This window comes from Dermochelys coriacea, chromosome 2, assembly GCF_009764565.3.
Source record: "Dermochelys coriacea isolate rDerCor1 chromosome 2, rDerCor1.pri.v4, whole genome shotgun sequence".
NCBI lineage: Eukaryota > Metazoa > Chordata > Testudines > Dermochelyidae > Dermochelys > Dermochelys coriacea.
In genome coordinates this window covers 253,724,378-253,868,556 of record NC_050069.1, presented here as the reverse complement: position 1 = coordinate 253,868,556, position 144,179 = coordinate 253,724,378, and the positions used below count along the sequence as shown (strand labels likewise).

Here is a 144,179-nt window from a genome sequence, read left to right as displayed (position 1 = left end):
TGCAGAGATAACTATGCACATCAACCTAATGAAATTATCCCACAGACTCACTACTAGCTAGTGAAATTGCCTACTTAGTATACATTAACTAAGCTGCATCCCAAATTCCAATACAATTGCATTAGCACAAACACATAAATGTTCTATCACTAGTGAAAGAGCAGGGATCCTCATAATTCTCACCACTCCACTAGAGGGAGACAGGTTAATATTATATCATAACTACTGCAGACATGAGCCCAAGGTACAAAGCAGAGAGATTAGAATTTGAATTTAACCAAGGTTCAGGAATATTCGTATAAAAGGATCTGGTCCATCTCTCAATTATACCCACAGCATCTGACTGCAGAGATTGGAGACCATAGGCCATAGTGCATTGTGTGTCCTGCTGGTAAACTCAGATGAACAAGCTCGTAACTATGTAGCCCTAGTGTGAAAAGCATTTCTATACCAATGACATTGTGTGGTTCCACATTTATGGTTTTTCAGTGACTCCATGTCAGATTTTCTCAGGTTATAAAAGTAAAAGATAGTGTCTTTACTTTGTGCTGGCCCTGCATATTTCACCTGGAATACAGAATTCAAGCCAAGTTCTTTCTGGCTCATGGATCACCAGCAGTAATATTCTGCAGCTGGAACTTCATTCATTAACAATTGTTTTGATTACACTATAAACCAGAATAGAATACAGCTCATAGTCCTGCAGAGATAATATAGCTCTGGGAGTAATAGAAGTGAATTTAAAAAAACAACAACAAAAACCTACCTTATTTTTACCTCTAAAGTATGACTGAATACAGACAGGAAAGTGACATGATGAGTGAGGAGGTGAGATTTCTACACCCTCATTATTCTGACTACAGTCAGAGAGCCCTATTTATTTTGATGAAAACTGGAAAAACCTGATTTCTACTGGTATAAAACATATTAATCACCTGTGACTAATACACCCAGAAGGCATTTTCTGGGGAGCTAAGCATCGCTAGTATTTGTTATGAAGAGGAAGATATGAAGTCTTCCAGTTTATGGGTGAGCTAACGTTTTGAGCACAGGAGATCAGGTGGATTAGGATAAGGATAGTTAATCATGTCGGGAATCGCAAGAGTTAGACATGGAAACTGTCTAATGAATGATCCAGATTTTCTTCCTGGCAATGCAGGATTGTCCCAGTTTTAAATGATCAATTATTTTGCCAAGGCTAATTGTAAGTGTCCCAAATGAGGCAGCTTCCACCATTTCCCTTTGCAGATTATTCCACAGCCCAATAGATCATACAGTCACTCCTTTACCTCAGTTTACCCATTTGTAACACAGACATAATTGGCCAAGTGAAGCCAGGCCCTATATTCAACTCTATGGCATTTCTCTCTGTTGCTCTGTAACACTATAACTCTTGAACGGTGTATCCAATCAACTCAAAAATCTCAGGGAACATTCTCGGCATCAATGGGAAGAACCCTATTGATTTTGATGACAACTGGAAAAGCCTGATTTCTTCTGGTGTAAGACAGATTAGTCACCTGTGCTTTGATGATGATATTGACCTGATTGGATTGTCACAAGAAGAGCTGCAAAAATTGCAAGAGTAGCCGTGGAAGTAGAAAAGTTAGGTTGAAAGATATCACACAAAGAGATAAAGAAGGTGGTGACATTTAAGTCTGTTGTAAAGGTGAAGCTACTGCTACCCAAATCTGAGGATGCACTGGACTGTGATGAGCACTTCAGATACCTGGGTAGTATGACTACTAGTGATGCTAAACATCACCTAGAGAGCCGACATAGAATAGTATTCGCAACTGCTGCTCAAGTGACACTCGACCGCCTTTAGAGAAACAAAGGTATTACCATGAAGTGTAAAATGCAATTGCTGCTGTCTCTTGTCTTCAGCATCTTGCTATATGCATGCGAGATATGGACGCTAAGGAAACAGGGCATTAAGTGGCTTTCTGCCTTTGAATTGAAATGATACAGATGATCGATACACATTAGCTATATCTTGCACACAACTAAAGAGGAGATTTACAGCATAATTGGAATGATACTAGATATCACCAAGAGGACCAGACAAAGAAAACTTGAGTTCGCGGGATGTGTGGGTTGGATGGAAATGGAGGAAGATTTCCAAATACCAGGGATTGGTACTAGCTGTCAGAGGCACACCTGGCAACTATGGCTTGACGATGTGACTGTCTGGACAGGATGTGGTATGGCGCATTTCTCAAGGCTGTGTGTAGACTGTGAAATGTGGAAGGACATTGCTGGCCAATGACTCCCATGTGTTATATTTGCTGTTTATTGTGATGTGACTTCACAGTGCTTTGCACTGGGAGAGAAGGTCATGTCTAGTGAGAGGAAAATCTGTCCCACAGAGTGCCCATTTTGGAGCCATCAGGCGGAAGAATCTCTCTGGCGCCTTCTGCAGCTGCCTACACATATCACAGGCAGCAGCTTAATATGCTGCTCTCACCACTTAGTATACAGCTTGGCCTACAGAAGCAATGAAGCATGAGACGCCCTAGCGATACCAACTTTCAAGTGTGTAGAGATCTCTGGATGAAAAGTGCTGCCCAGCAACTAAGTATTGCAGATATGACTGACAACCAGCTTCATCAGTGACCTCCTGTCCAGTGAAAGCTGGAATTTGGGTTCTGTAGTGCTGTTGAAATTCAGCTGGAGTTTGGTGTCTAATCGTTTCAAATCTGAAAATCCCACGCTGCAGCCCTAAGTATATTCAACAGTTAACAACCATTTATATTTTTTCACAATTTAAATATACTCAAACACCGATGTGTTTCCTGTGAAAGGATGGGTTTCAGATTACATGTTGAGCAACATGAAGTTTCACATAGTCCTCAGATTTGTAACTGGCATTTATCAGGACTTTTTTTTTCAAATCCTGCCACTCACCTATACAGCCAAGCAATCTATCGTCCAGAAATCCTGACTGAAAAGGTTGGCTTCACGGATAAATCCATAGCCCCATAAGCTGGAATTAGATCTCAGGTCTGGTCAGCATTTGGAGGGGAAAATGCAGGTATTATGGAAGTGCTGACCCCCCTGATTCAATATATTAGCATAGCTCTAGTACAGCGGTTCTCAAACTTCATTGCATCGCGACCCCCCACTCCTTCTGACAAAAGTTTTTATACGACCCCAGGAGGAGGGACTGAAGCCTGAGCCCACCTGAGCCCTGCCACCCCAGGCGGGGGCCGGGGGGCAAAGCTGAAGCCCAAGAGCTTCAGCCCCAGGAGGGAGGCCTCTAGCCTGAGCCCCGCCACCCAGGGCTGAAGCCGAAGCCTGAGCCCTGCCAACCAGGGCTGAAGCCCTTGGGCTTCAGCCTCGAGCAGTGGGGCTTGGGCTTCAGCTTTGGCCCCAGGCCCCAGCAAGTCTAATACCAGCCCTGGAGACCCCTTTAAACAGGGTCATGACCCACTTTGGGGTCCAGACCCACAGTTGGAGAACCGCTGCTCTAGGAAGCACCATGCTGCTGGAGGAGCCATCTTTTAAACGAGACACAAAGGTTAGACCCTTACTATCAGAGGTCATTAAAGAACCCCTGCACTGTTCAGAAAGTCAGGAATATTAGTCCCATTTTCGGAGGCAAATTCGAACCAGGGCAACTACTGTACGTGTTGCCTACAGACGTTCCTCATCTCGCTTCAAAGTTATTCTTTGCCTCTCTCTCCCAGAGATACAGAACAGACACTGTGAGCCATCCCAGAAGGGACCACTTTTCACTCGTGGGTGAAGCAACTTTCTACATACAGCTTTTTGGGCTGAAGGTTGCCACATCAGATTAAAAGGCCTATGAGTCAATCTCCTCTGCTCATTTGATTAGTTCAGTCTTTGATGAGCCAAAGAACTGGCCTCCATTTCCCACATATCCATCTTGCTTCAATCTCAACCCTTCAAGATCAATTAAAGTTTTCAAAATGTATTTGAAAAAAGTTCTATCTCCTGAGCAAACATTTCCATCTCCTGGACACGGCCTCATGTTAATAGTGTAGAATGTCTTTCAGACTGTCTTTATGACTGATTCCCTGTTGGATCCTATTATCACTACTCCCTGGGGACACCAGGTATGTTTGAAAGGAGCCAAGCCTTCCAGCTTGTCAGTTCTGAGATATGTCGCCTCAGGCGGCTCAAGATCTTGTTATTCCTTATTCAGTATGTGGTCTATGGCTAGCTGCAGCTCTCACCCCCTTCCCTGCACAAATGTCTTCATGTTTCAGCTGCTGCCATTTACAAAGGAATGATTTGTCTGCCTCTTTGGACACTGAAGGCCTTTACATTACACACACAGCTTTATTCAAGGCTGAGGAGCTGTGAAGTACAGTCTGAGGGCAGGAGGCATTGTTGTCTCATGAGAACCAATAATAAAACCATATATAAATGGCATTCAAATGCAGGCAGCAATTGCAGGTCTGCACCCTGATGTGCTGGTTTTAATTTCCTGAATTTATTTAATTTCCTGGATTTATTTTTAGTTCTTCATCAACTCTATCAACACAGTAGTTTTCTCTCTCTCTACCCCCCCTCCCACCCATGCTGTGGTCTCTAGGTGCAGCTGCCCCCCCGGTCCCCATCCTGACTGTCCCCCCTAGCACCCCTGCCACCATTCAACCCCCCTGTTCCCCAGCCTCTGACCACTTCAACCCATATCCACACCCCTGCTCCCTGACCACCACCCAGAACTCCCCTGCCTTCTATCCAACCCCACCTGCTCCCTGCCCCCTTACCAAGCTACCTAGAGCACTGGTGGCTGGCAATGCTACAGTCGCACTGCCTGGAGCACCAGGACAAGCAGCCGTGCTGCCCGGCTGGAGCCAGCCATGCCACCGGGCAGCACAGAGCACTATGTCAGGCCACGGCTCTGCAGCTGCGCTGCCCGGCAGGAGCTCGCCAGCCCGCCGCCAGAGCATTGCACCATTGGTACAGTGAGCTGAGGCTGCTGGGGAGAGGGAATAGCGGGGAGGAGCCGAGGGCTAGCCTCCCGGGTGAGGAGCTCAGGGGCCGGGCAAGAGGGTCCCATGGGCTGGATGTGGCCTGTGGGCCCTAGTTTGCCCACCTCTGACCTAGAAGCATGATGCCCCAGATTTGCCAATTATGCAGATACAAATGTACAGAAATTTGCATATGCAGTTTACAGCAGCAGTACCTGAAATGCACACACAGATCTAGTATTTGCATGGGAACGTGGCATAAAGCAAACTCCTGCTACTATTGGTTAGGAAAAAACCTTTCCATGTGACCAGGTTATCCCGTCACTGCCTACTTCAGGGTTCTTTTGCACCTGGTTCTGAAGCAGCTGATTTATCTGGGGGTCTGATCCAGTCCGGCAATTCCTATGTGCCAACCTGGCCATTGGCATGCATTGTGCACATGCATATCGGGCATGTATGTGTATCAATTAGGCATATGCAAATTTATGCATGTGGTTGCAGGCACCTTAACTTTAAAAATCTGGCCCCCAACAAATAAAGGTGGGACTGGAACATACTGACCCACATGTGTTTGTTAGCAGCACACCTGGCATCAATATTATAAATGAATCTAAACTGTGAAATACCAATAGGGAATGTTTAAGGAAGAGCCAGGTAAGCCTATATGGTAACAAAGGGAATGCCAACAGGATGGCTTTGGGAACCTGGGGAGGGTCTTGGAGATCATTCCAGTGAATGGAAAAGAAAAGAAGAATGATTCTGCCAGCCAATGGTAAGGAGGGGAGGGATTTGGAGTCACCCAATCTGCCAGAGGGATGGATGGCTGTTTATATTCAACACTCTTCATTCAAACAGACTGGGTACTGGCCCCACATGTTCAAAATGATCAGGGCTTATGAGATCAAACTTTAAACTAGGTTTCAAAGGATAGGTGGGCAGCTCTTGATGATTGCCATGTACTTCCAGGGTAAATAGTGAGAGGGAGGACAGATCTGCAGGCTGGGCTGCTCCAAAGCATTGGCTGCAGGGTCACTCCTGACAGAGGTGGTGCCACTGCTAACCAAGCCCATCGTCCAGCTCTGCCGGCTGAAAAGGGGCAGAGTCGGGGGCGGGGGGTGACCTGAATGCTGCTGTGGGATAGTCTTCAAGGGAAGTGGTGGGTCGTTTAGGACTGGACTGAACCCAACTCCAGGAAAACCTACAAATAGGGAACAGTGCTTCATTGGCTGGGGAGAGGGGAGGCCTAGTGGGTCATCTGGTTTATTGTCAGTTTCTAGAACTCTCCCATGAGCACTCTCCAAGTGGGATTTTGACACCGGAGATAAATCAGACAGATGTGGCCTGCTGTGGCAGGTAAACCTGGTCCAATAATAGTCACAAAGAATTTGACTGCATTTTTTAAAATCTATGGTTTCGGTTCCGTTATTTGCAAATAAACGTTTCCCACTCCCTGCCCAGCCCTAGAGAAGCTCAGACACCTATTAGCAAGTTATTCATTATCCTTGTCCAGCCCTGACCCACTAGCCAGTAATTCACTCATTAATACTTCCGCCCCCGCTTTCTGCCTGCTCTGCTGGGGGGGATTGTGAGATCAGCAAGATCTTTGTTTTCCCTTTCTCTCCTTCCTCCACTACCCACAGGTCATCACTAGTGCCAATGCAATGCAATGCCGGAGCTCCTTACTGGCCCAGATACGCAGCAGAGATGCAATGTAACATTATTAAATTATAGAATTATTTAAGGGATATGACTAGACTCCTCATTACAGAGATTGAGGAGTCATTCAGTTTCAGAGCGATGTCACCGGAAAGCTGCATTTCACTACAATGAACATACAGCTCGCCAGTTACATCTTATCTGTAAAAGATACCCTATTAAGGAAGTGATCAATTAAACAGGAATATTTTCAACCTAAGGCTATTTATAAAATAGTCAGGCAGACCCAGAGCTTTAAAAACTCTTCAGAGATGACAAGTTTCAGAGTAGCAGCCGTGTTAGTCTGTATTCACAAAAAGAAAAGAAGGACTTGTGGCACCTTGGAGACTAACAAATTTATTTGAGCATAAGCTTTCGTGAGCTACAGCTCACTTGGAGACTAACAAATTTATTTGAGCATAAGCTTTCGTGAGCTACAGCTCACTTCATGAAGTGAGCTGTAGCTCACGAAAGCTTATGCTCAAATAAATTTGTTAGTCTCCAAGGTGCCACAAGTCTTCCTTTTCTTTCAGAGATGACAGGAGCTCAGGTAATGCACCCTCAAGTGGAAATCTGCCATTAAATTGTCATAAGACGTTTGAAATCCTATTTGCTAAGTCCAAACAATGACCCATATAGAAGGCTAAAGAGACAGCCTAGAAATCCATCAGGCTTTGCATTGTGGTTTCCCTGTCATCAGAGCCCCTGGATGGGCATGTTCTAAGCTCATAATTTCCAAAGTAGCACCCCATCCCGTCATTCAATAGGTATAACAGACATGCTAGTCAGAGCTAGAAAAACCCCCAAACAAATCATAATGCTTATCAGCTGCATAGAGTCCACAGGCATTCACCCTCACCAGCCTTTACTGTCTAATTTTTACTGCAGTAGCATTTAGAGGCTCCATTCAAGCTTGAGGTCCCATTGTGTTACCAGCCATATGAACAGATGCAGGCACAGTCCCTCTGCCCAAGAGCTTACAGTTGAAGCTGGCAAATATACCCAGTGATACAGTCAAAATATGGACCACTTTTTAATATACATATCTATTCTTAAATGATAAATCAATACAGATCAGCTATATCCAATTGCCCCTCAGACTCTTTTGAGTGGTCAGATTTCTAGGGGTATAGCAGAAAGCGTGGGTGTTGAGGGTGGGGATTTGGAGGAGGAAAGTGGCATGAGCTGGTGGATTGGTCTGAGGAAGGCAATTCATGAATGGAAGGAAGCATGGCCTCATTTACAGAAGTCGTGGACAACTGTGTCATCACATTGGGTATCACTGCTGGAGAGAAGGAGACGAAGGAGTGATGGAATGAAATACAAGAGTGGATAAGCAGGGAGGGGCTGAGCTGGGAAGGGCCCCGAAGACAAAGGGAAAAAAAGCTTAAATGTGATGCAGTAGAAAGGGGAGAGCCTATAGAGGAATTCAAAGAAGGTAGGGGAATGGTGATATGGTCAGAGAATTAGGCAAGGAAGACTATCCTGGTAGCTATGTTTGGAATGGACTGTAGGGGACAACTGTAGGGGGCAGTGTGGGTGGGAGGGGGCCAGAGAGGAGGAGCCTGCAGTAGTCAAGATGGAAGATGAGGAGGGCCTGGCTGAGATGTATTTTAGTGGTGTGGACAGAGAGAAACAGCTGGTTCTGATCCTCCTAAGCATCTTCCAGCTGGTTTTATAGATGAGGAAACAGGCAGAGAAAGATTAAGGGACAACATGACCAAGGCCACTGAAGGAGTCCATGTCAGTGCCAGGATCAGGATTCCTGGCTCCCAATCCCGTGCTTAGTCAACTAGATCAGATGCGGTCACACCATAGCTGGGATGGAATTCAGAGGGCAGCTATCACATAGACATGATATACCGGTGGGAAATATGAGTGACATTCAGTCCTGGCAGAGAACAGGTAGAAAATCCCTGACTCAAGCAGAGATGCACCTATCTGCACCCAGGCTGAATTTGGTCTCAGAGATGTTTGAAAAAGATTGTGGGCAAAACCTCAAGACTACTTGCCCAGTGTTTATCAACCCACACAATTACAATTTCTGGAAGTGAACTGTCTGAGTCCAGGATGAATAATTCAGCCTGTCATCTGTACTTACAGTATATGGCACCTTCCACACAAGTTACTCAGATTGATTTATTAGCACTAATGAACAAAGTCTCATGCCACCTCTCTGTGGAATGATGGGCCCCGTGTTATGAATGAGGAAACTGAGGCACGGCCAGGTGAGTTGTGACTAGCCCAAGGTCACACAGGGAGTTTGTGATAGACTTAGGGATCAAATCAGGTCTCCTAGCTCCAATCCTGTGCCTTAAAAACAAGACCACTCCACTTCAACCAATGGATACAGTAGACCGGCAACTCTCAGAAAGTTCTGTTTGGATACATCTGTGAAAATGTGGCTGCTTAGCTAAACTAGACTGGTCTAGCAATAGGACTGAAAATTTCACTAGGAACCTGCTGTTATCAAAATCAATGGGACTTCTTGTGTGCTTAAAATTCAGCATGTGCTTTATTGCTTCGCTGGATGGAAGACTCAGTGCTGATTGTGTTGTATCTTCCATTTTATAAGAATTCAGTGAGGTGAACCATCTCATCTGTTAGGACTGTCTTTACTTTGCCAACTGATGTGTTACAGATTCAGTATGATGGGTACATCTCTTGTGGCTGGCAGATATCTGCTAAAACAAGAGTAGTAGTGGTGGTGGCAGTGTGTTGTATTTAATAGTTATTAGATTATTATATTTAAACACAAGGACTCCGCATTATGTCCTAGGAAAGTGTGACTGCTATGGTGTAATTTTTAGTCTTAGCCCTGATCCCATGAAAGGAGCAACTGAAAGGAAAGACAGGCCCTGAAGAAAAAAAAAGCCTGTTCAAATAGTCCCTGTTTGTTCAAACACATCCAACCCAGGATGGCATAAAACAAACCGCAAGTGCACTGCGTCCAGTGGGTATTGCCACTCTTGGTTTGATGCTTTAGGCAAGAGCTTTAAATTTTGGCCAAAGAAACTAAAAACAAACACCAGATGGCAGCAAAGGACATGTTGTGGGGAAAGCATGGCCTTGAATACATTCCCATTTTGTCTTGTGGTTACAAGCATCTCCCACCCTAAATATTATCCTCTGTTTAAGCTTTTCATGTTGATTAGGAGCTCAAATCCCAATGGAGAAAGCTAATGGCATTTGTGCTCCTAAATCTCTTAGGTGCTTTGGAAAATCCCACCCAGAGTCCATCAGTGTTTCTCTTTCTCTAAAAACCTCTGGCATTTTAAGGACAGAAGGATTAACGACTTATACTAAATGTCAAATAAAGTAAAAGGAAAAAAAATATGTTGAATTATGAGAACTGAGGCTGAACTGCATTTATGTAGACTCACTATACATGGGCCTGCTTTGAAACACCCGTGAACTTAGTAGAGGGGTGGAAGAAGCAAACCTGGAGCTGAGCCTATCTAAGTGAGGCAAACCAAACAACAGCTGCGGGAAAGTTCACATCCAGATGTTGCTAAGGCCCATCTCTAATAAATACCCCACTTTCTTAAAGACTTTCAGAAAGCCAGTGGCAGTTATCATTCAGGATGGGCAGAAGTGTGATGTAGCTACCCCTTGAGAGGTGGAATTTAGGGGTTTAATGGTATGCTACCCTGTAGAAGCTCCCAGGAGAAAATGAATTCACTTAGGTTACCTCCAGGGCCCATTCTTTTAAAGGAGGGAGAGACGTGAGTCTCAAGATTTTCATAGGAGACTAGTCATTTTGTGTGGCACAGTTTTGGGGTGCTCAGCTTGAGACACCTTAAAAGGGCCAGATATAAGGAAGGTGCTGAGCACCCTCCTTCTGCAAATCAGACCCCTTTAAGCTGACCATCCCAACACTGAACAAAATCACTAGCCACTTTTGAAATTCTTCCGTCAGATTTTCCGCTGGCAAAGGAGAGGTTTTTTTATTTATTGCTGAGAAGGCTGATTTTCCTACTATAGGATGGCCCATCTATAATATTTAGATGTAAACATAATCCTAAACATCTGTTCTCTGTACATTTCTAGCTACTTTCCTGTTTTCTACTCTCTCATCTTCCTACTAGCATTCTTACATTGCTGACAGGAACTAATTTATTCAATTTTAAAAAGACTTGGCAGAAGTGCTAGTGTTTACTCTGTTAGAAGACTCTCTTTCCTTACTACCCTCAACATCCTAACAGCTCTAGAGGTTGTTTCTTATGGCAAAGCTTTGCAAAAACATAAAAACAGGAAGAACATGTTAACGTAGCCTCCAGAAGACAGGGCAGCATCTTTGTCAAATAATGCCAATGTGTTCAGTGCTGCAGCTGTAAATTTGTATGGGCAAAATTAAATTAACTACTAATTTTTAAAAATGTTCTAATCATGACAGCAATGCACATATAAACTGTAGAGTACAAAATGTACAACAAGACATAATTAGGTGCACTATTTATTTCAATTAAGGTGTATTATTAGACATAATATTCAGTATCCCTAGGGATGATGCGTCATTAGGTCTCCAAAGGAATCTATGCAAACATCCTCTTGTGCAATGAGTCCACTCCACATACCGTATATTCCGCACAAATGGGACAGCTGCCACCTCCTCAGTGATGTGTGGGAAATATTGCTAGGTGATCGTGAAAAATATAATTTTGTGAAAAATATTACAGGGAAGGGTTGGATAGGAGACATGCAAACCTTTCAAGGTTACAGATTCTAACCTAGTCTCCTAGATCAATGGGGACTGAAAGTTGCCAGCTGGCAGCTGTCCAGCAGCTGTCTCAGGCAAGGCCCTAAGGACAGAAGTCCAGACTGTGGTTGGCATTAGCTGCCAGCAAGAGTACTGTTCTCATACAGAGATGCCAAGTATTGAATGAGCATTTAGACAGAACTATGGTCTTGCCCCTACAGGTGGCCCTTCCAGGCCATGGTTGGAATGTGATGATGGAGCAAAGTGGGGAAGGTTGTGCTCTTGCCAGCTAATGAATAGAGGGTTTGATCCTGCACGGGGCTGAGTGCTCTGGCCCCAATCCAGCACATGGCTTATCCCACTTGAGGCAAGCACATGTTTACGTGCTTTGCTTGATTAGGGTCAGGTGTTCAGCGTCTTGCAGGACTGAGCCCAAAGAAAGAACTTCAGAGCTGGCTACCTGATTACCATCCAAAACACTGAAGACGTTTGAGGCCAGACTCTGACCCCTTTGAAGCCTATGGTAAGAGTCCCTTTGACACCAGTAGGACTGGGTGTTGCCTCTTTATATCAACATTTCAAAAACTGATCCCAACACTGCTGACATTTTTCTTGATAGCTGGGGGGCTGGTTCTCTTAGTGTTTCACTTCTGGGATATGAGAATACAAGATATGGCTCAGTTGTACAAGTGCCTCTTGCACTGAGGTCAATCCAAATATTTTCCAATACGGATTGCAGGACTGGACCCCCCAACCTCCAGGAGTAGGGGAATTGGCAATGCTATATTCAACATTATGGGATGTCTGTAGCCGAATGGGAAAGCAGGCAAATGAGCGAGTTCAGGCTATGGCAGAGTGCCATGCTCTCTCAGAAATCTGTATCTAACTTTACATCTGCAAAGCTATACCAAGAGCCACACGCTGTCCTCAGCCCCTCTGTGTGCCCAATTCCAGGTGTGATCCAGAGCAGGGGTGGCCAAACAGTGGCTCACAAGCCACATGCGGCTCTTTTACAGTCAAAGGGCAGCTCACAGAGCCCACCACACCCCTACCAGTGGTGGGGGGGAAGTCGGGGCTTCTGCCCTGCGGTGGAGGAGTGAGGCAGGGGCTTTTGCCCCACGGGAGGGGGGTCTTGGGGCTTCAGCAGGAGCAGGGCTGAAGTCCCGAGCCCCAGCAGGTGCCTCCCGCATGGCTGAAGCCCCCAAATCCTGGCAGGCATGCCCCATCTCTTGAACTTCTGAAGATTGTCATATGTGACTTGGAGGGTCAGTGCGTTTGGCCACACTTGGTCAGGAGAGTTTGCAACTCCAGCCCTGTCAATATCTCTGTGCTCAATTGCCTCCTGCTGCCCATGCTTTTTTGGGCCATTGTGCATGAAGGAAAGCACGCAATGGATTTGAAACAGCTGCAGCTTTGTAACAAATAATCTGACCCAATACATTTTCAGATGCAAAAATAATAAAAACCCCACCACCACATCAGAGAATTGTTGGTCCATATGAAGATGTGATACCTAAACAAATAAATAAAAAATAAAACAAGCTGTTCTAGGAAAGGGTTAGTCATTTAAATTGTTGAATTTTCTTCCATCCCACAATTCTGACCATTAGGCCCCCTTTTACAGATCATAAACCCACATGGGGAGCTCTGAGTTGGGGATCTGAAGTTACCTGATGTCTATTTAAACAAACAGGAGCAGATGTCTATAGCCAGACAACACCCCACTATGTGGTTGAACTGTTCTTTTTCCAACTTGGAGCCTGATCCCAGAAACCTTTTCCATGCATATACCCTTACTCAGTTATATGACCATTCCTATTGATGTCAACAGTATTGCTCAAGTGAGGAGTGAAGTCCTGGGCTTCTTGCAAAATATTTTGGAGCAACTATTTATTTTAACCCTCCTTTGGGAACTGACAAGACTTATTTCAGAGTAGCAGCCGTGTTAGTCTGTATTCGCAAAAAGAAAAGGAGTACTTGTGGCACCTTAGAGACTAACAAATTTATTAGAGCATAAGCTTTTGTGAGCTACAGCTCACTTCATCGGATGCATATTTCATCCATATTTTGCATACTGCTCAAACAAACGCATGTTGCAAGGAGGTAACAATGCTTGTGGTGTTTACACCTTTAAGGGAAGACACACCCACAGATTGCACCTAAATACTGGAGCAGTAAGCCCTTCATGAATGCCTAAATGGACAAATTCCCAGCTAGCAAGATGTACCATGGAAAGGACAGGTTATACCAGTGTTTAGGGGTGCATTTGCAGCTTTCCCAGGCTCTGTCTCAGTGCATAAAACAATAACCAGGTTTGCTTAATAAATTTGTTAGTCTCTAAGGTGCCACAAGTACTCCTTTTCTTTTGACAAGACTTAATCACTCTACAGTTGTATGGATGGAAAAAAATGAATAGAAATGTACATAAAGGAATCATTCCAACAGGATTAACAATAGGATTTTCCCTTGTTGAATGAAAAAGCAGCAAACTCATGGCTCTTAGCGAATCATGTCAAGAGGATTAAGGCCTGTGAAATTTTAAATTAAATTTCATCCATATTTTGCATACTGCTCAAACAAACGCATGTTGCAAGAAGGTAACAATGCTTGTGGTGTTTACACCTTTAAGGGAAGACACACCCACAGATTGCACCTAAATACTGGAGCAGTAAGCCCTTCATGAATGCCTAAATGGACAAATTCCCAGCTAGCAAGATGTACCATGGAAAGGACAGGTTATACCAGTGTTCAGGGGTGCATTTGCAGCTTTCCCAGGCTCTGTCTCAGTGCATAAAATAATAACCAGGATTTGAACTCATGGACACAGTTCCCTGGTTTGTATTAAAAATGCTGCAGCGTTTTTGATCCTGTGTGTGCAGGAGCCTGTGTATGCAGTTAGGCCCTGATCTGGCACCATTAAAGTCAATAGGAGCTTTGCCACTGACTCATGAGCATAGAATCATGCCCTTAATTGGAATAAAGGGGGTCCGGAGGGGAAGAATTAGACGATAATTGTCTTCCTCCCTCCATTCTCCTGTCTCTACAGAGTTGTTGTGTTTTCTTGAAAACATGGAAGTCAACAGGTTAGGTTGAACCAACATTTTTTTTTAAAAGAGTCTCTTTACGTTAGACACTGTTAGAATCAACAGGAGTTTTAGTTGTCCTAAGGATTAAACTTACTTAAGATCACATTTTAATAGAACCAGAGGGGTAGCTTGCTTGCTACTGAGCTACAGCATTTGACGTAGTTATGGGGTACATTGATTTCTGTTTCCAAAGGGGGAAGAAAGAAGTCCACCAATGGAATTTCTAGCACACCTCTTCTTGCAGAGCAAGTGCCTGGAAATCGGCTGCCTGACTGAGTGTGCTTGAGCATTCAAAGAAGCAGAATAATTTAAAATCTTTCCCAAGCAGGAGGATGGTTTTGAGACTAAGGCACCTGACTGGGACTCAGGAGATCTGAGTTCAAATTCCCAGCCTTGCCAGGGATTTCCTGTGTGACCCTGGCATGTCACCTTAATTGGCTCCCAGCCTGCACAATGGAGAAGATACTTCCTTTCTCCCACCCTTTGTCTGTCTTGTCTATTTAGACTGTAGGCTCTTTGGGTATGTCTGCACTGCAGATGGGTGCATGCCTCCCAGCCTGCATAGCCAGACTTGCACTAGCTTGGCTCAAGCAAGTGCACTAATAATAGGAGTGTGAATGCTGTGGCACTAGTGATGACTTGGGCTAGTCACCCAAGCTTGGATCCACCTGACACCCTAAGTCTGAGCTTGGGTGGCTAGCCTGAGCCACTGCTTGTGCTGCAACATCCAGGCTGCTACTTTTAGTGCTCTAGCTCAAGCTGAGCTAGCTCAAGTCTCTCTACCTGGGCTGGGAAGCATGCTCCCAGGGGCACTGTAGACATACCCTTTGGACAGGGATTGTCTCCGATTAGGTGTGCAGCGCTTACCTAGCATAGTGGGGTCTCAGTCTTGGTTGGGACCTCTAATACAAAGAGAAAACAACACCATTATGAATGGGGTAACACAGTGTAGGTAAAAGCAGCATTTTTCCCACTGCAACAGTTTGAAAGTGAAAATAAGGCCAGGGAAACTGTAATTTGGAAAGTGACAGTTATTGCCTAGAGTATGTTTACATGAGGCAAAGAAATTTTAATTAACACTTACAGTGCATTCCTGCCCATTCAGTCTTTATTAACCTGGAAATCCTGGATGCCCCATCATCTCAGGCATTGGCACCCTAACAGCAGGATTGTCTGGCTATGTAGACTCTTTCCTCAGGCCCTACGCTACCAGCACTCCCAGCTATCTTCGAGACACCACTTACTTCCTGAGGAAACTATAATCCTTTGATGATCTTCAAGAAAACACCATCCTGGCCACTATGGATGTAGAAGCCCTCTACACCAACATTCCACGCAAAGATGGACTACAGGCCGTCAGGAACAGTATCCCCAATAATGTCACGGCAAACCTGGTGGCTGAACTTTGTGACTTTTTCCTCACCCACAACTATTTCAGATTTGGGGACAATTTATACCTTCTAGTCAGTGGGACTGCTATGGGTACCCGCATGGCCCCACTGTATGCTAACATTTTTATGGCTGGCTTAAAACAATGCTTCCTCAGCTCTCGTCCCCTAACACTCCTACTCTACTTGCGCTACATTGATGACATCTTCATCATCTAGACCCATGGGAAGGAGGCCGTTGAGGAATTCCACCAGGATTTCAACAATTTCCATCCCACCATCAACCTCAGCCTGGACCAGTCCACAAAGATCCACTTCTTGGACACTACAGTTCTAATAAGCGATGGTCACATAAATACCACCTTATACCGGAAACTTACTGACCGCTATACTTACCTGCATACCTCCAGCTTTCATCCAGACCACATCACATGATCCATTGTCTACAGCCAAGCTCTAAGATACAATTGCATTTGCTCCAATCCCTGAGACTGAGACAAACACCTACAGGATCTCTATCAAGTGTTCTTAAAACTACAGTACCTATCTGGTGAAGTGAAGAAACAGATTGACAGAGCCAGAAGGGTATCCAGAAGTCACCTACTACAAGACAGGCCCAACAAAGAAAGTAACAGAACGCCACTAACCATCGCCCACAGCTCCCAACTAAAACCTCTCCAGCGCATCATCAAGGATCTACAACCTATCCTGAAGGACGATCCTTCACTCTCACAGACCTTGGGAGACAGGCCAGTCCTTGCTTACAGACAGCCCCCCAACCTGAAGCAAATACTCACCAGCAACTACACACCACACAACAAAAACACTAACCCAGGAACCAAACCCTGCAACAAACCTTGGTGCCAACTCTGTCCACATATCTATTCAAGGGACACCATAATAGGACCTAATCACATCAGCCACATCATCAGGGGCTCGTTCACCTGCACATCTACCAATGTGATATATGCCATCATGTGGCAGCAATGCCCCTCTGCCATGTACATTGGCCAAACCGGACAGTCTCTATGCAAAAGAATAAATTGACACAAATCTGACATCAAGAATTATAACATTCAAAAACCAGTAGGAGAACACTTCAACCTCCCTGGTCACTCAATAACAGACTTAAAAGTGGCAATTCTTCTACAACAAAAAACTTCAAAAACAGACTCCAGTGAGAAACTGCAGAATTGGAATTAATTTGCAAACTGGACACCATCAAATTAGGCTTGAATAAAGACTGGGCATGGATGGGTAACTACAAAAACTAATTTCCCCATACTTATTTCCCCCTACAGTTACTCACACCTTCTTGTCAACTGTTTGAAATGGGCCACCCTCATTACCACTACAAAAGTGATTTTTCCTCCCTTGGTATTCTACTGTTGAGAATAGCTTATTTCCACGTTAATTGAATTGTCTCATTAGCACTGACCCCCACTTGGTAAGACAACTCACATCTTTTCACATACAGTGTATATATACCTGCTACTGATTTTTCACTCCATGCATCTGATGGGTTTTAACCCATGAAAGCTTATGCCCTAATAAATTTGTTAGTCTCTAAGGTGCCACTAGGACTCCTTGTTGTTTTTATTAAAACCAGAACACTCTTAAAAGTTCCGGAACAGTTTTGAAGATAATGCTTTCAGTAATACAAACAGTTCATAATCTGTTAAAGAAATAAATCAATGCACATTTTCATCATTTAGGGAAGAAGTAGGCCTGAGCGGCAAAATTTGGGTGCACATCTAGATCTGAAACTCTCCAATGGTCTTTTTTTCTTCTTTTTTCAGAGTGGAGTTGGAGCGGAGAAGGGAATTTGTTGAGTCCAGTTTGATGGGCCCATGTAGTTTAATGGAAAAACATTTCTCTTTCAACGTATTTATTCATTACCATTGCACTCAGACTACACAGCTATCATTGCATTATGATTGCCCATGCAAGTTCTAAAAGAAACACAAAGGTTCTTGGTTTCTCTTCATCTCCCTAATAGAGGGATTTTTAAACAAAATAATTATTGTGGGAAAGCAAATTAATATGGTCCCTTATTAATGTACTGCTTATTAAACAGAAAGGAAAGCCTTTTCATGGAAACCTCCTCAGACACACACAGCCACAATTATTTTTTAAAATTCTAAATCAAAGCAAATTAGCAGTCTAGTGCTGAGCAGTGAACATGAATTGATTAGGCATTTCATAGGCAGGATGTGACAGAAGTTTTTGAAGAACTCAATTGCGATTTGTGAATCATGCTTTTTCTGTATTATAAAGAGCTTACAACACAATGATGACAGCTAATGCACACAGGGCCACAGTTTCAAAGGGACCTCAACCGAGCATCGAGATTTAGCTTGGCACAGTTGGTCGAGCTGAAATGTTTAAACTCCATGTTACCAGCTCTCGTAGTTTTATCCCAAGTCTCGTTATATTTGGTGTTTTAATTAAAGCCCCAGCTCCTGGAGGCCTTTGAATGCATCAAAATCTAAGCCTTCGGATTTTTCAAAAATAAGGGTTCAACCTCAGGTTTCAAGAAAAAAGGCTTGAAAATGTGATACCTGAAGTCTCAAAAGCCATTGAGCAAACCCAAATTGCTATTTTAAGTCTTCAATTTTTAAGCAAATCTCATTATTCTGGCCGGACCAACTCCTGATTTTCAGTGCTTGGCGTTCAGTGCTTTCAGGGGTTGGCAATATTGTAAACTACTTGACTGGGAGAGCAGTCTATCATCTGTGTCATCAATTGATTGTGGGCATAATTATATCTATAATATGGTAGGGTCAGTTTGAGGCAGGCTGTGAAAATTCTGACCTAGAAAATCAACAGTTCAGTAATAGTTACCTGACTTGGGTGGCATTTATGTCACTTGGCCACAAAGCTTTAAGTCACACGAAGCTTCAAGTTTAAGCTTTCAGCCACGAAGCTTTAAGTTCAGCTGGAGCAAAGATGTCCTTCTGCACCATGCTTGCAAGAGTGTAATGGAGGATCAGAGAGCACTTTACACCAGCTCTACTCTTCATTAAAGTTGGGCAATCAATGGGCTCACTGGGTGGCTCCGAAGCTGCTTGTGTTCATTCACAGCATGCTAAGGCCAAAGTTTTCCAGTGGGGCTCAGTTTTACAGACGCCCATGTTAGCTCACAAGAGCATGTACCTGTCATCCATTGCAGGTGCATGTTTAGTAGTTGGAGTAGTTTTCAAAGGTAAAAGTGGCAATTTGGCACCTCGCTTCTCTTGGTTTTCAATGGAAGTTAAGCACCCAACTGCTATTTGTACTTTTGAAAATGTCCCTCTTGAGGCTAAGTAGCTCTCCATCTGCCAGTCCAAACAGTGTGAGGTCTAACTACTATTTGAGCCTGCAATCAAATGTGGGTACAAAATTGAGCTTGGAGAGAAGAAAAGAGGGTTCTTTTCTGGTCTTAAATGTGCTAATCCAAGATGATGATTTTAAATGCCCAGAGCATGCTAGGTGTTTTCCAGACAAACAGAAGACATGATCCCTCCCCTGATAACCGTGTGGGCTAAACAGATGTGACAAGAGACTGCAAAGCCAAAGGGAGTTGGATAGGACCAGGATGAAATGAAAAGGACATGACTTTATGTAAGCTGGTCTATCAGCATCTTGGTGGTGTGTTGTCATTAGAATATAAGCATCTTGGGAAGGGATCTCCATGTAGAGCTGCCAAACAAGCTTGCACACCTAACAGAGCTATAGTTTATAAATAATAAATCTGAGCTAACAATAAACGGCTGGAGAAATCTGGTTTCTTGTCAGCTCTTGATTTTCTCCAAGACTGAAGCAGGAACCGAACATCAGGAACATACCGTTCTGACAGATTGTAAAGTACAAGAAAATCAAAGAACAAAATAAACCAGCATTAACAAGCTTGTTAAAGAGGAACTGAAACAGGGAGCTGTTGCCTTACCTAGCTTCTCAGAACATCCCCCTTTCCTTCTGCATCAAAGTAAAACTGTCAGTGCTCACCAATTCCTTTGCACTGAGACGTCAGGTCAGTGTAGTTGTAAGGAATTGTGTGCCAGAGAGCAACAGCATCAGCCAAAGGTGACACAGGAGATAGCTAATGGATTGCAGATAGGGACATGCACAAGTGGCAGACACACTACTAGTCATATATTACACCACACACAGAGTACACAAGTGTTACTTGTTAGCCACAACAATCTACTGTGGTCACATTTAGAATTCAGATTTCCCCACCCTCAAAACCAACTTTGTAAGAAATAGCAGCACAGAGGACATCTTCAAGAAGATTCACAGTAGCTAAGAGACTGCAAAAGTCCCATGTGATGTGCCTGATGCTGCTATGCAGAGGCCAGTCAAATGGAAGGTGTATGTAGGTTTTCTACAAATTGTCCACAGATTAGCAGGCATGATGTTACAGGGCCATGAAACCAAAATCACTTTTCCTTTTCAATTTACTTGTGTGTCTATGTGCAGCTAATTCTCCCTGGGGCTCCCTTGCACTTTATTGTTGTCGGCTCTGCTCTCTTTGAATAGGCCCGGTAACTATTTGCGTAGGAGGAATGGAGCCTTGAGGAGTTGCCAGTAATGATTACAATGGAAGCAATGCCACATCATCATGCCCCTGCTGGCAATTTGTTCAAAGTGGCAGTCATGGGTCTACAACAGGGGCGGACAAACTTTTTGACCTGAGGGCCACATCGGGTTTCCAAAATTGTATGGAGGGCCAGTTAGGGGAGGCTGCGTCTCCCCAAACAGCCAGGCGTGACCTGGCCCCCCTGCCTCCTATCTGACCCCCCCACACTTCTCGCCCCCTGACAGCTCCCCCAGGACTCCTGCCCCATTCAACCCCCCTGCTCCCTGTCCCCTGACCATTCCCAAACCCCCCACTCCTCACTGCCCCCTGCTGCCCCATCCAACCCCCCCTCTCATTTCTGACTGCCCCCCTGGGATCCCTGCCCCATCCAACCCCCCTGTTCCCTGTCCTCTGACTGCCCTGACCCCTATCCACACCCCTGCCCCCTGACTGCTCCCCCAACTCCCCTGCCCTCTCTCCAACCCCCCCCCCGATCCCTGCCCCCACCCCCTGACTGTGCTGCCTGGAGCACCAGTGGCTGGTGGCACTACAGCCGCAACTGCAATTGCACTGCCCGGCCATCCAGAGCGTTGCACCAGCAGCGCGGTGCGCTACACTGAGGCTGGGGGGGAGGGGACTAGCCTCCTGGGCTAGGAGCTCAGGGGCCGGGCAGGAGGGTCCCGTGGGCCGCAGTTTGCCCACCTCTGGTCTATAAGGTTCTATACTCTGAAAGTTTTCAGTAAAGAATATGGGTTATTCCCCTGCCAATAAGCTGCTGATGTCAAGGAACTTTAGTGTTAGAAAAGTTGTCTGCAATAAGATACATACAGTATATCCGTCAGTCATGGAGGCGTATACCCCATGAAGTCAAGATGAGCCACACCTACTAAAGATCCATCTGAGCCAATGCATTCTGCATGCAAAGTATGTTAGCCATATAGGAAACAGCAGTGATACAGAGGAACACCAAAGATTGTTCCAAAATCCATTATATTAATATTTTGATGTAACTGCCATAACACACCTGCCAGTTAAAAGTACTTCCCAATCTACAGATGGAAAAATGGAGACAGAGATTAAGGGTCTGATAATTTTTTTTAAATGCATATACAATTGCTTGGCTAATTTGCAAGCAGAATTTCTGTGATTACAAGCACAGACTAGATGATTGTTCATGCAAGTCAGAGGCAAAAATAGTTGTTTCCCTTTACGCATATTTGCAGCAATTTTTGTACATGTTGTTGCATGCGCTTTCCACGGTGCGGTGGTAGGGACAGGTTGGTGATTTGACAAGGCCATGGGGGAAGGGAGTGTTAAAGCTGGGAGGTGGACTTGTGCGTTTCTAGCTCCCGGTCTCACAACCATTAGGTGATGCCTCTGTCTACTGTGGGCTAAGTCTGCTATTCAATTGGTATTCAGTTAGGCCCTGATTCAGCACTGCATTTAAATAGGTACTTTAAGCATGGAGGTAGTCCCAACAGAAGCTAATGCAACTCATGTGCTTAAGCTATTGGGGCCCAGTACAGTGGCACTTAGGTTAATAGGAGTCTCTCCATTGATTTCAGTAGGGGTTAGGTCAAGCCCTGGTTGAATACGGATAGGACTGTTCACATGATTTAACTGCTTTGCTTTGCTTAAATTCAATTCTTATGAATCAAAGATGGGGGTGATGGGTATTCCATGGAGCCCTCATTCATCTACTGGCTGTAACCATCAAGGGAGCTGCCAAGGATGTCAGACCTAATTCTCAGCTCTCATTGCTTCTCCGTTTGATAAGCAGCCAACCAGAAAAGGAGGCATGGCTACATATTGGTAAGTTGCTATTTTTCCTAACCAATCTAACATTATGCTAGTTTTAGTGCCTAGTTTGACAGGAGAGGGAAAGTCACTGAGGAACCTGAACTGTTTATCCAGCTGGATAATTTATGCCTTCTGTTTTTTTCTGCATCCTGTGTTAAGCCTTTAGTGCTGCCAAGACAGATGGCCATTCTATTGTCAGTTTAGTGGAGACTGCTGCAGAACATCCTCCCACCCTACACACAGTGGACTCAAAGATGGCGTCTTCACCTTCATTCATTCTCGTTCTCAAGCTAACAGCCAGGTCAATCTGGCTGGAAGTAGTGTTTGTGATTTGTGCGGGCGGGGGGGGGAGGAGCAAGGAAATAACTTCTGAAGAGTTAGGAGAATGAAGACTTGATGACTAAAAAGATTATGTCAGTATTTGGTAGACGACCAAAGAAAAGCCAAGATGATGCATGAAGTTGTGCTAGGATTCAAGGTGCAGTGGGTGAGGTTTAGGTTGGATATTAGGAAAAACTTTGTCACTAGGAGGGTGGTGAAACACTGGAATGCGTTACCTAGGGAGGTGGTGGAATCTCCTTCCTTTGAAGTTTTTAAGGTCAGGCTTGACAAAGCCCTGGCTGGGATGATGTAGTTGGGGATTGGTCCCGCTTTGAGCAGGGGGTTGGACTAGGTGACCTCCTGAGGTCCCTTCCATCCCTGATATTCTATGATTCTATGATTCAGGAATTAGCTATTAAGTCAGTGCTAAGCCAATGCCCCGCACAGTGCTGGAAACACAATGATGATTGAGCTTCTGTTTCTTGTGTTTGAGATCCTGCCCACTTGCTGTCACTAAGCTCCTACCATGTGGACTTATCACCAAGATAAGTGTGTTAGACATTGCATCCTGGCAAAAGCCCATTGTGGCTACACTCCACCTGGAACTTTCATCTGGATCCTGATAAATTGGAGAACTGGTCTGAAATCAATAAGATGAGATTCAGTAAAGACAAGTGCAAAGTACTGGGGTTGCTTGTGATTGTGACTTTTGTGGAGGAGGGGAGGGAAGATTGAATCAGAACAAAAAGCCAAATTTTCAAAATTTCCCATGAAATGAAAATGTCATTCCAACTGTGTCAAAATGTTTTCTTTCTAGTTTATCATTTTGACCATGTATATATTTTAATATAATATAAAAAGTCTAAATGAAACATTTGGACTTTTTCCTTGCAGAAAAATGCAATTTCATTGAAATCCGCATATTCCTGCAAAATGTTTACATTTTGACAGAACTGCAATTTGTGATGAAAAATGGTCAAAAAAATTCCAGCTGCCTATATCCTTGGGAAACAGTTTTGGGACTCAAGATGAAAAGGCACAATTCCAATATAATATCATAATTTAGCAAATACTATTTACAGAAGATTTGAAAAATGGAAGAAAATATTTGCCCTTGGCCTTCTTGATGAAAGAGACCAAAAACACCCTACAAGGGAAAGAAGTGGAATGCTATTAAAAACAAGATTTTAGCTGGGAAAAAATCCACAGCTTTGTTAATTAAAATTTTGGAAGAATGTCTGTTTACAATATTAGACACATATGCTTGAAAATGAGTGCAATTCCCCTCTTGCAAATAATACAGGATTATCTGCAGTGTGGATTGAAGAGAAGGGTTTTGCTCAGAGGATTCATGGTGCATTAAGTCAGAGGTTTCAATGGACTGAAAATGCTTATTCTGACTAAGGGAGGAGAGAGATCCCTCTTTGAAGCCACAACGCTTATGGTTCTGGGCCCTGATTCAGATTAAAATTAAACATGTGCTTGTACAGGCACTGACTTCTGTTTTTGTTGGTGTGTGCTTCTCCCCACCCTGTGAGCAGTGGGCGGGGCCCCAGGGGGAAGAGGCCAATCAGGGACGGGGCCTCAGGGCAGAGCACGGGCAGAATGGGAGGCTGGGCCACAGTCTGAGCACCAGGGCCCACAAAAGATTAATACGGCCCCTGCAGTTGCTGAGCAACCCCTATTTTTTTGGTGGGTGCTTTAGCCCCAGAGCACCTACAGAGCCAGCACCAATATGTGCTTGAGTGTCATACTGAACTGAGGCCCTGGTGACTGTTTGACTGGCTCAATGCCATAAACTTGAAGAAAACAAAATCACTAATATGTTTTCAAAGGGAGGAAAGGATTCTCTCTCTCTCTCTCTCTCTCTCATATGTGCAGTGTGCCCAGCCATTTAACTGCATCGTCATCAGCCAGGTGAAGAGCCGGTAGCCCGCGGTTGAAGTCAGTCAGCAGACACTCATCAAGGATATGCAACATAGTCTGAAGTTGACTGCGTCTACATTGCGGGTCATTAGATAAACCCCATTTGAAGAGACTGACCGCACAATTACCCTGTCCTGTTCAAAACTGTTTCAGGGATGACCACAGGTGCCGTGGTCGGTCAAAACCTGGTGGGCAGATGGTTGGGTCGGTGACAAGAGAGTGATTAACAACTGTCATTGCTGACCACTCGTTACACCAGGAAAGGATTAAAAATGCCACACAAATACCAATGAAGTCTCTTTTATTCACAACAGGATTTGGTTACAATTCTCTGCCACTTGAGAGAAGCTCTCCTCAGTCTTCATCTAGGTTCCTGTACTGGAGCCAACAGCACAGCCTCTGAATGCCATACACTGGTGCCCTTTTTGGGCGGCCCAGTCATGCACCTGTACTTGTGGCTGAAATCAATGGAACTCTTCACGTGAGCAAGGGAGGACTACTCACACCAGTAAAGTTTGGATTGGACAATTTAACTTTCAATCCTATCACATGTTTATTAAACGGGGACAACCTCCCTCTCCCCAGTCAAAACTGAATAATTATCCCATTCTTCAACCTCCCAAAGACAGCACTTTTTTCTTTTTAAATCCTGTTTTAGAAACTAGAGTTGTAGTGATCAACTGGATAGGGCACCGCTATGACCTGTTGTATGACCTTGCTCAAGATACTATACCTCACTGTCCTTCTGTTTCTTTCCCACCTGATGCCTAGCTTGTCTCTTTAGACTGTAAACACTTCAGGGAAAGGGCTGTCATACTATTCATTTGTACAACACCTAGCGCAGTCATGATTCGGTCACAGCGGAGACCTCCAAGTATACAAATAATAAACAGCAACGGATAATGCCATTTGCACTTGGAGAGCTAAAGGAGAGATATGGCTGGACAGGAGGCTATTTTGCTGCTGAGTTGAGGATTGTCATTTAAATAATTTTTACAGGTAATTTTAAAACAACACATAAAAGGTTGCAACGAAAGCAGTTTTTCCATCTCTAGCTGAGGATATTATTTGGACTTGGCCAGACCAAGCCAACATTGCACCCTAAACAATCCCTGTAAATAACAACTGGATATTTGGGGAATAAAATGGACTTCACTTCTGACCAGTTTTCCTTTAATGTGTTTTCTACTGTAAGGCAAAAAATTAGCACTTTCCACAGTCAACTGTTTTTTCCCTCTAAGGTTACAAATTGCTCTCTCAGAGAAAGACATTTAATCACTAAACTTAATGAGCCAGAATATTCAAAGGAAGAAAACATAAATCATACTCACGTACTTTAAAAATTAAAAAAAGCATGGTATGGCATGGTAAGACAGGAAATGAAGTCGGATCAGTCACTGCTAACTTTCAGATAGGGCATTAGACATTAGGAAGAAGTATGCTTTAAAATGTGAAGAAACTGGGAAATTTATCCTAATACATCACCCCAAAGCATCTTTTCTTGTCAGGCAGCACATCATGAAATGAAATTGTGGAAAAGCTGCTAGTAAACAAGCTGCTTTATTTCCTTTCTGGAGAAAAAGCATTAGGCGGATGACCCCATGTACAGGAGAGGACCAGACTAGATCACAGGGAGGAGATAGGATCGCTAGTATGCGAGCCGGAAATGAGAGCTGCAGGCAGCAATGCAAACCTGAATGATCCTGAAGGGAAAAAAAACAACCAAACCATCAGCTGTTTTTGAGTTTAGATGGAGACAGCAGGCAACCAAACACTCCATCATTGAGGTCAATTGACATTATTAACTTTTCACATACATAACTGTAGTGGGGCGGCTGCCACTCGTATGCCAGGTTGGGCTATAGCAGGCCAGAGCAGCTGCGCAATGCGGCAGCCAATCAGGGAGGGGCTATATAAAGGCTGCCCAGGTGACAGGCAGTCTTTCCCAGGCCTTCAAAGGGGAAGGTCTGTCTCCTAAGCGAGGAGACCAGCATCTGGGACAATGCAGCCTTGGGGAAGCAGAAGGGAACTCCAGCCTGGTACCTGGCAGGCTGCAGGCCCTGATAGAAGGTGCAAAGGGGCCAAAGGGGAAGTGGTCCAGGGAGGAGAGGCAGACATGGGGAGTGAAGGAGGGCAGGGAGGCTGCTGCCAGAGGATCCCTGGGTTGGGGCCTAGAGTAGAGGGTGGGCCTGGATCCCCCCCTTGTATTACTCCCAGCTGTTAGAGTAACACTCCTACAAGCACCAGGAGCAAACTCAAGCCTAACCACTGGAGGAGGGAACGCCAGTCCAACTTTGCCCATCCCAGTGAAGCTGACCAAAATGGAGCCCATGGATGTCCTTGAAGCATTCCTGGTCACTTTCAAGCCGGTGGCTGTCACAGCCCAATGACCCAGAGAAAGCCATCCTACTGGGTTCTTACTTGACCAGACTGGCCCAGACCACATATTGAGGTCTCAACAAGATGACTGTCCTGGACTACACAGCTAAGCATACTCCTTCAGCATATTGCCTTCAACAAACCTTCCAACAATGGTTCCACCTTGAGAAATTCCCGGCAGTGCATGGCCATGAGCAGTTGCTAAAGTCTGAAGGAACACCACTGTCAGTGGCTCAGGCCAGAGGGGTATAGTGGGGTCCAGAGAAGATCGTCCTGGAGCAATTCACCCAAATCCTACCAACGGGAGGATGTGTGTGGGGTGAGACATTAGCTGGGGCAGTATCATTGGCATGGAACTACCTGATGTCAGTTGAACCAGAGGCTGAAACACTGAAAGTCCATCTGGCTCACCCTGGATCCTGTTGGAGCACCAATACCTGAATACTGACAGGGTAACCGGGAGCTTGGGTGCACAACCCTACCGGGGGGGGCACAAGTCCACCCCACACTGACCAGAAGCGCCCCACTTGGCCCTTTGAATGATCTCACCCAAGGGAATTTCATTTCTTGGGAGAATCAGCCAAGAAACCAAATATTCCCAGTGGGAGTGCTTTGCATATGGTCATCAAGGACACTTCAGAAAGGACTGCCCATTCATGGACTGTAATTACAGGCATGACTGGCAGCCAATAGCCAGGCATGAAAGAGGAGCCCGGGGAAGATGTGGGTCCCAGTACAAGTGAATGGGGTAGCCATAGAAAGGCTGATGGACTCAGACTATAGCCAGACCTTAGTCCAGGAGAGGCTGGTGGGGACCGGAGGTAAAGATGGAGATTATAATCTTCCTCCAGTGTATCCATGGGCACATACGACCCTACCCAATGTGTGAAGTACAACTGACTGTGCAAGACGACATGGAAGCAGTTCAGGCTGGAATGGCAACAGACCTGGCCTGCTCGGTCATACTTGGGGGCAACTGGAAGTTCTTCAAGGAAGTGGTCAAGGGTGGTGGGACATCTCTATGGTGAAAGCAGAACCAAGGCCGGGAGACCCAGGAAGGCAGGATATGGCCACAGTAGCTGAGGAGGAGCCACGGTAAAAAGATGGCTCAGGAAGACAAAGACCTAGGAGAAGGACCATCCACACGGGGAAAGGGCCCATCATCTTGACCCAACTAGGGCCATAGGAGTTCCCTACTGCTTGTCAACCTCAACCTGACATCCAGCGATGCAGACTTTGTGGAACAATAAAGAAATGACCCCACTCTGAGCTGAGTTTATGAGCAGTTGGCCCATGCAGATGGTAAGGCACTGGATCCCCAGAGTTGAAAGAGTAGCCCATTTTGAACTGATAAGGGAGAGGGCATACCACGTGATGAAGGATCCTAAGACAGGGAGGTAAAGATGCTGCTCCTAATAGCAAGGAAGTACCAGAGGCGGTACTACAATTGGTCCATACAGCCCCATATGGGGGTCACTTGGGGAGGGAAAAGATGTTTGATAGGATGACCCTGAGATTATACTGGTCAGGGGTCCACCTGGAGGTGCAAGACTATTTTGCTGCATGCCTGGAATGCCAGAGGACCAGAAGGAGGTCCCAAAGGCCACTACCATTGTGTGAATTGGAGTCAACATGGTGAGCCCATTAGAGAAATCCATTGTGGGCACAAATATATACCAGTAATCTTGGACTAAGCCACCAGATATCCCAAGACTGTCCCATCTGGTCTGCAATAGTGGCTGCCATTCCTAGTGAACTCAAAACTATTTGCCAGGGTGGGTATCCCAAAAAGAAATATTGATGGACCAAGGGACAAATTTCACCTCATAATTGATGAAGTAGCTATGTGACCTAGTGAAGGTAAAATCCTTAAGGACATTAGTGTACCACCCCAACTTGACAGGCTGGCCGACCAATTTAACAAAACTTGTTTAATAAACAAAGAAATTCAAAGAAAATTCTGAAAAAGTTTGTGACCACTGAACCCTGACACTAGGACTGCCTGATCCCTCCTATTTTGTTGGCAGTCTGTGAGGTGCCCCACTGGGTTCTCCCCATTTGAATTATTATATGGGAGACACCCAAGGCAGATCCTGGATCTCCTCTGGGAAACATAGGAAGAGCAAAGCACCAGGACAAGCAATGTAGTGAGGTATGAGACAGCTGCAGGAGAAATTGAAGACCACCTACAGAACGCACAACACACCCATGAACAAACCTATAACAAAGGGGCCCAACTGCACGAGATGGTTTGACGCAGTTCTGTACCAACTTCTGGAAGATAAATGCCATTTCAGGAAGGTGTTTGCAACACCTAACTTTTAGGCACTTAGAAAAATCACTGGAACAACAACGGGATCAACAGAGACTGAGTTGGCACCTACACTATACATGGAGCAGATGTGTACCCACATGTGGAATACACATCAGGATCAGCACTCCAAGTTTTTCTTTATTTGAGATGTACAGTAAGTTTCCCTTTTAGCATGTCTGTTTTCTTCTTCATTCATCCATATGTGCTTCTTATGAATTGTATCTAATTATTACTCTGTGTTATTCTTTTAGCCCGATTGGGTTGGGATTTCTTTACTCTTCCTATGCATATACCTTGTATTTGAAGCTTATGTGAGGAAGGATTTTTCCAGTGGTTAGAGTTCTAGCCTAGGACATGGGAGACCTATGTTCAACTCCCTGTTTCACCAGACTTGTGACCTTGGGTGTTGAGGATAAAACCATTAAAGATTGTGAGGCACGCTGATACTACAGTGATGGGGGACATATCAATTCTCTAAAAGAGAGAGAGCAAACTGGATTCTCAACATATATGAGGCATAAATGGATTCTCAGAACCAAAATGTTAGTATTAATACAGTTAGAATGAAGACTTTCTACAAAGAATACCCAGGAATGTTATGAGCTAAAAATGTCTGCTTCATGTTGCTGTTTACATTATTCTGGAAGGGAACAAGCTGCTCATTTTGTCCTCAGAAGGAGAAGAGCCCTTAGGATCAAGTCAGACACTAAGGGTATACGTACACTGCAATGCAAGCCCAGGGTTAGTAGAACTTGAGTTAGCAGATCCTAGTCTGTTAAGCCGGGCTTGAGTGTCTACACTCATTTGTGACCCTAGATTAGGATTTGTTGAACCCTGGGCCTCAATCTGGAGATCCAGTGTCTACACTGCTTTATGCAGGCCTGAGTCCAACCACCTATATCCTAGACTTCCTAGTGCCATCCCAAAATGTGGTTCTTCTAGCCCTTTGTTTTTTGGTGTAGTGTGGGAAAACTGGACTGCCTACCAAACTTGACTGTCCTGAAGACAAAAAGTCAGTCCATAGGATTGTGGAATACTATTTCAGATTCCCAGAGCATGAGTCCAGTGGGGCTGTGTCTACACTGCAAAGCAATAGGGCTTGAACCCTAGGACCCAGCTTGACTCCAGCTCAGAGTTTCCACCCCTTGGGGGCCTAGGTCCCTGGTTCCAAGCCCTGGACTAGCATGATTTGTGTGTAGATGGAAGGGGGGTTAGGTTTGAGCCTGATTTCAAAAGCTGGGCTTACATTGCAGTATCGATATCGCCCAAGTAACTATAACTCCATAAAATGCACCATTCTTTGAAAATACTCTCTCAAAATCTAATATTGGAATCCTGCGTCAAATCCTCCCTTGACCACCAATCATACACCCAACATCTGTGCAAACCAGTTGGCTCTGGACAGCTCCTGTGGTTCTTGAAGGACTATTTCTTGGCAGATTTTTTTTTTTACTCTAATTGAAAGGTTAATCAAAATCCTTCATATTGTATGTTGGCTACATAAACACTGTCTCCACTGATGATGAAACAGATGCTTTACAGCTCACAGTTCTCAGGGGGTTCATTTGTTCCATCATTGCATTCATTTTCTTCAAGCTACTCTATGCAATAACTGACAGTATTTTGGATAGTTTTCATGAAATGAAATTGTGTTACCTTTAAGAGGCTACAACATTCACCTCTTTTCACTGTTCTATATTTCTGTTAAATAGTAATATATCAACATCATAGCTGCTGAAGAGAGAAGAAATTAATCTTAAAGGTCAGAACAGTTATAAAAAGAAACAAGTAGGGCCAAATCCAGCAGTTCTATTTCAATCCCTAGGCAAAATTTCTATCACATTCAATGCTACATTTGCCTGAGTAAAGATGACAGGATTTGCACTGCAGTAGGTAGCTCTAACAATTTTAGTGGTAAGATCCCAGTCCTGCAAAGGCATATGCATGTGCTTAATTTTATGCACAGTGAGTAGTCCCACTGATTTTTGCCATGAGTAGTTACGCACACATGAACAGAGGCAGCTAACAGGAGAGTTTCAGGGGGAGTAGCTCCAGCAGCAAATTCCGTGCTTGGAGGTAGTGGAACTTGGTGAATGGTCTGTCTGTGGGCTGTTCTGTATACAGGCTGTGTAGCTGGGTCATGGGCCTGAGTAAGCCCTTGGACCTTTGATCAGTGCCCTGCTAAGGCTGCAGGGCGCTAGCAGTGTCATATTCCCTTTCCTGCCTGAAACCAGAAGGAATTTCCTGTGCCTGAAGCACAAACTGGTGGCTGTGCTGGAGGAAAAGATTCTTGTGTTGGAGGACAAGTTGAGATACTGTTGAACTCCTGGACAACCAAGTTCAGGAAACACCAGGAAGGAAGAATCAAGTTGGTTGTAAAGAAAAATCTGTGAGGGGGGAGTCAGGCAGGAAGCCTGACAGTTCATAACCACCAGAAGTGAGTATTTGGCACTAGTGCGATCGCTGCTGCAATACTGTGTCCACTTCTGGTGCCCACAATTCAAGAAGGATGTTGATAAACTGAAGAGGGTTCAGAGAAGAGCCATGAGAATGATTAAAGGACTAGAAGATGTGCCTTATAGTGATAGACTCTAGAAGCTCAAATCTATTTAGCTTAACAAAGATGTTAAGGGATCTTCTTGTTGTGTCCTCATACTACTTCTTGCTACATCTGTGCACATATGATTGCCCAATCAATGCACTCCACCAGGCCATTGGAAGAACATTCATGCTCAAGCAGATGGCACTGCAAGAGATGCTTCATATTTTTAAGCTCTCTGCCACAGTCACAGGCATTGGGGCCAGTGGCGTAGTCCCACTTGATCATTGCATCTCTAGTCTGGCTAGCTCCAGTGTGGAGTTGATTAAGGTAACACCATATAGTCCTTGATCTGTAACAAGTGGGAGCTAGAGCACACAGGCTATAGGGTCATTCTCTACCCTTTGCCATAACTGTCACCCAGACAAGGGTTCAATGTTAGGTGTTTAATGGTGGCAAGAAAACTTTTTTGTGACTTTAGTTGACTAAGCATCCTGTTTATATAGTGGATGTCTTGGACCTGCATATCACCGTGTACGCTTGACTCTTAGCAACTTCGTGGCATATATAAGGAGCAATATCTGCAAGGATGTAGAGGCTGTTGAAGTGAGAAGGCTTGAGGCACCCTGCAATATCATGGCAGGCTGTGTGAGGGGATCTGGCCCTCACTGCACAGACTTATTCAGCAGAGAAATAGAAAAGGGCCAGTGCTGTTGACTGGAGAATGGACAGGTCAGTATCCCACTTTGATGTAACCAGCTTGCCCATAATGTTTCAGATACCTACCATGGCTTTAGTTTTCTCAGTGTGGACTCTACAGGAGAATACGCAGTTGAGAGTAACTCTGAGTTATACAAGATTTATGGAGTTTGTGCTCAGTTTTTGAGCCAGAATGCACTGACTTGTGACTTTATTGGGTTTGCATGCAGTTTGTTGGCTGCATAGTATTTGTCTAGGGTGCTAAGTGCATTCACCAGAGTACTCTCTAATATGCCAAACTTCTTAGTCTGTGTCACACAGATCATCTGCGCAGATAAAGCATCTTGTGCAGGTTAGGTTGGCTGGTCACAAATGACCAGATGTGCATTTGTGCAGATGTTGAAAAACCTAAATGCTAAGACACTACCTTTCGGGGGGACCCATTTTTCTGTTGTTCCCATTGGCTCTGTTTGTTTGCCAAAAGTTCATGAAGAATCTTCTGTTCTCGAGTATGGTCTGTATTAGCTTTGTGAAGTGGTGGCTCTTTATTACCATTCATACCTTGGCAAGGAGCCCGTAATTGACTGTATCGTAGGTGGCTGAGAAACCAACAAACACTGCTTCCATAATCAGTCCCTTTTTCATATCCATCTTTGATATATGGTCAAATTTGGAAGCTGTCCAGCATATAACTGACCTGGGTGAAAGCCAGCCTGTCGTATATAACAGTTACATCAGTAGGTTAAGGGGTGACTTGATTAGTCTAGCAGTACCAACATGGGTGTGATGGGGCTGTGGCCTTGCCTTGCCTTTACTAAAAGTACAGACAGCACTGAGACCTTGTTTGTAAACACCACTGTGTAGTTTATTTAGTGTTCTAATCCCTCCTCTCATATATAGTGGTGTCTCCACACCATTATACACTGTATCTCAACTTTCTAACCCTTTCCCCAAAAGGGGTGTGTGGTAAGGTGTCACTGGTTCTCCTAGCCTTCTATTTCTCTTCTTCTCTTCTTTCCCCCCCCCCCCCGCACTCCTTCCTGTGCCCTTTTATACGACTTCCCTATTAATGGGCTAATTGATTACCAGGCCAGATTGGGGCTAATGAGTCAATCTGTCCAATTAGGTCTTCTCCAGGGGAACCTAATTAATACTAATAGTGACTAGCTGTGCTGGCTTAAACACTAGCCTTCAGCACTCTGCCACAATTGGGAACAAATATTTAGTAATAGGTTCTTCAGTCTAGCAGAGAAAGATATAACACAATCCAACGGCTGGAAGTTGAAGCAAGACAAATTTAAACTGGAAATGAGGTGTAAATTCTAATTAACCATAGGAACAATTTACCGAAGGTCATGGTGGATTCTCCATCACCAACAACTTTTAAATAAAGAATGGATTATTTTTTTTCCCTAAAAGATCTGCTCTAGCAATTTTTTGGGGGAAGTTCTATGACCTGTGTTATACAGGAACTCAGACTAGATGATGATCATAATGGTCCCTTCTTGCTTATGAAACTATTAATTGCAGGATCAGGGCCTAAATTTGTTAGAGGATTAATATTTGTAGTGTACTGTGAAGACATGAAATTCTAGAACTCGGACTGGCACAGATTATGCATTGAAAATATTTCTACTTCAGAACAATTGCTTTAAATGCAAGGCCAGGAGCAACAAACGCAGGGGTTTTTGGTTTTTTTTGTATAACAAAGCCTCTTAACCCCCACAAACTGATGCATAGCACAGAGAAAATGATTTTTAAACAGCATACAACAGCTAACCCATCAGTTTTAATTATGAATTTCAAAGGTTGTGATATAAAAAAAAACATACCAAAATGGAATATTACCCCATTCAATTTAAAAGGGTTTTTGTAAACAACCACAGAATAACAGAAGTGTAGGACTGGAAGGGACCTCAATAGATCATGTAGACTAGTCCCCTGCACTCAAGGAAGGACTATGTAAAAACAAACCACTCAAATGGTCTTATCTAATCTTAAACCTCCCGTGACAGAGATGCCACTCCCGTGACAGAGATGCCACAACATTTCTGGGCAATTTGTTCCAATGTTTAACTACCCTGACAGTTAGAAAGCTTTCAGCCCATTGCTGCTTGTCCTACCCTCAGAAGTTAAGGAGAACAATTTTTCTCCCTCCTTCTTGTAACAATTTTTTATGTACATGTAAACAGTAACCATGTTCCCCCTCAATCTTCTCTTCTCCAGACTAAATAAACCCAGTTTTTTTTCCAATCTTTCCTCAGAGTTCACCTTTTTTAGATCTTTAATCATTTGTTGCTTTCCTCTGGAATTTCTCCAATTTGTCCATATCTTTCCTGAAATGTGGCGCCCAGAACTGGACACAATACTTCAGTTAAGGCCTTATCAGAGCAGAGTGGAGCGGAAGAATTACTTCTTGTGTCTTGCTTACAACACTCCTGCTATTACATCCCAGAATTATGTGGTATATTTGGTGTGGGGTTTGTGTGTTTTTTTGTTTTTTGCAATAGTGTTACACTATTGACTCATACTTAGCACGTGTCCACTATTAATCCCAGATCCTTTTCCACAGTACTCCTTCCTAGGCAGTCACTTCCCATTTTGTATGTTTGCAATTGATTGCTCCTTCCTAAGTGGAGTACTTTGCATTTGTCCTTACTGAATTTCATTCTGTTTACTTCAGACCATTTCTCTAATTTGTCCAGATCATTTTGAATTATAATTCTAGCCTCCAAAGCATGTGCAACCCCTCCCGGCTTGGTATTGTCCACAAAATTTACAAGTGTACTCTCTATGCCATTATCTAAATCATTGATGAAGATAGTGAACAGAACTGTAACCAGGACAGATTCCTGCAGGACTCCATTTGATATGCCCTTCCAGGTTGACTGTGAATCACTGATAACTAGTCTCTGGAAACAGTTTTCCAACCAGTTATGCACCCACCTTAGAGTAGCTCCATCTAGGCTTTATTTCCTAGTTTGTTGATGAGAAGATTATGCAAGACTTTATCAGAAGTCTTTGGCTGTCTACACTACAGCCTGTTGCCAAAATGTATGTTGCTCGGGTGTGAATATTCCATCCCCTTCAGAGACATGTTACACTGACATAAGCGTTCATGTGGACAGCACTATGTCGGTGAGAGAGCTTATCCCACTGACATAATTTACACTGCTCATGGAGGTGGGGTTTTTTATGCTCACAGGAGAGCTCCCTCCCATTGGTACAGCTGTGCCACTGAAGCACTGGATGTATAGACATATCCTTACTAAAGTCATGACGTATCACTTCCCCCATCAACAAGGCTTGTTACCCTGTGAAAAAAGCTATTAAGTTGGTTTGACATGATTTATTTTTGACTGTTACTTATCGCTTTATTATGTTCTATGTGTTTGCAAACTGATTGCTTGATTATTTCCTCCATAATCTTTCTGGGTACTGAAGTTTAAACCGATTAGTCTGTAATTCCACAGGTTGTCCTTATTCCCTTTTTTATAGATTGACACTATTTGCCCTCTTCCGGTCCTCTGAAATCTCTCCCATTTTCCATGAGTTTTTGAAGATAATCACTTATGGCTCAGATATCTCCTCAGTCAGCTCCTTGAATATTCTAGGATGTATTTCATCAGGCCCTGGTGCCTTGAAGACATTTAGCTTGTCTAAGTAATTTTTATCTTGTTCTTTCACTAATTTAGACTCAGATCATACTTCATTTTCACTGCCTTTCACTATGTTAGACATCAGATTGCTGCTAACCTTTTTGGTAAAAACTGAAAACAAAAGTTTAGTAATTCTGCCATTTTCTGTTATTGCCTTCCCCACCCCCTGTCATTGAGTAATGGGCCTATTCTATCCCTGTTCTTCCTCTTTCTTCTAATTTGTAGAATGTTTTCTTGTTGCCCTTTATGTCTCTAGCTAATTTAGTCTCATTATGTGCCTTTGCCTTTCTAATTTTGTCCCTACATGCTGCTTGTTTGTTTATATTCATCCTTTGTAATTTGTCCGAGTTTCTCCTTTATGTAGGTGTTTTTTTTTGTTTTGTTTTTTTTGAGTTTCAGATCATTGACAAGCTCCTGGTTAAGCCAGTGTGGTTCTTGCCATACTTCCTATCTTTCCTACATAGTTGGATAGTTTGCTCTTGTGCCCTTATTATTTCTCTTTAAAAAACTGCCAATACACAGCAGAAATTTCTTTTGAATGAAAACAATAACCCATCAAGAAATACACAGCCAGTTGACTCCTGCTGCATTTTCGCACCTCTTTTATGCGACTCCCAGAAGTATTAAAATTAAAAACAAAAAATACTGTGACGGTTGATGATTTAAACATCAACAATGAGAATTATTTCACTGCTGATTAAACCCTGCAAGAAAGAGATCATATTACGAAGAGTTGCACAACTTGCTGAGTGCCATCCCATTTTGGTGTCACAAGGTGGAAGTTTGGAAAGTCTTGTTTGTTTTTTTTTCCCCCCTGTTCTGATCCTGGCTAACTTCTGCTCCCTTTCAGCCTCTCCACCTACCCTGAAGCAAGAGACAACTTTTCTCATAGCTTTGTCACTTGTTGATAGGACAGCCATACCAAAACTCATTCCGCTAAAACCTTTGTCACCATCATGTATTTTTGTGCCCCCTTCCCTCACAAATCACTACTCAGAGTAAAAAGATATGAAGTGAAAACTACAATGCTAAAGAAAACTTAAGTGATAGTTTAGGGACCCATTTTCCATGGTGGTAAGAAAACCTAGGACAACAAGGCTGTTTTCTTAAATATCCTCACACTTAATTCTCAGATTCTAGAAGAGTGCACAGTGTACCAACATTCACTGCTTTCTAAATAGTTTCAGAGCTCTTACCGACAATGTGCACATGCCCAAGAGTGAGACTCTGCAGAGGCAATTCTCAATGAAGAATCAATATTTATTTAGAATGATACATGTTTCAACAACAACAAAAAATTCCAATAGATATCACTAGAACTGGCGAAGTCATGAAAATTTTTTAGCAAAATTTTTAACTCAATTTTATCCAGCTCTAAGATCAGCAGTAAACAGACTATATAGTTTGAAGATGTCATGTATTATAGTAACCCCAGAGAGGAGCAAAAAATGGTTAAGAAATCACATCAGAGAGTGCAGGACTCCAATTAAGTAAGGTACTTAACCATATGCCTAACTTTAAACATTCCCAGAAGGGAAGCAACAGAGAGGTCAAATACCACAGAGAGATTTTATGTATTCTCTAAAAAAGCTCACAAAAGCTTATGCTCAAATAAATTTGGTTAGTCTCTAAGGTGCCACAAGTACTCCTTTTCTTTTTGCGGATACAGACTAACACAGCTGCTACTCTGAAACCTATGTATTCTCTAAAACACAAAGTACATAGTTTTAAATACTTATATAAATTAAATAGTATTTGCTTCACCAGCAAACAGAAAAACTCTTCAGGGGAGAGGTAAACATAACTGCTTGTTGATTAAGCAAAATGTAGGTGCTCTCAGATTGGATTTTTTATCTATTTGTTGATCAGGATTAGGAATCTAAAGCAATAAAGTAGATGTAATGGCATGTGTATTGCAAGAACAGTTCACTTTTGATAAAACACAAGTTAAAAATTGAGAGATTTTAAAAAATATTTATTTATAAAATTGATTATACAGAAGAAAGTTATCACAAAAGAGTTAGTGTGTGGGCTGTAGTCACTCCCTCCTCCAAGTTTATAAATGTGTTCCTTCCAACACATTTATACACTTACAAGAATTTCCCTTTAATTTACCTGGCTTTTATATATTAACATACCCCAAAAAATAAACTTAATCTTACACCACTTGGAAAAATGATTCACTCTCTTTTACCAGAGTGCCATAACTGCACAATATTTAAAAAAACACCACTAAAATTTAGAGTAAAACACTTATTGTACATTTATTTAAAACTTGGGCAAAATACCAATATAAAAGAAAATAGAGTAAGAAATAAAGTACAAAACATTTTCAATCTTCAAATCCATAACTTAAGAGACAGCAAGCCCTTTTTATTTTTATTTTCACATCCAAATTTTCCTTTAGGTTGAAGTACCATAGTTAAAATGTTTAAAAACTAGCAAACTAATTATGATATCTAAAATGGGATCTTTTAAAACGGTAGTATAATACAAAACATAGTAAATTATGTTTCCTCATAATAAAATTACACATCCTAAAAAAGATGCAGTTTATTTTTGCTTTCCTGCTTTGAACTGCTCATCATCCCAAGGAACAAGCTGGAAAACAGCACTCATAGGAAGTATTAGTTACTTTACACGGTGGCTGGAACAGCTAGATTTAATGCTCCAAGGACTCCGAAGCAATAAGGCATTTTACTATCCATCAAGTAAATTTATATGTAAGTTTGTTAAGGGAACACAACTTTGAAACATCAGTGCAGAAAACATTTACATAAAACATTAACTAGAAGTATAATACTTGCTTTTCTTAGGTGAATATTACTGAAATCTACAGGGTTTACAACATTCTGGACTAACAAGCTATTTGCTACTTTTAGAAACCACTGACAGATAGAATTTATATTTTTGCTTAATGTTGTTGTTCAATCTACTTTTTTTTTTTTTTGTTCAGAGTAATCTTTTCTAGAATATACTTCAAACAAGCCACAAATTTTTAGGATACCCCCCCATCAATTACATCATATTTATGTAGTACCTTCTTTATCCATCTTTGATACACTATTGCAATCCAAAAATGTTTAGTTCCAGTAATCAAGATAATATCTGACATTTTAAAATTAATTATTCAGATCACTCCCCAACTCACCTACCCCAAAGGGTTCTCTGCTTCAGGGGAATCTGAAGTAATCTGTCAAGTACTGGGAAAACAGCAAGTATGTTTTCCCACAAATGCACACAAGTCTTAAATTCAAGACAAAGCAGTCAGCGTCTAGATAGGTCTAACTGTGCAAAAAGGGAGGAGGGTGAATATGACAGAGAGAAGATTACACATATGAGTGATTGTAATGCCTTCTGTGACTGGAAAAAAGTCACCAAATTCATTCCACTTTAAATTGAACCTACATCTCCAGAAACCACAGACTAACGTCGTAACTTACCTTGTCTCCTAGTATATAAATACATTTAGTAAAACCATAGAACCTTTCCCAACAATCACTGAAGCATTCTTGGTTTTCATATAAAAAGGATATGATTCATAATCCAGTGTTTGAGTCAGTACTCCAGTCAGAACAAACTCAGCATTATGCACATCTAGAAATATTAAAAAAAATATATAAGATTAATATACTACAGAGAGAGCCTTCTTCATTCTACATCACAAGGAGCATGGGGGAATCAGCTGAGATATGTCCACTGACAGACCTAGAATTGAACACGAAAGAACTGGAAGACTGGCATTCTCTGTGGATTGTTTTACAGTGACCGTATTTCCTCTACCAATGCAACACAGCTCAAGTCTACTGACTTGGCCTATCTGCTTGACCACTTGCCTGAAATGGACCCTGATCCTGTGCAAAGTTCTGTTTGAGAAAAACCCTGAAGCACCACTGGAGTGCAGTTCTGTCAGTGAAGCACTACCGGAGCACACGGGGAGAGGGGTCTGTCCACATGGAGTTCAGTGCAGGATCAAAGCTTTGGTTAGGAAGATGATGTAGTTTTTTTTTTTTTGTCTGAAGCGTGATTACTGTTGGTTATTGCACTGGGTCGGTATTTGTGGCTACTGTATGTAGATGTTCAAGTACTGTCTGTGTGGATCCCGCTATTGGTGTTTGGGCATCTAATGCATGCAGGTTCAGAAAGTTTGGCCAGCAGTGTCAACTGGGTCCACCCATGCATCCTGAATGTCCCAGTTTCCCAAACCCCAGGGCATAAAAGGGAGTGCAGCCCCAACTGCCATTCAATTCCCTCTGACTGCCTATGGCAGCAAGTTGGAACTGCCTACAGTCCTCCCTGCTACACGCAGCAGAGTCAGAACTTCTCTGTTTGTCCCCTCTCCAGCACAGGATTAGTTTGTGTTTAAAGTGTTCTTCTGTCCTATTGACAAATTTATTTTCTTCAGATCCTTCAGGATTGGTATCAAAGCAATTCCCCCACCTCACACCAAACACCAAGTGGTTAAGCCCTGCCCTTCAATGATGGCCTCATATCAGTCATAGGTGGGTCTATGAAATGGTTTCTCACCCTGTGGTTCTTTGGAGCACCGATTGAGATGTGTCCCTCTCTCTCTGTGTACTTGTGCCCCCGTGCCTTTGATCGGAGATTTCACATAGCAGCGTCCATTCGGCCTGCACATGCACTACGTTGGGGTGGCCAACCTGTGGCTCCGGAGCCGCATGCGGCTCTTCAGAAGTTAATATGCGGCTCCTTGGATAGGGGGCTGCAGATTTATTACTGTGGCTCTTTGGCAATGTACATTGGTAAATTCTGGCTCCTTCTCAGGCTCAGGTTGGCCATCCCTGTGATCCCTGACGCAAAGAGCCAGTTACTGCACTGAGTAACCATTTCTTCTTCTCGTTTGAGTAGTGTCTCTGTCTGTGTCTGTGCTCCATTCTAGGTGACGACTGAGCAGCTCCCCTCAAGGAGGAGGGGGCTTCAGAGTTAAGTCCATATTGAATGAAGTATAACAAAGCTAAACACAGCAGAGATGACGTAACTGTGGATAGTCGGGGGCATAACTGAAAGGTTTTTTTTGGGGGGAGAGCAGGTGACCTCCCCACGTGTTGCCTCTGCTTCCACTCCCTGACTCACCTCAGCAGGTGGTCTACAAAGCTGACAGTGGGAACTGCTTGGACTCCAGCAGCAGGGATGGAGAAACAGCCCCAATACCGAGGGGGAAGGAGCTCAGCCTGCAGCCAGTCACCCTGCTTCTTCCTCCCTCCCCACGCTGCATGGACAGACGGCAAGTGCAGCCACCAGGGGAGCTGCTGCTGCTTTGCTGCTGGGCGCCCTGACAAATCGGGGGGGGGAGGGGGAGACACTTGACCCCCCACCCCTCCACGCATCACCTCTGAAACACAGCACCAGAAGCAGAGTCGTGAGGTTTTGCATAGTGCTCAGCAAAGGTACGTACAGGGGTCAAAGTTGCAATGCTACATTTTCAGTAATGGGAACATTCTTCAGAAAGGCTGTAGATAGACCACGCAGAATGAGTACCGTATGTCCAAGGGTGCTTGGAAATTGCAAGATTGATAGCAACAACCAAAACAGCCAGATATCCATTTGGAAAGCCTTGAGGCTGCAGACCTTTCTGATCTGTCTGCAATTGAGACAAACAATTTGGGACACTTTCTGAAAGATCTAGTCCCATCAAGACAGAAGGCCAGGGCTCTTCTCACTGGTAGAAATTCGGGGGAGAAATTGTCACGTGACTATCTTTGAAAAATAAAGTGAAGGAAGGGGTATGCCATAAGGGCCTCAATTTCCCCAACTCGTCGAGCTGACATGATGGCTACCAAGAATGCCATTTTCATCGATAAATGGAGGAGTGTACATGTAGCCACTGGTTTGAACAGAGCTCTCAAAACATTTAAGAGCCAAGCTAAGGTCCCAAATTGGAGTAGGGTTATTGACTTGCGGAAAGAGATTTTGGAATCCCCTGAGGAATCTCATTGTAATTGAGTAAGCAAGCATGGAATAATCCTTTATTGGGTAGTGGAAGGCTGTGATGACCATAGGTGGACCCTAGTGGAGCTCAGCAACAAACCCAAGTTTGTTTTTTTTACTTTCAGGAGATATTCAAGTGCATCTGACAGCAACAAGGTTGCTAGTCACACAAAGCAGTGATATTTTGTCCATTTCTGCAAGTAAGTGTAGCACCCCGACTGCTTCCTGCTGCGTAACTGTACTCTTTGTACTCCCTTCAAACAGGCTGTCTCTAAACCTGTGAACAATCAACTAGCCATGTTTTGAGGCAAAGGACTTAAGAGATTGGGACAAAGGATCTTCTCATGTTCTTGGGAGATAAGATAAAGAATGGTCCGGAGAATGATTGGTGAGCAAGCAGCCAGCTGTATGAGGTAAGGAAACCATGTCTGTCTAGAACTCTTAGAATAACTCTGCCTTTGTCCTTTTCATCTTGAGCAGAACTTTGGATATTACAGGAGTCAGAGGGAAGGCATACAACAGACCTGATGACCACTGAAGGTGAAAGGATTGGTGATCCTGCCTGCCTCTGGAGAGAAACTGAGCACATTTCTTGTTTCTGGCCATGGCAAAACAGGTCTATCTAAAGGATGCCCCATTGCCAAAATATGTGGTGAAATGCAATGGAATCTATTTCTCACTCATGGTCCTGAGAGAAGTACTTGCCGAGTGTATCCACAGTCACAATCTGAGCACCTGGAAGGTAAGCTGCTGTGATGGTTAAAATAGAACATGCTTGATAAGTTGTCCATCATGACCTTTATGTGTTTGCCCCAATCAATGATAGAAATTGGATAGACGCATATGACATCCCTGAGCTCTAGGAGGTTGATGTGAAGAGAGGCCTCCTGAGGGGTCCACCTGCCCTGGGCCATGTGGATGTCCAGATGTGCTCCCCAACCTGATAGGGATGCATCGGTTGTTTCGCAATCATTGAGGAATGGCAGGCAAAAAGGACTCCTGTGCAGACGTGAGATTCCTTCAACAAAGGTGGGTATGGAAAATAATGTGGTTAGTCTGTGTCTGCCTGGTGAATAAACAGTCCTGAGCCACCCTTAAAGGCAATGCATTCGCAGTCTTACATGGTCTGTAAATGAAAGTGCCAGCTGCTATATGTCTCAACAGCTGTAGACAGTTCTTGACTGGAGTCTGTGGGCTGATCTGGATTGTGCTATGTTGGATAGGGCCATGAATCTGTGCATTGGGAGGTAGGCTCTTGCTGCTATTGAATCAAAATAAGCTCCTATGAATTCTAACCCTTGTACAGATCAAGGACTTTCGAATGTTCAATTGTAGGCCCAGCTCAAGGAAGAGGTCCATGGCCTTGCAAATAGCCAGTGAAGTTTTGTCATGAGAACAACCTTTCAGAAGCCAATCGTTTAGGTAAGGGAACATCAGAATTCCTTTTCTGCAGAGGTGTGCTGCTACTACTGATGTAACCTTTGGGGCAGATGAGAGACCAAAAGGGAACCCTGTTCTGAAAGTGGTCCTGACCAACAGTAAAACATAGGAATCTTTTGTGAGACTGGTGGATCACTATATGGAAATATGTGCCCTGAAGGTTGAGGACTCAGACTCAATCCCCTTGGTCCAGCGATGGAATTACTGCTGCAAGTGTCACCATTTTTAAATTCTATGCCTTCGCAAATGTGTTGAGTTGCCTTACATCTAGGATGGGTTTCCAACTGCTATTCTTATTTTTGGAACAAGGAAGAACCTGGAATAAAAACCCTTCCCTCTGTGCTGCATGAAAACAGGCTCTATAGCATCCAAGAGTAGGAGAGCGTCTTTCTTATCTTAGAAGGGGCTCACGAGAGGATTCCCTGAAGAGGGATGTAGAAGGGGGATTGACAGGAGGAAGAGAAGTGACCTCGACACTTGGTGGAGATGATTTCCAAAACCTACCTGTCTGTAGCGATAGACTCCCAAGCCTGCCAAAAGTGGTAAAGGCAGTCTCTGAAGGGAGGAACGCAGGTGAATCACTGCAGTTGGTATGAACGGGGATGGGAGCTCAGTACCTTGACCACCCTGTCAAAACTGGTGTTTCAAGGTGGAAGGGTGAGAGGTCAAAGGTTGGGAAATGGGTAGTTTTCTCTCCTCTGGAACCTCTGTCTCTGGTGTTGAGGTTCATATGATCTCTGGGAGATTGAAAATTGGACAGGGCAGGATCTCTGCACTGTGTGTGACTTACTAAACTTTCTCTTGTGGGTAGGTATATAAATCCCCAAAAAACACAAAGTAATCCTAGAGTCATTTAACATATGCAGAGATTTGTCTGTGCTGTCAGCCGTTTAGTGCCTTCAAGCTGGAGGTCTTTGCCCATATTCTGGACCTCCTTTGGAAATCCAGAGAGCTGCAGCCAGGAGGCCCTCTTCATAACTACCGCTGTAGAAACTGAACGAGTGGCAGTATCAGCAGCGTCGACAGAGGCCTGCAGAAATGTTCTGGCAAGAAGCTGGCCTTCTGCAATAGTTGCTTGGAACTGCTCTTTGTTCTGTTGGTAGATGCTCAGTAAAGGAATTCAGCTTGGTATAATTCGTATGGTTGTACTTTGCCATCAATTGCTGGCAGTTGGCTATTCTGAACTGTAAAGTAGCTGACAAACAAGATTTTCTACTGAACAAGTTGAGACCCTTATGATTTCTATCACAGAGCAGACATTTAGTGTGGTGCTGCCTTCTATGTATATTAACCACCTTGACCACCAGGAGTTAGGAGGGGGATATGAAAATAATACTGAATACTTACAGGGGACATATTTCTTATCCACACTCTTGCACATGGATGGAATTTTGCACAGAGTGTGCCAGATAACCTTTGCGGGGTCTAGGAGGGTCTTTACAGGATCTAGGAGGCCTCATTAACAGGCAGGGCGATGTGGGCCAATTAAGCTGAATGAAGGATGTCAAGCAGCTTATGATATGGCTCTTTAACCTCCTCATGAGGGATCGTCAAAGAATCCACGAGTCTCTTGATAAGGTTCTGGAACTGCCTGAAATTGTCTGCCAGGGATGGTGGAGGTGGCTTAACAGCTTCATTCGGGGATTAAGAAGAGACGTTGGCTGGTAGAAAGACCTCTTCATTAGCCCTAGCTTCCTGTTCCTCAAAGGTTTCTTCCTGAGGTTCTGGTCTCCCAGAGAGAGAGAGGGTGATGAAGGCTATTTATCTCTCTGACAGGTGGTACTTGAGGCCCTAGAGAATTGCTGATGGTAAGCCACTTAGGGGCCCAGTATGGCCAATGGGGTGGTGCATATGGCATGGGTGGAGGCATCCATGGGTGCTTCTACCAGTGAGATGGTGGCTGTGGACATCTCTCATGAATGTGATTAAATTCCTTAGAAGCCTCTGGAAAAGTGCCTTTATAAGGGTGGAGAGGGCAGCCTTGGACAGATATTTGAGACCGAGGCAAGATCTTCATCAGAATCCTCCTCTTCCAGATCACTCTGGAGTGGTGGAGCACTGGAAGAAATAGAAGGTAAAACTGTCTGTACTGGACGGGTGTCAGGAGAGCTGCAGGTCGTTGGTACTGAGAGAAGATCAGAGTCAAGCAATGGTGAGTCAGGCATCTTTGAAACAGCGAGGTCTTGGGGAAAACAAAACTCTTGCAGTACTGAGAGTGTTGTCAGTACCAAGTCCATGGCCTGAGCCGAAGTAATGGTGGCTGAGGGAGTTGAGGGTACTATGTGTCTCAAATGCTCTGAGGGGAGTCCAGATGGAGCCTGAGCAAATACCAAGTGAGAAGAGGTAGAGCTCTTCTTGCTGCCTTGCTCTCCTGATTGTACCGATGGCCTACTGGAGCCAACTATCTGGAGTCTTTAGGCTTAACAGTGTCCTTGGTACTTGAGAAACCAGCAGCCTAGTGGATGCCGGGTTGGAGACCAATGGGTGCTAAATTGGCTGGTGTCCTTGGCCACTGAGGCTTCTCTGAGATAGATTCCATTCCTGGAGAACTTAAGGCACTATCTTTTGGAAGAGACTTTATGAGAGGAATCATGGGTTCCCCTCTTAGATGGGAGACAGTAGAGGCAGCCCACTTATTCAGATACCAGCATATAGCGAGGTGCAGCGAGGTTCAGAGGCTGGGTGCAGCAAGTTTCCATCATGAGAAGCTGAAATTTGATCCTGTTTTTTCTGGTTCTAGATTTTAATACCAGGCAGAAGTTACACTTTTGGGATATATGAGATTCCCTAAGGCAACGGATGCACTAGGAGAGTGTCTCACTCACTGGCACTGTCTCCTGGCATGATAGACAGCGTTTGAAATCAGGATAACCAGGCATGCCCATATTTTTTATATACATGTATTCTAGTTGTTGTTAGTGTGTAGTTATATATGAATAACAACAGCTATTATAAGAGCTATGGGGTCCCAGTTGAGGTAAAAATCAACACGGATGGCTGCTAAGGCTCTGTCTCAGACCGAGGCAGTTAAGAAGAAACTGAGGGTGGTTCGCCCACAGAGTGCAATATAACCACGGTGTGGAGCATGAGACTGGGTAACACACACGCGCAGGCCAAATGGACACTTATGTGAAATATCTAATTAAATATGCAGAAGGAGCAAGCGCACCTAAAATGAAGCACCCAGACGGACACTACTTGAAGAAAAATTGATTACTCTGCCTTGGAGACACTGACAACTTCAAAATCACATTTCCATCTGAAAATGCTGTACCTACTATTTAAATTTTAAGGATTTCATGAGATATACTGAGATCAGAATATAAACCTAAAACAGAGAAAGATATGCAGCTTGTTCATTTGTTGCTAGTCAACTGCATTTTCTGTCTTATGAATTGGTATGATGACATCACTCAAGCACTACTAAGTTGGGAAGGACTAACATGCAGTCTTTTTGGTCCTGCAAGAGTATTCTGCAGTAGCAGAGTTGAAACTAAAAGGCAGCAGAAAATCTGCACATAAAGATGGCAGGAAGGAGAAGGTAGGGGTCTGACCGATTGGGTGACAGTAATGGGCCTCTCAAACATCAGCAGGTGAACAGAAAAACCCTATATATTTTATTTTAAAACCAAGGACATAATATTAAAAAGGTGCTTCATCATATTTGATTTTTTTTGAAACAGACAGTATTCCTTTAACTGTATTTTAATCTATGACTGTTCCCAATAATAGGTGCATGTACTTAAACAATGAAAAATAAATACAGTAAACAAATTTATGATTTGGAATTCTATTAGCAGTTCACACGTACCTATGCCTCTGGCAAAATATTCTCGACATAAGTGAAGATCATTTTCACAGGATATCAAGATTATCGCTGACAAACTCTACATTAAAAAAAATACTAAATATGAGTTCAAATAAGAGAATAATATATTTTATACACAATATTTAGAAAGCCAAGTGATACTGTACTCACTTTGTTCTGTTTGTGTTCCATAAGTTTTCGAAAAGAAGGTTGTTTGGATAATACTTTTCCTCCTGCACATTCCACAATTGCCTTCATGGTGGAAAGACTAGGACAAATTCCAGGTGTAATGTAAAAATATTTTCCCTAAAAACAAACAATTTTTTAAAAAAACATATACATACACATCAATTAGATGTAAAAAAGGGGAAAGTAAAGAGTACAACTTTTGATCCTTTAGCATCTGAGGTGTATAGTGCTGACATCCACTATAATGCAAGGGTCATTTTATAAATTATGAAGCAGATCTTCAGCTGGTGTCAACTGTCACAGCTCCATTCAGAGCTATGACAATTTACATGAGATAAAGATCTGCCCCTATTTACTTAAAATCTTTCTGTGACACTTACAAAAATGACCATAAAACCTTCAAATGGTAAATTTTCTGAATGAATATTAAACAGCAATTAGGTAAGGATGAAAAAGAAACACCCCTATTTCAACTGTGTGGTTGCCCAATAGCTTGCAAAAGGACTTCTACAAAGGAAAGGTAAGTCTTATTGTCCAATTTATAACCACTAAATTTCTATTTCTATTTAATTTCTGTATCTAGTTATCTAATTTCACAGACAATTTCTTATTGTCCAATTTATAACCACTAATTTCTATTGTCTGCCAACAAAACTACAACTAGCTTTCTGCCTGCTTGAGACTCTTAACGGAAGTGATCATATACAGTGTACTTTATCTGTTCCTACTTGCTAGAGGGAAGATGTGTTCTTGCCATCTGAACTGGTGAAGAGATGCTATTTTAACTTCCTTTGATCCTCCAACCAATTTTACTTCCAGAAAAAAACTGAAGTTTTACATTATTTTTGGCTTCTGAATTTCTGACTGAAGTATACCAGGTGCAAAAGGTTTTATTCTAGATCCCTCATGAGTTATTTTGACATGCCTAAAGTGATAGATTTAAAAAAAATGTCTAAGTAAATTGGTCTCTGTTAAAACAATACTTCCACTCCAAATCTCAAATTGTTTTGTATAATGCACAATCCTGGGGCAAAGTTCAGGAAATTCATCTTTTAGATGAGATTTGTCTCATTATGTATTGCTTTCAAGACAAAGGTGAATGCGTTTTCTTGTTTGCTGTGAAAACATAGCATAGAAAGGCCAACAGAAACAGTTTTTCTTTAAGTATAAGAATAAAACCAACTGTGAACAGAGGTAGTATTCCAATAGCAATACTATCCGACATATGATTTTAGTAATTTCCAGGTTATTTCATTGCAAGTTTTTACATGAAATATTTAGAAATCTACCTATACAAATATTCTTAGAAGAATCATATTCTGCTCTTAACAGGAGTCTGAAAGTGAAGAGATTGTACAGATGAAACTAGTTTGCATATATATTTTTATTAAGAAGTCAGACTGCTTTAAAAGATTATGAAACTGCATTAAAACTTTGGCTCTAAGTGGAACTTTAATTCAAAGCTAACAATAAAAATGTCACACTTGTATCAGCATTGTGCAATAAACATATATATAAGATTGTTTCCCCTATAAGTGCATGTATAAATTTCAGCTAATAGCAATAACACACTTTAGAGAGTTCTTTCATTTGGTTTTAGACACCCAAGTTTTTAGCCTTTTGTGTTACTCTGCCTTTTTGCAGAGGAAAGCTGTCTTATTACTTAAGCACATGTTTGGGAAAAGCATGGATCATTATCAGAAAAATATACTTAAGATTGATCAAATGAGTGACCAAGCATGTTTTGTCTTTTATTGTAGCAATGAAATAAATATATGTATTTACGCATGTTATTAAAAAGTGTGTACCTTAAAAAGCGGAGCCACTTGTGCTCTCTTTAGAGACTCCTCTAAACTGAAGCAGAAAAGCACCTCAGCTTCTGCATCTCGGAGCATGAAATTCTGCTCATCTGGAAAAGAACATATACACATTACAAAAGTGACAAAGGAAGAAAAGATGTCAACATAACTCTTTATACAGATTCAAACCCTATTTCAAACTTAGTTATAAAAAACTAATGGTAAAAAAATTAAAAATCTCACTTGCTTTGATGTGACTTGAACATAATCCCATTGTTTAAGAAAAAACTGCCTTTTATTGAAGTCAAGCAACTAAAAAGTGTTGTACATTTAAAAGTCATGACTCCTGTATAAAATGTGTTTTTATTATTATTTAATTTTACTATTATTGAGGATCAACCAAAATTACTGACCGACAAAAATTCTTAATATATTTCTTTATTTTTGTTGTGTTTACTTTGTCCATTTAACAGCATTTTCTATCCTATATGGGCCCCGCAATTTCTGTACTGGAGAGCTTCAAGCCACATTAATGCATTTGTCCCCATTTATGAAAACAAAGGCACAAAGTGGTTAACTGAGTTGTGCCCAAGACACAAAGGAAATATATGACAGCCCATGGAATTGACTCCCAGTCCACAGACTTAGCCACCTGGCAATCTTTCCATTTGTTTCCCCTGCATAGTCAGTCAGCATTCCCTTTTGTTTGGATGGGATTTTCTTCCCTCAGGTCTCTCACTCACACCCCCTCCCTACCCTCATACCAAAATAGGAGAGGGAAATTATTATTATTATTTTTTAAAAAAGCATAGTAAAATCAAAAAGACAGGTAGAGTGACTTGGGATAGATGTTGTACCTGAAAATATATAACTCCTTTTACTACAATCGATTAGATTTCAAACTGATAGTCTCCATTCAGTTCTATACTCAGTGTGAGAATGTCAACTTCTCCTCACATTTCTTAGTTACACCTTCTAATATCTTTCTTACCGTTTATTGTTTTGTTTGATATAGCTGGACAAAGCAAGATAAAACTCTACCTCACGTTTATAAACAAGAAAATATTTCCTGCTTATTATCTATAGTATTGTCTTATCTATAGTTTTAAGTCTTTGCAATGGTTTGGCAGCAACACCATCTGTTTAACTCACCAAATAAATAAAAAGTTCAAAACACATATATTATAATTATATTATATTATATATACATACATACACACATATCTATCTATCTATCATACACACACACACACACACACACACACACACACACGATACTGTGAGCTTTTATAGGTGGTCGTCGTACATGTAGGTACCAATGACAAAGGGAAGGATAGAAGAAAGGTGCTGGAAGCCAAATTTAGGCTTGTAGATAAGCCATTTAAGTCCAGGACCTCCATGGTAGCATTTTCTGAAATGCTTCCAGTTCCACGCGCAGGGACAGTTAGACAGGCAGAACTGCAGGGTACCAATATGTGGATGAGACAATGGTGTAGGAAGGAGAGGTTTAGATTTATTAGGAACTGGGGAAACTTTTGGGAAAGGGGAAGCCTATACAGGAAGGATGGGCTCCACCTAAACCAAAATGGAACCAGATTGCTGGCACTTAAAATTAAAAAGGTAATAGAGCTGTTTTTAAACTAAGGGCTGGGGGAAAGCTGACAGGTGCAGAGAAGCACATGGTTTGGACAGAGACATCCCTAAGGGGAGGATCTATAAATGGAGATTCTCTATGTCCTACTAAGGAGGAGAGGATGGAAGATGATAAAATATGGGTAGGATATGATTAGAAACAGTTACATGAAAAAGAGTCCCATTCAATTACAACATGTAATGGCAGACAGTTAAAAAGTGACAAGTTTTTAAAATGCTTACATACCAATATTAGAAGTCTAAATACTAAGATGGGTGAACTAGAGTGCCTCATATTAAATGAGGATATTGATATAAAACAGGCATCACAGAAACTTGGTGGAATGAGGATAATTGATGGAACACAATAATACCAGGGTACAAAATATGTCAGGAGGACAGAACAGGTTGTGCTGGTGGGGAAGTGGCACTGTATGTGAAAGAAAGGGTAGAATGAAATGAAGTAAAAATCTTAAACAAACCAATCTGTCCCATAGAATCTCTATGGATAATTTCATGCTCAAATAAGAATATATCAGTAGGGATATATTACTGACCACGTGACCAGGATGGTGATAGTGATTCGAAATGCTCAGGGAGATTAGAGAGGCTATAAAAATAAACTCAATAATAACGGGGGATTTCAACTATCCCCATATTGACTGGGTACATATCACCTCAGGACAGGATGCAGAGATAAAGTTTCTTGACACCTTAAATGACTGCTTCTTGGAGTGACTAGTCCTGGAACCCACAAGAAGAGAGACAATTCTTGATTTAGTCCTCAGTGGAGCACAGGATATGATTCAAGAGGTGAATATAGCTACACCACTTGATAATATGACCACAATATAATTAAATTTAACATCCCTGTGGCAGGGAAAACATCACAGCAGCCCAACACAGTAGCATTTAATTTCAGAAAGGAGAACTACATAAAAATGAGGAAGTTAGTGAAACAGCAATTAAAAGGAACAATGCCAAAAGTGAAATCCCTGTAAGCTGCATGGAAACTTTGTAAAGACACCACAACGGATGCTCAATTTAAATGTATACCCCAAATTTAAAAAAAACTTAGTGAGAGAACCAAAAAAGTGCCACCGTGGCTAAACAACAAAGTAAAAGAAGCAGTGAGAGGCAAAAAGGCATCCCTTAAAAAGTGGAAATTAAATCTTAGTAAGGAAAATACAAAGGAGCACAAAAACTCTGGCTAGTGAAGTGTAAAAATATAATTAGGAAGGCCAAAAAAGAATTTGAAGAACAGCTAGCCAAAGACTCAAAAAGTAATAGCAAAAAAATGTTTAAAAACATCAGAAGCAGGAAGCCTGCTGAAAAACCAGGGGTGCCACTGTATGATTGTGTGTATATATTATACACACACACACACACACACACACACACACACACACACACACACACACACAAGCACACACACTTCCAGTCCTAAATGCACTTTTATCCACAAGTGCATTGGACTCAAGCTTTCATCTTTACTTAAGAAAAATTCCTGTTAAGCACACATCCTAATTTAATTTAATAAAAGGGGTGGATCAACGTTAGTTATTTTTTCTTTGTCTACATTACAGTCATGCCTACCAACATAATGCATAAAATGTGCACTTTTCTTTTTGACTGTTTTTCCAAAATAAATAAATTAATTAATAAATCCCTCCCACCCCCCAAAAAAACCCAACCAACCAACCTGGACACCTAAAAAGAAGCAGAAGTGCAAGTGGCTGAAGCACTAGTTAAAATTATGGTTGGCTATACCAAGAACAGAAATAAAGAAAAGGGAGGGAGGCTTATGAAGGCTTGAAGTAATATTAGTGCATACTATGCTATTTTATAATTCAGAAAGTTTAAAAAATAAGGAATAATTTAATTAAAAGTTAAGAAAAAAGGAACTAGTTTTCTTTCCTTTGGGTAAAGTAATTGGTATTAAACCATGCGGAGAGCTTAATGCAGAGGGCTTTAATTGAAAGAGAAAAAGTTAATAGAAAACCAAAGTGAATTTTGTTCCTGTGATAGCACTAAACCTAAAGCAGAATCCTTATTCAACCATGAAATACTTTTAAAAAATTAAACATTTTGTCAGTTCTAAAATACAAAACAGACTGCTAAAGTCTTAGCTGTCAACTATGTGGAGAATTATGTTTCAAGTTTTACATACAATTTATTCAGACAATAACTGAATGCCTAATATCACATTCCAAAAAAGGCTGTCTAAACAAAGTCAACCACAAAAATGTGTTTTGTTCAAATATAATTACCACCCTTGCATTTTTTTTTTTTAAAAAGTTCAGTTTATCAATAGTGAATGAGTGATTCTAGTATTCACTTACCAACAAATTTCTGGCATTTGAAACACTCTTCTAACCACTCCGGAGTTACTATGTGCTTGACTACTGAAATTGCAGTCAGGAACTTTACAGTACGGGTCACTTTGCTGGCAACTAGATGTGTGCATTTCTGTGCAGATTCTGCTACTTCACCCCCAAGAATGTAGAGTTTCTGAAAGTTAGAATCATAGAATTATAGAAATGTAGGGCTGGAAGGGATCTTCAGAAGTCATCTAGTCCAGTCCTCTGTGCTGAGGCGGGACCAAATAAACCTAGATCGTCTAGATTACCTAATCTGTTCTTAAAAACCTCCAATGATGGGGATCCCACAACCACCCTTGGAAAACTATTCCAGTGCTTAATTATCCTTATAGTTAGAAAGTTTTTCCTGCTATCTAACCTACATCTCCTTTGTTGCAGATTAAGCCCATTATTCTTGTCCTATCTTCAGCGGAGATGCAATAGAATCGACCCCTTCATAACAGCTCTTAATATATTTGAAGACTATTAGGACCGCTCCCTCCCCGACATCAACCAAGTCTTCTTTTCTCAAGACTAAACATGCCAATTGTTTTTTAACCTTTGCTCACAGGTCAGATTTTTCTACTCCTTTTATAATTTCTGTTGCTCGCGTCAATTCCAAACAAACTAGGAACTGAATACTCATTAAAAACTAAAAGTTCTCTCATCCACAGCATCATTATGAAAAACAGCAATATTATGCAATACAAATGAGGTGCCGATTAAATAAGAAACATAGGATATTGGTGGCTGTGTCTAAAATGCATATTAACAAGAAGTCCATCATAAACTCATTCCTGTATCTATTAGGACTGGTTGGAAAACTGAATTTCCATCAAATGGGAAATTCCACATTTTACAATGGAAATTTCTTACAGAAGGAAAAAAAAAAAACAAAAAAAACCCCACATCACGATTTGGAATCATCAAAATATTCCAATTCACTAATGTCCAAACATTTTGATAATGTTAAAACAATAAAATATAAATAAAATACAGCTGAAACAAAACATTTCAACGTTCTCAAAATGAAATGGTAAAGTCAAAATGAATCATTTTGGACTTTACTGAAAATTTCATCAACATAGACATGTTTTGCAGTAATGTTTATTTTGACAAAACTGTATTTTTTGACAGAAAATTGTTTGGCCTAAAATGTTTTGAGCAGGTCTAGTATCTATTAAATAAAAATATATTTTTGGAGACATGTATCCCATACTAATCACAAGAAAATTACAAATAGATTCTCACAAACGCAGTGAAATCTACCGTGGTACAGACTACTGTGAACACCACTATTTAACAAGGAACCAGAATTATTACTATCAAATATAGCTCAATCATGAGCATAGCTGTCCTCAATTCTTCCTGTTTGAACTGGAAATACTTCTCTCCACCCTGAATTTACATTTTTAAGATTACATTAATAAAAATATTAAAAAGGATAGAGTGGGAAGCATAAAGCAGTCATCAACACTACTGCAGCCCAGAGGCTGCATTAGCTGCTATGTAGTTCTATAGTGATGCTCTGTTGATTGCTAGTGGTGGTGGTACTAAGGTAGGCAGACTCCGTGACACCCCAGCAAATCCTCCTCATATCATGCTTACTTGGACGATGTTCAGGCAAAAGTATCTGGGCCTGAGGGAAGATGTGAAAGTTTCATTCCAAAATCAATGAAACACCCCAATATTCACTTCCTGTAGAGCACATATATGCATCTTATAAATGCCAAACTGGTACATCTATGAAGTGTACACACTTTAAAAATCACCTATTTATTTTATGTAGGAAGTTTCAATAGGTTTACAAAATCTATGCCATGTAAATATCGAAAGACAAAACAATTGTACCAACAGTGAGCTTTTGTTTAAACATTATACAATGTAAATGGAGGTTACTCATCTGTAACTGGAGGTACTTCAAGAAGTGTGGTCCCTATCTGTGTTCCACACTTGGGGATGCATGCGCACCATGTGCCTGAGTCTGGAGATTTTTACTAGGCCGTGTCCATTGTTCTGCACATGTGCAGTTGTTCTCCTCATGCTCTGAACCTAGGGTATATGTTGGAGGCGGTCCAGAGTGGTGCCTCTCCAGTTCCTTCTCCTACCACAAATCCAGTTATGATCTACAGCAGAGGGGACGGAGGACAGGTAGTGGAATACAAATAGGAACCGCACATCTCAAAGAGCCTTTAGTTACAGGTAAGTACCCTCCTTTTCTTCTTCGACTGGTGTTCCTATGTATATTCCACATGTGGGAGATTAGCAAGCAGTAGTCTAACAGGAGATGGATGCAAGGATGCAGAAATGACGGCCGACTGTAATACCTCTGTCCCCATAGTTGTATCTGTAGTAGAAGACTGGACCAAAGTATAATGTTTTGTGAAGGTGCGAAAGGAACTCCATGTAGCTGCCCTATATATCTCTAGTAGAGATGCAGTAGTCTAGTGTCACATACATGCAGAAGAGGTTGCTTGCACTCTGGTGGAATAGGCCCTCACCCTCTCTGGGGCAGGGATGTGAACTAATTGATACCAAAGGATAATGCAACCAGAGATCTATTTAGAAAGTCTCTGTGCAGATATAGCTTGACCACTCAATCTCTCTGCTATAGTAACAAAAAGTCTAGGTGTCCACTAATTACCGTTTTTCTTTGCAGATAAATGCCTGTGCTCTTAGGATGTCCAGAGATTGAAGCTTTCTCTCTCCTCAGAGGCATGCAGTTTTGGGGGAAAATATCTGGAAGTGGATGGTTTGATGAATGTAAAACTCTGGAATTATTTTGGTGATGCATTTTGGGTGGGGGCAAGGAGAGACCGTTTATTTATAGGAGGTAGTATATGGTGGGTCTGCCATCAGTGCTCCCAGCTCGCTAACTCTCTTGGCTAATGTGATGGTGCCTAGCAAGGGAACATTCATTGACAGATGAGATATAAAACATGTGGCTAAAGGTTCAAAAGGAGGTTTCGAGAGAAGAAGAAATGAGTGAGTGGTCCCAATGAAGAATTGGCTTCACCAGCGGTGGGAAGGATCTAAGAAGTCCTTTCAGGACTCTAGTTGTCATGGGATGAGTGAAGATAATGTCAGACAATATGATAACCACACTATCAGGATATCCTGGGACCAGATGAGTGGGAGGAAAGCATTGCAGGCCGGGTGGACTGCTCTTAGTTCCAGTAAACTGATAGGCACTCTGGACTCCAAAGAGGTTTAGATGCCTTGTGCAGTATATTTGTCCAGATAAGCTCCCCAAACTAAGAGGGAGGCATCAGTAGCAATAGTTGCCTTAGTTGTAGGTGTGAGGAAAGGAGTCCCCACTCAAACTTTCTCCAGCTTTGTCTACCAGATAGGAGAGGCCAGAAACTTGGATGAACAGTTATTCTGGCATAGACATTGCCTTTTTCTGGTGAGAATATTGACTGAACCTAATTTTGCAGGCAAGAAAGATGAAGCCTGGCAAATGGTGTCATGTGTGTGCATAAGGCCATCTGACCAAAAAGGGAAAGACAAGTTCTGAGCGAAGTCAGAGGTCAGAGAATGACCTGTTTTATGAGCTCTTCCATCACATGGAATATCTTGATAAGTAAATAGGCTCTTGCTGTAGTTATGTCCAAGGTGGCTCCCATGAAATCTATGGACCTTGTGGTAGTCAAAGTGGACTTTTCTTGGGTGACACTAATTCCAAAGGAAGATAATAAATGGAGCAGGAATTGGGTAGCCAACTGGACTTTCTTGTATGATCTGCCTGTCATAAGCCAGTTGTTAAGTTACAGGAAGACCAAATTTCCACTTATCCAAGCTGCCACCACTGAAGACTTTTGTAAAGACCCGGGGTTCCGCAGCTAGTCCAAACTGGGCTCTGTATTGGTAATTGTCTTCACCAAGAAGGAACCTGAAAACCCTTCTGTGGGATGGGTGAATATCTATATGAAAATTAAAATTCAGCATGGTCACACTGGAATCAATAATTACCTCCATGGAAGAGGGCAAACTATTTAACAAACGGTTTGCCCTCTTACAGAGAGGGAATTATTTATGCCAGTGTGATCATGTGGAATTTTAATTTTTGGATGAATAATGTATTTAGTTGGCATAGAATATAAGAATCAGATTCCATCTCCCATTCATTTTGTGAACTAACATGTATGAGGAGTAGACTCCTTTCCCTTGATGCTGAGATGGAACACTTTCTGTGGCTCCCTAATGGAGAAGGGAGTCCACTTCTTATGCAGAATTTCCTCGTGTGACTAGTCTCAGCAAAGGAGCCGAGAAGGAAGTTTGTGGATAGGGATTGACAGAAACTTGATCAGATAGCCATAGTGAATAATTTCCAGCACCCATTTGTCTGTTATGAAAGCCCTCCATTTGTGGGCAAACTGGATATGGTGGCCTCCAAAAAACTGAAGGGTAGGATGATGTGGCATCAATAAAGGATACAGGTCTTAACAGTCCCATCAAAAGAAATTCTTTTGGTGAGAGTAAGGTGTGGCAGTTGATGATGCAGGAGCTGTATACCTTGGCCTTTGTATTATTTGTTTGTGTGGTGGTTCCAAGGAGCACTGGTGGTAAAATGACTGAAGAGGTGGTCTGTACCATTGCTTATGATGGTTCCTCTTAGGTTTATGGATAGATACCCAGACAACAAACTATTGTCCTCAAGTCCTTGAGAGAGTGGAGAGATTCAGTCTTTTCATTGAACAGGTTGACTGTATTAATGGGGAGATCTTGAATGGTACTCTGCTCCTTGCCAGGGAAACCCAAGGATTCAACAGGAATCTCTCCTCAGGACAATGGTCACAGCCATCCCTCTGGACACAGTGTCTGCAGCATCTACTGCAACCTGGAGAGAAGTTTTGGGCACTAATTTTCCTTCATCAATTAAGGACTGGAACTGAACTCCACCTTCTGAGGGAGCTTGTCCTTAAAATCCAACAAACTCTGCATAATTAGTGACGTTGTATTTAGGAGGAAGGGCCTCAATTTGAGATTCTAAATTGGAGTGAGGCAAAGACCTTTCCTCCTAGACGGACTAATCACTTGGCACTCCAGTCCGAGGATGTAGTTTTGGGGTGCTGCAGCCTGGATTTTTCAGTGGCTGCTTGTACCACCACAGAGTTGGATGATGGGTGAGAGAATAGAAACTCTGTCCCTTTAAATGGAACAAAGAGGCGCTTCTCAGCACTCTTTGGGGTGGGAACACAGGAAGCAGAAGTTCTAGCTAGATCCAGGATGGCCTTGTTGATAGGGAGGGCTACTCAACTGGGACCCAAAGGTTGCAAGATATCCAGCAATCTATGTTGGGACTCCTGAACCTCTTCAAGCTGTATCTGGAGCTTGGACACCACGCTTTGTAGGAGCTACTGATATTGCCTCCAGTTATCAGGCAGAGATGGTGAAGATGGGATAACTGCCTCATCTGGAAAAGACAAAGAAATTGCTCCTAAAACCATCGGAACTGTTGGATCCAGTTCAGCTCAATCTTCTATATATTCTGATGGGGCCAGTTGGTGTTGGCCAGGTGATGGCATGTAAGGTTTGTGTACTGATGCTGGGTAATGCCTGTATAAAGGATAAACCAGCTGAGGAGAACCCTATGGCACTGGGTACCACCAGTTTCTCAGAAAGTCATATTTTGATTACAGGATGAAACCTTGATCTCTCTAGGCTCGTTTCTGCATGTTAGGGTGGGGCTCTTCTGGAACCTCTGACTCATCAGATGAAAAAGCTGGATCCTGAACTTCTGGCAGAACCAATGATACGGTACCCAGGTTCAAGGGTGGGAGAGAAGAGAGACTCCATGACTTCAAATAGCTTCCTCTTCTGCAGCAGTTATGTCTGTGAATAAAGGCAAACCTGAGAGTAGGGGGGAGCGAGGAGAGGGGAGAACAAAGATGTCCTCCAGAGAGACATAGGTCTCAGACCATCTGGGGTATGGAGAGAATCAGCTGGTGGAACTGTCGGATCCAGTGTTTCCCTGGTCACATTGGAAGCTGGATCCCTCCAGGGCCGGGATGTTATTGACAGAGTATGATCTGGATGTTAAAGGGAGTGGCGATGAATGTTTTTCTGTCAGCATATCAGAACCAGTCCTGGAACAAATGGATCCATTCTCCTTCGTGCCACTTTCTCCCGCTGAGGTGGTTTACTTCGGCCTTAATCTTTAGGACCCGGGGGCAAGAACTCTCCCAACTTGAAGGGGTTGGGGGGGGGTGTCTTTTTTTCTTTGGGGCAGCCTTGGAAGAATGTTGTCTCTGTGCTTGTGACAAGGCCCCTTACTCTCATGAGAAGCCTTCACCTTAGGCTTAAAAAAGTCTCAGTCTCGAGCCTTGAGCTTATGCTTGGAGAGACTCTGTTGACTAAAGGTGATGTCTAGGGAGTTGTCCTTAGCCCGGATCTGACTGAGATCTCATGGCCTTTTCTATCAGATGTTTTCTAAGTCTTGACTCGCACAGTTCTGGGAGGGAAGGAGCAACAAATGTTGCACTTAGCCAAGATGTGAGCCTTGCCTAGGCTCTAAAAGCAGTGCTGGTGTTTGTCACTCACTGAAAAGGAGCGGGGGACGAGAAACACAATTCTGTAACCCTGGGACTCTGGGCATAATCCTAGCCTCCCGTGGATGATTTCCCCAGGATGGGGGAAAACAACTAACTAACTACACTAGTACTTAACACTGAAAGAGTAAAGAAGTAAAACTATTTACAATATTTATACACACACTGAGGCAGACAAAGGACGAAATTGTGGACACAGAAGATTTTGACTCAGGCCATGCGACGATATGAAGGAACTGGAGAGGCTCCAGTCCCCACTGCCCCTTATACTCTTGGTTCAGAGCACAAGAAAAACAATTGCGCATATGCAAGTCAATGGACGCTACTACTAAAAAGTCTCTGGACTCAAGCGTGTATGTACCCATGTGTGGAATACACCTCACTGGGCTAAAAGTTATGAGGGAGGTCCTCTTCCCTGAGAGGGGTGGGGCTTAGGACACACCCCTCTGCTTGGCATCTCCCATTGGTTGGCTTAGGCAGGGATCCATTTAATGTGCTTGCTTTTGAGACTCCAATTCTGAGGAGCCTATCTCTCCGCACGCATTGTATAACAAGCCTAAGCACCTAATTCAGGCTTTGAGAATCCCAGTGATTTTCTAGGCATTGTCAGGCATGTTGAGGCTGAACATCGCTACACCTAAGTTCATTTCTGAATCTAGCTCCAAGTACATAGCAAGATTCAAAGAAGGACTGGACTTTTATATGGGTAACATTAATTGTTAAAACTCTGGATATTCTTAAGTTTTGGAATGGATATAAAGCCTCATGCTTTAAAATGTAAAACAATGTCTGTGAAAAAGCATGATTAAACATTCATGGGAGACTTGAAGTAGGCAGATGTGGGGTAATCTTGCGCCTTTCTCTGAAGCATCTGGTTCTCTACAGAGTCAGAGACAAGATACTGCACTAGATGGACCTTGGGTCTGATTCAGTATCATAATTCATATGTTCCTCACCTGAACTTGGTCATTTAATTTGCTATTGGAGGTACAGAAGGTACCCCCACCCCTTTGAAAATGAACATGAGGAAAGAAAAAAATTAGACACAAGCATGAAGTACTTGAGTAAGGCTAACTTGGATAGAACTAGCAAATAAAACTCAATTTATCGAAAACTATACTCTCTCTATTTTAAAACCATTCCCTACAATTCTCTCTCTTTATATCTATTAGGCCTGTTTGATAAAGTCTTGTAGACACAAATTAAACTTGATGTATTACGGAAAATAATCTAAAGTTGCTAAATGTTCCAACATACTGTGCATAAGTGACAAATATGAAAGTCACCTTGATATACTGCTGGACTTGTATAGGCTCAAATCCTGTGAAGAGCACCATTGGGGTCAGTTCTGGTGAGAGCTTTTTAGTAGGTGGTGGTATGTCCTCAATTCTACAAAATAGAAAAATACAGGACATCATGAAGACTGGGACCAATGTTTTTATTTTAAAACCACTGAAGCACAATCTTGCAAACTTTTACTCATGGGACTACTCGCACAAGTAAAGGTTTGCAAGATTTATGACTTTTTGATAAAAGGTTGCCAACCTGAGAACAAGATGTGTTTAAGCTGGTACAAGGCACAGACTGAGCACAGTCCTGACCCAGTGGAGGTCAGAGTGTCTCCAAAAAGGCTTCTTAAGCTGCAGCACTTTTCCAGAAACATATTGGATACCCTGGCTGCTTTTCTTATTTACACTTGTAGATAAAGTTAAACATTTCACCATTATAAAGGACTGAAGACTTTACACAGTGAACGGCAGAATGATTCCTAGAGAAAAATCACCAATGTCAAACCAATCATCCAGCATGGTTTTAATCTAGAGTTAAGCATTTACATTAACAGGCAACATATTGTTTGTGCCATGAATGCTAACCCTTTAGAAGTCTCTGTCTCCAAAACTGGGTCGAGCAATTGAGCAGAGTGAAGAAATCTCTCACAAGATGATGTAGTCTCGGATTCATGAAAGGCTCATGAGTTCACTTTTTAGTATATTTAAAAAGAGGCCTTTGCAATTATGATGTTTTTATGTGAATATGTTGTTTCCATTTCACTTTCTTTTGTCCATTCTCTCTTCCCTTCCCAATCTTTTCTATGTTCTCTTTGTTCCTTTGCCTTTTTAAATCCTTTTTTCAGTTTTGCTTTCTATTTTTTACTTCCATGTTTTCCTCTCCACTTCTCATCCTGTTTCCTCTCACTGTTTCTGCTTTCTTCCCTTTACCTGCTTGTGAAGCCCCCAGTTCTCTGCCTCTCTAATTTCTCCCCCACAGTTTCTCCAAATCCTCTCCTCCCCTCTCTCTTCTAGTTCACTACCTGGGTGTGCTCTCTTTTTTCCATCTCCTCCAGTGCATAGTTGGCAACTAGGGCTGTCAAGAGATTTAAAAAATGAATCACGATTAATCCTGCTGTTAAACAATAATAGAATACCATGTATTTAAATATTTTTGGATGTTTTCTACATTTTTAAATATATTGATTTCAATTACAACACAGAATACAAAGTGTACAGTGCGGACTTTATATTTATTTTGGTTACAAATATTTGTACTGTAAAAACCAAAATTCACCTAATACAAGTATTGTAGTGTAATCTCTTTATCATGAAAGTTGAACATACAAATGTAGAATTATATACAAAAAAACCCTGCACTCATAAATAAAACAATGTAAAACTTTAGAGCCTACAAGTCCAATCAGTCCTACTTCTTGCTCAGCCAATCGCTCAGACAAACAAGTTTCTTTACATTTGCAGAAGATAATGCTGCCTTGTTTACAATGTCACCTGAAAGTGAGAACAGGCACTTGCATGGCACTGTTGCAGCCGGTGTTGCAAGGTATTTATGTGCCAGATGCGCTAAAGATTCCTTTGTCCCTTCATGCTTCAACCACCAGAGGACATGCGTCCATGCTGATGATGGGTTCTGCTTGATAATGATCCAAAGCAGTGTGCACCGATGCTCGTTCATTTTCATCATCTGAGTCAGATGCCACCAGTAGAAGGTTGATTTTCTTTTTTGGTGGTTTGGGTTCTGTAGTTTTCGCATCAGTGTTCCCCTTTTAAGACTTCTGAAAGCATGCTCTAACACCTCATGCCCCTCAGATTTTGGAAGGCACTTCAGATTCTTAAATCTTGGATCGAGTGCTGTAGCTATCTTTAGAAATTTCACATTGGTATCTTCTTTGTATTTTGTTAAATTTGCAGTGAAAGTGTTCTTAAAACGAACATGTGCTGGGTCATCATCTGAGACTGCCATAACATGAAATATATGGCAGAATGCAGGTAAAACAGAGCAGGGGACAAACAATTCTCCCCCAAGGAGTTCAGTCAAAATTTCATTAATGGACTATTTTTTAACGAGTGTCATCAGCATGGAAGCATGTCCTCTGGAACGATGGCTGAAGCATTAAAAGGCACATGAATCTTTAGTGCATCTGGCATGTAAATATCTTGCGATGCCGGCTACAACAGTGCCATGCAATACCTGTTCTCACTTTCAGTTGACACCGTAATTACGAAATGGGTAGCATTATCTCCTGTAAATGTAAACAAATTTGTTTCTCTTAGCGATTGGCTGAACAAGAAATAGGACTGAGTGGACTTGTAGGTGCTAAAGTTTTACACTATTTTGTTTTTGAGCGCAGTTATGTAACAAAAAACCCAACATTTGTAAGTTGCACTTTAATGATAAAAAATTACACTATCGTACTTGTATAAGGTTAATTGAAAAATACGATTTCTTTTATCATTTTTACAGTACAAATATTTGTAATAAAAAAATAATATTAAGTGAGCACTATACACTTTGTATTCTGTGTTGAAACTGAAATTGATACATTTGAAAATGTAGAAAAACATCCAAAGATATTTAATAAATTTCAATTGGTATTCTATTGTTTAATAGTGCGATTACTCGCAATTATTTTGTTTTGTGATTATTTTTTTGAGTTAATCGGGTGAGTTAACTGCGATTAATTGACAGCCCTAGTGGCAACATGTAGAAAATTTTTGCCAGGTACAACCATCTTACTAAGTAAGGGCTTCGATGGTTCCAGGCTGACAATTAATGGACAGTTTTGTGGACATTCTCCTAAGTTTTTTTAATAAGCAAAGGAAACAGAAGCCTGTGCAAAAGGAAGTTAATGAGCTTTTGTCACTGGTTGCCAGTTATTCTTACCTTGCCCGTTTAGAAGAAGGCTGAAGACTTGATTCATTTTGCTTTGGTTTCAGGGGCAATCTCACACCCTGCAATTAGACCACCATACATTTGTGTCTGAAGTAAGCACAAACTTTCTGATTAGCCATCCTAGTTTTTCTGTTTCACAATAAAACATTTAATTCCTATATTTTAAAGCAGCTGTTCTCAACCAGGGCTCTGGAGCCCCTGGGGGGCCACGAGCAGGTTTCAGGGGGTCTGCCAAGCAGGGCCGGCATTAGACTCCTTGGGGCCTAGGGCAGAAAGCAAATCTGTGCGGTGCTGAAGCCTGGGGCCCCGAGCCCCACCACTGGTTATTCAGCTCTTGCTTACTAAAGAGTATGGTAATAAAACTGAGATAACAAATAATTCAGAACAGAAAAGATAAGTAAAGTATTTTGTGTGCAATGTGAAATTTTATCTAAATGCCATCTGTTGTACAACTGAACTGTATATTCATTGTGCAAACTAGAATTAACATAAAATAAAGTCAAACGTGAAATTGTTAAAAGCTAGAGAAATGCTCGTCTAACAATTTTCAAGATCATAAAATAGGTTTATTTTATTATACATTGACAAAAAAGGAAATTCAGAGTGGAAGTTGTCACTTCAACCTTAATTTTTGTATTTACATTAGTCTAAATAAAATAAAAGAACTTTTACATATTCTACAGTATGGACTGCAATATGAAGAAAACGTGAGGAAAATGTGAAACAGTCAGTGATTCTAAATTTCCTTGCTTTCGACAGTTTACACTACAGTCTTACCACATTTTTTAATCAATACAACTTTTTAGAACATAATATTCTTAAATAAGATAACAAATGCCTTTCATTTGGTACCAAGTCCGTGATTTTGGGACTTGATATTGTGTACTCCTAACAGTACTCGAAACCAAATGAATGGAACAATTCTACCTTAATTTTGAGCAGTATAAATATTATGCATTAAGGCCAACATTTTCAAAAGCGACTAATGATTTTGGTTGTCCAACCTGAAAAGTATTAAAAGGGGCCTCAGTTTCAGAATGTGCTGAATACTGATCCTCAGGTGCCACAAGTACCCCTTTTCTATTTGCGAATACAGACTAACACGGCTGCTATCTGAAATCTGAAAAACAGAATCCTTTAAGAGGTTTCAAGTGGGCACTCAAAATTGCTTGGATTTTGCAAAATGATTTCTTTTCTTTTTCTGCTGAAGCATGAAAATAAATTAACATGGAGAACATTATCAAATACAGCAAGGAGACTTTTTAAAAAAATATATACTTTTATGCCCATCCTAATTTTCACCTACTCTCTCATACATGGATACAACAAAGCCCTAGCAATAAGTAGTTGAAAATACAACTGAAAGACTAAGTCAACATACCATTAGTAGCTCTGATGATACCTTTAATGGCACTCTCCAAGCATCTACAAGAGATGAAGAAAAACCATATAGGACTGTGTGAGTAATTTGTTACAAAAAAGATATGACACAGTCTAACATGACTGAGTACAGTCATAATTTTGTCCAGTAGGCTAATCTCTGTGGTATACAGGATATTGTGAATGGAAATTCCCACTTACCGAGGAGGTTTAAAATTAGATGCTGAGTAGGAGAAAGTGGGTCCTGAAGATTGAACACTGTATATCGGCTATGCTGAATCTGCCGTAATGCTTCAAAATTTCCAAGCAATATATCGCAAAGCCACTGTGCGTTTACACATGGTATCCTCCATTCTTTGGCTTTCTCATACTTTAACCCAGTAGGCCTTATCGTGCAGGGAGAGAGGGGAAGAAAATATACACATTAGTAAAAAGGTACTTCCTTCATTAAGTTCTAGAATACCAACATTCTCTTTTCAGCCTACTCTGTGGATATTTTTTATTGGTAGTTGCAGCCAAATAACTGTTTTTCCTAAGAGATGTTTTTGCTATACATGTGAATGGTTGGTGAGCTAGAATTTCTGCCCAGAACAGAAGATCTAAAATGGCTCTAGTTGAAGACCTTTTAACCAATCAGTATTAACCATTTACTTATAAATGGCCTAATAACTGTACCCTTTCTTTAAAAGAAATAACTTTACACTTAATGGCTCAAAAGTTAGCTTTCTAAAGTCAGAAGTACAAAATTGTAATTACTATAATAGAACAGGACGTAGTAATATAATTAATAAAACTGGGCATCCATACTGCAGTTGTCTAGATCACTCCAGGAAAAAAATAATTAAAACACAAGTGCCTTTATCATGAAATAGCTATAAATGAATAACATATAGCAAGAAAGTCACTAACATAATCAAGGATAGTTTTGTAGCTAGACTGGAAATAGGTTACTGAAGATTTGAATGCTGTTGAAATAAACCACTTACTCTTTACAGATGAGAACTGTGTTGCTGCGACACAGATAGCCTGTGTATTTGGCCCCTGCTAGGTAAGCCATTAGTTTGAGATCATCTCTGTCACTATCAACAAATCCTGTCACTGAGATAATCTATTGTAGAAAAGAACGAAAGTTATAAATAATCATCATAATAATAAAAGAACTAGGCAGTATTTACACAGATGCACACAGAGGTTGCAAATAAGTAAGATTATTCTTCCCTTGCCTAGTGAACTTATCAGCATGTCTCAATGAAATGGAGGTTACTTATTGTAAGTGGAAGTTCTTGGAGAGGAGTGGTCCCTATATGTATTCCACACATGGGTACACATGCACACCGTGCACCTGAGTCCGGAGAGTTTAACAAGCAGTATCCGTTGGACTGCACCGGCACAGTACGTCTCCTTGTGCTCCTGAGTGAGGGTATAAAAGGCAGTGAGGGTGGATGCCCCCCACCCAGTTCCTCTTCTTATCGCAAATCTAACCAGATCCAAAGCAGAGGGGATGGAGGACAGGTAGTGGCATGCAGATAGGGATCACATATCTCAAAGAACTTCCAGGTACGTTAAGTAACCTCCATTTCTTCTTCTAGCGCTGGCTCCTATGTATATTCCACACGTGAGTGAGTGAGTGGCAAGCTGGAAGGGGGTGTGAGGAAGCCAGAAGCAAAGATGCTTTCAATAATGTAGATCCCACTGCTGTATCTGCAACAGAGGCCTGGACTTGGGCATAGTGTCTAGGAAACGTGTATGGAGCTGGCGGCTGTACCTATGTCCTGCATTGAGAGTTCCTGCACAGATGCGATAGTGGTGGCTTGTACTCTTGTGGAGTGGGCTGTGAGATAGCCTGTAGCATTCGACAATGAAGCCAGAAACCCACTTAGAAATGTTTTGAGAAGATATGGCCTGACCTCGGGATCTCTCTGCAATTGCAATAGAGTGTTTTGGTGACTTTCTGATAGGTTTGGTTCTTTGAAGGCAAAAAGCCAGAGCATGTGGGATGCCAAGGGAGTGAAGTCTCTTCTCTTCAGGAGAAGCATGGGATTTTTAGAAAAAAAAGACAGATAAGTGAATACACTGGGTGATGTGAAATTGAGAGATAACCATGGGGAGAAATTTAGGCTGGAGGCAAAAGGACAGCTCTTCCTTCTGAAAGACCTCTAGGGAGGATCTGCCATGATGGTTCCCCATTTGCTGACCCTTCTGGCCAAAGTGAGGGCCACTAGAAACACTATTTTCATGGATAGGTGGGACATGAAGCACGTTGCTAAGGGTTCCAATGGTGGTCTGGTGAATTTTGACACCACGAGGTTAAGATCCCATAGCTATATAGGTTTAGTAACTGGCAGAAAGGCCTCAATGAGACCTTTCATGAATTGTGTCATAGCTGGGTGGGTAAAAAGAGTGCCCGGCTACTGGAGGGAAGAAGGCACTAATGGCTGCAAGGTGGGCTTATAACAAGCCAATCAAAAGACCAGATTTCTTTAGAGACAGGTGGTAATCTAAAACAATCAGGATGCTTGAAGTGACTGGGTAAGACCGACTGTGCTGTGTAAAGGTGGAGAAATGCTTCCATTTAGCTAAAGAGCAAGTCCTAGTCAAATCTTTTCTACTTTGGGTAAGTGTGGCTCGAACCAGGGAAAGAACAAGAGCATTCTACTTCCAACGGCCATTCAAACACAAGGCCTTGGGGTGGAGCGAGCTCAGCCTGGGGTCTTTGATTCTGCCCCTGTCCTGCATTAGGAGTTCTGGGAAGGGGTGGAGCTTTACTAGAGGGTGGGCTGACATTGGCAGAAGCTCTGGGAACCAAAACTGTGCCAGTAGGGTGCTAGAAGACACTAGCCTTGCTGCACCTCTTTCTCAGGACCTGTGGAAGCAGGGGAATGGGAGGAAAGGCATACATGAAACCATTCGTCCACAACAACAGGAGAACGTCACCTTGGAAGTCATGGCCTATGGCTCCCCTGAAGCAATATGGGGAAGGGGTTTTTTGTTTGGGACGCAAAGAGGTCCCAGGAGGTGTGCCCCATTGCATGAATGTGTCTGTCAGAACAGGCAGTGGATTTCCTACTTGCAGTCCACCTAGAAGTACCTGCTGAGGTTGTCTGCTAAGGAGCTGCGAATACCTGGGAGGTATGCTACCTGGATAGGAATGTTGTGCCTGATGGACCAGTTCCAAGGCTGACTGCTTTCAGACAAAGTGGGAGAAATCTTGCTTCTCCGTTTGTTTATGCAGACGATGGCAGTGATATTGTCTGACATCACTTGGATATGGAAGGCACGTATGAGTGGGAGGAAGGCCTTGTATGTGAGGCGGACTGCCCACAGTTGCAGTTATGTTGATGTGTAGTCTGGCCTACTGCGGGGTCCATGTGTCCCGTCAGTGTTATTGTTCAGGTGGGTGCCCTACCCCAGAAGGGAAGCATCTGTTACAATGGTGTCAACAGGAGTGGGAGTAGAGAAGGGGGTTCCCATTCTCATCTTTTCTAGGTTCGACCGCCATATGAAGGAAGTGATGATCCTGGAAGGAATGGTCACCTTAGCATTGATGTGGTCCTTGCTGGGCAAGTAGACTGAATTGAGCCAGGCCTATAGGCACAGATTAAGCCTGACAAAGGGTGTCACATGAGTGGCCTCACCGGGATAGGCACATTCTCACTGTAGTCCTTGGTCTGCAGGATATAAGAGAAATCAGGTTGCACATCATTTGAAATCTTTCTGCAGGGAGGAAGGAAGGCATTTGTAGAAACAGAATCCAATGTTGCCACAATAAAGTTGAGCATCCTCGTGAGGGATAAAATGGACTTTTCTCTTTTCAGACAAATCCCCAGGGATGCGAGAAACCGAATGAGGAATTGTGTAGCTAACCTGACCTCCCATTGAGAGCATCCTACCAGGAGCCAGTCTTCCAGATATGGAAAAACTGTACAGCCCTGAGGTCTCATCCTGGCTGTCACCACGGAGGAAATCTTTCGTAAACACTTTGGAGACTGTCACTAGTCCAAAAGGGAGGACTTGGAATTGGAACTGCTCTTGACTCACCCTAAACTGTAGGAACCTCCTGTGGGAGGGGTGAATGTCTGTATGAAAATATGCATCCTTCATGTCGACAGCTCCTCCTGAAGATGGGGAATTATTGCTGCTAACATAACCTGAATCGCAACTTCTGAATGAAGATGTTGAGTTGCCAAAGATCCAGAATGAGTCTCTATACTGTGTCTTTTTTGGGCACTAGGAAATACAGAGACTATAACCCTCTTCCTTGATTCTGAGGTGGGACCTGTTCTATTGCCCTTTGGTGTAGTAGGGATTCCACTTCCTGTTAAAGAATCACCTCGTAAGAGGGGTCCCTGAAGGGAGACCAGGAAGGGGGTTTGTAAAGACAGAAAGAGATGAACTTTAGAGGATGCCTGATGGATGAGCTTCAAGACCCAACTGTCTGTCACGATTAGCTCTCAATTGTGGGCAAAAAGAGTAAGATGGCCTACAAAAGTGGCAGGAGAAGGGGTATGTGGCACCAATGATGGTGAGCATGGATCTAGTGTGGATCCTATGAGGGGGCTGTGAATGGGTCACAATCATGGTGGTAGAGAGGGCTGAAAAGCAGAGCCTCTAGTCTTCTGTTTGCATGGAGCCTTGGCAGGACATTGGTAGTAGAAAGCATAAGGAGGGAGAGGCGGTCTTGGTTTATAGGTCTAACTCTGGTGCCTCCTCTTTGGAGCTGGTGTGTAGATCCCCAGGAAGTGGAAGGTCGACCTCGAGTCCTTTAACGAATGAAGAGTCTCATTGGTTTTCTCATTAAAGTGTTTTGACTCGTCAAAGGGAAGGTCCTGGATAGTATTCTTTTCCCTGGCAAAGATCAAGGATTTCAATCAAGAATCCCTTCTCATAACCATATCAATGGCTAAATTTCTTGATGCTGTATCCACTACATCAACTGCAATCTGAAGGGCTGTTTTTGCCACTAACTTGCCTGCTTTAGAAGGGAGAAGAATTGGGATCTGTCTTCGGGGAAAGTTTGTCCTGAGAGGCTACCAGCCTAGAGTAGTTGCTGAAGTTGTACTTAACTAGCAGGCCTGGGAATTGACAATGCAAAATTGCAAGCAGCAGAAGACCTTTCTCCCTAGAAGGTAGAGTCTTTTGGAGTCCGTATCTGATGGCGTGGTCCGAAAGTATTGTGACCTAGTCCTTTCTGTAGCCGTCTATATCACCAGGGAGTTGGGGGCAGAGTGGGAGAACATAAATTTGTCTCCCTCTGCCTGAACAAAATAGCCCCTCTTGGTCCTCTTAGGTGTGGGGGCGCAGAATACTGGGATATGCCAGAACAACCCTCACTGGTTCCAATAAGGCCTCGTTAACCAGAAGAGACAACTTACTTGGGCCCTGAGGCTGCAGAATGTTCAGCTGTTGGGGGTGTGGGTCTTGAACTTCCTCTAGAGGTATTTGGAGATTGTTAGCCACTCTTTGCAGCAACTCCTGGTATTTTCTATGGTTGTTCAGCGGGGTTGGAGAAAAAGGAGAGACTGCCTCACCTGGGGAGGAGGAGGAGATTCCTGTTGTGGTTCTGGTTCGATATCCTCCTCCTATACTGAGGGATCCAGACGTTGGCAAGAAAGAGAAGAGTGGAAAGACCCCGGGGTGGGTCCTGGGCATCTGTTATAGGGATCCCACAGTCCCCAATAGTGCCAGAAGGAGGGGCCATTTGTGGGGAAACCCAGGCGATGGGGTACCATCGGTCCCTGGGGAAGTTGTGTCTATAAGGGTAGATCACCTGTTCAGGCTTGGCTTTCTCTAGGGAAGCAAACTACACTAAAACTATGACTATACTAAATCTAAGAAGAATAACTATTTACTATTTTATTTACAGGCTCTCCTAAAAACTGAAGAAAAAAGAGAACGCTAGATTCAGACTGAGGCCATGTGGCGGTAAGAAAGAACGGAGAGGACATCAACCCGCACTGCACTATTATACCCTTGCCCAGGAGCACAAGATCTACTGCATATGTGCAGGCCATTAGACACTCCTTTTTAAAATCTTTGGACTCCAGGCACATGGTGCGCATGCATACCCACATCTGGAATACACCTAGGGACCAGCACTGGAAGAAGAATATACAAATTATTCCCACTTTATAGGTGGGGAAAACTATGGCCAAGCAGTGGAATCACTTGCCAAAGGCCACAGGAGGACTCAGTGTCAGAGTTAGTACTATAACTATGGGATTCCTATCTCACTTTTGTGCTAAGTCTACTGAACTATCAATTCAGTTCCTTCTTTGGAATTATATACATTTCTGGGAAATAATTTTTGTTCTTGGTCGCTTTTGAAAGAAAGCCACATCATCATAATTGTGATAATGAAGCCCTAAACAGTAAATTGCCAAGATGTGTGCAAGCCTTCTTTTGTAACTGTATCTTATTGCAATCCTTGGTATTTCTCTCACAAGTCCTCATTTGTATATCTATTTTGATAATTATACAGGTACAGAAATTCAGATTTGCTGTAGCCCAAACAAACGCTGCAGTTGAAATTAGGTATGTTTACAAGGAATCCTGGCAATGCCTCATATGTTGCATCATGCCTGGAGCGGGGTCCATGTCCATGTCTTTATTAGTTGTCTGGCACACATCTGACAAGGGGAGGGGAAAGAGGGGTAATTTTAAGAATCCACAAAACATATCAAATTTATAAGCACAAAAAAGAAGATGAGAAGTGTAAATTAATTAATGTCAAGCAGAAATTAAGAAACCATAAAGCAAAGAAATAAAAACTCTTCAACCACCCCCAAGTCAACATGTGTAAAGTTTGAGCGTGTGCAAGATCAAAGTTACAAAATGAGGAAACTACCAGATCTCTTGAAATCGAGCCATTAATTCTGAGAACTGGCAACTTAGTAGTCTAAGGTTGTCTATAGTTTTAAAACCCACGGTACAAAGTCTCAGAGCCCACGTCTACAGACTTGGGCTTCTGCTATGATGCTAAGAACAGCAATGTAGACATTACGGCTCAGGCACTGAAACCCACCCTGGGCTTCAGAGCCCAAACCTAAACGTCTACATAGCTGTATTTAGTCACGTAATGCAAGACCAAGTCTGTCAACCTGAGATCTGAGACTTGCTGCCACAGGTTTTAAAATGCAGTGTCAACATACCAATAATGAGAAATGACAGCTATCCAAGACTACTAAAGAATGCTACTTGTGAACCAAGAAAGGATTGCCAGGATTCCTAGGAAACAAACCTAATTTCAACCGCAGTGTTTGTTTGGGCTACAGCAAACCTGAATTTCTGTACCCGTATACTTAATAAATTGTTATTTATGCATATTATAATACATTAGAAGCAATGGGTCCAATTCTCAGATACACTAAAGCCCTTTTCTGCAGCTCTAGCAGTAAAAAGGAGTCTCAGAGGACTGGAAACAGACTCCCAAGAATGCCCAAGCATAGGGTGCCTCTTCAGCAGGTATAAGGGCTCTACAACAGCATTTCTCCCACTCCCACATGCCATGGCTGTGGCACTGCAACTGTTCTCTCCTTCCTAGGGCTCTGAAACTAAACTAGACTAATTTACACCAGGAGCACAGCAGGACCCTAGCTTCCTCAGAATACGGGGAGCACAAAAGGTAACTTCAAGCTGATTTTGCTCCCTTAATATACTCCTGGCTCAAGTGCAGGTCCACAGTAATGAGATCTGGGACCAATGAGATCGGTTTCTATACTGCAATGAACTGAAAAGTACTGACTGACTACTTGATTTCTTGCTGTCTAACCCCTATGAAGTCCTCATCTACTTTTCTTCATTGAGAATGCACTCAAGATTAAAGTAATATTTTAACATCCAAATTAATAGCTTGCTTTTGGCCTTTACAAATCCTGCTTCAGGCATCAATGCAAACATTAAATTCTGCTCATTGAAAAATTTTCCAGCCTTTATTCCCAGTTAAAAGAAAGCATCATCCTAATATAGCTATCTCCTATGCTACACGTCTCTCCTTACTTGAATTCAAAATCTTCTCATAAAAGTTACAGGAACTGAAACTACTGGTTTTGGCCCCAATCATGCAAACATTACTCAGTGACTTCACATACAAATGTTTGAAGGATCAGGACCTGTATGGGGAAAGTTCAATTTCTTGTGGCGAGTTTTGCCGTTAGTGTTAATGAAAGTGATGCAACTAAGATGCCATCCATTGCACTCATAAAAATATCATTTCTCAACCTTAAGTATCAAAATCCAATCTCTTGAGTTTGTGGATGGTTCGTTATCAGTCAAAGAAGAGGTTTCATTATTCTTTTGGATCCTGCAAATTGGGATTTCCCAATGCTGAGCATTAAAAACCAAAACATAAAAACTGCTACAGTTGCAAGAACATTAGCATCTATGAAGTTAGAGAAAAGTTATCACAGTCTAGTGGTTAAAGAACAGGGGACCTAGATTCTAATCTCGATTCTTGCTGTGCGATCTTGACAATTTGCTTAATCTCTGTGCCTTAATTTCTTCCTGTGTAAGAGGGAGAACTATTAAAGGGTGTTGTTGTGAGGCTTAAAACTCATTAATGCGTAAAACACTTTGAGATCTATGGATGGTACACACCAGAGAAGTGGAAAGTTCTAACTACCACTTATAATAACAAGAGAAAATCCTTTATTTACATGTATCTGAAGCCAATTCCACCATTGGGAAAAGGAGTCCACATTTTACTTCAATTAGGTATTTTCTGGATATGTAATAGATACTTAAATGCTGCCCCAATACAACAAATATTCAATACTCAGTGCAATTAAGCTTCTAAAGAAAATGCTAGTTTTTTTAACTTGGGGGTTTCTTACGTGCTGAGAGCATGGTTTTCCTCCTGGTGGGAATGCCACTGGAAAATGAAGAGCTCGATGTGGTGGTATCATTTTCTTCTTCTTCAAGATGGAGTTCAGCCAGTGTGCTGTGATGCACCTCTTCCTTTCTCTCACAGCCTACCAACACATGTATATACAGTTAGAAGTTGTTACTCTAGCTTTAACCTATATTAAAAACAGTATGCTAGGACACCCATGTAACCCATTAAAAAGGTGTATTTTGCTCTTTTGAGCTCCCAGAGGATATACTTCTTTTCCCCAGCCCTTTAGGTGCCCTCTTTCACACTACATCTCCTTCAGACATACTATGAACACTAGACCTGGGTGTTCCAGAATATACATTTTATTTCTCTTGTAATATTATGGAGGAGCTGGTCAAAGGAAACTGTTACTTATAGTAACTACAGCTCTTTGAGATGTGATGCAGATGTGTACTCTACGTAGGTATGTACACACCCAGAGCACCAGAGCCAGAGATTTTGCCTAGAAGTACTAGTTGGGGGGTGAAGCTCACACCTCCTGGGTGTAACCCTTCCCCTGGCTCCACGAGGCAGCACGGCTGCAACCCTCCTCAGTTCCTTCACACCAAAAATCAATAGACTCTAATGCAGAAGGGATGGAGTAGATGTAGAATACACATTTACATCACATCTCGAAGAACCACTGTTACAGTAACTGTTTCTTCTTTGAGTAGATTCAGACGTGTATTCCATTTAGGTGACTCACAAGCAGTACCTGCAGTAGTTGGGGCCTGGCATCCACTTAAACAACGACTGCAGGACTGCTCTAACAAAGTTTGCATCTGCTCTGGATGCCGCAGTAATGGCATAATGGTTGGTAAATGTATGCACAGAAGACCAAGTGGCAAACCTGCAAACATCCAATTCTGAAACGTCACTTAAAAACAACATTGACGTAGACTATGTCCTCACAGAGTGAGCTCGCACCCATTGAGAGGGCACAGCTCGTGTTATTTCATATGCAATCTTCATGCAGGAAGTTATCCACCTGGAGACTGTCTGTGAAAAGACTGCTTGTCCCTTCAACTGAAAAGGCAAAGTATGAAAGGGTTTAGTCCTCTTCAGATAAAAGGAGAGACAGCGTCTAACATCCAGCGAATGAAGACACTGGTCCTCCAAGACTGAATGTAGCTTGGGACAGAAGACAGGTAGATATACTGGTTCAAGTAAAATTGAGACACCACTTCAGGTGTGGCCAGAAGGTCACTTTGTCTTTAGAGAACTGCATGTAAGGAACCGACACCAGAGTCAATGGTACGGAGACTCTCAAGTTTCTACGCAGTACCACTGAGCGGTCTGAAGAAAGTGCTCCATTCTGTATGCTGGCAGTGGCACAGTGCCGGTCCGTACTCTTTTTAGACAAAGAAAAAGAATCTCTATAAAATCTGGAGCAGTCCTGACTGCTCTTATGAGACCTTTTCCTTGTGAACTCGAGGAGGGCAAATGGCTTCTTCATCTCTTGGGAGAGATGCCAGCCCTAAAGCAGGGAGTGGCATTACTCACCAAGCCAAAGGGTGACCTCTGATCCAACATGGGCCTCAGTGCTCAAACAGGCCTCAAGGCCTGCTCAAGGAGGTGATGCCTAAAGGAAAGGTCTCTAGCCACCTGAGTCCTTTTAGTGAACAATTTACAAACTGAACACCGCTCCTTGGCGTGACCCTCACCCAAACAGAACAAGCACCTTGTGGGGATTACCCCTCCCCCCAACAGATGGGCAGTGTTTGAACCCTGGTGAGGGCATCATCCAAGGCAACTAACTATACTAACACTAAACAGGATACTAACTATACAACCATATACAGAAAAAGCTCTCAGTAACTGAGAGAGAATTGTGATGTGAAACCACAAAGAGCTCTGATTCCAACTCCCACTTGTTGAACTGAGGGGTCAGTGCAACACCATTATTGGTGCTGCTAGGCAAAATTTTCTGGCTCTAGTGAGCTGGTTGCATGCACACCGAAATGGAATACAGTATGTGGCTGCATCTACTCAAAGAAGAACTCTGTAGTTAAGATTTGTGTTCCATTCTTCACTTAAAAGAGACAATCTATGAAAAACAGAGCAAATCCTCCTCAAACTTACAGCACTTACTATTTGAGTAGAGAATGAATTTTCTGAGAATGTACAGGTAAATCTATTAGTTAGCTTATGAGTTCAAATATTAAATTAAAAACCAGGTCCCTTGAAAATTTACCATTTGTATCAGTCTTTTCCTTGTCCCATGTGATTTTAATAACGGAACACAGACTCTTCAAACTTTCCACATAAGAAAAAGTAATTGAAATCTTATTCATGGATTCTGTTCCTAGACAAAAAGCTATGGTAAGATGCAGTTATGGCTGAGAGTAAGCTAAGGTAAACAAATATTACAAATTACAATTATCCTAAAACTGAAAATTATAAACCCAGGAAATTCAGAGTGGAGGTTACACTTAAAGGAAATCCAAAACATGTTAAGATAAGAAATGCACAACTGAAGCGCTCAACCATATCCCATAGAGGCACCACACAATAACCCTATGTAAGCATTTTAGTGTTTGTGGTCCTAGATTAAACTAATTTTAAAGGAACGTTACACTTTATTCATGCTTTTCCTCCCCTTAGGGTGCCAGAACTAGTTGTTTAAAAATCATTTTTGAATTTTGATTAACCCCCCTTCCATATTAATTAATAAAATAATAGTAGAACCATTTCTTATAAAGCCTGTTAAAAGGAGGATTGAGAGAAACAGTGCCAGTATACACTCTGATTTTCTCTTGTAGCCTCTGTAGCAAGTATTAGGATTGTGTGCATTTATTTTTGATTAAAAATAGAATGTAAAATATATGCGTTTCAATGCAAATTAGGTGCAGCTCATGTCTCCTGACAAAAACCCAACAAAACCTACAAAGTTTTACTTTGTATTATAAATTATAAAATTTATATAATTATAAAATTAGTTGCAATTTATATAATTTAAACATGTATGTATATTTCAGGATAAATTGGTCTGGATTTTATGTACAAGTACAGTCTAACTGGTAGATTTTTTGTTGTTGTTGTTGTTGTTTTTTTTGTTTTTTACAGTAATGGAGTTCCAAAAAGGAATGTAAGTTTTATACTGTATGGTTCCACTTTATCACTTATTTTCAATTGTATGTACAAATCACGTATCTGCTGAAATACTGAACATTGTAGTCTTACTTATAAAACAACTTCCACTTAAAAGGAAAATGGTGAATTAATGAGATCAGATCACAAGTTGTCAGAAAGACAAGCACACAGCAGGTTAAAGAAATAATAAAAAAAAAATGTAAATATTTAATCTAGAACTACTCTAAAAATCTACTTTCTAGTCTTAAATTGCAGGGTCTCATAATTTCTCCAATTCTTTGTATTGATACTCCACACTGTGAATCTAAAAACTGTGACAGTTTCACATATGATGTCAACTTCTTTCCCTGTTGGAGCTATGAAGTTATTAATATGGTGACAAATCTTGCAGTCTTTACTGAGACAAATTCCCATAAACAGCAATGGAATGTGTTTTGTGTTAGTGAAAACTGAAGAACTTGACCCATAGTGTGTTATTTATTCTGTACAACAAAACCTGCAAACACTGACATACTTCAATGATACTTCAGTACATGAGCATGTGTCAACTTATGTTATTAATTTTGCTTACCTGAGCATACATATTACTGACTTGGCTTTCACAGAGAAGATGCGTACATCTGCTTGTAAGTGTAGGGTCCACAGTGCCGCCATGTGCTTGAATGATCTGGTAAACCATTAAAACCAAATTTTTAATTAAAATGTTCGTTAACCTAACAAGCCCACAGTTCCAAACAGAGTCCTCTGCTTAACAGACTTCATGTCAGTGGAGTGTTTTTACATCTTAAGTGCTGGCCTCAGTTAAAAAACAACAGCATACTTGTAGAAGCAAGTAAGTTTTGCAAACAAAGCCAAGTTCTTTCATACATCAATATGACAAGTGTGTTCTCTTGCTTATTCATCTTTAAAAACACATTCATTCATAATGATTTAAAAATGCATTACTTGGGAACAGCTTCTCTTTGTATGAATTTAAAAACGACAGTTAACTGTTCCGTAATTGGTGTTCTTCAAGATGTGTTGCTCGTGTCCATTCCATATTAGGTGTTCGCCACATGCACTGAAAGTTTTTCCCTCAGTGCTATCCATAGAGGACAGGTTTCGGCATCCTCTGGAGCAGTGCGCACAAGTCGCGGTATAAAGGGCACCGCCAGCTCCCCCACACTCAATTCTTTCTTGCCGGAAACTCAGACAGTGGGGGAAGGAGAGCGGATCATGGAATGGACTTGAGCAACATCTCAAAGACCACCAGTTACGGAACAGGTAACTGTCTTTTCTTCTTCAAGTGCTTGCTTATGTCCATTCCATACTAGGTGATTCCCAAGCAGTACCAACGAAGGCATGTAGGAGTTCATGGACGTGTAGACTGCAACACAGCTCTGCTGAACCCAGCGTCACCTCTGGCCAGCTGAGTGATGGCATAATGTGCCATGAACGCGTGAACCAAAGACCACACTGCGGCTCTGCAAATGTCCTGGATAGGAATGTGCGCCAGGAAGGTGGCAGAGGATGCCTGGTCTCTGGTCGAATGGGCCCATCAGGGTAATCCACTGGTGGGCCGCAGTTTGTTTACATTGACCGTCTACAGGCACGGCCGCCCGTAGCTCTCAGTGGCAGCAGTTCGCCGTTCCTGGCCAATGGGAGCTGCGGGAAGAGGCGTGGGCTGACCACTGCTTCCCACAGCTCCCATTGGCCGGGAACAGCGAACCGCGGCCACAGGTTGCCCACCACTGTCGTAACAGGACCGGATACAGGAGATGATCCAGTGGGAAATCCTCTGCGAGGACACGAGAAGGCCATTCATTCTGTCCGCTGTCGCGATGAAGAGCTAGGTCGACCTGTGGAAGGGCTTGGTACGCTACAGGTAAAACCCCACGGCACGTTTGCCGCCTCTTTTCCTCACTAGTGGTGTGTGGCTTGGGACAAAACACCGGGAGGAAGATCTCCTGGTTGACATAGAAGGAAGACACCACTTTCGGTAGAAAGGCCGGATGGGGTCACAGATGAACTCTGTCCTTGCAAAACATCATATACGGCGGCTCTGATGTCAGGGCTTTCATTTCTGACACTCGTCTCGCTGATGTTATCACCACAAGGAGAGCAACCTTCCATGACAGGTGGGAAAGGGAGCAGTAGCCCATAGGCTCAAAGAACAGACCCGTGAGCCTAGAAAGAACCAAGCTAAGGTCCCACGGTAGCACAGGCGCCCAGGCTGGCGGGAAGAGCCTCTCAAGGCCTCTCAGGCATCTGATTGACACGTTGTGCGAGAACATCATCTGACCTTGGATAGTGGGTGGAAAAATGAGATGGCCGCAAGATGCGCCATGATGGAAGAGAGGGCCAGTCCCTGGTTCTTAAGATGAAGCAGGTAATGTAAGACAGATTGTCAGGAGGAGCACGACAGAGAGAGGTTATGCTCAGATGCCCAGTGGGTGAACCTCGTCCACTTGGTCAGGTAGGTTGCTCTGGTGGAAGGCTTCCTGCTTTCCAAGAGGACTTGCTGGACCTCATCAGAGCAAGCCTGCTCCTCTGGGTTCAACCATGCAGCATCCATGCTGTGAGGTGGAGGGAGGTGAGGTTGGGGTGGAGGAAGCACCCATGATCTTGCAAAATCAGACACGGTCGGTCAGGAAGGGGCCAGGGATTGGTTGCCACTGGGTTCAAAAGCGTGCTGAACCAATGTTGGCATGGCCATGCCACGATGACTGATCATGATGACCTGGGCCTTCTCTCGATCTTTTGACAGGACTCTGCTAATGAGCAGGATCAATGGGAATGCATACATCAGACCCTCCACCCCGCCGCCCTCCGACCATGACAGGAGGAAGGCGTAGGAGAGAGAGCCCTTGCCCAGACCCTGCAGGGAACAGAACTGATGACATTTTCTGTTCTGTCTGGTGGCGAACAGGTCCACTTGCAGAGTTCCCCATCTCTGGAAGAGCATTTGGGCTACCTCCGGATGCAGCAAACATTTGTGGGGAGAGAAAAAAGACCTGCTGAGGTGATCTGGTCACATTGGGGAGGTGAAAGGCCTCCAGGTGCATCACGTGCTTGATGCAGAAATCCCACAATCAGAGAAGCCTCTTGACAGAGCTGACTAGCATACTCCACCTTGTCTGTTGATGTAAAACATTGAGGCCGTATTGTGGTCAATACTCTCACCACCTTGCCTGACAGATGCGTCAGGAAGACCCCACAGGCCAAACGTACCACTCTGAACTTCATGACGTTTATGTGCAACATCATCTTCGGGGACCACGTCCCTTGGATCTGTATCTCGCCTAGATGCGCTCATCAACCGATGTCCGAAGTGTCCGATATCAGTTCGACCGAGTGGAGCAGGCTGTCGAACGGAACTCCTCCCAGGACTGCCTTGGGATCGGTCCACCATCTCAGGGAGGTAAGTATCACCGATGGGACGGTAACAACCTTTGGTGATCTTTGGACTGGAAATAGCTGTCATTAGCCACTGCTGCAAGGGTTGCATTCTGAGCTTTACATGGTGGACAACATATGTACATGCTGTCAGGTGGCCCAGCACATGCAGACATACCCTGGCTGTGGTTAGAGGGAACGCAGAACACCCCCCCCCCCCGATGAGGTCCCAACATCATCTGGAACCTCTCCTGCAACAGGAAAGCTCTGGTGCAGGTGGAGTCGAACACCGCTCCAATGAACGCTATCCTTTGCATCGGAACTAACATTGACTTTGACTTCTTGTCATTCACCAATAGGCCCAGGGACTGGCACGTGACCTGTAGCATCGCGATGTCCCTTAGGACTGGAGGCCTGGAATGGCCTTTGACCAGCCAGTCATTGAGATATGGGTATATTTGAATACCCCGATGCCTGAGGTAAACTGCTACAACTGACATGCACTTGGTAAACATCCTTGGTGCTGTTGCTAGGACAAAAGGGAGAATGGCAAACTGGTAGTGGTCCGACCCCACTGTGAAGCAAAGGAAGCTTCTGTGTCCTTGGAAGATCACGATATGAAAGTACACAACCTTCAAATCGAGGGCAGCATACCAATCTCCCGGATCCAGGGAGGGGATGATGGAGGCCAGGGAGACCATGCAGAACTTCAACTTCTTTAGATATTTGTTGAGGTCTCACAGATCCAGGATGGGTCTTAGAAAGTACCGGGAACAGAATCCCTTGTTCCTGTACTCGTGAGGAACTTCTTCCACCACTCCCAGCTACAGCAGGCCCTTCACCTCCTATGTGGAGAGACGAGAAGGGTCCCTGAAGAGGGACAGGGAAGGGATTAGGGGTAGGGCAGAAAGAAACTGGAGGGTATAGCCCTGGGCCTCTGTGTTGAGGACCCAGCGGTCCGAAGTTATCGCGGTCCATGCAGTGAGGAAAAAAAGTAAGGTGGTTGGAGAAACATAGGGAGGATGGATTTGGGGTACAGTCTGGTAGGTCACCCTCAGACGCATCCTCAAAAAACCTGCTTGCCACCCTGCCTGTTGAGTTAGGCGCCCATTTGGGTAGAGGGCGGAGGTTGGTGGCTCTGGAGACATTTGTGGCCTCTGCTCTTCTCATGAACTATCTCCTGCCTGGGTTGGCTCCTTTGACCCTGGGATATTGCAGTTTGAACTGCTTATGGGCTGGACCTGGGATGTAGAGCCCTAAGATTTTCAATGTAGTACAGGAGTCCTTCAACCTATGTAATTTATTGTCTGTCTACTCATCAAACAGCGCTTGGCTATCAAAGGGAAGGTCCTGTATGGACTGATGGGCCTCCCCGTCAACAAACCCAAGAGAAGAAGCCAGAACACCCTCCACATGGAGATGGCTGAGGCCATGGTGCATGCCACGGAGTCCGCCACTTCCGAGGCTGCTTGCAGGGCTGCTCTGGCTGCAGCCTTGCCCTCATCAAGAATCGCCCGGAACTCCTTCCTGGTGTCCTCGGGAAGCGAATCCTCAAACTTGGCCATGGCTTGCCACATATTGAAGTCATAGCAGCCAAGGAGGGCTTGGTGGTTGGCCACCCTCAAATGGAGGATGAATAAAAACTTTGCGTCCGAACAAATCTAGCCTCTTTGAATCTTTATTCTTAGGAGTAGCTTCTGGTTGGCCTTGTCTCTCCCGCTCATTAACAGTCACTACTACCAGGAAGCTTGAGGCTGGGTCTGTACATAAGTACTCATGATCCTTAACCAGCACAAAGTACTTCCTTTCTGCCCTCTTGGAGATGTGGGGCAGGGATGAGGGGGTCTGCCACAGGACGTTTGTGATCTTAGATACCCCTTCATTGAGGGGCAGAGCCACCCTGGCCGGTGCAGTTGAGCAGAGGACATCGAATAGGGAGTCCGACAGTTCCTCCAGCTCCTCCGCCTGGAGCCCCAAGTTAGAGGCAACTCTTTTCAACAGCTCTTGATGAGCCTTAGCATCATCTTGAGGAACTGGGTGAGGGGCCCCTGCAAAATTGCCTCAACAGGCAAAGATGAGGAGGAAGCTGGTGCCATGGGGTCTGACATGTCCATTGGTGGTCCAGCTGGCTGATCCCCGGGGTCTGCATGAGCCTGAGGGGTTCCCTCTTCAAAAATGGCTGACTCTGGGGGAGGGCGGGATACCGAGGCCGACGTTTTGTTCAAGGCCCCTGCCACCACCCTGAGCCCTTGTGAAGACTGGGTAAAGCCCCAGGGGTTACATGAGTACCAGGCAGCCAGTCATTGGCCCTGGGGCCATGGGGTAGTTGGCGGTACCGCTGATGTTGAGGGGACCACTGGTATTGGGTTTTGATCCACCAGCAACGACTCCTGTCCGGTGCTGGAGCTCGAGGCCGAGTGGTTGCTCTCAGATGACCACGAGTGAGTAGATCGGCAATTCTGATCGCTGTGGTGCCAATTGCTGTGCCTGGAAGGGAAACTCTCCACTCGGGACGAGTCCGTTCTGCAGGTCCTTGGAGACCAGTGACGTTCAGCGAATCAGCGACGGCGTTCCAGCAACCTAAGCCTCATGCTGCTCAACCAGTACCAAGATCGGAGAGGGACCGGGACCTGCACTGGGTCAGTCTCCAGGCAGACGTTCCTCCCGACCTAGGGGATCTGTGTTGCGAGGACGCGTACCAGCGAGCCAACAACTCCACTCCTGTGACAGACTGTCTTGGGCCCGTGACCAGAGATGAGCCATGGGTGAAGCACTGGGTGGACTTCTATAGACCTGTGCCAGGTCACGGGCGAGGTGCCTCTTGAATCCTGCAGGCGGTGCCGTGAGTCCGGACACTGGCGAGGGCTTTGCCAAGCTTGCCTCTCCGCCTTCGAGGCCTAGTGGTTCCGTCCCCCATGATGGGGAGTAGTGCCGCTGAGACAGGGAGTTATAGAAAGGACCCCAAAGCGGGTTTACCCTTAGACAGGGATACTGCGGTAGCTGGTGTGGGCAACACCAGGATATCCTGGTGTTGGGAGGCATGAGATGCGATGTCCTGAGGTTGGAGGTTCCACGACCACCACTCCCAAGAGGAGAAGGCGGGTGGTGGTGGTCGGGGACTCTCTCCTCCGGGGGACTGAGTCATCTATCTGCCGCCCTGACCGGGAAAACCGAGAAGTCTGCTGCTTGCCAGGGGCTAAGATTCGTGATGTGACGGAGAGACTGCCGAGACTCATCAAGCCCTCGGATCGCTACCCCTTCCTGCTTCTCCACGTGGGCACCAATGATACTGCCAAGAATGACCTTGAGCGGATCACTGCGGACTATGTGGCTCTGGGAAGAAGGATAAAGGAGTTGGAGGCGCAAGTGGTGTTCTCGTCCATCCTCCCCGTGGAAGGAAAAGGCCTGGGTAGGGACCGTCGAATCGTGGAGGTCAACGAATGGATAAGCAGGTGGTGTCGGAGAGAAGGCTTTGGATTCTTTGACCATGGGATGGTGTTCCATGAAGGAGGAGTGCTGGGCAGAGACGGGCTCCATCTTACGAAGAGAGGGAAGAACATCTTTGCCAGCAGGCTGGCTAACCTAGTGAGGAGGGCTTTAAACTAGGTTCACCGGGGGAAGGAGACCAAAGCCCTGAGGTAAGTGGGAAAGCGGGATACCGGGAGGAAGCACAGGCAGGAAGGTCTGTGAGGGGAGGGCTCCTGCCTCATACTGGGAATGAGGGGCGATCAACAGGTTATATCAAGTGCTTATATACAAATGCACAAAGCCTTGGAAACAAGCAGGGAGAACTGGAGGTCCTGGTGATGTCAAGGAATTATGACGTGATTGGAATAACAGAGACTTGGTGGGATAACTCACATGACTGGAGTACAGTCATGGATGGTTATAAACTGTTCAGGAAGGACAGGCAGGGCAGAAAAGGTGGGGGAGTAGCACTGTATGTAAGGGAGCAGTATGACTGCTCAGAGCTCCGGTACGAAACTGTGGAAAAACCTGAGTGTCTCTGGATTAAGTTTAGAAGTGTGTGCAACAAGAGTGATGTCATGGTGGGAGTCTGCTATAGACCACCGGACCAGGGGGATGAGGTGGATGAGGCTTTCTTCCGGCAACTCACGGAAGCTACTAGATCGCATGCCCTGATTCTCATGGGTGACTTTAATTTTCCTGATATCTGCTGGGAGAGCAATACAGCGGTGCATAGACAATCCAGGAAGTTTTTGGAAAGCGTAGGGGACAATTTCCTGGTGCAAGTGCTAGGGGAGCCAACTAGGGGGAGCGCTTTTCTTGACCTGCTGCTCACAAAACGGGTAGAATTAGTGGGGGAAGCAAAAGTGGATGGGAATCTGGGAGGCAGTGACCATGAGTTGGTTGAGTTCAGGATCCTGACGCAGGGAAGAAAGGTAAGCAGCAGGATACGGACCCTGGACTTCAGGAAAGCAGACTTTGACTCCCTCAGGGAACAGATGGCCAGGATCCCCTGGGGGACTAACATGAAAGGGAAGGGAGTCCAGGAGAGCTGGCTGTATTTCAAGGAATCCCTGTTGAGGTTACAGGGACAAACCATCCCGATGAGTCGAAAGAATAGTAAATATGGCAGGCGACCAGCTTGGCTTAATGGTGAAATCCTAGCGGATCTTAAACATAAAAAAGAAGCTTACAAGAAGTGGAAGCTTGGACATATGACCAGGGAAGAGTATAAAAATATTGCTCGGGCATGTAGGAAAGATATCAGGAGGGCCAAATCGCACCTGGAGCTGCAGCTAGCAAGAGATGTCAAGAGTAACAAGAAGGGTTTCTTCAGGTATGTTGGCAACAAGAAGAAAGCCAAGGAAAGTGTGGGCCCCTTACTGAATGAGGGAGGCAAGCTAGTGACAGAGGATGTGGAAAAAGCTAATGTACTCAATGCTTTTTTTTGCCTCTGTTTTCACTAACAAGGTCAGCTCCCAGACTGCTGTGCTGGGCAACACAAAATGGGGAAGAGATGGCCAGCCCTCTGTAGAGATAGAGGTGGTTAGGGACTATTTAGAAAAGCTGGACGTGCACAAGTCCATGGGGCCGGACGAATTGCATCCGAGAGTGCTGAAGGAATTGGCGGCTGTGATTGCAGAGCCCTTGGCCATTATCTTTGAAAACTCGTGGCGAACGGGGGAAGTCCCGGATGACTGGAAAAAGGCTAATGTAGTGCCCATCTTTAAAAAAGGGAAGAAGGAGGATCCTGGGAACTACAGGCCGGTCAGCCTCACCTCAGTCCCTGGAAAAATCATGGAGCAGGTCCTCAAAGAATCAATCCTGAAGCACTTAGAGGAGAGGAAAGTGATCAGGAACAGTCAGCATGGATTCACCAAGGGAAGGTCATGCCTGACTAATCTAATCGCCTTTTATGATGAGATTACTGGTTCTGTGGATGAAGGGAAAGCAGTGGAGTATTGTTTCTTGACTTTAGCAAAGCTTTTGACACGGTCTCCCACAGCATTCTTGTCAGCAAGTTAAGGAAGTATGGGCTGGATGAATGCACTATAAGGTGGGTAGAAAGCTGGCTAGATTGTCGGGCTCAACGGGTAGTGATCAATGGCTCCATGTCTAGTTGGCAGCCGGTGTCAAGTGGAGTGCCCCAGGGGTCGGTCCTGGGGCCCGTTTTGTTCAATATCTTCATAAATGATCTGGAGGATGGTGTGGATTGCACTCTCAGCAAATTTGCGGATGATACTAAACTGGGAGGAGTGGTAGATACGCTGGAGGGGAGGGATAGGATACAGAAGGACCTAGACAAATTGGAGGATTGGGCCAAAAGAAATCTAATGAGGTTCAATAAGGATAAATGCAGGGTCCTGCACTTAGGATGGAAGAATCCAATGCACCGCTACAGACTAGGGACCGAATGGCTCGGCAGCAGTTCTGCGGAAAAGGACCTAGGGGTGACAGTGGACGAGAAGCTGGATATGAGTCAGCAGTGTGCCCTTGTTGCCAAGAAGGCCAATGGCATTTTGGGTTGTATAAGTAGGGGCATAGCGAGCAGATCGAGGGACGTGATCGTTCCCCTCTATTCGACACTGGTGAGGCCTCATCTGGAGTACTGTGTCCAGTTTTGGGCCCCACACTACAGGAAGGATGTGGATAAATTGGAAAGAGTACAACGAAGGGCAACGAAAATGATTAGGGGTCTAGAGCACATGACTTATGAGGGAGGCTGAGGGAGCTGGGATTGTTTAGTCTGGAGAAGAGAAGAATGAGGGGGGATTTGATAGCTGCTTTCAACTACCTGAAAGGGGGTTTCAAAGAGGATGGCTCTAGACTGTTCTCAATGGTAGCAGATGACAGAACGAGGAGTAATGGTCTCAAGTTGCAATGGGGGAGGTTTAGATTGGATATTAGGAAAAACTTTTTCACTAAGAGGGTGGTGAAACACTGGAATGCGTTACCTAGGGAGGTGGTAGAATCTCCTTCCTTAGAGGTTTTTAAGGTCAGGCTTGACAAAGCCCTAGCTGGGATGATTTAACTGGGACTTGGTCCTGCTTTGAGCAGGGGGTTGGACTAGATGACCTTCTGGGGTCCCTTCCAACCCTGATATTCTATGATATTCTATGATCCTGTGCTGACTGCAGGGCCTCGGGCATCGAGAGGACCTCTAACTGACGAAGGCATGGGTTGGGTGGGCTGGACCGCTCAACCTGCGCTAGGGCCCAACTCCTGGTAGGAGGTATTGAGTTGCCCTCCTCGGGCCTTGGCTCCCCTCCTACCCTCTCCTTCCCCTTGTGGGATGAAGGAGATCTTCCTCTCCCGGTCTTCTTTTGCTGGGGAGGGGGATTAGCGCTGGTCCATCGATGGCGTCGGTGGGGGCTCTGCACCAACACTGTGGTGAGGGCAGAGTCAGACCTCGACTGCTCTAGTGCCAGAGTTAGAGCCGACTCCATAGGAGCACTTTGAGACGGATGTCTCTCTTCTTTTAGTTGGAGGTTTGAAGGACTTGCACTCATACGCGACTTGCTGAGACACTTTAAACAACGATTAGCAGATCACTGATGGGCACTGGTTTCTTGCAGTGATGGCAGGACTTAAAACCTGTGGACCGAATCTAGACTAAACTCCCACTCAGGACTAACCAAGTAAATCATTCTAACACTAACACAGTATGGGAACTTAACTATTAAACTATTTTACAAGAAAAGTTTGAAACACTGAACGAAATGAAAAAAGCTAGCCAAAGCAGCAGACGTTACAGAACCGTCACTGGTGGCAAGAAGGAACTGAGGGCGAGGGGAGCTGGCAGCGTCCCTTATACCGCAGCATGTGCATACCATTCCAGATGGTGCCAGAGCTGGTCCCCTACTGATACCACGGAAGGAAAAACTGCCAACACCGGTGCATGTGGCGAGCACACACTAATATGGAATGGACATGAGCAAGCACTCGAAGAATTATTAGTATTGAATGAAAGGGAAGAAAAACTATAGTTCACACTTTTTCGCTGAACACAAAAGATGCATTCTCATCTTTAGAAGTATTAGAAAAACAAATATGTAATAACTATAGTACTCTTTAGAAAACTGAGCAGGGCTTAGCTATAAATTAACTTAAAAATATGCATTCAGCCTGGATAGTAAAACAAAAGTCCGTACAGAACATTCACTGTAACTGTATTTTATTATGCAAAATTCTACGTGGATGATCTTGGTAATTTTGTCTACCAACCTGTTCAGCAGAAGCTCCGAGAAGATTAGCCTCCTCTCAATTAGAAAAGAACAGGGTTAGGTTTTGCCAATATTTATTCATCAGCAAAGGTGAAAATACATCACTCTCCCATCTCATTCACCTCCACCAGATGTGTGCTTCACAGCCTACTTAGGACCATTTAACTGCTGAAGTTATGTGTGCACAACTTGCCAGAAAATGCTAAACTGTTCTGCCAATAGCATGTTAACTGAGCCATATTGCATATGTAGCATTTTCTATTCCTGTTTTGTCTGGTTAACTCTGTAGTTTAATATTACTGTTTATGTCAAATTATATAACAAAACATCTGGAATGTGTAACAAAGTCTGTAATGTTTTTAAAACCACAATACTTGCAATCTTTGCATTATAATGATTATACTTATCAATCACATTACATTAATTTCGTTCTTTTGAATAAATTGGAATCTTACCCGTTTCCAGGTTGCTAACAGCTGTTTGTCAGACATCTGTTCTGGATAATCAGCAATTGCAAAAACACAGCCCAACAGGAAATATTCTTCTGGAACTAGAACAGTTTGCAGATGAAAGAATAGCAAATTGTAAACTAAAGCAGTCTGGAGGCTACCATTTCAGACCACATTTGTTATATTAAAATTTCCCACTATCAGCTATGGAATAAATGCAATTTGAATTTTCTTTCTTTTTAAAGAATTTAATGCTCAAAGGTTCTAGAATTGGACACCCCAGACACTGAAGTCCTGCTTATCGACAATACAGCTCAAGAAGTGTATTCTCCCCCAATGTGAAATGAAAACTAGGTCAACCAAGAATTATATGCTATTCATTTCACATAAATCACCACCAGTCAGATGGAAAAACTTTTCAGCTGATACCAAGACGGGCAGGAGCTGAAACAGAAATCTAGAAGTGAATGGTAATAGAGTATCAATTTCTCTCATGAGCCATCTAGTTTCCCAAGCCTTTTGAATATTCTTCCTCAACCTCTTTCTTTTTGAAAATTTCCCTCCCTGCCTCTCAAAAAATAAAACTGTGTTTTGCTTTTATATGTACAGTACCCATGGACTAACACGGTAGTCACAGAACAATATATGCATTTAGATGGTAGTGGTGAAAAACAAACAAACCAGAAGATAAAAATATCTCAATGCTTTCACCTTTCATCGAGTACTGGATAGTCTCTAGTTATTATGTGGTGATAGTATATTACATTTTTGATCAAGACCAAAATTTCAACCCAACAAACATTTCATATGATTGGCCATCACTTTCAGGATTATAAATCAATCATTACTAACTCTCTATGGCTGGATCATGTCCAAACAGCTGATGTTGCAGCTGTGGCTGCTGTTGCTGCTGGTGATGTTGCAGTTGCTGGGCGGGCACCTGATGTTGTGGTGGCTGAGATGTTTGAGTCAAATGTTGCGGTGCTTGAGTTTGCATTTGCTGCTGTTGATGTTGCTGATGTAATCGCTGTAAATGCTGCTGCTGCAACTGCTGTTGCTGAATTTGCTGCTGTTGCTGCTGTAGCTGTTGCTGTTGAATGTTCTGCTGCTGTATTTGCTGCAACTGTTGCTGCTGCAACTGTTGTTGTTGTAACTGATGCAACTGCTGTTGCAAGGCATGCTGCTGTTGGAATTGCAGCTGTTGCTGAGGACGGTGAAGTTGTTGCTGAGGATGTAGCTGTTGCTGTGGAAACTGCAGCTGCTGTGCAAACTGGTGTTGCTGATGGACTTGCTGTTGCTGTTGTGAAAACTGATGAGACTGTTGCGGTGGGAAAGATTGTTGAGGAATCTGTGGCTGTTGCTGTTGCTGCAACTGCATAAGTTGTTGAGGTTGAAGGTGTAAAAGAGGGTGGTGCTGTTGCTGCTGTGTTTGATGTTGTTGTTGTTGTAATAAATGTGTTTCTGGAGTTAATTTCACTTGGCTAAACAACACGGCGTTTGTATGTCCCTGTTGGCTATGATTTACTTGTTGTTCTAAACTTTTTGTAGGTGCTGAAAGGGATTGCAAGATCTAGAAAACAAAGATTAACGTTGTGACCTTTAAGATATAAAAATATAAATAACAAATTTGAAAAATATTTAGCTTTTAAAAAAAATCAATATGCCTATGTTTTACATACCTTTCAAAGTAAACAAAATCCTTCATTTATATGCGTTATTACATCATCACTATTAGAGCATTCAAAAATGGAAAGAGCATATTTAAAGGAATAATTGCACTATAAATGGAATAACTAAACTGTAAAGAAAACATGAAAGTTGAAATAACTCCAAAAATCTGTGCTGAAAGTCCCAAATGTCTAGGTTGTTTGGGAAGGGGAATTCAGCGTAGGCCACCTTTTTCCCCTCCAAAAATCTACATGGCACACATGGTAAGACTTTTTGCAGGCATCCCAAAATGGATCATGCTGTAACAGCACAAACGCAAGCAGTCGCAATGCAGTCAAAGGAAGTTGTGATGTTATGAAACTATCTATTCTGATATGTTCTTTACAAAAAAGTTTAAAAGTTGCTAAAATATGGGGGGGGGGATTCCTTTTTAAACTTAGTCTGTCTATGTTAATGGCAACAGTCATATACTTCTGGGGCTTAATTTTCATTTTTTACTTTGCAATTCACAATTAAGAAAGATTGCCTCACACTTAACAGAAGCTCAGATACCATATATATTTAATTTTGTTAAAAAAAGGTACTAGATAACAGAAAAACTATGCAAACTGTCAATAATACCAAAATGTGTACTAAAACAGCAGATACTTTAACATTAATAATCAATCAACTTCAAAAAGCCACAGAAAGATACAGTAGTCTCCATGAACTACTAATCTACAAATTTCATAAAAGTCTTTCAAAACATGAAATATTCATGAAGAGGAATCTAGAAGTTATACTGAAACAATCAAAACTGGTTTACTGGACTACTTCACATATAAAATCTGAATTTACTGATTAAAAAAGACTAAAATAAATTGTATTTAAAGATGGCAAAATAAGATGATAAACTATCCTGTCCCCCCCGGCTTTCTTATTTAGTTCTTTAGCATCTGAAAAAATCAGATATTGTGTCAAAAAAAAAAAAAAAAAAAAAAAAAAGGAAGGTCAGGAAGCCCACTTTCATTTTTGTTTAATACATTTTCACTTTTGGAGCTTCTGTGACTTCAGTCTTCCCATACAATTGTAGACAGAAATTCCTTCTGTGATGGCGCCAGCCATCTTAGTCAATGCAGCACAGTTTATGAAGGCCAGCAACCATCACAGTACCCCACAAGCCAAAAGAAAACATCCCTTATTAAAAGAGATGCCACTACTCAGGGCCGGTACTTCATTTGGTGTCAGGACTGATCAGCAGGCAGTGCAGAGCTGCCCATAAGAGACAGTTATGTGGGCCTATCACTTTCAGATTCTGAACATATCAACAGATAATGAATTAAATTAATTAATTTTGTCATCCCAAATTGCCTGTTAGATACAAAAACACAATTACCCCATTTTACGGATGGAAAACTGAAACATAGAGGAATTAAATAATTGTCTCACGGATGCATGGGAAGCTTGTGCCAGAACCAAGCACTGAACCTAAATCTCCCGAGCCCCAGGTTGGTGTCTTAGGCACAGAACCATCCTTCCTTCTAGAAGCAAATCCTTTTGAGATGACCTCCTGCACAAAGTCTTTACTACAGTAAATTTTATTATAAATGCTTTTTTAAAAAATCTCTGAGATTGTACAGGATTCAGCGGGAAGAGGGAAAACAAGAATTCTAGTGGAAGGGAAATTAAAAGCACAGCCAGCATTAGATTTTCCGTTTCAAATCAAACAGAAAAACACAGAAAATCTTAAAGGTCTGATCCTCCTGTCTTACACAAGATCCCCATTAATATCAATGGTAGTTTTTGCATAAGGGCTGCATAACTGGTCCCAGTTGTGAAACACACATCAGCAACGTCAGTTAAAATTTGACATAGACAGACAAAGAGATTAAAATTAAAGCTTAAGTGAAATTCACATTAGTTATATTTGGTTGTTCTACTACTACAAAAGAGGGAAAAAATATCTGTTTTAAAATAGTTGCTTAGTGACTTCAAAGGCCAAATTATTAAAAAGATCTGCTTGCACATGCATTGTTGTGTATGCATGTGCAATTGAAAGCCAGGTATTGGCAAAAGCAGAAAGCCAAGGAGACACCTAGTGATCTACACACGCGTGTCTGATTTACTCAAGCAATCAACAGTTAAGCATGCACAAAAACTTAGGACTGCAACTTTGTGTGTGCATCTCATGTATCTTTAAATATTATATATAGGTCTAATTTACCTTTGCAAATAAAAACAATTGAGAATTTAGCACGTCATTCCATTTTTCATTTTGTCTGATAGTGCGTAGGCAATGCTATATGGTATGCACTGCTTTGCCCACCAATGGAAAGGCTGTCAGACATTGTAGGCCTCTTCTGATTCCATCTTAAAAGGAGAAGATGGGGCTAGGACAGCGGTCCTCAATCAGGGGTACCAGTATCCCTGGGGGTACGCAGAGGTCTTCCAGGGGGTATATCAACTCATCTAAATCAGTGTTTCTCAACCTGAGGGGGCTGCGACCCCCCTGAGGGTTGCGGGACAGGTTTGAACTGGTGGCAAGTGCAGGGCTGGCATTAGGGAGTGGCAAGCAGGGCAACTACCTGCAGCCCCACACCACAGGGGGCCCCACAAAGCTAAGTTACATGTTTCAGCCCAAGACTGCAGGGCTCGGACTTCAGCCCCACACAGCGGGGCTTGGGCTTCAGGGGTATGGTAGTCTGGAAAGACCGAGAACCACTGGGGTAGGATTTATCATACATTAAAATTATATTTGTTCCTCAATCCCTTCTCATTTGTTTCTCTTATCCACTTATTATATCTTTTAAACTGTAAGCTCCTTGGGGTAGTGACTGTTAGGTGGTCTATGTTTGTGCAGCACTTCGCACCAATGGATCCTGACCTCACGGAGGCCTCTAGAGACTATAATATAAACATTACATAATAATAAGCACACACAGAGAGGATAGCTTTGGAAGGATCCCAGTATGCAAGGAGATCTGTATATTGATTCCCACCTCATCCAAGCACAGAATCCAAAAGGTCCCATAGTCTGCAGGACACACAGCAAACAAAGGTTATATTTCAAGATGTGGGGCAAAACTCTCAGAAGTACCAAAGTGACCTACGAGCCCTAGTCCCATTTTCTAAATTGACTTAGGCACACGGAAGCTTTCAATGTGATCTAGGTTCCTGAGTGACTCAGTCATTTCTGAATATGGGATGTGGCTTCGTATGTCACTTGGGGTATGTCTACCCTGCAATGCAAGCCCAGGGTTCAAACTCAGGCTCAAGCCAAAGCACCCATCTGTCCACACATAAATTGTGCTAACCCAAAAGGTGAGACCCAGAGTCCCAGGACCCCATTGGGGGGTGGGAGAGTTCGAGCCCAAGTCAAACTGGGATCCAGGTTCAAGCCCTATCACTTTGTAGTTTAGATGCAGCTCCACCGGCCTTGTACTCTGGAAGACTACCAAAAGAATCCCATGATCGCATGGGCTGACTTTCTTTGTGCTCTAGATAGTCAAGTTTGGTGGACAGTCAAGTTTTCCCACACTGCACCATGAGCAAAGGGCTAGAGCGGCCACATTTTGGGAGGGCACTAAGAAGTCTGGGATATGGATGATTGGACTCAGTCCTGTATAATGCAGCGTAGCCTCTAGAGCCCTAGTTTTGGAACCAGAGTTACAAATAAGCATAGATGCTCAGGCCCTAGGTTAACAAACCCAGGTCTGCTTACTTGAGTTCCACTAATCCTGGGCTTACACTGAAGTGTAGACATACCCTTAGGCACTTTTGAAAGTTTTACCCTGGTCCAACTGTTGCATATTCAAGTACAATTATCTGAATAAAATGCACTGTCTATAAGAGTCAAATAAAGTCACCAGTACCTTGCCTTTCCCCACTTCGATCCTTTCAACATGCATTCACTGAAATCTAGTAGTGTGTTTATTTCAATGCATAATCACTCATTTCATATTCTTTTCTAGAAGAACTAGATTAACCATAACTATTTTACACCAAAACAATGTGGATTGCACTGGAGATAGAACTTACAAATTAGGACTTTTGCAACTGTACCTTGACTACATTGCATAGCAATTTAACATTACTCAGTAGTACCAAACACTGAAAATGCACAATATGAATCAAATTGCAGCTCTTTGAGAGAGCCATCAACTTTAAAATTTTCTGAGTATAGAACATGGCAATTTATTGCACTGAATAAAAGTATTGAAGGACACAAAGTTTGGTTTAATTAACAGGGTAACTAGCTTGAAGACTGTGAATCACTTTGTGCTCCTGCCAACACTGAAAGCGCCTAATATGAATCTTGGTATCAAATGCTGGAGTTAAATCCTGATTTTTGTAATATCACTATATTCCACCAGTCCAGAAATTTTTCCTTTTGTAAAGCTAAAATACTAATGAATAGGTTTACTACTGGGGCAAAGTTTAATCTAGCTGTATGTAATCTCTATGTAACCTGGGAATATTTTACTCCCCTTCTCATATTTTGAGGATTTTGAAAGGAAACAAAAGTTCTTTAAAATGTTAGCCCAATATTTTGTAAATTAAAAATCCAACACTTACATGTGCTACATTTGATGGTCTATTAATCTGCTGAATATCAGCACTATTAGTAATGTTTCTTAATGTCCGCACTGCTGGACTCCACGTGGTCATCATTTCTGGTCGTTCAGAGCCTTGGGTACCTTGAACGGAAGCCATAATATTACCTCTGATTTCCGGAGGCAAAATATTGCCTGGTACTGGTGGGACATTGGCACATAAATTAATTAACCCAGAATCCTTGCCTTGAGGCAACCTGCGCTTTGCTGCAGCTGTCTGTGGGACTTCAGCTGGTGTCCAGTTCAAATTCCTTTCTTGCTTTTCAGGAGAGGAATCTGAGGAATCATCAAACATCAATTCCCCTTTTGTTTTCTCAGCACTAATAGATTTTGGTGAAAATGCCTGGTCACCCAAAGGTGATCCTTCTCGAGAGGATGCTGGACTTGATAATTTTTCATCAGTACTAGCTTCATTTTGAGAATCTTGTTCTTCATTTTCTGCGTCTTCCTCCTCCTCTTCCTCCTCATATATAATTAGACGTGGATGATAGGAGATCTCTTCTTTTTTAGCTTTAGCAGATATAGAATCTAGTACCCAATCAGGTGTCACAATTTTAATGCTCTCTCGTTTACAAGCGCATGCATATTTTTCCTGTGGACGAGGCATAAGAAAAGACTATAAATAAAATGTATTAGGTGTCCCCTCCCACACATAACTAGAAAAGATTTAATTATTTCTAGTGATATGAATAAATATTAGCTATGAATATGATTTCATATACACTTAGCCGACACCATCACTATCCACTTTTATCTTGGTGTCACAGTGCACATGACTACACTGGAACCCGTAAAACGGCAACAACTGAACATTTACAAATTACACTTTAACGAAACCCAAACTAAGAACCAAGAAAGAAGTGATAAGACATATTAAGTCAAGTAAGGCAACTGCTTTCAAGCAACCAACTCTTACCCTTTCAGTTGAAATCTATCACAACTCGTAATTATTCATTCACTTATGGATGCACTTTAACAACTGCCATGTCATTAGTTTATTATGCCACTAGCTTTAAAAATATTGACAATAACTGTGACAGTGACATTTTTAAATAAAAGATCATTCTTGCTGAGAAGTGGTGCTGAATGGTTCTCATCCTGAGTAAAAGGATTCAAACTATTCAGAAGATATACCAATCTGTTGGATGATAACATCCAGTAACCTCTCTTACCATAGCGTGGCCTGCGTTACACTAAAATATTAGGTCGACCAAGCTATGTCACTGAGCGGTGTGAAAAATCCACACCCTGAGTGGCGGTAATTAAGTCGACCTAACCCCAGTGTAGACAGAGCTAGGTCAATAGAAGAATTCTTCCCTCAACCTAGCTACTGCCTGTTGGGGAGATGGACTACCTATGCTGATGGGAGAACTCTTCCCTTTGACGTAGATAATGTCGACTCTGAAGTGTTACAGCAGCACAGCTATAGTTGTGCCATTGTAGTGTTTCAAGTGTAGACAGGCCCTAAAACTCAACTGTCACTGATGGCATATATTAGTCATCAGATTTTAATATTAACTTAAAATAAAAAAGACAGTAAATTAAAACTTCATATGGCCACACATAATAAAAGTGTGTAACAAATTACAATATAATTTCTTCAAACAAGGGACTTGCATTAAGAACTAATTCAAAACCACTTTTTAAAAACTAGCACCATTTTTATTTTTCAAAGCCCAACAATAATCTGAACAATTTTTTAAACAGTTCCATTCTTGACCAATCATAACTTGGCAAAAGACATTTTTCAAACTTAAAATACTTAGCCTCTGGATTGAAAGAAAGCATAAGAATTTTCAACTGCCAAAGGTAAATGTTTTTAAAAAGTTATAGGTAACTGCATGTTCAGAGCACAAGTGCCTTCTCAATCTTAATCGGAGCACTGCAATAATATAAAACAGCTCCTTAATTAGATACTCCTGTCAGCTATTAAACACATATTTCTCCTCTCTTGGAGTGGAGAATTTCTTTTGTTGTTCACAGTTCGATTTCTCTATATCAAGTGAAGGTTTAGGCTCTTCCAAATGGAAAAGAGAAAAACAGATCAAAACCAAAGTTGTGACAAGCACATTATGTTTTCCACAATGTTTTATAAAGTTGTACAGTTCAAAATCTGGAAACTAGTTTAATAAGTTTAATTTATAATGCATCAAGAAAGACCAAATATAACAGAAATAAATGTAATTTGAACCTAGTTCTTCACGAGATAAGTAAAACCAACACTGATCAGACTGTACCTGTTGATGTTTTAAAGTATTAACATCAGTATCACCATAAGAAAACATTGAAGAAAACCAAAATCTGGCATGTCTTTGAGTAGGAAATACCAATTACTCAATGTTCACTTTATTATTAATGGAAGAGTCCAATATATGAATCGTAAATGTGTTCATGCAAACTAAACTGTGAACTTAAACATTACATTTTAAATAAGACAGGTAAACGAATCACCAATATACAACAAGGGTTTTTAGGCTTTAAAAGCAATCCAGCAGTGACATAATTGCTCTGTGTGTGCGTGCGCATATAAAAAAAATTCTAGCACAGTCACATTCTAGATATTTTCAAAAGGGACCTAAATGAAGTTCAACTAGTGGGAGTTTGGTCCCTAGCATTCTTATACTCCTTTGAAAAACTCAGGCTAAAAGTATACTTTGCATTTCTTTCCTCCATTCTTTGTTGGTCTTCTATATTCAGACTGTATCTCTTCAAGGCAGCGACTCTCTATTTCTATGTATTTTTAAAGTACCTGATACATTCAAATTATGATCCTGATTGGGACCTTTGGATGCTACCGAAATAAAATAAAAATAACTATATTAAAAATCCTAAACATAATCTGAAAGATTTTTTTTAAAATCAACTAATTGTGAGGTTAATATGCTAACTGTCCCAAACACCAGAAGTAAGAGGGCCACTCAACACTGATTTCAAACATTTTCCTCACTTATTAGATCACAGATTGCTGACTCCCATGCCAAATGATACCTGTACCATGTTGACATCAGCGCCAAAAAGGAACCTTAGTGGATCTTATAGCTAGCCTAAGAGGATCGAGTAGTCTTCTCATATGACATGATGCAGCTTTTCATTTTACTATTTTAAATCCCCAAAGCTGTAAACGGTTAAATTTTTTAAAATTTGTGTGTGTGTGCGCGCAAAACCTGACCTTCTACAGGCTGGCTCCATGCTCCAGCACAGTGCTGTAGAAGTTGTGACATCACCAACATAAGGAATGCTGGGGCATCACTTGGAAAAGGGGGCCAACAATCTATTATTTTGTGGGACCTGAAAACAAAGACAAATTCAGAAATCAGTTATGTGTTGCAGGCTCTCTTAAACCTCCTATGTGGGGCTTTTAACACATAATCCTACATTAAGTTGTTGCTTTTAAGAGAATTTTATTTAAAACAAAGTGCAATTTGGTTTGGTGAGCCTCAGTATTTTAAAGGCATTGTACAAAATAAATTTAAGATTCACATTAGAACTATATTGATAATGTGACAATATCTGCAAGTGGCGCTGCTATGCAAAAACAAAATAGCAAGTATTTTAAGAACACAGTGAACCTATAAAATAACTAAGCCACACACGCTAAAAGACCAAATGTGTAATAAAAGCCTTGGACAAAATCCATGAGACTCTAAACTAACCACACTTCCTACCAGAGAATTAAGCAACAGATATCCTATCATTTGTGGCCAATAAAACTGTTCAAATCAGCAGGACAGTCATACTTGTGCAGGAAGTTGCAGTATTCAGATTTAATGCTGCTATTAGTTAGTCTGCTTTATTCTGGGGTGTGCAGACTGTCAAGATTATACTTACCAGTCTTTCTAAACAAAGATGGGCTGCAATGGAGACACTTTGACCTGTTCCATGTGAGGCTTAAGCAACAGCAGACTAATTAAAGGAATTAAGGCACTTCTCTTCCTTTGTGATCATTCTCACTTAAGACTCAAAGTACAAAAAACAAATTGGACACAGAGTACATGATTTTCATTCCAAACCTCATGGAATCTCACTGTGCAAATAACTCTCTCAGGTGCAAATAACTTCAGGAGAAATTTAAATCATTCAGATATTCAAGCACTTAATTTGTACCTCAACTAACAGTGGCCACAAAATTACAACCCCAAAATGGATGCCACTTTTTGAAAATCTAGCACCGAATACTCATTCCATGGTTCTGATTTTGCTGAATTAGTCGTGAGGACTAAGAGCACATAAGATCCTGGGTATCTGAAGGATCCCTAAAAGGAGTACATAGATGGAAGTAAAGGAGAGAGACAGACAGACACACACACACTCCTCAAAATGAAATCTAGACAGTGCAACCAAGGGAAGTAATGGTAACATCCTATTGCTTAAAGCACTTAAATTACATTTTACAATACGCTAATAAGTGTGCTACTATATTATCCTCAGCCTCTCAGATCTCCCCTTCCACAGAGAAGCCAGAACAGCTCTATCTGGGGAATAGGTCATTATCAAGTGTACCAGATTTTCCTAGTCATTAGAAGATAAGAATGTAAGACCGGCCATACTGGGTCAAACCAAAGGACCATCTAGCCCAATATCCTGTCTTCTGACAGTGATTAATGCCAGGTGCTTCAGAGGGAATGAACAGAATAGGCAATCATCAAGTGATCCATCCACTGTTGCCCATTGCCAGCTTCTGGAAAATGGAGGCTAGGGACACCACCGCTGCCCATTCTGGCTAATAGCCATAGTTCCACACCTTAGCAGAATTAGCCTGCCTCTTCCACAGCATGTTTGCCGACTGGCACAGACACACAGGCTTTTGGCGAGAGAAAAGTGCATCAGGCTGGAAGCCAGGACCACAAATTCAAAACTCATCTCTTCTACTCATTATTGTTTATATTTCTCTCTATTAGGCCTATACTCCTACCTCAGTATCAGGCCTCCCCAACAACACTGATTTTACAAATAAGTTACCTGTGGAAATGTAGAAGGTCGCTTCAGACAGAGCTCAGAACAGGACTTGGGTCTCTAACAGAGCAAACAAGTCTCAGTCATACTGCCTTACAAACCCAAGGTGACAAATCTGAGGATAACTCAAGAATTAGAGGTCTGTGCTAGGATTCTGAAGGTCCAGAGTTCAAATCCAGTTTACAGTCCATATGAAGAGTCCTTACGAATGATGGCATCTGATTTTTCCAGCTCTCTTTTTATTTAAGTTTATTTAATTCACACAGTGAGAAAGCTTCCTTTAAAACTGAATTTATTGTTAAAAATCCATTATAATCTATAATAGCACAACGCATAACAAAATACAGGTGCCTCATGTTTAACAGTCTATTACACATTTCTATTGCTTGTATTGCACACTGGTAGATTGGATGGTTGAGAGTTATGGTCCTGGTTCACCACACTCCCCTCCAAATCTACAAGGGAGCCATTGTTAAAATATTAGCTCAGCAGCTTCGCCTCTTACATTGCTCATGTTGGGGCTCAGCACCAGCAGGAGACATTCTGGATTGGCCTAAAAGGCTGTATCTCCTTTTCCTCCACCAGCAACAATAGACTTTCACACCCACGCCAGCTTCCTGACATCAGACTTTTACAAACAGATCTATGATCACTTTACAGATGAACAGCTCTCTGTTCCAAACTGTGCACATTATTCGTCTACATAACATGCATTGTTGTTTCGATTATCCTTGCCTCACCCAATTCCCACAAACCTGCTGCCTCTTGCCTTTAATTAATTAGTTTGTAGACATTTTGGGGTAATGTCTTTTATAGCTCCCAGCACAATTAAGGCCTCTGGATGCTACTGTAACACAATTAGCGTCCCAACCTACCCTAGTCCAAGTTATTCTACTCCTGAAGCAAACCTCAACCTCCCTGCCCACCATGCTCCTCTCCATCACGCTCTCCCTATTTCTATTCTATTTACTCTCTTTCATAATAGAAGAAGAGGATGTTAAATTAAATTGAATGACTTATTTAAAACTGATAAGAGAACAATCTGTGGGCCTCACCCCCACAAGATATCAGAGGCCAAGCATTCAATAGGATTCAAAAAATGATTGTACAGATAATAAGGATACTAGATTTACATTAATAGAATTAAATACCAGAAAGGATACAAACCCTCATGCTCAGGACCGAAGACATAAACACTGCTTGTTTAAACCAGTTAACCCATAACTGTTCACTATGGAGTTTCTTACCCCTTCCTCTGAAGTATCTTGTTCTGGCCACTGTCACAAATCAGATGCTGGTCTAGATGGACTACTGGTCTGACACAGTATGGCAATTCCTACAATCCTATTTCCAACATCAACTTCTCTTTCCAACCCTTTGGTCTCCCTCTCCCTGTCCCAACTTTCTACTTCTCCCTCGGTCTCTATTTCCCTTTCTTACTTCCTTTCATCTGCCCTTTCCCCACTCACTGCCACCTCATTTTAAATATCCCTCCCACACCACATAGAGACAGGAAGACCTCTACAAACCCAAAATAAAGGTAAATGTGGAACCCTCAAAAGAAAACTCATGTTACATTTGTAAGCCTTATCCCCATGACCCCTACCTGCCACCTTTTTCTTTGTCTCCCTTTGTTATGTTGTTATCTTTACATGGAAAGGCACAAAAATGACTTTTTGTGCATTTCTGTAGAGTGCCTGACAGAGTTCTGGGCATTATATATAAAAAGGTATGACAAAGTTCCTCCTCTGCCTTGGTGGCTCCTGTGTTTATTGGTGGATTTTCCCGCCTCAGAGGTTCACTGCAGCCCTCAGTTTGGCCACTTTCATGGTTCAAATCTGCCGTTCACTCAGTTAGCCTCATCACTGGCCAGCAGGAGGGAAGGAAGAAAAACAATCACTGCAGTCTCTGCTGATCCACCTAGTGGATCGGGGAACAGGCCAGAGACCTTCCCCTCTGGTGGAACCCACAGTCCAGTTCAACTCCTCTGATATCAAGCAGGGGGATGGAGGGATGGGGGGAACCCAGGCCCGTCCTCTACTCTGGTTTCCAGCCCAGAGCCCTGTGGATTGCACCTGTCTACAGTGGCTCCAGTAACAGCTGTGTGACAGCTACAACTCCCTGGGCTACTTCCCCATGGCCTCCTCCCAACACCTTCTTTATTCTCACCACAGGACCTTCCTCCTGATGTCTGATAATTCTTGTACTTCTCAGCCTTCCAGTAGTACGCCTTCTCACTCTCAGCTTCTTGCGCCTCTTGCTCCCAGCTTCTCGCACGCACACCACAAACTGAAGTGATCTTTTTAAATCCAGGTGCCCTGATTAACCTGCCTGTCGTAACTGATTCTGGCAGCTTCTTGATTGGCTGCAGTTGTTCTAATCAGCCTGTCCGCTTTACTTATTTCCAGAAAGTTCCTGATTGTTCTGGAACCTGCCCTATTACCTTACCCAGGGAAAAGGGACCTACTTAACCTGGGGCTAATATGTCTGCCTTCTATCACTCTCCTCTCTCTTCTATCAAATCCCAGTTGGCAGCCAAACTAACTTCAGATCCTGATGTTCCTGTTGTGTGTCTGGAGTCAGATAATGGGAACATCATGCTCCAGAAGCATGACAGCATCACTGTGGCAGTGCACAAAATGACATCTTGACCTTTCATCCATCAGCTTGATTCTTTTCCACCCTTGGACCACTCCTTCTTGTTGGACTGATCTATTTCCTCCGCTGATCTAATACAGAAAGTGCTTACAGAACTAAATTTGGGCCAATATTAAATATGTGGAGCTTCCCTCCTTATTTAAACTGGTACTGTACTTCAGTCAGGGTCTTTAACTTCCAGCACAGCCCAGAACTTACTGTAAAGCATGGAATGTGGTTTAACTCACCTTGCTTGTGTAATGATCGGATACCCTAATCTGTGGCCTTACTTGTTGAATTCAATTACAAATTATAAAACAACAACAAAAAAATCACTCTCCTGTAGCCATCTGGCCGGACCCGGTCACAAAGGACAATTCAATTAAAAAGTGTGGAGATTTTTATTCAATAGTTGTTGTTGTGCCCATCCCTGTGGGAACTGGAAACACCACAGATTACGAGTCTAGACTTAGATTTGGCTGGGGAAGAAGATCCACAGTCATTCTCCATCTGTTCTCTTAAGTATTTAATTGAAAGTTCCTTATCCATGGAAACCTATGGAGACAGCCGTAAGATCAGAACTTCACAGCATGCAGTAAACACAAAAAACAGAACAGCCTGACTAAGACTGCTGCAATGGGCTGTCTTCTCCAGGGGTCCCACTAGGTCCATGGCTATTCGCTCGAAAAGGACCTCTATGATGGGAAGGGGTATTAAAGGTGCCTCAAGTGGGGATGGATACTGTGCAGCTGACACTCTGGGCAGGACGCACAGTACCTCCGCACTTCTTCATGTACTCCGGGCCAGAAGAATCGTCGCAGGACTCGTGCCAGGATCTTCTCTACCCCCAAATAGATGACTATGGGCCAGACTTAATACAGTATTCTGGTGTTTTTTAGATACTAAGATCTGCTGTACCTTCTGCCCCTGCAAATCATAGTAGGCCTTCTTGGCCTCCCCACACAGGAATGGAGTGAGGATGCCAGACCACTGTTCTTGGGGCCAAACCTCCCGCAGGGCTGTCCTCTCAAAGGCCAGGAGGTATGCCTCTACATCAACCTCTCGTGTCATTTTCTGTAGCCAATTGCTGACCCGCACGATCTCCGTCCCACCATGGCCGCGGTTCAGCTCTGAAAGAGCCTTTACCTGGTTTACCAGTTCCTGCAACATAGCCCAATCTTGAGCAGCCTGGTCCATCAGCAGGCCATTAGTCTCTTGCTGCAGCTGCACTGCCTCCTGTTGGGCGGCTGCCTGGATACGAGTAGCCTCCTGTTGGGCAGCCGTGGCTTGTATCAGTACCCGCACTACCTCCTCCATTGAGGTGAAAAAAAATAAATAAATAAATAAACCCTCTCTCTTTCCCCCACCCTCCAAACACCCTCCTTCTTCCGCCACGCTGTGCACACCAAATCCCGTTCCTGACACCAGTTGTGACAAAGTTCCTCCTCTATTGGGGGTCTTGCGCTTATTGGCGGATTTGCTCGCCTTGGAGCTTCACAGCAGCCCTCAGTTTGGCCGTTTCGTGAACCCACAGTCCAGGTCAACTCCTCCTGTGTCTGACCAGGAGTTGGGAGGTTTGGGGGGAACCCGGGCCTGCCCTCTACTCTGGGTTCCAGCCCAGGGCCCTGTGGAATGCAGCTGTCTAGAGTGCCTCCTGGAACAGCTGTGCAACAGCTACAACTCCCTGGGCTACTTCACCACGGCCTCCTCCCAACACCTTCTTTATCCTCACCATAGGACCTTCCTCCTGGTGTCTGATAATGCTTGTACACCTCATTCCTCCAACAGTCCGCGTTCTCACTCCCAGCTCCTTACACACGCACCACAAACTGAAGTGAGCTCCTTTTTAAACCCAGGTGCCCTGATTAGCCTGCCTTAATTGATTCTAGCAGCTTCTTGATTGGTTGCAGGTGTTCTAATCAGCCTGTCTGTCTTAATTGTCTCCAGAAGGTTCCTGATTGTTCTGGAACCTTCCCTGTTAGCTTACCAGGGAAAAGGGACCTACTTAACCTGGGGCTAATATATCTGCCTTCTATTAGTCTCCTGTAGCCATCTGGCCCAACCCTGTCACAATATGCATTGAGCTCAAACCATAAAACATAGTAGCTTTTTAGGGCAAAATGTAGGGCTTAGATCCCGCAATACATAGCACATACACAGACCTCTGTGCCTGTGGAAAGCCCCAATGAAGTCAACAGGGCTCCACATCCACATCAAAAATCAGTTTTGTTATGATTGAAGAGAGAGGATTTGTAGGTTTAATAAAAGAAGTGTGTCTTCAGAAGGGGTGCTTAAGGAAGAGGGGAGATTAGGTCAGGAAAGGAGTTTCAAACTTCTGTACCTGAATAAGGGAATCAAAGATATCAAACAGCTGAACTCCTCCACAGGAATAAATGCACCATCAAAAAAGTGTGGAAAAAATACCCAAGATATTTTTCTGTGATAGAAGACCAAAATAATGAAGAAGCCCTATAGCCCAAGGAAGGGGAAGGGGAGAGCAGCTAAATTCTCCTGTGAACAAGCACAATGGCTGCTTTACTAACAGCATATCATGCTGCCAGAGCAAAAACTAAAGTCTGGGAACACTAATAGTTTTTTCTGCACCATTTGATGAAAAAGTTAAGGCGGCAGGTAAGCAGATGGAAGGAAAATTGAGAAATGATTACTGTGTACCATACAGTGGAGTCGCATCTTACGCGGGGGGTTAGGTTTTAAAATCAGCACGTAAGGCGAAAATCGCATATAGTCAAAAAGAGAGAGAGAGATGGAAGAATGAAGAAAAAAAAAGTGAGAAAGACTACTTCAGTGTTGTTATGCGCAAACCGGAGTGCCTCAGGATGGCCAGGAGCTTTGTCTACGATCAGCAACACTTTAAAGTCAAGTCCTTTCTCTTCGATGTACCACTTGACCTCTGGAATGAAACATTTGCGGAACCAATCCGAAATAATGCTACCATCACCAAGCCTTTTTATTTGATTGCCAGAACACAGGCAGGAGATTTTGTTCTTGCCTTTTAGGGCACGGGGATTTGCAGCCCTGTAGAGCAAGCCCGGCTTTATTAAAATACCCAGCCGCACTGCCACAATACAGTCACATGGTCTTTAGTACTTTGAAGCCAGGGGCTTGTCTTCTGATTTCGAAGTGCAAGTGCAGTTGGGCATTTTTTCCAGAAGAGCCCAGTCTCGTCAGCATTAAAACTTGTTCCGGAAGAAGCCCTTTTCTTCTATGATTTTCTTTAATTGTTCAGGGTAGGCTTTTGCTGCTTCTTCATTGGCAGATGCAGCTTCACCAGTAGTCTGAACGTTTCTGAGGTTGAAGCAGTTCCTAAAACTGTTAAGCCAACCTTGGCTGCCTTTGAATTCCTTCTCATCAGAAGGCTCTCCCTCTTCGGCGGGAGGTTTGAACAGTGCGTAGAGGCTAAGAGCCTTTTCTCACAACATGTTGCCATCGATAGGCACACATTTATGGTTCATGTCTTCCAGCCATAAGTTTAACGCCTTTTCAGTCTTCACTAAAGTCTTATCATGTACTTGGCTTGTCACCTTGCAGCCTATTGGAGCACTTGATGCCACGGCTTGACGAATTTCTCTCTCGAATCTTGATGGCATGGATACTAGATTCATTGCGGCCATATTTACGCGCCACGTTGGAGATCGACATACCGTCTCTCAATAAGTCCAACACAGCCAATTTTTCCTCCAGCATTGGAACAGATTGCTGTTTCTTCGGTTGAGCACCAGATGAAGTAGTTGGCTTGCATTTAGGGGCCATGCTGTACAAAAAATACGTATCTTTAAACACTAGAATTACACTCAGCACGGCAAGATGCTCACCGGATCGGCGGGTAGCAATTGATCCAGTGGGGGTCGATTTATAAATCGACTCCTGAGCACTCTGTCGACTCCTGTACAGTACTCCACCACCGTGAGTTATTGTTATTTTTCTTTTTTTTTGCCGAATGCATATAGTTGAATTTGCGTTAAATGCGCGCATGATGCAACTCCACTGTATTAAGATGAATCCTCTAGCAGCAGCTGGAGTATACTGCATGTGTGGCATTAGACAGGAAAAGAAAGGGGAAAGAATTAAAGAAAAAAAGGGGATCATATGACATGCAAGGTGAAAACCCGTCCCACTTTCCACCCCCTCTCAGATTCTGATGAACATGCTCAGGTCCCCTGCCACAAAACAACAAGGAAACAATTTTTTCAAAAGTAAAATTTGCTTTCAGTGCTCATATAAGGTAAGGAGGGTATCAATAGGAAGATGACTTTCTGAATGGGTTTACTTGTGGCACCTTAGAGACTAACAAATTTATTTGAGCATAAGCTTTCGTGAGCTACAGCTCACTTCATCGGATGCATCTGATGAAGTGAGCTGTAGCTCACGAAAACTTATGCTCAAATAAATTTGTTAGTCTCTAAGGTGCCACAAGTACTCCTTTTCTTTTTGCGAATACAGACTAACACGGCTGCTACTCTGAAACCTGAATGGGTTTAGGTCCTTATGGCTAAGCACCAGATACATGCTAGACACAGAATACTATCATTCCTCTGACTACTCAGATGATCTACTGGAGGGAGCTAATAAGATTGTGGACAAATTTTAGAAGCCTACTTTGACAGTCTGTGGTAGGAACCTGGAGATTTTTTAATTTGAGCAAAAAGCAGGTAACCTGTAAAACTAAAAATAATGTAGCTATATCTGAACACTGAAGAAAACATAACAATGGGACAAATTAATTTCACTCACTGTTGCACCGATGATCCTCAAATGAACTGTTTAATAAATATATTTGTATTAGGCACTGAAGGGAATACTTATTTTGCTTAATCTAAAATAAAATTGTTAAATGCACCTAACATTTTTAATACAAGACATTTTTAATGCAAGTAAATGCAAATAAATCAAATCTTCCACTCAGTTTCTGGTGCTTAGGTATTACAGTGTAGATGTGATACTTCCTGGGGGTAACCAGGATTGTGAGACACCTCACTACCACCTGCCCTTACGGTGAGAAGCCTTGTCTATGCCTGCCACAGATCAACTTCCTGACTCAACCAGCCACAGGCAACACAAGCTCTCTCCTAAGCCTATGCAGGCCCCTCTCTTTCTACGTGTTAGAGAAAGGGTTGGCAAATTACGGCCCTCCGGATGTTTTAATCTGGCCCTCGAACTTCCGCTGAGGAGTGGGGTCAGGGGCTTGCCTCGCTCCACGTGGCTCCTAGAAGCAGCATCACGTCTCTCCTCCGGCTCCTAAGCATAGGGGCAGCCAGGGGGCTCTACACACTGGCCCAGCCCCATGTGCCAACCCCGCAACTCCCACTGGCCCGGGAACCACAGCCAATGGAAGCTACAGGGTGGCGCCTGCGGACATGGCAGAGCTGCCTGGCTGCGCCTCTGTGTAGAAGCCAGAGGGGGGACATGCCACAGTTTCTGGGAGCTGCTTGATGTAAGCTCACCCTAGAGTTTACATCCTTGACCCCCTCCTGTGCCCCAATCCACTGCCCTACCCCTGATCGCCCTCCCAACCCCTCAGTCTCAGCCCAGAGCACCTTCCTGCACCCCCAACCCCTCATCCTCAGCCCCACTCCAGAGCCCTCACCCCCTCCTGCACCCCAACCCCCAATTTCTGTGCGTATTCATGGCCCGCCATACAATTTCTATACCCATATGTGGCCCTCAGGCCAAAAAGTTTGCCCACCCCTGTGTTAGAGATAGGCAACTCCTGAGCCTTCCAAGCATCTCCTTGGAGTGTCTAGCCTCTGCTCAACAGGCCATTTGCAGTATTCATGGATTCACTGATCTCAAATCAAAGCAATCCCAGCTTCTCAGTTACAACTTAGATCACCACTCCACTTAACATACAGCACTCAAACAAGTTTATAAGTAAATACAAGCAACAGTTTTTTTTAACAAAAGAATAGAGATTCAAGTGATAGCAAGTAGAAATACTGAAAACAAATGGTTACATATAAAAGAGTCCTAACATGCATTCTAGAACCTATAAATACTTCATGTCTTATAGAGCAGAAGTTCACCCCCAAAGTCCTTCTAGCATTTTTCATCCAGGAAGGCTGTGATCCCTTTTTCATGAGACAAGCCATACTGTCAACTTGTCTCCTTGGTGAAGGATGCTGGGTATTTCTTGGTACCCTTAGACCAGTGGTTCTCAACCTAGTTACCATTGTGGCCCGTATATGCGGCCCACAATATGTTATATGGGCCGCATCCAATACTACCTGTATGGCCCTGAGGATGTCACATGGGCCACAGCTGTGTGCTGATCAGGCCACAAGCTGACCATGGGCCGCAGACTGAGAACCATTGCCTTAGACATATTACAATAGTCTTTGTTCTTATTCATACACAAGACATTACCTGCTGATTGTTTTTTCTTGTGGGCTTTGCAATCTTTTAATTAGCATCTGGCTCTATATGTAAATAGGCTTCCATTATAAGACACACAATATATAATGACCAGATAGAAAAATAAGTGTCTGCTACTTCTTGAAAAGAACCGTTTAAAACAAGTCACCTTTTAGTTACCTGCCTTAACTCCAAGGCTTTGAGAACATAACTTCCAGTACAGAGAAATAACTCCTTAAATACTATACTTACATACATTTTAAAATGATCATGGTGACCAGTGGGTTACTGCCTCTTGATAGACACCTCACATGCCACCCTTAGGTGAACTTAATATGCATATCTCTGACACAGAGGATCCCTGTAAAACCCTATGCATCCTCTATGTCCTCTGGCACTAAGAGGTTCCTGGATCACAACAGACATATCAGTCATTTCAAGGCTTCTGAATCATTCAATGTATACTTTGGATACCCGTACTATGTATGTACTGGAACCTGTTAAATTGTACTGGTTGATATAGTGTTTTAGTTTTATTTATTTTGGAGGGTGGGGAAAAGGCGGGGGGAAGAGAGGAAGGAATACTAAGGATTCCTGCACACAATCAATAGGAATACCTTTTCCTTCTCCCAACTCCAGGCCACAAGAGGCCCAAAGATTTCCCAGATTAATTTTATAGCTGTGAAAAAACCAAAACAAAAATCACACTGTTGATGGGATGGTAGTAAATTGAATCGATGTACTGCATACAGACACTATGTACTTTGCAAACATTTATAAAAAATTTATTTCTCAATCAAAAATTTCCAAACTTGACAAAGGTCTACACAAGTTTAAAGTATATATTTTCGACCCCCAATTCAGCAAGCCTTCAGACACACGCTTAACATCACAATTTTTTTAGACCATTTGCATCCATAATGTCAAGCCTGTGTTGAAGTACTTGCAGGATCAAATAAGTTACCAAAGCACAAAACAAAAGCCAAGGAAAACCTTGCTGTATCCACTAATAAAGTAGCTAGAAATGTCTAAGTAGAATTTTTTGTGGTTTGGTTTTTTTTAAATATTTAATTATGGTTTGAGAACACACTAGGACTTTTTTTTCCCCTGACATAAGTAATTATACTGGAACTGCCATAAGTAGAGCATTACTAATAGGACACTATAAGACACTATTCTGATGTTGTCTCCATGTTCCATCTTTGGCAAATCCCTTAGCCTCTCTTATTCAGTTTCTCCATCTGTATGAAGACAATACCACTTACTTAATCCGAAGGTTAGCTGGGGTTTGTGAAGAGCTCTGAATATTAAAAATTATGTATAAATGCTCAGTATTTTTCATCAAAATATGGTGCAGTAATTAGTGAGACAAAATAACCCTTCATCTTCCTCCAAGAGGAAAATCCTTTGGGGATTTTGTTATTTAGGGTTTCCTTTTGGATTTTTCTCCCCATACACATACACCCCTAAAATGTCAACAAAATGGAAGGCATTGCAAATCTTTTTTCAGTGATAGTCCAGTAATAAGATTATAGAGTCAATAAGTCATTTTACAGTATTTCTATTCTAGCCTTGTAATTTTTCTTCAGGAATGCCACTTAGTCATTATAAAGGACATATACTAATGCATATGCTCTACTGACTAGTGTAAATGAGTAACTAGGAAGGCAACTGTAAAGCCAGTTATTTATCAAATAACTATTTGATATCTAAAGTTTGAATGCAGCTACAAATCAGATTAGAAATACATAAATTGAAGCTGGGATACCTTTTGAATTAATCAAACTCCAAGCTTTAGGGAAAATAAATATGAGACAATTAGCTGCAAAGCATTAACATGATCAGTTCAGCTGTTCAAATCCAGCAAGCAATTTGAGACTCTAAAGAACTTCAGGAAAGGTGAAAATTGTTTGATTATTCAGAAACAAATGAGAACTACACCAGGAAAGATTGTACATGTCATAAACTCTTACCCCCTTTGGCTCAGGCACAACCAAATGAGTACACTTATTATTGAGGCTCAGCTGGCAATCCCCTCCATAAAAAGTAATCAAAGCCCACAGCACACTTCGGTCTTCAGATGAAATCTAATAGGAAGTTAAAAATAAACCTTTTAGATCTATGCAACAATACTTCTTTTGCTTGAAGAGCATTATTATAACTTGTAAAATATTGTTTAGTAATTTGAATAATGTTCTACTTCCTACCATTTTTAAATAAAGGATTAGTATGAAAGTTTACACAAAACACTGAAGAACAATTCCTTAACCCATACAATGAAAAGAAACTTTAGAGATGTTCCTCACTTTCGCTAACCTGAAATTAAAGTATTACTGGGGGGTGGGGGGGAAGAGGAGCAAATAACTATAGAACTAAAATGCAAATATCAGGTTTTGTAGATTCATTCAAGACAGCCTGTTCATTTAGCTTCAACCATTACCTTACAAAACTAGCTACTTGAAAAAAAAAAAAAAAACCTCTTGTAAGTAAAGTCCATAAAGCAGTCCTTTTTATTGTATCAGCATTCTCCAACCTAGGGAATGTCATTATTGAATAACAACCAAAAATCTGTTGTTTAACCAAGGCAATGGCTACCTAATTCCTAGGCATTTTATGTAATTGTAATGACCAAGACACCCACAGCCTTAAAAAAATCCCAATTTCAACATTCTTCAGATTTTTAAGGATGAGGATAAATTCATTTGAAGTCTTAATGTCTGTTATGGAGAAAGGCACTAACAAAAAGTAAAACAGAATTAAAACCAGGAGACAACATTTAATAACACAAGAAGACAATCAGAAGTGCTTGTTGTCTCTAACAGATCATGCTCTATTCTGTCAGACATGCCAGGTAAATCTGGACAATCATTCATATGCAACAGAAAATTAACATTTTCCTAATAGCACCAATTTAAAACCATAGGGCACCACCCTGTAAAGGTGACTGCACCTGTTCACACACTGATTTCAATAGGAATGCTCACAGTGTTCAGAGTTAATCAGGTGAATACATCTTGCCTGGACTGTAGCCTAGCCTCAAATTTTAGATGTGGCACTTCCAGTAAAATGTTAGTGCACAGAAGAATAGGTATAATCATAGTGATCAGTTATTCTGCTTAGTGCATGGATAACAAGCAAAACAAAAACAACCCAGAAATAAGAAGTTGTAAAAAATTTACAAGTAAAAGACACACAATTCCTACATGTTGCTCTCTGCATACTATAGTTTCTCTTTATTGCTGAATGCCATATAAATCATTCCCCTTTTATGCTAAATGTTGAATGATTCTTGGATCCCCATGTCTGATATCGAATTAAATATTTAGTCATATGCTGCTCAGGTAGTGGTTCACCTATTGTACACCAAAGAAGAAAAATCATGGTACATATAGAAAGATAAGGAAAACAAGAATCAGAATACAAAAATATACAAATGTATTGTAATTATTCTAAGTTATATTTCTTTAAAATCATTATATTCTCACCTGAGAGAGACAAGCAGTGACTCCAAAAAAAATCTGACATGATTCTGGAGAGAAACCATTCACCCTGGGAAACAGATGTCAAGGACATAACAAAACCAAAATGGAAATTTCTTGAGGGATTTCGGAAGAGAATTAATGATATTATGCACAGCACTTTGCATAGATTTGATCATTAAAAAAGCCAAACCAATAAATAAACAAACAAAAGCTAGTCCTTCAAAGTGAGAGGTTTTTTTCTTCAAGTTGCAAGTTTCAGTGAAAATTCAAAAGTTTCTAATCAAACTGATTCAGATTACTTCGAACTACTGTGGGGGCCCAAATGGCACTCTTCCTGGACAGCTCTCTCAGCACATTCTATCCCACCAAAAGAAAATAAGAAAAACAACGAAGACATGAAACCATCAACTTATTTTTCAGACATGTATCTTGTCTTTATAACCATGGGCCCTCCATATTGGAGGATCACAATCACATAACTCTGTCTGACTTTCTGATATTTTATTCCTGCTCGTCTTATGATTTAGCTCCTGAACCTACAAACACTAACATACTCACTGGGATCACTCGTATGTATCAAGTTAAGCATGTACAAAATAAGGACCTTAATTTTGACTTAGTTTTGTTCCCCCGCCCCCACCAAGTGTTTTGGAAGGGCAAGGGAATCAAATATTATAAACAATACTAAGATTTCGTCTTTTGGATTTCATTGTCTTTTCAGAGTAGTTGAAACACAGCAGTGAAATGGTGCTCTTTTTGTAAAAAGTCCAACAAAATCTAATTAAAAAAATCTATTTGTACTTCACAATTTATATAGAAAGTGTGTGTATACTTCTTGCTGATATACTCCTGTTCTCTGTACAGTTGAGGGCACCAGTGAAACTGATGAGACACTTGGAAGTTATTTACTTAGCAGCTGCTAAGCCAGAGACTGGATCATCACACTTCATCCAAGCAGCAGAGGATTCTGCCTTAGCTCTTTTTTCTTTTTTAGCGGTATCAAAGTGAAACTTTTAAGAACTTTCACCAGAAAGGTATAACGTTCCTCATCTGACCACAGCTTAACAAAAAAAACCAAAAACCATATTCAAAATGGCAATAGCATGTTCATTGTTGTACATTTTTATTGGCTAAACCTGTAACAGTTGTCTGGAAGAGCTGCTCTTCAAATGTTTACAACGTTCAGCAGAACTTTGAGGATAACAAACATTTACAGTCATTTTATGTAGTACTTTGCAAACAGACTGAAATACCAAACGTAACAGAGCTGTGGACCTCAGCATGAAGACGACATGCTCCAAAAGAACTTATCAGATAAGTCAAGAATGACATAAAATTTTGGAGCCCAGTAGGGACAGATACAGGACATGATCCTCCCCATATAGGACATGCTCTTGCTGTCTCTGAATAAGTAAACAAACTCTGCAGTACAACATTCAATGTGGAATTTCAAAAGTGATTAAGTGTTGGCCTAATTCTGCTGCCAGTGAAGTTGTGGAAGTAGTAAGGCCAATGCTGAGCACTTCTAAAAATCCTATCATAGGATGTTTTCAGATTATCCCTTCTCACACTTTCTAGCAGCTTCCCCTGGACCCATAAGGGGTGCACCCTCAACAGCTATCAACTTTCTTATCAGCTTCTGGCAAGCAGCTTTAGTCTACTGGCTAGTAGTTTTCTAGCAGTTATCTGGCAAGATTTCAAGCCCTTTTAAACATTCAAAGGGCAGAAAACGCGCACTGCATCTTTGGCAGTCAAAAAGAATTCTATCCTTTTATACTTTTAGAATCTGGTACAAAGGGAAGAAAAGGTAACACAAGAGTCTGAGCTCATCTGCCAGGCAATTCTCACAGAAGGAAAGCATCAGCCTGAATCACTGTCTGTTATAAAGGCTCTCCTAAGACCAAATTTTCAAACAAGCTTCAAACTTCACCCTTGCAATAAGGTTGCTTCATTACCCAATCTGCATCCCTGGACAAACAAGCTATGCACAAACAGGCGAGGTAGGCAAGTACCTGGTTTCTCTGTGCAGATGCAGACTGCTTATGCACAAGTGTAGAGGCCTGTCTGAAAATTTGGCCACCAACATCCAGAAATGACAATGCTAACACGGTATTTTTCTGGTTACCTGTGTCTCCACAGCTTGCATTTTACTAAACGTAGAGATGGTAAAAAAATTCTGAATTGATGTCCTAAAGACTGCGCTGTATCTGCAGGAGCTGCATGGCTTCCCCACACTGCCCTGCCAACGTGCAAATCCTTCCTTTTCACAAAGCGATTACTCTATATCTCACAAAAAGAAAAGCAGTACTTGTGGCACCTTAGAGACTAACAAATTTATTTGAGCATAAGCTTTCGTGAGCTACAGCTCACTTCATTGGATGCATTTGGTAGAAAATACAGTGGGGAGATTTATATATATATACACACACACACACACAAACACAGAGAACATGAAACAATGGGTTTTATCATACACACTGTAAGGAGAGTGATCACTTAAGATGAGCCAACACCAGCAGCGGGGGGGGGGGGGGGGGGGGAGGAAACCTTTCATGGTGACAAGCAAGGTGGGCCATTTCCAGCAGTAAACAAGAACATCTGAGGAACAGCGGGGGTGGGGTGGGAGGGAGAGATAACATGGGGAAATAGGTTTCAGAGTAGCAGCCGTGTTAGTCTGTATTCCCAAAAAGAAAAGGAGTACCGGTGGCACCTTAGAGACTAACAAATTTATTAGAGCATAAGCTTTCGTGAGCTACAGCTCACTTCATCGGATGCATTTGGTGGAAAAAACAGAGGAGAGATTTATATACACACACACAGAGAACATGAAACAATGGGTTTATCATACACACTGTAAGGAGAGTGATCACTTAAGATAAGCCATCACCAGCAGCAGGGGGTGGAAAGGAGGAAAACCTTTCATGGTGACAAGCAAGGTAGGAAGAAAAGGAGTACTTGTGGCACCTTAGAGACTAACAAATTTATTAGAGCATAAGCTTTCGTGAGCTACAGCTCACTTCATCGGATGCATTTGGTGGAAAAAACAGAGGCTTAAAAATTAATCTTTCCCTGTTTGCTGTAGAGGATGTTGATCAGGTGGTTCCGCAGTTTCCTTGAGAGTGTGTGGCACAAGCTGTCAGCATAGTCTGTGTGGTATGTAGATTGTAATGGATTTTTTACCTTCAGTCCTTTCGGTATGATGTCCATCTGTTTGCATTTCGAGAGGAAGATGATGTCTGTCTGTATCTGTGCGAGTTTTTCCATGAAGTTGACAGATTTCCACTCTATACGGCTAAATTCAGTGCCTTGCATAATGACAGGTTTCAGAGAAGCAGCCGTGTTAGTCTGTAGTCTCTAAGGTGCCACAAGTACTCCTTTTCTTTTTGCGAATACAGACTAACACGGCTGCTTCTCTGAAGCAAGGTAGGCTAATTCCAGCAGTTAACAAGAATATCAGAGGAACAGTGGGGGGTGGGGTGGGAGGGAGAAATACCATGGGGAAATAGTTTTACTTTGTGTAATGACTCATCCATTCCCAGTCTCTATTCAAGCCTAAGTTCATTGTATCCAGTTTGCAAATTAATTCCAATTCAGCAGTCTCTCGTTGGAGTCTGTTTTTGAAGCTTTTTTGTTGAAGTATAGCCACTCTTAGGTCTGTGATCGAGTGACCAGAGAGATTGAAGTGTTCTCCAACTGGTTTTTGAATGTTATAATTCTTGACGTCTGATTTGTGTCCATTCATTCTTTTACATAGAGACTGTCCAGTTTGGCCAATGTACATGGCAGAGGGGCATTGCTGGCACATGATGGCATATATCACATTGGAAGATGCGCAGGTGAAGGAGCCTCTGATAGTGTGGCTGATGTGATTAGGCCCTATGATGGTATCCCCTGAATAGATATGTGGACAGAGTTGGCAACGGGCTTTGTTGCAAGGATAGGTTCCTGGGTTAGTGGTTCTGTTGTGTGGTGTGTGGTTCTCTATCATGCATTCCTACAACTACAATACCCACCTGCTGAAGTGAAGAAAGATTGACAGAGCCAGAAGAGTACCCAGAAGTCACCTACTACAGGACAGGCCCAACAAAGAAAACAACAGAACGCCACTAGCCATCACCTTCAGCCCCCAACTAAAACCTCTCCAACGCATCATCAAGGATCTACAACCTATCCTGAAGGACGAGCCATCACTCTCACAGATCTTGGGAGACAGACCAGTCCTTGCTTACAGACAGCCCCCCAATCTGAAGCAAATACTCACCAGCAACCACACACCACACAACAGAACCACTAACCCAGGAACCTATCCTTAACTTAGGCTTGAATAGAGACTGGGAATGGATGAGTCATTACACAAAGTAAAACTATTTCCCCATGGTATTTCTCCCTCCCACCCCACCCCCCACTGTTCCTCTGATATTCTTGTTAACTGCTGGAATTAGCCTACCTTGCTTGTCACCAAGAAAGGTTTTCCTCCTTTCCACCCCCTGCTGCTGGTGATGGCTTATCTTAAGTGATCACTCTCCTTACAGTGTGTATGATAAACCCATTGTTTCATGTTCTCTGTGTGTGTGTATATAAATCTCTCCTCTGTTTTTTCCACCAAATGCATCCGATGAAGTGAGCTGTAGCTCACGAAAGCTTATGCTCTAATAAATTTGTTAGTCTCTAAGGTGCCACCGGTACTCCTTTTCTTCATGGGGAAATAGTTCTACTTTGTGTAATGACTCATCCATTCCCAGTCTCTATTCAAGCCTAAGTTAATTGTATCCAGTTTGCAAATTAATTCCAATTCAACAGTCTCTCCTTGGAGTCTGTTTTTGAAGTTGATTTGTTGAAGGATAGCTACCCTCAGGTCTGTAATCGAGTGACCGGAGAGAGTGAAGTGTTCTCCGACTGGTTTTTGAATGTTATAATTCTTGACGTCTGATTTGTGTCCATTTATTCTTTTAGGTAGAGACTGTCCAGTTTGACCAATGTACATGGCAGAGGGGCATTGCTGGCACACGATGGCATATATCACATTGGTAGATGCGCAGGTGAACGAGCCTCTGATAGCGTGGCTGATGTGATTAGGCCCTATGATGGTGTCCCCTGAATAGATATGTGGACAGAGTTGGCAACGGGCTTTGTTGCAAGGATAGGTTCCTGGGTTAGTGGTTCTGTTGTGTGGTTGCTGGTGAGTATTTGCTTCAGGTTGGGGGGCTGTCTGTAAGCAAGGACTGGCCTGTCCCCCAAGATCTGTGAGAGTGATGGCTCGTCCTTCAGGATAGGTTGTAGATCCTTGATGATGCGTTGGAGAGGTTTTAGTTGGGGGCTGAAGGTGATGGCTAGTGGCGTTCTGTTATTTTCTTTGTTGGGCCTGTCCTGTAGTAGGTGACTTCTGGGTACTCTTCTGGCTCTGTCAATCTGTTTCTTCACTTCAGCAGGTGGGTATTGTAGTTGTAAGAATGCATGAGAGATAAAAACTGTGGAACCACCTGATCAACATCGTCTACAGCAAACAGGGAAAGATTAAGAATGAGCTCTCAAAACTGGATACTCTCATAGAGAACCAACTTTCCACACAAACTTCCTCGTGGCTGGACTTTACAAAAACTACACAAGCCATTTACAACACACACTTTGCTTCTCTACAAAAGAAAAACTACTCCATGCCAAAAGGGGCCACAACAGTGGTTCCCGTAACCCACCCAGCAATATTGTTAATCTATCCAACTATACTCTTAACCCAGCAGAAGAATCTGTCCTATGTCGGGGCCTCTCCTTTTGCCCCTCCACCCCCACGAACATGATACAATTCTGTGGTGACCTAGAATCCTATTTTCAACGTCTCACGACTCAAGGAATATTTCCAACACACCTCTGACCAACATATTAACCCACAGAGACCTTCCTACCAACACTACAAAAAGAAGGATTCTGGGTGGACTCCTCTTGAAGGTCGAAACAGCAACCTGGACTTTTACATAGAGTGCTTCCGCCGACGTGCATGGGCTGAAATTGTGGAAAAGCAGGATCACTTGCCCCATAACCTCAGCTGTGCAGAACACAATACCATCCACAGCCTCAGAAACAACTCTGACATCATAATCAAAAAGGCTGACAAAGGAGGTGCTGTCGTCATCATGAATAGGTCGGAATATGAACAACAGGCTACTAGGCAGCTCTCCAACACCACTTTCTACAAGCCATTACCCTCTGATCCCACTGAGAGTTACCAAAAGAAACCACAGCATTTGCTCAAGAAACTCCCTGAAAAAGCATGAGAACAAATCCGCACAGACACACCCCTAGAACCCTGACCTGGGGTATTCTATCTGCTACCCAAGATCCATAAAACTGGAAATCCTGAACACCCCATCATCTGACATCCCATCATCTCAGGCATTGGCACCCTGACAGCAGGATTGTCTGGCTATGTAAACTCCCTCCTCAGGCCCTATGTTACCAGCACTCCCAGCTATCTTCGAGACACCACTGACTTCCTGAGGAAACTACAGTCCATTGGTGATCTTCCTAAAAACACCATCCTAGCCACTATGGATGTAGAAGCCCTCTACACCAACATTCCACACAAAGATGGGCTACAAGCCGTCAGGAACAGTATCCCCGATAATGTCACAGCTAACCTGGTGGCTGAACTTTGTGACTTTGTCCTCACCCATAACTATTTCACATTTGGGGACAATGTATACCTTCAAGTCAGCATCACTGCGATGGGTACCCGCATGGCCCCACAGTATGCCAATATTTTTATGGCTGACTTAGAACAACGCTTCCTCAGCTCTTGTCCCCTAATGCCCCTACTCTACTTGCGCTACATTGATGACATCTTCATCATCTGGACCCATGGAAAAGAAGCCCTTGAGGAATTCCACCAGGATTTCAACAATTTCCATCCCACCATCAACCTCAGCCTGGACCAGTCCACACAAGAGATCCACTTCCTGGACACTACTGTGCTAATACGTGATGGTCACATAAACACCACCCTATATCGGAAACCTACTGACCGCTATTCCTACCTACATGCCTCTAGCTTTCATCCAGATCATACCACACGATCCATTGTCTACAGCCAAGCTCTACGATATAACCGCATTTGCTCCAACCCCTCAGACAGAGACAAACACCTACAAGATCTCTATCATGCATTCCTACAACTACAATACCCACCTGCTGAAGTGAAGAAACAGATTGACAGAGCCAGAAGAGTACCCAGAAGTCACCTACTACAGGACAGGCCCAACAAAGAAAATAACAGAACGCCACTAGCCATCACCTTCAGCCCCCAACTAAAACCTCTCCAACGCATCATCAAGGATCTACAACCTATCCTGAAGGACGAGCCATCACTCTCACAGATCTTGGGGGACAGGCCAGTCCTTGCTATTTAGTATAGGCGAGGCCATGCCTGGCTGTTTGGGGAGGCCTGGCAATAATCATTACAGATAAATTATACCACCATTTTTACATGTTCAGAACTTTAGAAATTCACTTATTTGACTGAAATTTCCATACTTTGCCTATGTAGATTATTTGTTTTGAAAGTGTAAACTCTGAAAAAGTGAAAAAAAATCCCCCCTTTTCCACATTTTAAAAGAATGTACCACTTTTCCCTTCTTCTCAAATAATTCTCAAATGGCTCAGCTTTGAAACTTGCCATGATAATAGCCTTCACAAACCAGTATGTCCATGACCAAGTTTTTAAAACTTGGCAAAATAACGTGATTTAAAAAAAAAAATCACTCTTGGACATACTAAATCAATCATCTGCTAACCATTTCTGCAATGCCTAATTAAGGCCTATCACTCTTTGTTACATTAATACTGCATGTTCTCCCCAACCAATCTGACATGCATAGGGGTAGCTACTCATGGGCTGCTGCTCGGAAAACTTGCTGCAGAGATACTGTACATAGCTCATTGAAACAAAGACAAGTTACTGCAAAACAACTGCCACAAATTGAGGCCATTAAAAAAATAAAGGGATAACCAATTTAGAGTATCTCTGAAATGGCTGCTCCATAGACCAATATACTGCAAATTCAAAACTTTCATTAAAAAGAAATAATTCTGGCCCCTTTATATAAAAAAAGATACAACCATCACAACATAAAGAGACATGCTGCTACCGAGTTAACCCAGACTTGCAGAAAACTGTCTCAAGGCAGTAGTAGAACCAAAGGCTGGGGAACTTGGCACTTTATTCACTTTCACTGAAGGTTTAACTTAAAAGCCTGACTGAAACCACTGAATGCTGATAATGCTGACGGTGTCTTTGCAAGTCATCCATGCAACTCCCACCCTCACACGTCTTCATTTTTTATTAAATGGAAATGCAATACATTGTAAAATACAACACTTAGGTCAGAAAAGGTTGCAAAATTAAAATAAAAAAGTCAAGAAAGTGCATATTTATGGTTATACAGCAACACTGACGCAGCCAACCTGCACAAACAGTGTCTTCTGATGCAGATTTTTACAGCATAAACACTAATAAAGCTACATTCTTAATCAGAAAGAACAGAAATAGATAATACTAGACATATGCAGTGTAGCTGAGTTAGCATTTATTATTTGCATTGTGATGACACTATTATTAGACATTTTGGCTCTGATACTGCAAATGTGTACACATGTGGTTTACATTTACTACCACAGGTAGTAACAGTGGGACTACCTGCATTAGTAAGATTTCAGAGTAGCAGCCGTGTTAGTCTGTATTCGCAAAAAGAAAAGGAGTACTTGTGGCACCTTAGAGACTAACAAATTTATTAGAGCATAAGCTTTCGTGAGCTACAGCTCACTTCATCGGATGCATCCGATGTACAGTGTACGCATATTGCTGCAACAGATTTTAACATTTAATATGCAAAATATATACTTTAATTTTTACATATTTTTCATACGTATGTTACAATTTGAACAACTCAATAGGAAGGATACGGCAGAAGAGCTCCACATTGAACAGACAAAATCACCCAGGAAGGCTGCAAGACAAAATTAATGAAGTAAATTTTAGTTAAGTATCTGCAGCAACACACACAAATAATAGTTTGATTTCTGTCTGTATTCATTTTAAAACCACTCTTCAGTTCTACACCTTTCATCTTAAGATCACCAAGAGCTTTATAAACAATTTACTTAATCCTCACAACAGCCCAGGTGATATTACTAGCTTTTAAACACAGATAAACTGAAGCACAAAAAATTAGTGGTCACAGAGCAAGTCAGCAGCAAAGATTGGAACAGAACCCAGGTTTCCTGACTTCCAGACCCCTGCTTTAAACACCATATATTTGGACTCCCTTAAAGATATGAAGAATTCAAAATATATGTATTTATTTTGAGGATTTAATCCTCTCCCCCCTCCCAAAGATTCATTTTGTTTTTCCTTAAACTTTTTTCAGCTTTACCTTTTCCATTTTCTCTATTTCTTTTCCCCATTTTAGCCACACACTATAACTACTTTTAATCCCTTTGATTTCCCTCTCTCTTCATACTTAGGCTTATCTTCTTGATTTACAAGCTCACACTATGATGTTATCAGATCAGATTAAACAGCTTAGAAGTGCTGCCCTTCTACTTGACAAATGTTTTAAAAAAGTTAGTACTACTACATGAAATTATTTAAATTAAAGCCATTAGGAAGTGGAAAGCACTGTTAATGCTTCTAAGCCCTTCCTCTGCACCTTAGACTTTCAGCAACCTCCATGTTTGTGAATACAGAAGTAAGCCACAGAGCATTCCATGCAAACAATCAGCCATAGCATACAATGTGTCTGCAAGTGCCTCAGCAGAACAGATCCATATCTACTGTATACAAAAGCAGGGGCACTGAGTTACCAGAAGAGATAGAAGTTAGAGAAGCAGCATGGATAGGGGACCGGCAGTGGTGGATTAGCCACTGGGTCAACGGAATCTGTGCCCAGGGGCCCCAGCCAATTGAGGGTCCCCAGAAAAATGGGTGCCCCCGTGCCCCAACCTGCTTGGTGCTCCTGCTGAGGAGCGGGGGAAGCCCACGTGCCCCAACCCTGCTCCCTGGCAGGAGTACCGGGGGAGGGGGAGAGGGTGGGCGGGGGATGTCCCCACATCAGCTCCCTGGCAGGAGCGCAGGAGTGGAGGGGGAACAGGGGATCCCCACTTGCTCTGGCCCAGGGTCCCACAAACCCCTAATTCGCCTCTTCGCACCGGAATCGGTAAAAATCTGGAACCTGGGGTCTGTTTCCCAGCTGTGTGTGTGACTGGCAGGGAAGTGTCTCAAGGCCACACAATTTTGTGTCAGTTTCCCCATCTATGAAGGGGGGCGTGTGACCAAATGCAACCCTCTATTTACACCCAACACACTAGTGTAATAATCATTGTATAACATATGCCTTTTGATGTATCATTTGAAATCTCATAACTCACTGGTCAATAATATCATGGTGAAATGTGAGTAGCAACATTACAGGTAAAGTTATGAACATAAGCTAAAACTATGACTGAAATGTGTTTACCAGACAAGTCTGGGAGGAGTAAACTTGTTCCTTAAAGACAAATGACAAGCTAACGCCTCTAGCTAGGTTTCATCAAAGCTGACTGGCAATCACTGGTCAAGTGGCCATTCTTTGGCACCGGAGGGGAGCAAGAACAGATCAATCTGCATTTTAAGAAGTAACATGGAACCTCTCACCATGAGACTCCCTGTCTCCATCCTCAAAGTGAAAAGAAATTTTATCTAGGGGTAACCGTCAGGAAGATGCATTTCAAAGGGTGACTAGATTATAAGCGAGGGTCAAAAACAACCCAGGTATTCTAACTTTCTTTCTCGCCGTATCTTTCTCTCGCTCTCTTTCACCTAAGAGAGCAAAGGAACCAGACTCTGGACTCTGAAAGGGTTCTGACCTGAGAATTTGGTCAGCCCCATTGCTGGGAACGTGTAAGGATTCTCCTCAGACATCCTCAGACGTTCTTGTCAACTGCTGGAAATGGCCCACCTTGATTATCACCACAAAAGGTTTTCTTCCTTCCCCCCACCCTCCCTACCTGCTGGTAATAGCTCATCTTAAATGATCACTCTCCTTACAGTGTATATGGTAATACCCATTGTTTCATGTTCTCTGTGTGTGTGTATATAAATCTCCCCACTGTATTTTCCACTGAATGCACCCGATGAAGTAAGCTGTAGCTCACGAAAGCTTATGCTCAAATAAATTTGTTAGTCTCTAAGGTGCCACAAGTATTCCTTTTCTTTTTGCAAATACAGACTAATATGGCTGCTACTCTGAAACCTGCTAAGTTTTAGCTACTAGAAAACGTTTTATCTTTATTTCTCTTTTAACCATTTCTGATTTTAATGCCTCATACCTGTACTCACTTAAAATCTCTCTTTGTAGTTAAAGAAAATTGTTTTAACCTTTGATCAAAACTAATCCAGTGTTACCAAAAACAATGAGGAGCCCTTGTGGCACCTTAGAGACTAACAAATTTATTTGGGCATAAGCTTTCATGGGCTAGAACCCACTTTATCGGATGCATGGAGTGAAAATACAGGAGCAGGTACAAATACATGAAAGGATGGGGGGGTTGCTTTACCAACTGTGAGGTCAGTCTAACAAGATAAATCAATTGACAGCAGGATACCAAGGGAGGAAAAATAACTTTTGAAGTGGTAAGAGAGTGGCCCATTACAGACAGTTGACAAGAAGGTATGAGTAACAGTAGGGAGAAATTAGTATTGAGGAAATTAAGTTTAGGTTTTGTAATGACCCAACCATTCCCTGTCTCTATTCAGGCCTAATCTGATGGTAACCAGTTTGCAAATTAATTCCAGTTCTGCAGCTTCACATTGGAGTCATTTTTTGAAGTTTTTGTTGTTGAAGAATTGCCACTTTTAGGTCTGTTATTGAGTGACCAAGAGACTGAAGTGTTCTCCAACTGGTTTTTGAATTATATGATTCCTGATGTCAGATTTATGTCCATTTATTCTTTTGCGTAGAGACTGTTTGGTTTGGCCAATGTACATGGCAGAGGGGCATTGTTGGCACATGATGGCATATATCACATTGGTATGATATATGATATGCAGGTGAACGAGTGTTGTATTTAAATCTAGTGTTGTATTTAAATTGAACTGCCTGGGCATCTCCAGTTAAAAAGCAAACTGTTGGATACTGATCCCTTATAGGGGCAACAGACCTCTAACATCTGAACTGTCCAGGAGACAGCTGGACAGTGAAGAACACACGTTTGGGGGAAATTCTGGGACTGGGAGTGGGTTGGGGTCATCCTCCAAGTGGTACCCAAGGCTGGTGGAAGCCAGAGTGTGACTGGAGCGTGGCTGGCAGGCTGCAGCTATACAGATGCTCAGGATGTGACCTGCATACTGTTTGTTAGGGGCCCAGGTTGGGAGCTACAGCAGCAAAGCATAGTGAGGCACCCCATGTTGAAGGCAGGTGGTAACAACCCCCCACTGATCTGGATTGCACCCCAAAATGTGATGGGGAGAAATGATACTCCCCTTCCATTGATCTCACAGATGAAAAGCATTGTAAAGAGAGCTGTATTAGTAAAGTATTATCATCACTATTACTAAACTGAAGAGCCAAAATGGACTTGTTTGATTTGTGTTTAAATAGAAATCTGCTCCTAATGATATTTCATTTTTGACTTCCACTATGTCCTGTTAGTTTTCTTGTATTTCTCCAGCGTCATGCAAACCCATGTACTACAGTAAAACCTGAAATTTACAAACACTTTGGGAATGGAGCTTGTTCGTAACTCTGAAATGTTCTTAACTCTGAACAAAACAGTATGGTTGTTTTTTTTTCAAAAGTTTACAACTGAACATTGACTTAAGGCAGCTTTTAAACTTTACTTTGTAGAAAAATGCTGCTTTCCCTTTTTTTTTTAGTGGGGCGGGGAATACTTTATGTTTAACACAGTACTGTATTTGCCTTTTTTTTTTCCTGTGCTGCTGCCTGACTGAATACTTCCGGTTCCAAATGAGGTGTGGTTGACTGGTCAGTTTGTAACTCTAGTGTTTGTAACTCTGAAGTTGTACTGTACAATATATTACGAGCCACCAGAATTCAGTATTGCCAACTTCTAGCATTAAAAAAAATAATAATAAAAATCATGAGTCATGACCTCTCATCCCCAAACCATGAGATTTTTAAAATAATATATTCTAAGATTTTTATATTGACTTTCTGTCTCTGAAATAATTAGGTTCACATTTTCAAGCTTATTTCCACAAACCTGAAATCAAGAAACATACTTTTTTTTTTTTTTTTAAATGAAAGCTGAGATTCTGGTGTACTCACAAGACTCCTGCACTTTAAGAAAAAGTACCAAAAGACTCACAATAACATCACAAAAGCTGGCAACACTGAGATTTATATGGAATCTACTTAGGCTTTACTTTTTAAAAAAACAGATCTCAGAATGTGCATGTGAAGAAGAAATGTATATGCAGACTACTTTTTATAATAGAAACTGATGTATTTTATTGCCAGCAACTGCAGACAGACTTTCCCAGGCCAAATAATTGTGAAGTGACTAGGACCACATCACCCTAGATAACTGAGGAAGAAGAAAGGCGAAGGTGATAAAAAAAATTGGGAAGGACAATGAGAACAAACAGGCAACTAATAACCAAAAAAAAGGGGGGGGAAGAGTACAGTGGTGGTAAAAGAGTTATACAAAGCTTTGAAATCCTCTAACTGTCATTCAGAAAACAAGTTGGGCACCAAATTTAGAGCAGGTTAGACACCTCTTCCCCCATTTTCTTCACACATCAGATGAACATGAATGATACTTTAAAAAAACCCCAAATTACAATTAATTACACTGGAAAACAATTTATATTAACTTTTCTACTGTGTTATACAGTAGTTACTCACCTTTACCACAGGAAGATCGAAAACCTCACGAGATTCTCCAACCTCGGGATTGTCCCCATCTTCCGAAATAATGTGTGAAGCCAGTGCATTATAAGAAACCTCCTTTGCTTTCCCAGCTTTCAGAAGCTGAATAACCTAAAAACCAAAGAGCAAGACAAATCAAAAGGTCATCTGATAATTTTTGGTTTGAGAAAAATATTAATGTAGCAACATTAACAACCCTTCGGGGTTGGAGAAGTAATATTTCACTTAGTTCTCTTCTTATTTTCTTATAGAAAACATAATTATGTTGTAGGCAAGGCTGGTAGCACTGCCTAATACTAAGTTTGCCCCACACTGCCCATTAAAAGACCCTGTTTTCAGTTGCTTATAACTTTGCCAAACTTTAACCATTTGGTGAAATTTTACATGCAGAGTTTCTCCCTCAAACTGAATTATTTTGGAAAATTTCATAAGTACGTAAGAATGCCCATACTGGGTCAGACTAATGGTCCTTCTAGACCAGTATCCTGTCTTCTGACAGCAACCAATGCCAGATGTTTCTAAGGGAATGAATAGAACAGGCCCTTTTGTCCAGTTCCAGCACCTGGCAGTCAGAAGCACAGGGACACCCAAGGCGTGGGGTTGCATCCCTGATCATCTTGGTTTATAATCACCGGTGGAACGATCCTACATGAACTTGCCTAATTCTTTTTTGAGCCCAGTTATACTTTTGGCCTTCACAAACATCCGCTGGTAGCGAGTTCCACAGGTAGACTGTGCATCATGTGAAAATAGTACTTTCTTATGTATGAATTTAATTGGGTGACCCCTAATTCTTCTGCTCTGTGAAGGGTTAAATAACTCCTCCCTGTTCAATTTCTCCACACCAGTCATGATTTTAGAGACCTCTATCCTATCCCCTCTTATTAATCTCTTCTTCAAACCAAACATTCCCAATTTTTTCCATCTCTCCTCATGTGGGAGCTGTTCCATACCCCTAATCATTTTTGTTGGCTTTCTCTGTACCTTTTCCATTTCTAATATACCTTTTTTGAGACAGGGTGATCAAAACTACACGCTGTATTCAAGGTGTGGGCATACCATGGATTTATATAGTGGCACTATAATATTTTGTCTTATTATCTATCCCTGCCCTAATGGCTCCTAACATTCTGTTAGCTTTTCTGGCTACCTTGGCACAGTGAGTGGATGTTTTCGGAGAACTATCCACAATGACTCCAAGATCTCTTTCTTGAGTGGTAATAGTTAATTTAGACCCCATCATTTTGTATGTATAGTTGTGATGTTTTCCAATATGCATTACTTCGCATTTACACCAATGAAATTCATCTGCCATTTTGTTGCCAAGTCACCCAGTTTTGTGAGATCCCTTTGTAACTCTTCAGTGTGCTTTGACTTAACCAGGGGTTCTCAAACTTCATTACACCGTGACCCCCTTTGGGCAATAAAAATTACTATGCGATCCCAGGAGGGGGGACTGAAGCCTGAGCTTTGGTCCTAGGTCCCAGCAAGTCTAAGCCAGCCCTGGCACCCCCATTAAAATGGGGTCGTGACCCAATTTGGGATCCCAATCCACAATTTGAGAACCACTGGACTTAACTATCTTGAGTAATTTTGCATCACCTGAAAACTTTTCCACCTCACCTTTTATCCCCTTTTCCAGATTGTTTATGAATGTTGAACAGCAATGGCCCCAAAACCATTCAGTCATTTACGAGAACCAGACTAGAAACTAAAAGATTGTTTTGTCCATGTTAAAAAATTCTGGCAACCTTTTCTTTGAACCGCTCTAATGTCCCGATGCTTTGGAGCCGTCTGCTGAGACTGAAAGCTGGAAGGGAAGAGAAGGCTGGTTGGGCAAGCAAACTGGGGTGGAGAGCTGGTAAGGGATATGTTGGAGGAGGACTGGGACAGTCAGCCACATTGCTGATGGAAGCAGGGGGTTCACTGACACTGGACAGGGAGCGGAGTAGGACCAGTGTGTACAGGGATGGGGCAAGGAGACAAATCTGACAAGGAGCTATGATGTGAGGGGAGAACCAGAATTGGCTGGGCAAAGAGATTTGGGACAAGGAGCAGGGGGCAGGAGTGGGAAGATGGGAGAGACAGATCAGATGAGGAGCTGGAAGAGGCGAAATGGGGACTGGGTGTGGGAATGAGGAGAGACTGATGAGAAGCCTGAAAAGGGGAGACTGGGACTGAAAGGGTAAGAAAAGTGTGAATGGGACAAGGAAGTAGGAGTGGGAAAGAAACAAGACTGAAAGAGGGACAGGGTAGAAGGGCTCATGCTTGGGACGAATTGCCAGAGAGTCTGTGCCTAGTAGGGTACATTCCACTCCACAGGCTGGACTAGAACTTATGATTGCTGAGACTAACTATCCCTCTGTTGTCAGCAAATATCTATGAAACCAACTGGCAAAGGTGTTGGTCCACACAGAGGATGACAAACTACGACTGCTATTAGTTACTCCATAATGGAGGTCTGTTCCAACAATAGCGGAGATCTCTTCATTGGATCTAAAGGTTCCAACCCTGCTGATGACCACTGTGGGTGTCAATATAATACCACATGTTGGAATTTCTGTTTTTTAGTTTGCTTTTTTAAAAACCTAGAAAGATATACATAAAAAGCTATACTGAAATACCATTATTAACATTGCCAAGTCAAGCACTCAAAAGTTAGGAAAAGACAAAATTAAGACTGCATTTGTAAAATGGGGATAATACCACCCCCTCACCTCACAGCAGCATTGTGAAGATTTAATTAATATATGTTTGTGAAGCACTTTAACACTATAGTGAGGGGCACCACAGAAATACCCTTGAGAAAAATAATAATTCTGTCTCCATAGCAGAGTTTGAATAGTGTGCAGTAAATAAGGCATGGGGTCACACACATTGAACAATGAAGATAAAAAAAAATATTGAATAGCTAGCCGCTCATTAAGTAAGCAACATCCATACTTGCAAGGAATGCAGCAGGGGTTGTATGGAAAAAATAATACATGATCATATAATTAAAAACTTTTCATAATGCATATGCACAAGGGGGCTGAATTTAGGTTGCACAGGCAACATTAATTCTGGCATTTGCTATCTTTTGGGTGCTTTACTTTGCTACTTTAATTATAAAAACATTTTTGGTGCATGTGTTTAATAGTATTATAGCTACAAAAACAGAACAAATCTAGGTAAATTGTCTCTGAAAACTCTGCCATTTTTTATTTTGTCTCTGATGCAAGCGCACCCTACCATTTAGAAACCTCCTGCCCTGACAACACCACCTGCTGCCCCCCCCATCCCTCCACATGTATCCCTGCAGGTGGTACTTCAAGTTCTGTTTTATTTTCACTCCTGGAATGTTTGTGATTTCTTAGAATGGTCTGACTGGGGCCTTGTGTGCTACTTACTGACATTCAGCCAAAACTTTGTGAAGAAGTTAGACTGCAAGAATATTCTGATTTACTTAAAGTAGAGAAAAGTTCTTTTCATCAACTCCAGCAGTTGGTTACGATAGGTTTTTTTTATACAATTCTAATACTTCCAGAGATGAATGTTTCAAGTTTATCATATGAAACTATAACAAGTCCTAAAAAGCCCCCAAATCACATTTTTCCCCATGCAAAAAAGTAATAACAGCCTGCTTTAACAAAGTTATGTGCAATTATAGTAACTAAGTAGTCTGATCACATGCCTAGTCCACACATGTTAAAGTGTATTCATTTTCAATCCAAGAACACGACAATGTTCTCTGTACGTTCTCCATCCCCCACAAGCTAACTTTCTGCATATGACCAGTATGATCTGGAATTGGGGAAGAGAGCTGCCACTGGGGTCAGTGCCCATGGTCGGGTGCTGCGGGGAGGAATTATCAGTGGAGTCAGTGCCCATAGCTTGGAATTTGGTATGGGGGGTGTGTGCCTGAAGGGGGTCTGTCAATGGGGTCAATCCCTGCAACCTGGGGGGGGGGGCATGGAAGAGAGGGAGCAGTCAGCGCCCATGGCTTGGAGCTGGTCGGAAGGGTCTGCCAATGGGGTCAGTGCCTGCAGGCTGGCGTGGAGCATACAGGGAGAGAAAGGCCGCCAGTGGCTGTGACCTGGGGCATGGGGAGAAGGGGTCTGTCAGTGGGATCTGTATGGGCCGCCTGGTGATGGGCAAGGGGGAGCTGCCTGTCAGTGGGGTCAGTGCCCACGGGCTGGCCGGGGGAGGGGCAGAGGGGAAGGAGGAGGCTGTCGGGGGGCCGGGGCTACAGGCTGGCCCCAGGGAAGGGAGGGCTGTGGGGGAGTCTGTATCCGCGGGTTGGCCCAGAGGACGGTGGGGGGCTGTCGGGGGGCCGCGCCCACGGGCTCGCCCAGAGAGGGGGCTGCCGGGGGGCCAAGCCCGCGGACGGGCGCCGTCGGAAGCGGCCGGGGTCAGCGCTGTCCCAGCGGCCTGGGGCACTGGCTCGGTCGGGCGCGGGCGCAGCAGCAGCTCCCGGCCCGCCCCCCTGTTCCGCAGGAAGTCCCTCTCCCCAGCCCCGTCCCGGTCGCTCGGCGCAGGCTGCTCTGGGGCCTGCGCACTGGGGGGGCGGGCGGCCGGCCGGCTCCGCGGCTAGACACAGGCTGCAGCCCATGCGCCCGCAGCCCGCTCAGAGAGGGCGCGAGTCCCTCCCCACCGCCCCACCTTTGCGCGGCGCGAGCTTTAAAGCGGCGCGAGCTCCCACGGCTGTCACCGGCGCGAGCCGCGCGGGGAAGCGGTGGAAGAACCCACAGTGCCCAGCGGGGGGGGTGACCCGGTACCTTGGGGTCGATGTCTCCCACAGCGAAGAACTTGACATCTTTGAACATCTCCTCGGGCACTTTGAGCTCCTCCCCGCCCGCCGACATGGTCCCGTCCGTGCGGAGCCGAGGCCCGCGCTCCCAGGGACCAGCCTGGCGCTCACGTCCCCTCCCGCGTCAGAGCAGCCGAACCGCGGGAGCAAGGCGCGCGCTGCGGAAGGCACCATCCCCCGCCGCGACCCGGGGGGGGAGACTGAGCCGAGCGATCCGATCAGCGTCCCCGACTGCCACGGCCTCCCCTGGCTGCGCCTCCGGGCACGGGCTCTCCCGGAACCAGGGCCGAGCGCCTGCGTTCAACCACGCCGCGCAGCCCGCCACTCCCCCCTCTCGCCACGTTCAATGGACTCTCCCCAACGAACGGGGCAGGCGGCGGGGATGCCTGGTCCCGCCCATGAACAAACAACAGGGAGGAGGGGAGCCGCTCCCCTCGCAGGCCCCGCCCCTCCCCCATGCTCTCCCTTCCCCCGCCCGCCCCGTGCCTCCCCCTGCTCCCCCCCCCGCTTCATCCCTTCTCCCCTCCCCCACCTCATGCCTGGCTCAGACCCACGCCGCCAGCTTTCTCCCAAATCCCCTCCCGCCAGCTCCTCCTCCTCCGCCCTGGGCACACGTGGGCACCTCCAAAAAGGAGCCTCCACCCCCCCCCCCGGCACAGGCTGGGGGTTGCTCCGGCTCTCACAGCCCCTGCCTGCTGTGGGGGGAGGGGGGAGATGCCTGGCTCTGGCCCTCAGCCTCCCTCCGCGCTGGGTAGTCAGATGTCGAGGGCCCCTCGCCCCTGCGGGGAGCGGCCTTCGAAGGCAGCTGTCGCCCAGGAAAGCGTCTGCGCAACTCAATGGGTTGGTCGCTAAGGTGCCACCAGTCCTGCTCTTGAAGCTCACAGCGGCCCACCTCGGCCCAGACAGCTGGGCGGCTGGCCCAGGCCCATTTTGTCCAGGGGAGAGGGAGCTCTCCCGTCCACACAATAAAACCAGCTCCCTGACCACCTCCCACGGACCTAGCCTTGTGCACGCAAGTGCTTATGCTGGCAAAACGTGTGGCCCGTGGGGTGTGATCATTTCCCCCCCCCCCGCCGCCCCCATACCTGAGACACACAAGTTTTGCCAACATAAGTACTAGTGTAGACATGGTCTAACTCAGGCCTTTCCAGTCCCCAGTGCGAGGAGGGAGCAAGCCCCTCTATTGCCCTTCTCCCTGCCCTGTGCCTTCCACGGCTCCCACTTACAAACGTGAGATTGGAGCTGCTCTACTCAATCTTAAAACGCTGGTGCACGCAAAGATTCAAGTCCTATGTTACCTCTGGCTTCTTCATTACTGGAGGCTCCATTCTCTGTCCATGGGGAACTCATCAATATTCAGTGACTAATCATTGCCTGCTATGAGAGTCCAGGTACTATAGAGAATGTCCTAATGAGCATTAGTATTTGTACAAAGAAAAGGAGGACTTGTGGCACCTTAGAGACTAACAAATGTGCTGCTACTCTGAAACCAGTATTTGTACAAAAAGAAAAGGAGGACTTGTGGCACTTTAGAGACTAACAACTGTGCTGCTACTCTGAAACCAGTATTTGTACAAAAAGAAAAGGAGGACTTGTGGCACCTTAGAGACTAACAAATTTATTAGAGCATAAGCTTTCGTGAGCGACAGCTCACTTCATCGCTCACGAAAGCTTATGCTCTAATAAATTTGTTAGTCTCTAAGGTGCCACAAGTCCTCCTTTTCTTTTTGCGAATACAGACTAACACGGCTGCTACTCTGAAACCTGTCAGTATTTGTACAGTTTCACATACGTCAAGCAATCCAGTAGTAAACACCTCAGAGAACAAAGTATTCTCGTGGGTTCTTTTCCCAGGTCTCAGAGTAGCAGCCGTGTTAGTCCGTATCCGCAAAAAGAAAGGGAGGGCTTGTGGCACCTTAGAGACTAACTAATTTATTTGAGCATAAGCTTTCGTGAGCTACAGCTCACTTCCCAGGTCTGCTACTGATCTGCTACTCTCTGTTCCTCAACTTCAAGCCCTGATTCAGTAAAGCATTTCAGCACTTGCTTAACTCCCATTGATGTCAATGGGACTTTAAACTTGTAAGTGCTTTGCTGAACTGGGATCTCAGTTTCCTCAGTTGTAAAATGTATAATTTATAATAATTTCTACCTCACAGGGGTATTATGACAGTTAAGTATTTACGGCCAGATGCTGCTACCCTGACATTCGATATTACAGTACTTCACTCAGCGTAGTTTAATTGAAAAAGCTACTTGTGAATTAAGGTGCTGCTCAATGAGAGTTCGTGGTGGCAGAATCTGGCTGCTAATGATTGTAAGGTGCTTTGAGAATCTTGGATGAAAAGTTGGACATAATTCTAGGATTATTACTCACTCACAACATTTTATTAGGTTATGGAATACATGAACAAAAATTGCAGACTATATAGCAGATATCAAATGCATGCTAATTTAAAACAACAAATTTACTACAGATAGTGACGGATTTATTAAACACATACTGGATACAACATACAAGATACTAAAAAATACACCAGGCATAATATACAGTATACAATGTAAGGGCAACATAGAAGGAAGTAAGACAATTCATAGGACAGTTACAGGGAGAATTTTTTAAATTATCATTAAATATTGAAGACCCAATTCTGCTGTCACTCCTATTGAAAAGTATCTTATTCTGGGAGTAGCCCCATTGAATAAGAATAATATTCTCTCAAAATAAGCTACTACTCAACTTGAGTAAGTGAGGCAGAATTGGGTCCTAAATAATTATTGCTTAGATATGCTTACTTGCTGTTATACTCCAAGTTGTTTAATTGCTATTTGTATACAGGTCACCCCCAAATATTTCTATTAAAATGATTATTTAACTTCCTGATACATTTTTCTTCTTAAAATTCACATTTTTATGGTATATTTTAACTACATCAAACTTAGCAATCACATATGGTTTATGGCTATTATGGTTTAAGTCCTTTTAAATATCATTTTAAACAAATCTTATTAAAGAATAAGTATTTTAGCAGTTGTGTTGCTATTTGTAGATTTTGGTTTCTCTCCTCGCCGCTCTTTTAGAATTGCTCTGACCAAACTTATTAACAAAACTTCTCATGGCTAAGTCTAAACATTTATTTATCATCAACACAGTTTATTGTTCTCTCTTCTTAAGCTTTCTCTATGCTGTTGGCTTATAAGTTTCTGTGCTAGTGTCTACTGCATCTCCTCCTATCTTCCTGATGGGTCTCTCCGCATCTTCAATAGATCCTCATTCTTCCCTCTTCCCCAAATGTCTGTATCCGTCAGGTTTCTGTCCTCAGTTCCATCATTTTTTATTCTGCATACTCTTCTCTTGGTGACCTCACTCACTCCCATGGCTTCTTCTGCTGTCTCTCAAATCTAATTGCCAAATTTGTCTCTATCGATGACTCCTCCTCTGTCATCCAGTGTTATATCTTCAAGTATCTTGTACTGAATGTTCCACTGATATCAACCCCCACCAAAAATGAATTTCTTATCTTTCCTCCCGATTCCTCTCCTCTACCTGTATTCTCTATCACTATTAACAGGTCCCCTTCTCCTTCCCATCTCTCAGGCTCACAATCTTGGTGTCATCTTCAGCTCTTCTCTCTCCTCTTCCTACATAGCCACTCTCTAAGCCCTGTCCTTCTTGTAGTGTCATCAAAATCCATCCTATCCTCACTAGCCACACTGCCCCACTGTATGGTCCACACCTTGATTGCTAAAAAGAAAAGGAGTACTTGTGGCACCTTAGAGACTAACAAATTTATTTAAGCATAAGCTTTCATGAGCTACAGCTCACTTCATTGGATGCATTCATCATTGATTGCTGAAACCTCTCCTCTCCCTTTGTAACTGCTGAAGTCAAATCTCTCCCCCTGTGCTCTCCTTCCATCACACACTTCGTTCCTTGAATCTGTTTGCTTACTTTGCCTCTTACTGGATCAAATTGAAATTCCTTGTCCTCTCTGTCAAGACCTTACACAATCTTGTTCCCTGCTCTCATTCCTTTCTATTCCTGCCAATTAATTCACTTTATCATTCCCTATATCTCTTTTTCACTCCTGTTTTATGCTTCCTATATACTGTCCCTCAAAGTCGACACAGTTTACCACCACATCCATCAAGACCCCCCCTCTTTTTCAAATCCCTCCTTAAAACCTACTTGTTCCAGGAATCCTTTCTTCCAACTTCTCTTCAGCAATCTCCCATCACAACCCCTTCCCTGAACTGTTGACCTATGTCTTGCATTTATTTCTTTTTGGGTATCTTAGGGCCCAGTTCTACAAAGTCTTACTCACATTTTCATTACTCATGGAAGAAATCATTGTGACTTGGATTTTCCTCGTACTAATCCTTTAGATTGCAAACTCTTCAAATCAGGCATTATGTTTTACACTGTTTAGAAAGCACTTTGCAAATAGACAGCACTATGTACACGATTTTTAATAATAAATACCTTTGCCCAGGCCTCTGCTTCAGTAATGCTAGGCAAAGGCAAGCTGGGCCGCTTTGATTTTCCAATACAATAGAATCTCAGAGTTATGAACACCAGAGTTACAAACTGATCAGTCAACCATACACCTCATTTGGAACCGGAAGTATGCAATCAGACAGCAGCAGAGACAAAATCAAAAGGGGGGGGAGAGGGGCAGGGCAAACAGTACAGTCATGTGTTAAACATAAACTACTAAAACAAAAAAAGGGAAAGCAGCATTTTTCTTTTGATTAGTAAAGTTTCAGCGCTGTATTAAGTCAATGTTCAGTTGTAAACTTTTGAAAGAACAACCATGTTTTGTTCAGAGTTTGTACCTCTGAGGTTCTACTGTATTTATTCAGCAAGACAAATCAGGAGCATAAGAGATCCACCTGATATTTAAAATCCCATCAACTTGACAGCCTCTTTAAAATATCAGATGTTAAGTATGCAAGGTCAGAGCCCTGAACATATTTAAATCATTGAGACCTATCACTTAATGCCCATTAATAAGGTGTCAGTCTTAACCAAACTGTTTTTCCTGGCCAATTATGATAAAGATCTCAGGATGAAGTTTAATTCCATCTGGGCATGTTTAATGCAATGTGAATAAAAAGGGGGAAGTCCATAAAACTGCACCACAGACAGAAATCCATTTTATAATCTTTAGTCTCTAAAAAGGGTGCATTTAAAAACAATGCCTTACAGTTGTAAAGTTTTTCCCCAATATGTAATTTACAGTTTCTCTGCTGCAGCCTTTTTCTTTCAAAATATCTCCCCGATGGATTGGTAATTTGAAAAAACCCAAACTACTGGATATTTAGAATGAGGAACACTTCCCCCCCAACAGGTTATAAAAACTAAACATAGATAAGATTTTAGGGACAAAAGCTTTAAGTTCTAAAATCGGAAGACTAAAACTCAGGTCCTTGATCCTGAGATTCATGACAAAACCGCCATTGGCATGGAGCAGGATCGGGCCCAAAGATTATACCAGTAGAGAATCACAAATTCTTCTCCCTGTCTTTTGCAACATCAATTATTGCTTCCATTTCCCCCCATTTTTAATAAATTCTGTTTGAATGCAATCAAATTTAAAACAAAAATGGGGGGAGGAGGGAGAAAGTAGCAAACAGTAATACATTTTTTGCAAAGGGAAATAGTTTCCAATTTTCTCCATTTGTTTGAATTTGTCTTTTCCCAGTCAGCAGAGGCTCCTTTCTTTCCCCACAGTTTATGAGCCTTCCACTGAAGTCAATGAGAGTTACTTGTACCCTGAGGGGCAGAATCGTGCGATGAGATTGGGAACATTAGTGCTGGTCTTAATGTAGAAGGCAGTTCTCTTTCAATTCAAGATTCCTCGGGGCATTTTAAGAGAGAGTTTTTAATAGCATGTGAGATTTTTTAAAAATTTCATTTATAAGTTGGGCTGGCCTGAGAGACTTATGGGAAGCTAATTTACAGAGTTGTGTAAATCCACTTCTGAAATGACAGTCACAGTAGAGGCTCTTAAAAATGAAATATATATGTAAATTACAGGAAGTTATTTAAGCCAGGTTCATTAATTTTGCATGCATATGGAGATTTATAAATGTTTGAAATAAACTGAAATTTCTGTGAGATTTTTAGAGATTCTTGGCCTGATTTTTTCCTTTTACACCAGTATAAATCTGGAGTAATGCAACTGAAGCCAATTAGGAAACAGATCTAATAGCTCTGCGCTGCAGTAAAACTGCTTGTGAGGAAGAATTAGGCTCTCTGCCTTCACAACATAACTGAGACACGGTCTCTTTCCCACCCCACCCCCAAATTACTTTTTATTAGAAAAAAAGAAATGTTATTCTCATACACATCCCATGCAGACAGTGATTAAGGACTTTATTTCGCTTTAGGTTTATTTTGTAGCTAATTTTTCTGCCAGAAATGGTGAAGTCCGAGAAGTCAACTGACAAATCTAGCTAAATATTATATCCTGATGTTCACATCTCTTTTTTCTAGCTTCCAACTTCAAACATCGGGCTTGATCTTGTAAATTATTACTCATAATGGGTGAGGCTGATACCCTGACTGATGCAGAGTAGCATCTGATTCCATGAGTGTCCCCACTGATTTCAGTCTGACTACTTATGAATTAAGGTGCTACTCAATACAATTAGGGCTATCAATCTGCCCACATATGAATATCTTATCTTTATCCACGTGAGTAGTCTGGTTAGCTTTACGGTGACCACTCACATGGTAAAGATTACTCATATGATTGGATATTTTTCTGAAAGATCTGCTCTAGGAATTATTTTGGAGAAGTTCTAGTCTATGTTACACAGGAGGTCAGACTAGATGATCACAGTAGTGCCTTCTGGCCTTAGAATCTATGAGTAAGAATTTGCAGGTTCTGTCCCTTAATTAGATTCTAAATTAGAGGGGGAGTAAATTAACTAACCTATTTTTAATACTCTGTATATTTAATGAGTCATCTTCCAACAAGTTATTTTTCAGTTTATGGCAAAAAAAGTTACATCAAGTTCTGCATTTATGTTTAACCTATTTTATGATCAGAGAGAATAGAAAACTAGACTGAAAAATCCTGATGGTAAATATATACCCTTCTCGCCCCCGACACAAATATTTACTACATATTAATTTCAAACTCTGTTTACAGACCAACACCTGGACCCATGTCCAATCTGTGTCTCTAGCATGATGTCAATAACAGTTAGTGACAAACATACTCTTTCCAGCACTGTTAGGGTTACAAGTTTCTTCAGCTGGAATGGGGGCAATTCTTCACAATAAGAGGATTCAGTGAAATCATTGTTAAACACTAATCTAGAGGAACAACTCTGGGGGTGAGTACCCATTCACTCCTGCCTACTGGTGTCTGCTGCTAACGTACACAGGACTGGGTGGACAAGGCATAAAAATCTGGAAAGAAAAAGTTACACACGTATCAAGTCTAAAGGTTTTTGTTCTGTTTTATTTTTTAAACTACAAACAAATCCCATCCCGATTTCCTTCTTCCCCAGGAACAGGCTTATCAGTTGTAGCATTTTGTAATTATTTATCTTTCAGATTAAATAAATCATATTGTTGAATTTTATATTAAGAATATATATTTACACATGCAATAGAATATATACTATATAATATGTTGTATATAATATTTTGCATATGTATTATATATTATAAGCAAATAAACATACACCAGAACAAGAAACTGTTCATGTAATAACACCAGTTTTCATCTCTCTTCCCTCACTCACTTCAGCCATCACTTCTATATGAATGCCAGGGGTGAACTCCACATCCATCGAAATCAATGGGAGTTTTGCCATTGATGTCAATGAAACCAGGATTTCACACAAGCTAAATATATATGGAATTAAGGAACATTTATGTGAAAGTCCTTTTGTATATTATATACTTTAAATCTGATTATTAGACAATAAGTATGGCTTTCCAGTATTCCTGTGTTGTACTAAATTTCCATTTGTAGACCTTGATCTTTCAAGGTGTCTGTATTACCAATCCCAATGTTCAAGACTCAGCCCCCCAAAATGAAATTGGTTTAAAAATCATGAGTTTGTTAAAAAAATAATAAATTTTAGGGGAAGGGGGGTTATTTGCCTTTGGGTTTTTGAGCCTTTAGGGTTTCCAGCATTTTTCCTCAACCATGAGGGCTAGAAACTTAGTTTTATTTATATGAGAACTGAGATTCTCGTATCATTGCATGACTACAGCTGGGGCTTGTTAGGAAGAGCTGAAGCAAACATCATAAGTGTTGGCAATGCTGAGTGGCTTCTTGTGAGGTACTGAGCTTCCTCAACTCCCATGGAGGTGCTCAGCATTTTGCAGAATTGGGACCTTATTCTGTTGGAGAAACATATGAGACTTAGGCCCTGCCTATAGTGAGGTTTTTGATGGTGTAATATGCCCTCATAAATTACTAGAGTAAGTGACACCTGTGCAAATCCTGTTTTGCACTGGTGCGGTGTCTACATTGGGGTTTGCACCAATGTACCTGCATCAATGTAGTTACAACTGCACAAATTTCCAAAATCCACATGTGCCCTGAATAGCAAACTTGCTGCATGAGAAACATATCAAATCCCAGTGTAAAGTATGCATACATTTATGGCCACATTTTTAAAGGAGTTTCAATCTGACCTTCACTTTAGCACAGCGGTTTTCAGCCTGTGGTCTGCACACCCCTGAGGGTCCACAGACTATGTCTAAGATTTCCAAAGGGGTTGGCACTTCCATTTGAGATTTTTTTAGGGGTCCACAATGAAAAACAAAGGTTGACCACCACTGCTTTAGCATGTACATGAAATCACTTTGTCATGACCTACAGCTCCCAAACCAGGGCTGCAGGGTTCCTGGAGGTCATCACACTTCACCCACCCACCGGACAGCTTACTGGCATCAACTAGAACTGAGACTCCATGAAGCCCAGCTTCAACAGACAGCTCCACCCCCGAAACCCTGACTGGTGGAGCATTGAAGCACCTTATTCAACTGCTCCTCCTACTTTAGCCTGCAGGAGGAGAGGGAAATTGTCTGGGCTCTACACTGCTTTGACCTGCTCATCCAATGCTACCTACTCCTGCCTTTGACCTGACGCCTGGTATCTGACTCTTGGTTCCTGATCTTTGACTTGTATCCTGATCTCCTGGTTTCCTGACTCAGTCTGATTCCTGGTATCTGACTCTCGATTACCAACTCAGCTCCTGGTTCTGAACCCTGGCAGGTGGGGGACCCAGTCTGCTACTCTAGGCTAACCACTAGGCCTGACTGCTCATGTCCCAGCCCTGACACTTGCATGAATGTCTGCACACTAGCACTTGTACATGTGATTGGCAGGATTTGCATGAACAACACTTGCATGCCGTTCATATGTGCAAATGGCTTTGCTTGAGTAAATTATCTGTGTGCACAAATGATGGATGTCTTTCCCAATAAACTGTATTTTCACAAAAAGATATATTATCCAAGAGGTTTTTTAATTTCAAGCTGTTGAGCTGTTTGTCAAAATAGGCATGCTTGCTATATTGTCAGCAAGCTAATTTTTTGCAGTCTGAATTAACATTGATAAGAATCTTTTCTAATCATTTGAACCTAAATCTATAAAAATATGTATAGACAGGACTAAACTCTGGCTTGAGATGTACATGCACATTTCTATTGTCTTCAATGCACAGGCAAACATGATATAAAATTTAAAACTTGTCTTTCATCTGTGCTGTAACATTAGGGCTGTGTCTACACTGCCACTTTCAGTGCTAAAACTTTTGTCATCCAGAGGTGTGAAAAAACACCCCCCTAAGCGACAAAAGTTTTAGCGCTGAAAAGCGCCAGTATAGACAGTGCTTTATTGCTGGGAGCCGCATTTCCGGTGATAAAGCTACCACCGCTCATTTGGGCTGGATTTTTTTTTTAAATTGCCGGGAGAGCTCTTCCCCAGCAATAAAGCACGTCTACACTGCCCACGTCACAGCGTGGCCATGGCCACGCTGTAATGTGGGTAATGTAGACATACGCACTGAAACTTGTGTGAAACTAATGCTTTCACCCCCAATTATTTGTCAGCTTCAGAGCTGCTGTGAGAATGGTTTGTCATGTGTTTGAGATTACAGAGGCTACAAAAATAGAATATTCAATTATAATGGGGGATTTCAACTATCCCCATATTGACTGGGAACATGTCACCTCAGGATGGGACACAGAGATAGAATTTCTGGACATCATTAATGACTGCTTCGTGGAGCAGCTGGATATGAAACCCACAAGAGAAGAAAGAAGAAAAGGAGTACTTGTGGCACCTTAGAGACTAACAAATTTATTAGAGCATAAGCTTTCGTGAGCTACAGCTCACTTCATCGGATTCTCTGAAACCTGACAAGAGAAGAAGTAATTCTTGATTTAGTCCTAACTGGCCCACAGCATCTGGTCCAAAAGATTAATACAAAACTACACAAAAATTAGGAAGCTAGTTATACAGAAATTAAAAGGAACAGTCAAAAGAATGAAATGCCTGCAAGCTGCATGGAAATTCTTTAAAACCACCATAATAGATGCTCAAATTAAATGTATACCCCAAATTTAAAAACAGTAAAAGGACTAAAAAAAGTCCACCATCACTATACAGAGTTAAAGAGGGGGTTAGAGGAAAAAAGGCAAACTTTAAAAATTGGAAGTCAAATCCTACTGCGGAAAATAGAAAAGAGCATAAACTCTGGCAAGTCAAGTGTACAAGTATAATTAGGCAGATTGTAAAAGAATTTGAAGAGCAACTAGCAAAAGACACAAAAACGAACAGCAAATTCTTTTTAAGTACATCAGGAGCAGGAAGACTGCCAAAACATCAGTTAGGGCAGGTGGACAATCAAGGTGCTGTAGGAGCACTCAAGGAAGATGAGGCCATTGCAGGGATGCTAAATGAATCTGAGGAAGTGCCCCAGACTGAGGTGTCACTAGAGAAGATTTTGGAACAAACTGATAAATTAAACAGTAGTAAATCACCAGGACCAGATTGTATTCATCCAAGAGTTCTGAAGGAACTCAAATGTGAAACTGTAGAATTACTAACTGTGGTACGTAGCCTATCACTTAAATCAGCCTCGTACCAGATGGCTCGAGAACAGCGAACATAATAGCGAACAAATTTAAAAAAAAAAGACTCCAGAGGTGATCCTGGCAGCTACAGGCTGGTAAGCCTAACTTCAGTACCAGCCAAATTGGTTGAAACTACAGTAAAGTACAGAATTATCAGACACATATATGAACGCAATATGTTGGGGAAGAGTCAACACAGATTTTGTAAAGGGAAATCATGCCTCACCAACCTATTAGAATTCTTTGAGGGGGTAAACAAACATATGGAGAAGGGTGATCCAGAGGATATACTGTACTTGGACTTTCAAAAAAACCTTTGCTTAAGAGCTTTTGGTTAGGGACCTTGTCAAAATAAGCAGTCACGGGATAAGAGAAAAGGTCCTCTCATGGATCCATAACTCGCTAACAGAAAGGAAACAAGGGGTAGAAATAAATAGTCAGTTTTCACAACAAAGGTAAATAGATATGTACTGGGATCTGTGCTGTTCAACATATTCTTAAATGATCTGGAAAAAGGGGTAAACAGTAAGAGAGCAAAGTCTTCAGATGATACAAAATTACTCAAGATAGTTAAGTCCAAAGCTGACTATAAAGAGTTACAAAGTGACCTCATACACCTGAGTGACTAGGCAACAAAATGGCAGATGAAATTCAATGCTGCGAAGCCTTTTATTTTATTTTATTTAAAGTGAATTATGTAATGTGGCATTACACCACCATGGTTCAGCTCTACAGTGACTACTGTTTCAAGCTCAACAGAAAAAAAAGGAGTACTTGTGGCACCTTAGAGACTAACAAATTTATTTGAGCATAAGCTTTCGTGAGCTACAGCTCACTTCATCGGATGCATATGGTGGAAAATACAGAGGGGAGATTTATATACACACACAGAGAACATGAAACAATAGATTTTATCATACACACTGTAAAGAGAGTGATCACTTAAGATGAGCCATCACCAGCAGCGGGGGGGGGGGGGGAAACCTTTCATGGTGACAAGCAAAGTAGGCTATATCCAGCAGTTACATCTTTTCCCATAATCTTGTGGTATAGGGTCTGTGACGTTGTACCCAATAATGCTTTATAGAAATATGGTTATGAATGTAAATATGACATAATTGGAATATGTGTTATGCTAGATATGTCATGTAACATATCTCTGCAAAGGTTATGATCTACTGGATATATTTATCCTATCTGTATGCAGGTATCATTTTTGTATTCAAAGTTATGAATATTGGCTGTGTACTTGTTTGATTTTAAGTAGCCTTAGCATTTGGTCAGTTTCTTAAGAAAGGAATTTGAAAGTTAAGTGCCCAATCAAGAAACACTTAAACAATGGACCTTGTAAGACTCCAATCTGCATAAGAAGTCTATCTAGGGATTTTAAGGTAGCATGTGAGCAATGGCTGCCACCTGTAAAGTTCAGAGTCATGCATGGACATGTGACTTGCCCATGTGACTCCAAAACTCCATCTTGCAGCTGGATTCTGCATAGGAGAGAGGAAGCGGTTTCCACCCACAAGAGAAAATGTATTTAAGCCCCTGGGAGACCCCTCCATTTCATCTTCAGCTGGCTCAAGAGATAGCTTTTCCACCCCCAAAGGACACCTGAAAGAAACTGGAACAAAGGACAGTAACCACAGGGGTGTGAGTGACTGCTGAACCCAGACTAGAAGGAGGCTAGTCTGTAAAAGAAGCTTGCTGGAACACCTCTGATGGTGAGATTTAATCTGTAATCACTTTCCTACAGTATTAGGCTTAGATTTGCATGTTTTATTTTATTCTGCTTGGTAATTCACTTTGGTCTGTCTGTTACTACTTGAAACCACTTAAATCCTACCTTTTGTATTTAATAAAATCACTTTTTACTTATTAATTAAC

At 42.6% G+C, this 144,179-nt stretch overlaps 1 protein-coding gene across 5 annotated transcripts; it reads right to left on the bottom strand.

The window, feature by feature from the left end:
• Window positions 1–37,967: 37,967 nt before the first annotated feature.
• Window positions 37,968–131,560, bottom strand: PAXIP1 (PAX interacting protein 1). Of its 5 annotated transcripts, XM_043509653.1 has the most exons (22): window positions 131,151–131,554; window positions 126,370–126,504; window positions 121,430–121,473; window positions 112,481–112,544; window positions 110,969–111,082; window positions 95,223–95,628; window positions 94,999–95,120; window positions 89,629–90,346; window positions 88,783–88,877; window positions 77,833–77,928; window positions 74,128–74,265; window positions 66,286–66,407; window positions 65,501–65,685; window positions 65,301–65,344; window positions 63,911–63,978; window positions 61,024–61,126; window positions 53,169–53,337; window positions 49,204–49,304; window positions 47,378–47,512; window positions 47,210–47,285; window positions 39,546–39,606; window positions 37,968–38,732 (listed from the first exon to the last, which is right to left on the bottom strand). In XM_043509653.1, the coding sequence occupies exons 1-22, from the start codon at window positions 131,235–131,237 to the stop codon at window positions 38,717–38,719; spliced, it is 3,099 nt and encodes a 1,032-aa protein (XP_043365588.1). In that variant the 5' UTR covers window positions 131,238–131,554; the 3' UTR covers window positions 37,968–38,716. The 5 variants fall into 5 exon arrangements, 4 of the variants coding, with proteins under 4 accessions (XP_043365588.1, XP_038246917.1, XP_038246919.1 ...); XM_038390989.2 differs by having other exon boundaries at window positions 94,999–95,628; window positions 131,151–131,555; XM_038390991.2 differs by lacking the exons at window positions 94,999–95,120; window positions 95,223–95,628 and having other exon boundaries at window positions 131,151–131,552.
• Between the last annotated feature and the right edge of the window lie 12,619 nt (window positions 131,561–144,179).

Excerpts from the sequence above, each read along its gene's own strand:
- PAXIP1 (XM_038390989.2), bottom strand. The coding sequence starts at position 131,237 with ATGTCGGCGGGCGGGGAGGAGCTCAAAGTGCCCGAGGAGATGTTCAAA. Across the intron at positions 95,629-110,968 it reads TTGTGCCTGAGCCAAAGGGG|GAAAAATATGCATGCGCTTG; the intron begins GTAAGAGTTTAT and ends CCTCGTCCACAG. Across the intron at positions 65,345-65,500 it reads TCTAATTTTAAACCTCCTCG|ATGCTTGGAGAGTGCCATTA; the intron begins GTAAGTGGGAAT and ends CATCTCTTGTAG.